Below are 144,179 nucleotides of genomic sequence, written 5' to 3'. Positions count from 1 at the left end.
AGACTTGTGAAGCCATTATTTTTTTTTTCATTTTAAGCATTAGTGTGGCTGCTTTTTGTTGGTCTCTGCTTGTTGAGATTCTGTGATCTAAAATGTAAATTCGTTAAGGACTTTGCTCTTATCCTGGTACACACAAACTGTGGCCACCTAGTGCTGCCCTGACCCATTTCGCCGCATGCAGGACATTTGCATGAAAGGAATGAAACCCGATGCCAAAATAAACATCAATTAAAGCTGTCAAACACCACCAAAAAACAGCTGCAGCTTTGAACAGCTCGACCAGCAGGCTTCAAAAGCGAGCCGTCTTTAAAGGACTGCCCCGCATGTAGGAAAAGGCCAGGCTGGAATTAGCACGGCATAGGTTTGAACAGAAATTACCTCTGCTAATGAACCGAGGGAAGATCATCTCAGTATGTCCCCCATTAGGGTAAAAGATTTCCCTCTGTCAGTAAACATTTATTTAAAAAGTAGACGTAGACATAGAAATTGACGATACATTTTTTTGATTGCTTTTGTACATTTAATGTACAAAAGCAATAAAAAGGTATGTGTGTGTTTGTTGTTCATTTTAAATTGAGAAAATCAAAAAGAAAGTGCACAGTACAGTTTTGTTTTGCTTTTTTTGCAGCTGTAGAATGAAACGAAGCAGCTACAAATCAGCAAAAAGGTGGTATTAACAGAGCAGACAGGGCTTCAGGAGGAGCAGAGAGCAAACAGGTATTTGTTCTCTCCTGGCGATTCTGCTGAAAGCGCAGCAGTGATTTGTCAATACTGGTTTTTGTCTGATTATAATCTATTATGGCTCCTGTCCTCTTGTCCATTTGCTCATACAGAGCTCCCATTGAGTAACTGCCACGGCTCATTACTGCTTCAATACCAAACAATTTTCGCCTGGACTGGCTGGATTAGGTTGTTCCTGAGATCTCGCCTCTCTTCCACAGACCTCACAATGGCTGTGTGAGAGGCAGAGGCTACTGTTGACCTTAATGGAGAGCAAGGTGAGATAAGGAAAATTATGATAATGTCATTATTTTTGCACGTGTTTGGTCAAAAAGTATTCTGCAATTCTGTAGGTGTGCTGTTGCTTCTTTTTTTCTTTCTTTTATTCTACAGCTGCAAAAAGCAAACAAACTGTAGTGATCACTTGAAAAATAACCTTTTATTTAATATTTTTTTCTCCACTTCCAATTAAAGAATGCAATAAATGACATTAAGAGCACTCATATAGCAGCAAATTATTATTTATGTATATTATGTATATTTAATGTCTACCTGAACAGAGAGCGTGCCTCATTGGCTAGTTGATAGCCGCCGCTCTGCACTGCTCTCATACGGCGGTTACAGCTGATAACGGCATCACGGCAGACAACTTTGTCACCGAAGCGTAGCACCCATCCTCCGGTAAACATTTAGCTCTGTCAGCCTGTTTGCCATAGTTTGCACTCTTAAGCTTTGTTTATACTCGCGATTGGCGCTGTAGAGAGAGCCCCCATAGACGGAGCGGAGCCGGTAATACTCTATGCACTGCATTGTTCTCTGAAAAGCCAGAAAGCGTACAAACAAAATGAACTGTGAAGAATCAAAAAGATAACGAGTGTAACCCAGAGATATGGTGTAACCGGCAAAAAGCCATAAACAAACCTCCACAATGCTGAGGAGGGATTGTAATTATTGTATTATTGCATTTCCTGATAATTCATTTAATAGTTCAAGACATTTCACTCAGAACCACAAACGTCAGCTCCATAGTGGTGCGGTAGGAAAAGTCAGGAGATAGCCAAAGTTATTAAGCTTCATCCTCTGTTCTCCATGTATATAATGACTTGCATATATATTCAACAGTTGTTTAGATACTTCAGTCAGAACAAAGTGGTGGACCGACCAATCAAACAAATGGTCATCCGTAGAGACACAAAGTTAGCATGGCTAAAGAGACATAAAACAAAAGGTAAATACATAAATAGCATTCACTTTGCAAACTTTGAGTGCATTGACCATACCAATCTTTGGTCCGACTTTTAAAATGGCGTCCCTGTTCTGTTTGATCTCTTTGTTTATTAGTATATCTTCCAAATGAAAGCAGACTGTGTGCAAATAGCAATCATTTCTCCAAGAAGTATGCAATAAAACCCTTTCACTTAAAAGTTTGGACCATTACTTACTTGAGGTGATTTTGTGCACATACATATTTCTAAAGACCAAAATAAACGGATTCTCTGTTGTATGTCATACGAAAAGTGGAGCAAAGGAGGCAGACATTTCTCTTAACACTTAAAAAGGTAAACACATTTTCACTTTGCTCAACGCAGAGTCCAGCGCCAACCAAAACACCAAATTAACACAGAGTCAGAGGAACGTCGGAGGAGAAGAAGTAAAAGCTTTGCACCGCTTTGATCTGACGTCTTTGGGAGGAATCTTCTTGGCAAAATGTTAATCTACCCTCTACATTGCAGATTACCCCCACCCCCGACCCCTCCCCCTTCAAAATGTGACTGTTCTCAGATGGTCAAGGTAATTTTGACCCACTTAGGCTGCTTTGATCCGCAACCCCTTTTAACAGATCCTCCTTACAAGAGTTCAAACTGATTTTGTCATCGCCGACCACAGCCCTCCGCTCAGATTCAGAGTCGGAGCTAAAGCTCTTCCAAGCTGCCAGAGATGCTGACAGCCAGCGGAGTTGAAAGCACTTTCTAATGCTGACGATCAGTGCGAGTGACTTGCTGCTAATGGGTTGCGCTCCCACTTTTTGAGAGGCAGGTTTTAGGGGGTTGGGTGGCTGTCTCATACTTTGGGCCAGGAACAGTTCTTTTATTTCCTTTATAGAAAATGATGGCGTTTTTTTAAATGATCTTATTTGCTCTTCTATTGATCGGCTCGGATTTGCAGTATCTGCGTGGTGACAGCAGCAAAGCACTGTCACAGCAGCACAAAGGAACAGCGATGTGATTAAAGAATCAGATAACGAGACAAATACACAAGAGAGGTGTTCACGGACTCTTCAGAAGTGATCTCAAAGCCTCTTTACTTGGAGACCTGTTCGCTGTCAGCGCTACTCTCCTCTCAAACTTCTTTTCAGGAATGTGTGAGTTTACTTTACGCAGAAACCAGAAAAGCAAAAGCTTTACACTTCAGCTTCACAATGTATATGCTGTGTGTTGTCATCCTTCATTGTTGATGGACTGGTCCCTTTTTCCCCACTTAGCTGATATCACTGAAGAACCAGTTTGAGCTTAAGGAGCCATTATACTTGCTGTGGAGACACTGCAGTAAAGTGCTGCTTTGGCGACAGGCTCAGCTGTATGACGGAGGTATAGTCAAGTTCACAGGTCTAAAATATGTAGATTACAATGCTTCAGCATTATTTGTACTGAGTATAAATCCCCTAGCAAACAAGTCAAGTCTTCAAATTGTTTTTGAGGCTTGGCTCGCTGGGCTTGCATCAAGGTATCAATACTTTACAATCAAACTGTCAGTTTGGCAGCAGGTAACACAACAGGCAACAAGGGCAAAACATGATGCGGGTGGAGTTGAAAGGCAGTTTACTCTGTCAGGATCGGGCTTATGATGGTCAGTAACAGGCAGGCAGGGAGGATCAGGAAAACATCTCAGAAAATCTGCAGGTACATATTTCCAACATGTAGGCAGAACAGGCAGGGTTTTACCACAGGCTGAGTTGACCTCCACGGAAGCATTTGACGGTTAAGAAACAGCAGTCACAGGCTCACTTAGAATAAGGAAACTCATTTTCTAAGATTAAAAATACAATTGGCAAAATCAATCCACGCTTTCAAATGACTTTCCTCATTGATTTGCGAAAAGAGGACTCAATATAGTAGCAGAACACAAAGAAAGAAACAGGCAGGTAAGCTAACAAACAGAGGGCTTGAATGTAAGGCAACATAGACAATCTAACATGGACCCTCTATGACAATCGATGAGTGTCCTCTAAATGCCACACGAAAACAAAGGACTATATTGATTTAAAAGGAGACCGGCATTTATTTGGCATTTATTTATGACTCAACTGGTCCCCACTAATTACATGGAAACATCTTTGCAACAGTACAGTAGCTTTTTGTTAAGCTTTATTTCTACCACAATATGCATTTGAGCTATAAAAGTATTATTTTTCAAAAGAGACAGACATCAAAACAAGCTTAAAAAGTTCAAAAATAAGCTATTTCATCTACACTTTTGAAGATTTCTTTCCCCAGTCTATAAATACACTCCAGTGAAGAGTGAGATGTTTTCTGTGGAAGGGAGTTACTGAGCAGGATGTGCAGCCCATAATCTACTGTAAGTAGTTAATCTAAAAAGGTTTTTGATTGCATGCAGTGCTTCATGATACTGCTTTAAATTACAGGCAGCTAATTGTGCAGTGATGACTAAGTATAAAAATTGTTGTAGCCTTTGAGGGACTGTAAAATACTTAGTCGCACGAAGGTGAAAATACACTCTTCTACCCGGGAGTGGAACTGTCACGCAATTTTGAAAACTTGACAACTGTACTACCATTCAAATATTTGTTCTCATGCATGTTTTCTTCTGTTTATAATCTAGAAAACCTAAAATACCTGTGATATTAGGAAGTGTAAGGGTAACTCATATCATTAAGAGAGAGAATGGTCTATATTATAAAACAAATAATAGAAATGGGCATGTCTGGTGTAGGGTACCAACGGTTGTGAAATACTTGTTATATTTCTGTGAACATCAAGAGATATACAAAAAACTGAGTCAAATTCATTGTATATGCACTCATACTTGGCAAATAAATCTAGTTCTGATAACCCCTTCACTTGTCATGTGTCAAATGACCCATAAAATAAACTAACGCTAAAGTATTTGCATGTATTTATATGAGCCAGAATTATTGTTTTTATCTTTAAGTTCCTCGTCACCACCACGGCCCTTCTCATCCACTTTACAGTCTACTCTCTTACTTTGTTAAATCGACTAAACAACCAATTTCACTTCAAGGAATTCGGTTTATAAAGCTGTTTACATTAATTTAAATAATCTGCAGAAAGTAACAGAAGTAATACTGCAGATTAATGTGGTCCCAAGTCAGCTTTGACAAACAAGAACCCCAGTACAACAACAGCTTGAGTTTTCTCCAGAGTGGGACCTGCATTTTTTCCTTGGGAGTGGAATGTGTCCCAGACCTCCATGTGGAGAAAGAACAAGGCTTCTAACTTCCACTCAAAAATGCGAGAAATCTGCTCAGACTCTACGTTTCTCCCCTGGGTCACATTTGCACATTTGTGGCAAATGAAAAACCATTTGCTGTGTGTTTCACTGTGCTCTGGAATGAAGCCCTAATGGTAATTAATTGATTCCTAGCACTTTGTGGGAATTACTACACTTCTTGGGAAATATGAAAGAGACTGCCAACATGTTCTGCATTAACGGCATAACCTTCATTAGGACACAAAGCAAAATGTGTGATGTTGTACCACAGGGACTGCTAATTTGAGGAAAAAGAAATGTGTTGAGATGTTATTAAGGGCATTTTTGGCCTTCATAATTCCATCTGCTCATATCAAGACAAAAGAAACAAAGACCAGGGTCCTTTATTTCAGGACCTGGTCTTTGGAGGTTGCTCAATGTTGAAACTCCAAAGACGTGTAAGTGTAAAGAAGTGTCCGTTTAACATCACTCTTTTATTCAAGAAGGGGAAAAAACCCCTTTAAAAGCTGTTTTATGCTAATGTCAAGCTTAATTGGCATTAGAAAAAATTGCTCTGGCATACAGAGGGGCTCTGAGATTAGCCAGAAGAGAAAGAGCAAGATAAAGCCTTCAAAAGGCCTATTTCAGAGGAATTATAGCGTCCTTTGAACATCATCCAAGTTTTAAATACATTAAAAGCCTGTTGGCATACATGTAAATTAAGCGGTACCAAAGTGTTCCAAAGAATTCATGGTGAATCAGACCAAGGGTGTGAGGATAAAATGCAGGGGAAACGTGTCCCAGAGGGAGACAGGGAGGAATCCTGCCATCTCCCACAAGCCTCTCTGCTCGCCCTTTCTTCTCCATGTCCATTCTGTTGCAGGCCAAGTGGCTTAACTTAGATGAAAAGAACAACAGCTAGGAGCTCCCTTGGCAGCAGAGCTCTCGCGCTGTCCAAAGTGCCAGTGATGGAGCATTGTGCATAGCACATTCAAAAGCCTGTTTAGCAGCACTAAGCAGAGCACCAGGGATTCCTCTTATTCCTCTGGCCGGCTGGCCAAACACTGGCACAGCTGGGTCAGGGTAGGCTTGGGTGCAGGAATGTCTATTCTTCACTGTCCTGAACATCATGTACGGTGAACAGATAGAGGAGTAGGTCCTGTTTGCTCCTGTACGCGAGATTCCTTACCATCATATGCGCAGGTGCAACGCTTGTACTCCCAACAAACTCCCAAAACACAATGGGTGCTGGAAAATACAGATGATAGCTGTACTTAACATTTGAATGTACTTTTGGGGGTTTTGGCCTCTTTTCATATCACAGTCCTTCTAACCCTGCAAGGTCTTTGTGTTTGTCCCAAGCGCCAAAATAATACAAAAGAGGACCAGGTGTGCTGTTAGGGCCCCCAGATTTAGGCACAGCCCGTATTAGGACATCTGGATTTTTTTCGTAATCTTTAAATGCTCCTATAATGATCATAGAATGCCTTAGTTGATTCATACCTCAGTGCACACCTCAATAAGCAAAAACTTGGATGGACCTTTTTGTTTTTAAGACACAATATGAACAGATAAGATGAACATAAAAGAGCTCTTAAAATATCTAATTTGGTTTTCTATGAAAACACAGCGTTTCATTTTGCAACTCTAGAATTTAGTACTTCATAGGATACTGTTGGTCAGCAAAAAAAGTACAGAAACAGTTTCTAAAGACATTCAAATTTCTGTACTCATTGGAAGATTAAACTCATCTTTAGCAAGTCTTGATAATGGTGTTCCACAAAGCTCAGCCCTGGGTCCTTTTATTTGTTATTTATATCTGTGTACATGTGACAAATTGGACACTTAATAAAAATACAAATATATATACATATATATACAAATCACACCTGGTTGTTTCTGACTATCAACACTGATTATACATAATTTATACACAATAACAGTCCTTCCTATTGTCTTCAGATGTACTTACGGGTCATTATGTTCAGTTTTTGTTGGTATGTTGAAACAAGTAGCCTCTAACAGAGAGGTCATCTCAATCCCACATTCATGCTAATTTCAGCAAGACAGCAGCAAATGGGCAAGTAGGTGTGAGTAAAGACGGAAAACATTTCCTAAGTGATGTAATGGTACTATGGCTTGCAGTAACTTTGAAAGTACAGTGATTTGTACATGCATTCATAGTGTATGTTACAATTCAACCAATTAAATGGATATATTCCACAATGTTTAGACATTAAGGATGTTTGCCATAAACCTTTTTCAGCGCACAATAAATAAGACTCTATTGCAGTATAAGAAGTCTGGTTTAAATTAACATTTTAATTGAGCTTATTGAAAGGGAATTAGCCCCAGCTTGAACAGTTTAATACAGAGATGTGACATGAGAAATATATTACTGAGATTACTTCATGGCAATGTTTTGTGGCCATAAATTGTATATAACTCAAAATGTATTGGCTGTTACTGTAAGAGTAACAGGATTAAGAAGTAGGATGTATTCCCAGAATGTATTCACCCTTGGTACCAGAACTAAAGATCAAACAATAACATGTAACAAATGTCAGCTCTGGAGATCTGATCTTTAACCATAAAGTAAAGTTGAATTCTGTTTTTCTTAGACATGTTTTACTGAATAGAACAATGACAGAGAGACTGAATACCCGTACTTCAGTTCCAACCATACTTGATCAGCATGGTCAAGTCATCACGTCGCCAAGAGGATTTACATCTCAAGACAAACAGTGACATGAAAGCTCTGAATCCTCAAGAGGCTGAAGCACTTCATTTAAAGTTAAGAAGATTTTGATCAAAAGGTTAGAGAAGAAAAAAAAATACACTCAAAGGACGACCCTCTTGAAGAAAAAAGAAAAATCGTGGCCTTCACAGTGCTAAGCTGTACAAGTTCACAGCCATGGCAGGACACAGTCTGTTCCTTCACAGCCTCAGAGAGATGAAAGGGAAGATTGTCCGCTCGCTTTGATTCAGACTTGGCCAAACGAAGTCTAAAGAATGCCTGGCAAAGTTTTGTTTTCTGAAACCTCAAAGTTCTTCAGTAACCCCCCACCACCCCCATCCTCACTCCTCCTTCCTTTAAAGCACGCGAGCAGGGAGAATTTATACAGTGTTAATTGTTAATTACTCTGGCTTGCTGTGATGCTTAGCTGTGTGCTGTGATTGCATTGTGTTTCTGAGCTCCTTAAGGCCTCAGACCTCATTTTGTTGGAACACATGGTAAGCGAGTCGTCTGCAAACTGTAAACACTCGTATCTTGGAACAGATGTGACGGAGAATGTGATGGAGAGTGAGAAATGAAAAACATAAAGCAGCCCCTGAGATCCTTTATGTGATTAGTTGGGGTAAAAAAAAGATGGGATGCAGTGGGATCTATGGGTTAGAGAGCTCTTTCCTCATTGGAAAGGTGTTGTGTGTGTGATGCTTAACCTTTGGACTGTCTAAGATAATCACCTCCTGGCTAAAATTCCTCAATAAATGCAGATATTAGAGCTGTTATTATTTAACTTTGGCAAATAAGCAAATACATGTAATTCAGGCTCATGGGGAGCTTTTCAAAAATTTAAACTATTCGTTTAACAAAAAAAAAAACAAACACATCTAAACAAGCAAAAATAAGTAGAGGCCGATCAGCAGCCGTAGCTACATCACTTTCCTTTATCTATAAGTTCCCATATTTGTTGACAAGTCCACCACTTTGGCTTTCCTAATTTACATTTTAACACAAAATCCTAATTTTCATATCCATGCCCCAACAATGAGGGCAGAATCAAGATAACCCAACCAGTATTAATAATATGCAAAGGATGATGAATCTAATGTAATAATTTAGATAAATAACCAGATACTGATCACATGGACCATGTTTGAATGGGGTCAACAAGTTTAAGACCCCCAGTAATACACTGCAATTCAGAGGTGTATTGTGATGTTAAATGAGAGATCAGTCATAGTACAACAACAACACTACTAGATGCACATGTCCACTCCGGAGAGGAATTCTGAGAAGCCAACATGTGTTTGACTGAACACATGTTGTGGAAAGTTTGGGTTCAGTCTGGTTTGATGATGGCTCTGGAGAGAATCACACATTTCTGAAATTCCAAAGCTTTAGATCAGCCTGACAAGGGTAACTGTTTGAAATAAATCTCTCAAATAACTTTCCACGAGAAAGCCGAAAAAACCAAAAGGATTTGATTTCAAGTTCTCCCTCTGATGTGCAGCTCAAAGTGACTCAATGTGAAAGACTTTTCTGAATTAACTTCAGAAAAATCTCCAAGTAAACAATAACAGGGAACAATATTTAATCACATGCATTTGCTTGTATTCATGCCTGCACATCAGAGGAGCTGCTCCCTCTGTAGTGGTGGATGATGCCAACTTCAAATGCAGATCACTTTAATTGACACAGTGCTTCATCTTCAAACTACTGTTGACAATCCGCAATTCATGAGCATAATAATTACATAAATAACACATATGAAAGGCCCATGTGAGCCTGCAGAGGGTCTGAAACAGCAATATCAGAGAGTACACAGCTCGCTGTGATCAGAGTCTCTCCCGACTCGGACCGTTTGATGGAGATGCAAGGATGAGATTACAGCTCAATGGTTTTATGGTGCCTGCAGTTTTCAAATGCACATTTATATAAATATATATATTCACAGGAATAATTAACTGGGCAACAACTTTTGCCATGTCAGCTCTTTGTAGCCGGTTGGTATTACCACTCTGTCACTCCAAAGGGACATCAGCATCCCCATCAAGCCACTAAGAGAGACCCAGTGCTGCCTCTTTGGTGCTCTGATCCAAGACGGGGTTTTTTTCTCTGTAAAGTAAAAACAGAAACTACAAAACATGAGATGAAGCAGAGAGTTGAAACTATGAGAAAAAGCAGATTGTTCTGCCACTGGTGTGTGTGTGCGCACACGTTTTGCCACGTTTTTCTGCCAAAAAAGGATGTGTTGAAAACGTGGGAGTATTTTTTGAAAAGGCATGTTGGGTGTGTCCTGTGGTATTTATATTAGCAGAACCCCCCCCCCCCCCCCCCACCCCAACTCCAACTTTGGATCAAACCCTGGCGAACTCGCGCTGCTCTTATATCTCCATGAGCACACAGACGGGAACCAAAAAAGGCAAGCAGATCGACATGCTGCCTGGACGGTGGTGCTTTAGATTATCAGCCAACTAATACACTTTACTCCCTTAATTCCCTGAAATATGGGTTCACAACCAATGAGCTCCATCTTACTGACATGTTAGAGTTGCTAAGCAGCAAACTAAAGTATGGACTCTGGCTCAAATGATGGGGCAGTGGAAATTACGAGTTTACTGGGTTTCTCTTAACCCAATAAAGGCAACCAGGTGAGTCTTTTACATTCTCCAAAAAGCACCATTGAATACTGTGTATGTAAATGCGGAGAGAGAAACCTCCTCCATGGATGAGCCTGCAAGGTGCCCCCCAACAACACCCACCAACCCTGCTCCATCGTCAAACATGCCGCTGTAGACAGGCTCTTGTCTCTGTTTTGACAGGACAAGTCTGCCCTGAGTCAGCGATGTCTGTTCAGGGTGACTGACCAGCAGCCTCACAGTGTTTGACAGAGATCTTGGCTCTTCTTGTTTTGGTCTGCCTTCCTGTTCTGCTCTGCTGATTCTGCTCTTGTCAGTTGTTCTGGTCGCTTAGACTAATGTTACTTTACTTCTTGTATGTTACAGTAAAAAAAGCATTTTAATTATTGGAAGGAGCAGAAAAGGGTGGGATTCACAATGTTTTAAGAACAAAAGGACACGGAGCAAATTAGAATAATAAAAATAAAGTACTCACAGTGAGTACAAAATGCATCAGATTCTGCCTGCTTGTGCTTCTTCTTCCTTCATTTACTCACAAATCTTTGTTTAAGGAGTAGGCTCTGGTTTAACAAAGCACAGTGAGGCATTATTTTTATACTGAAAACAAAGGGTTCCAAATTATAAAGTACTGAAAATTGATCACTTAAGATCGATATCAATTCATCAAAGTAAAATTTGTGATTTGCCTGTTAACCATCATGCTCTATACATCCCTCACACACGTGTTCTTAATTTTAAAGAAACAGAACCATTAAAATACTGTCGTCATGGTTCGGATCATATTTAACTTCTTCAGTCTGTCCGTGACTTTTTGTGCATTGCATGCTGGGAATGGCTCTCCACATGAGCGCCAGAAACATGATGGTGAACGTTTCTATTGTTCTATTATGGACCAGCAATTTAATGAAGCTCTTTTCATCTTTCTCTGAGCTGCCTTGGTGTAAGTCTGTTGGAGTACTATGAACGTTGAATGTTTCATCCCCTCACTGAGCTGCACCTTCTTCACTGGTTTGATTCCTCACCACTGGATTGTGCTCTCCCCATACTGTGTGTTTGTAAGGTGCTGAAAGTTGCACTTAAAGCTTATTTTATGTAACTACCTCCCTTACAGCACCCACTACATTAGTTTTGACACATTAGAATATAAATAAAGAAAACAGATAACATTGTTGTCATAAGATTACTGGTCAGAGCTGTCAATTGTATTTGACTTTGTAGAAAATCTAAAGGAATTCACAGCACAAAGAGGAGGTGGGAACTGCTCTTTCAGCACAAATGGAGCCTAATCTCTCTAGTGGTGATGGCGGATACTAGAAGAAGTCAAAGACTGCTGGGGAAATGACTGCTGACATGTTTATCTTCATTGATTGAGCAGTATTGAAAACATGCATGTGGAGTAGCATCACTGGGGGGGAAAGAAGCAACAGCTCTCTGACAGGAAGCAACAGGGTTGATGGGAAATGAGATGTCATTTTGAGAAACACAAGAAGAAATACCATCAAATAGTATGTTTACTGTGTTGTCTAACCAATTGATGATATTAGGTAGCTTTTGCATCCCATCATGTGTATGAGTAATGCCGACAATAAAATAGCTATTGAGGCCTCTGATGAGATATTAAAAACAATGGGATTAAGTATCCGTAGTGATTTGTACACATCAAAACATTTAATGATTTAAACATCCCTATGAGCGTCTTCTTCTTTTGATGCCCAAGCTTAAACCAGGACAGGCAACACTAAAAATATGTGTTTCTGTGGAATTAATTTCCATCTGACAAAGGTTTTAAAGCAATCACAAAGACGCCTTGACTAAGACACATTTCACAAACAGACTAATATAAGACGGTCCATGTTGGATATTGTATAATGAATCAAACGTCTACCCGGCTTGTCCCAGTGGGAAGCATCCGTGGCTTTTCATTCCTGGTACACACGAACGTGCTGGGACTGCTCCCATATTGAACACATCTGCGGAGCAAAGTGCTGCCAATGCCAAAAAACAGTAAAGAAGAGTAATTATACTTTGCATTCATCATTGCTTGAAGCAAAAGAGGGGAATAAGAAGCATCAGAAAGGAAGAAAACTCTTTCGATTAAAAAGAACAAATTAATGATTGAACTGTGTTTATATTTAATCCAAACTCAATTTGTCTCCCTCTCTATAGTTGCTGGCACATCTCCCGCTTTGGCAAAGGCTTGACATCGTAATGACTGTGTGTTTCTGCAGCCATACAGGTCGCTGACAGTTTTGCAAATGTTCTTCCTCTGTAGAGCTGCTTTGGTATTCCCGAGCAAAGCAGCATCGCAGCCTGTGGCTATAAACGCTATCCCGGCAAGTGCTATACAACATATTTAGCAGTGGACACAATTAATGGGCTTGCCTCTTTTGCATGGGTAAAGTGATTTAAGCCATGGCAGGTGCCTCAGAGCGCAAAGAGTCGCTGCACAAAGAGCGCTGCTGTCCGGGGCTTTGTAGACAGGATATCCACAGATGTGGAGCCAGACCAGATGGCGTGTACATCTGAGACAGAGGGGAGAAGCTGGAGACAGAGGGATAAAGACACACAGAGTCGGAGGGGGACAAGGACAAGGGCCAGACACAGGCCTGCATTAAGCTATGCGAGCGTGGCCATGTGCGCCTGACATTTAGCCGGCCCCCAAACTCTCCATTTGACTCGCTGTGCGTAGCTCAAAACATGCCTGCAGGCCACAGAGGACAATGGCTGCCTTCTCCTTTAACCAGCATCAAAAGGGGAGATGAAAACGGCCACGCGATCGAGCGCCCCGTCAGAAGTGTAAAAAAGGCGAATGTGATATATGAATATAGCTCTGTGGTGTGCCTCGTCCTGAAGACCAGTCTTTTTTAAAAAACAAATTGGCCTTGTTCAGCCTCGCCCTACCCCCAACACTTCTTATCTGGAATATAATTTGTCTGGAGAGAATGTGAGATATGTGAAGAGAAGTAATGCATAAAAATCTGAAAAAAAAATGCCTCTCTTTGTTCCGTTAGTGTCTTTTTACATCTGAGTCCGTGGGGTTGCATAACAACGGGACAAAGAGAATATGAGATGAAAGTATTAGAGCGATTCAAATAACTTTGTCTGCTTGTGAAACAAAGAGACAGAGATGCAGACAGAGAGAGAGAGAGAGAGAGAGAGAGAGAGAGAGAGAGAGAGAGAGAGAGAGAGCGCAACGGGAATGAGTGTCACCCAATTAAAGGTTCAGTGCAGCCTGTGGGAGAGCAAGAGAGAAACTATTACCCGGCTGCAGTTACAAAGCCACACTTATAAGGCTCTAATCTTTAAAAGTGATTAGATGCCCTGCAAAGGCTAATAGTGTCAACTGTTATTTGTGTGTTTTAAAAGGTCAAATATCAGAATTACAATTTAGATTTTCACATCAATAACGGATGATGCATGTTACACTTTGAGGTCTTTATTCTTTCATGACACATTAACGTTAATCCTGTAGAAAAGCTGTTTTGGTGGATTTGGCAACACTTGTGGTGACAGGTGGTCAAACCAACTGTGCTCACCAACTCTTCTGTAAGATCCATCCCCATAACAACAGGATTAAACGAAATGTTATTGTTTGTAAGATAGTTTGTATCATAAGGATTAGTACTTAACGCTTTTTACTGGTTCAAGTTTTGACGAAAAATAAAGAGGCACCTTTTTGAGTCATGAATCCAAACTTGGCCTTGACATTTCATTTACCACTGCTATCAGATTACGATTTTTTACCGGTCAGACACTTTTTCAACATCGTTCATCAACATAAAACAAAAAAACTATTGACCAAATTCCACTCAGAGGGTGTTTAATGCTTATCTATCTTGAGTTGTAATCTTAGTATGAAATGGATTAAAATCAATAGATCAACATTTCAATAATACACATTCGCTTTCTTGCCAGGAGGTAGATGAAAAGATGGATACCACTTTCATGTCCGTGTATTCAAATGGAGCTAAAGCTGGGAGTTGATTGGTGCAGATTAGCGGCATAAAGACTGGAAACAGAAGAAAAGCTCAAAAGATGTTTTAGCGATTGTGCACAAATTTATTTAATCTGTGCACAATCAAAAATATCAAAAAACATCAGTTTATGGTTTTAGGGATAGCTGTGTGCTGTACTAGTCTACTTCTTCATCAACATCTGTTCTGTGGTTGCCTGGCAACCTCACGGTGACAACGAGAGACATCAGGAAGTCTCTGCAGCCGGATGATAAAGAAGAATTAATTACACCCAGTAACTCCCTGTAAAATGACAAATAATACTTTCTTACTTCATTATTTGTGTACATATTCAGCAAACATGATACAACAATTTAACTACTGATATATAGTGGTGCTTATAGGTATATTTTTTAAAATTTTGGACAGGACCAGGGTACAGTATAGCTGTTTTCCCCTGCTTCCAGTACCAGCAAAGTTAGGTGATTGTTTTTTGTCCTGTGTGTAATGAGCAATACTGACTCACATGGCTGTAAACTTTAAATGTTATCATATATTTCATTTTAATTTCTTTGTTTTATTCTGTATTTCTCAATATTGGTCCATGTGTGTCTATAATTTTATTTGTTCAGTCCAGCGGCCTCAATACTCTCATGAACAGGCAGGTGGATGTTGGCTGAGGACAGACAGGTGACCCATGCTGGCATCATGAGATCGAGAAGAAGCGATTACAAGGAACACTTGCAGCCTGAGAGCTACACAGGACTTTGGTTCCACTCTCATATTTACATAAACCCTGCAAAGTCAGTCAAAGTGACAGTGTTGGCTAAATAAAGAAACGACATGATGATACCACAAAGACAGCACCAGACAGCTCAGATAGAAGAAAAACAAGGCCGGGCGCCCACACTGTGTTTAACAGCGCTGTTAACGTGACTGGCCATCTCTCTCTTGACTTTAAACAGAATTCTATTGAAAGTAAGATCCATTAAATATGGAATTTCAGTCCAATTTGTCTTCAAAAGGGGTAAAAGAGCTCATTATGTGGGCTCTGCTCTTTCTTGACTATTAGAAAGAGACGTTAGTCATGCCTGCTTATCTCACAACCTTATGAGCACAGGATTAAAAGATCAAAGGCTGACTTAGGTTTAATATTATAGAAAATGTAAGCTCCTTTTTTTTCAGACGCGCTTTGGACTGTGCCTTTTTATCCACTTTCAATGCTCAGATCAAAATGTTGAAAATTCATTTCAATTTCTTCTCGCTGTCCGATGCGAAATTTATGTCCACACCTCTCATATCCAGGGTGAAGGGGGGAATGTAAGCGGGTTCTGATCTATTTCAAAGTGGACCCTTTAAAGACCTTCAAGTCAATTCCCCGTTGATTACACGGGCTTCAGGACTGACAGAAATAAACACTGAGCTAAGTTCCAAGAGAACTTTGAAGTGCATTAAGCTGAGAGCAGAGACGCGCTGCATGTCTGCCAGCGCTGGACAGCTACTTCTGACTTAATGAAAATATTCTGTAACCACTCAATTATACACTTGAAGGTTTAGGGGTTGGAGAGTGATGCAAACACAATGGCTCACAAAGGCCAATGTTGGGAACTTTCTGTTCCCAGTAGCGGTGGACCAGTCTAACGAGGATGTGCGTTTCTGGCACGAACTTCAGAGAGCGAAAACCAGCTTTGCTGTCTGATCGCCTCATGCTCATTATTCCCCGAAGAGAAAATACTCCACAATAGAAGAGGACACTGACTTGTAGCAGACAGTGCACTGCAAGAAGTCATTTTTTTGCAATCGAGCCTTAAAATAACAATATTCTTAAAATAAGAGAAAGATCTATCAATTTCATTTGTTTCTGATACAGTTAAATCTGTTGTTTAGTGTGACTATCTCGCTCTTAGCTTTAAACAAAGCACAAAAGAACAAGCACATTTCTTCACTTAATTCAAGAAACTGCACGTGAATAAATTGCAAACATCTTACTTTTGTGTCGCAAAGAATATCAGGTTTCTATGACATTTTTGCAGTTTCTGACTTGAGGTCAACTCTGCTGTACTACACAGACAGACTGGAAGCGGTCCTGTCCCGGACACTTAATCTAAACTAATTTATAGTCTTGGACTTCAAGCAGCATCTAAACAACTTTGTTTCTAAGTGGGTCCATCCTGCCTGGCTCGCATGCCAGCATCCACATGGTCCTTTTGATGTTTTTTTAGTGACTGGGTTTGGTCTTGTTGGTAAGAGTAACTGTTTTCAGAAGAGACAGTAGAACAGCAACGTAAACAACTCAGCACCATGTTGTTTACTTGTCAAATTAGATCACAACAATTAAAATAATGATGTGGTATTTTACTCAAATAACACTGTTAGAGGTTTGGTGTAGTGTGTGTAAGTAGTAAAAGTTAAATATAACAATGTGTTTTTATGTATCCTCCTCAGACCAACCAAGTACTTTATTTTTGTGCTGTAATGAGTTTACTTAAAGTTCACACTTTTATGATACAAAACAGTTCCTTACCAAAGTGGCTGTTTGTGACAAATATCCCTTTTATTAAGAACAATATGTAATTGAGCTTTAGGAGGTTTTTTCACACGTCAGTGAAACAACAACAAAGAAAGTGCTGATCTTGATTTGTTGTGATGACGATGGTGATAATTTAGCTCCTGGATACTCTCTTGTACACTAGCTAACTTGTTGCTCTCACTCACAATATTAGCTGCTCTGTATCAACGATGTTGGGATGGAAAAACGTGCAGGCAGGCTGAAATTCAACTATGTGGGGAGAAGCAGTGACTTAAACCAAGTGAGACTAAAAGAGCTATGAGTACGGAAAACTCAGCTAGCCGCTCGGCTGATTTATGCAGTGTAAAATGCCCTAGGGCCTATGTCCACGTAGCGTCCTTTTTCTGAGCGCCAGTTTTATTCTTCAATTGTTCCCGATGAGGAAAAAGCGCATGCGGCTGCCAAGTGCAGCAAGCATCTTTTTTCTGATGCCTTTTTGTGCGTCCATTTGGAGCGCCTGAAGTTGAAAATCCCATTGGTGGGAGCAGATCGGCACATTTATCACCGTAGGCCTCGTCTTCTACGGCTCTTCCTCCTTGCTCTAACGTAATTTCAGTCAGAATGAGCGGTGAAAAGCTCATCCATACAAAGTATGAGGTCAAGCATCCTCTGTTTGGTGCTCGTGTTGAAGAACAAAGTCAAGCAATTAGATAGTAGCCCAAATGGATAATAACAAGCAAAGAAGCGGTGATAGTCTATCGTACAACGGTGGTTAGATTGGCGATATGTTGTCAAGATATTGGTATCATAAAAACATTTTTAAAAAGAGCTCGGAGCGCTTTTTTCCGATGAAAGGCTGGGATGAAGCGCTACTCATTGCCCTAAGGGGACTTTTCTGCCAGAAAAAAAGATGCCATGTGGACAAGGGGCCTAAGGCATTTAGGAAGCACCCTGTCTTAGAGCTGTAAAGCTTAGAAAAAATCTTTGACAGTTAAATTGTAATCAAATTGTGGGGCTAGTGAGGATTCACACCGTTACATAAGACATCTGTACATTTCAGGTAATTTCCGTTAATTGGATCAAATGACTGTGTATTGTGAAATGTTTTTTTTCTTACAATAGATTTCTCATTCAACAAAAATTTAAATAAGTTTATTTTAGCTCTGTGGGTCTGAAACCAAAATCTGACAATGAGAGTTGATGATTTAGGCTGGATAACTGAAAAGTTATGTTCCATTATGCCCTATTTGAGAAGCACTGTAAACATCTCAACTTAAAGGCATACAGTCAGATGGCTGCTGTCACAACCTGCCCTCGTAGCTCCTTTTGGTCATGGTGGGAGAGCATCCTTCTCTCTTCTTCTTTGGTCTTAGACAGATACACTTGGATCCATTAAGATAGGATGGAGGCCAAAACAAGTTTGCAATTATCTTCAACCCCTTCAGTGCCTCACATCTGGTCTCCTCTTGGGAAAGCAGACATACCAACAAAAGTCTGCAGACCAGAAGTGCAGAAAAAAGAAACAAGGGTCGTTGAGTTTTTATCATTCCAAACATTGATTTACCCTCATCCATAAAAAAACATTTATCAGTGCTCATTCTTGTGGAGTTCTCCATAAAGAAACGTCCATCCAGTCCCGGCAGAAGTTGTCTCATCTTGATCCTAAACCGAAAGTAGCTGGACGGGCGGCGGTACATGCAGCACTGGTGGCAGCGGGTTCAGCGAGGTCCATCTGTTCGCTCCGAAGGCCTGTTCAGTAGGTTGTGGTGTGAGTGAGCGGAGGAAGAGCAGAGAGACAGGCCTGGCTGGAGATCATTAGAGCTTGTTAGTGTCCCCACTGCCCGGGGCCCGGCGAGGGGGCCCTCCGATTTTTTGGGGAACCTCTCCTCTGATCCTACTGAGAGTCAAGCAGCATGTTAGGGGGACCGGGGGCATGAACAGGGAGGAGAGGGGGTTAGTGATGGGGGTCTTTTTGCCACTTACAGTACAACATACCCCAGAGACGGCCCAGCAGATCCGCAGGTCTGACTTTCATCTGCCTCGTTTCCCCAAGGCCATTAGGCAGTTTAGCCGGGAAACGGCTGCTAAAATATACATCTGTCTTAGTGTCAGCACATGCCAGCTCTCCTCTGTCTGCGTGCTAGCGCCGCTAGTCGATTCAATATTTAAATCATCAGTCTCCACGAGCGTTTGATGTCGGCTCTTAAGGAGCTCTGTCTCTGACACTGACAGGCCCGTGGACGGAGCGGCTGTTTACTGTCAGGGAAGGAAAAACGCTGCCTTCCGTTGTTTCGTCACATGTCGATAAGATCCAATGAGACTACTTTGTTTAAATAACCGCGTAAAGGGGCTCCGAGCAATGTGCGTCTCAGCAAGTCTATTTCACTCTTTCAGCAATTCTGATGACACTTTTGCCAATACTGGATTTCTGTCGGAATCAAAGAGTTGGGTGTCGCACATATCAGTTGATGCAAATCAGTGGGAACCTCTCAGATTATATCACAGTGGGAAATATTCCGTTTATTCGAGAGGTCTGGCGGCGGGGAATATTTCAACTTTGCACAGTGACATTTAGATTAATGTAACTGCATGCACAATGTGTTGCAGGTAACTGTAGGAATTATTTAATAGGCCTGGGAGGTAAAGTGCTGCTGTTATCTCTATTCAGTCAAACACTTGACATGTGAAGAGCTTCAACTGAGGAATTAAGTTCAATTTATGCTAAATTACCATTTATTGCAATGTGTTATTTTGTAAGAACAAAGTGGAACATAATTTTCATCCTTTAATCTGACTTGAATGCAAAGTGTTGAGCTATTCTTCCTCTCATGTTATGCGTCACCTTTCATCATGTCACCATCATTAGATTGGAGGATGCGTGAGGCTTGAGGCGGTGTGTGTGTGCATGTGTTCACATTTGGGTGTGCGTGCAAATACCGTATTTTCCGCACTATAGGGCGCACTGGATTATAAGGCGCACTGTCAATGAATGGTCTATTTTCGATCTTTTTTCATATATAAGGCGCACCGGACTATAAGGCGCATTAAGCGAAACAACACAGTCACTCCTCCACTTCCGTACCATTGATTCATTAATGTTGAACTCTCTCGCAGCTGCTCTATTCCCATGTTCTCCTGCGTGACTGACAGCCTTGAGTTTGAAGTCCGCGTCGTAAGCGTATCTCTTGACAGGAGCCATGTTGGTCCTTATACACACACACTGTAATGTGATGGTGAAGCACAGTATGTATTACTCCGCGACGCTCCTGACTACGGTAGCCGTAATGCTGCTGCGGTGCGGCTTTGTAGTTTACTAAGTCTACTAAAACATGTTGACAGAGCGCCGTGTACCACACAGAACCGCTTCCAGGTCAGTAAGCACAACCAGAATTAATCCATATATAAGGCGCTCCGGATTATAAGGCGCACTGTCGTTTTTTGAGAAAATTAAAGGCTTTTAAGTGCGCCTTATAGTGCGGAAAATACGGTATATGCTCATTTGTTGAGATTCCACTTTGAGTGGCTTCCAATCCCCAAAACTCTGACATTCAACATGCGACCCCCCACCCCCATTGATCTGCTGTCTTACACTATACGACCTTTGACCCATGCCAACGTGAACCTTTAAAATCTGCCATTCTCCACAGAAGCTGTCAGCAGGAGATCATATCTACAACTCATTCCTTCGAGAGCTCCCTGCAGCTCTTATAGAAATAATGAGAACTTTAAATCAGTTTGCAGGGAATGTTTGCATGCCTGCATCATTGCACAAACTGTTACTATACAGAACCATATGCTATTTGATGTCCACTTTTATCCAAACAGCTGCTTATTAACATATCACATGTCATGTGGTGATCATTTTAGTCTTAACAGCTGTATAGCAGCGTGAGCACATAGACTTTTTATATAAGTGGCCCCAGTTGTTGCTAACCCCTGCAGTGTTAATACTGCAGCACAGGATCTTCAGGAAGGAAACCTTTTTGCTAAGATTTCAAGGATGGGGTTGCATTGATATTGAAACATGTAACAAAGAAATAAGATTACCAAAACTGTAATTGAGGCGATATGTTCTTCATCTTTAAAACTACTCTAATCAATATTTTTAGCCTAATCCGTCTGGTGCTGGTGTGGCCAAACTAAGGGAGCGGCAGAGAGAACATTGTTGAAACGCCAGTGATGGAATTTTTATGTATACTCCTAAATGGACCACTAAAATTAATCCAATTTGAAGGAAAATTGAGTTGCAGGTTCACTGGATATGAGATTAATCACCCCAATAATTTGTAATTTCCCTTTGACCCAAAAACTCCGGTCCCTATGATGAACCTCCCCGCCCAACTCATCTCCCGACATTCCACGCGTTCTCCACGCCTGCGTTTGGATGCTGCACGCGTTGCCTCCTTTTTTAGGACGGGAATTTGTCCCCAGACGGGAGTGCCTTCCCACCCTCCACCCCCCCAGCAGGATCACTCCCTCTCTGTCGGCCTCCCCTGGGCAAAAGGGAAGATTAAAACAAACAGGACTTTAATCAGTGGGCCTCGCTTCTCTCAGCTCAGCTGCCGACAGAAGGAGCCCTCTCCAGGAAGGCTGCCTCAAATCAAAGCTTCCTGCTCGCCACTTGCTGCTTCGCCGATCCGTATCACAACAACAAAACCAGCAGAAACAATTATTTATTCCTTTTGATGTGGGTTTTGAAGTTACCCCACCTCTTCCACTATGCCCCCCCACATCCTTCTTCCTCCACCCCCTCCCTCTTCCTCGCCCAGCCCCTCCAGCTTTCTGTATCTTTTACTCCCAAGGAAACAAGGTCATGCCAGCTCCTCCGTAGAGGAGGCTGCTTTGAAGGAGCAGCAGTTCCAGAATCAGCGACTCTCTCTCTTATTTAACACCAACGAAAAGACGGTTTTGGTTGTGTGAGACAAAGCTGATGGGGTCGCTTCATTCAACGTACTGCCACCCTGCTGGGCGCGTCGGGTTGTAAATGTCACTTTCACAGTCATTACTGCAGATTTCATTGAACTTGTTTTCATGGCATAATCTGATTATTCACAGTTTCTTCATTTCTGTTAAACAAAATCTAAAGTGCCTTAACAGAACATTTTGGATTACTTGTGATTTGTTACTGAAATTGTCATGTTCATATACATGTAATTAAAACATTTTTAGGTAATTATATTGGTCATTTGAAATATATGTTAATTGCTTAAACCATAAAGAAATGACAGGAATTTGGCAAAAGAAAATCCCTTTCCCTTTTGAGTGTGCGAGCCTTCAATGCATGTGTGTTTGTTATTTGATGTGGTGAGTGCTGACATTACAGGTGCTATGCGAAGACTTTTTCAGGGAGCGGAGAACAAGCTGCCCAGATTGTAACAGATCTCAACAGCGCTGCTCCCACACCGCCCCAGATCCCAGTTAACCTCCTGTTAGATTCAAAATGTACCAGTTGAAAACAATCTCTCAATGGGAGTGAAGTGTCTGAGATCTGCTTTTCAACTCAATGTACCACAACATCTGCTGAAGCTGTTGGATCTGCAGTCTGCAGCCTCATCAAAAGGCTTGGCAGAGAAAAGAGCTCCTCATATGCGCAGATGGTAATCATGTTTTTATCATTTGCTGAAAGTTGTGATTCTCTAAATTAATTTAATGGGTGGGGTCATATAATCCCACCTTAAACGTCTGCCAAGCTGATTTTTACAGGTCACATATACATATAATATTATATGCTCTGTTTTTTTAAGCTCAGTATTGTCATTTTGGATGCATGACCTGTGGGACATGTTTTCATGGTTGGGTGGTTCTGTCTCACATTTTCACCACTTTTGATGACTTTAAAAGATTCCTGGTCTGAATATGCATGACAATTAGATAGATCTCGAGTGACTGAATTATAATAAACAGTCTTATGTCTTCATTTGACCCATTAATCACAACTTCATTGCATTTTTCCTTCTTCCAAACGTCAGCTACGTCTTATGACTACTCCTTAAATCACTGGTGACTATCCGATACTCATTAGGAATGTTTCAAGTGTCATTCCAAAACTGTCAATTCTTAGTAAAATAAAAATATTTCCAAACACTTTGGAGATCCTTATGTTCTGTCAAACAAGCATCATGTTCTCATAAACGAAATTCCTCAGTAAAGTACTGTGGATCATTAACATCTTATATATAATATCAATAATTCATAATATTCAAATAATGAGGAATTCATCTATTTTCTTTAAAAACAAAAAAACAATTGGTGTTCAACGTTGACTCAAAAGTGTGCAGTGTGTGCAACCAGTTTGCAGTCAGTCCAGTGATGACAAGGAGCAGAACAGCTTGTGGCTCTTTGGACTCCCTCCGGAGCAATTAGCTGCACTGAGGGTAGACAGGCTCCTGTTTCTTACTTATATTAATTAGCACGGAGTTAACAGAAGTGTTGGCGTTACAGTTACAGCATGATTGTTTGGACAACACTTAAATTCATGCAAACTAACTCACTAAATTGTGTAAAACAAATCATGAAACAGGAGCAAATATTTAACTTCTTAGTTTTGGTTAAATCACTAAATAATGCAAGCAGGGTTCCAACCCAAAGAAACAGAACGCAAACAATATTCTCATGATCATTTTTTATTAATAAAAAGGTGACACAGTACGCATGGAGTAGGCTGCAAGTTGAGAAATAGCGCGATACAGTAAGATTTTGCTATGCTGAAATTTTTTTTGTTTTGTTATGTTTCAATTATAGAATCTCAACTTTATAGTTACAGTAACACTGAACCCACAAAATTGTTAACATGCTCACTGTTAAGATTTGCCATGCAAATTAGGCTTCTGAATGGCGATACTGAGCTTGTTAAGCGTTTCATTTTCCGTTTAACAAGTCTCTGTAATTTGCCTTTTTGTCTGGCTTTTTTTTTTTTTTAAGTTGTCCTTTAATTAAACTCCAGCTAATTACACAACTCTTGAATTACTTTTGTATCCCCAGAAGGGCGTGGGGAGGAGAGGAATCTGGCAGAGCTAAAAGTGAAACAGCAGCTGACACCCAGACATTTTATGCAGCCCCGACTCAAAACCAGAGCTTTATGGACACATCCCTCATCTGCAGAGGGTTTAGTACCAGGCACAGCGGTGCTTTTTAAAATTGATGCTAACATCAACATGTTCACGTGTGTTTTTTGGCACTAAATACAAATTACAGTTGGTGGATAAACATTTAATTCTGAAACATTTCAAGGGTGTTTTCGTTTTCCCATTTTCCTGATGTTGAGAGTTTCTGTTGGACTTTCTTAAAAGTGCTAAATTCCAAGAGGTGTGGAGGTCTTAGAGGTGTGAATCTTCACTGGTCTCACATTTCAATTACGATTTAAATGCGCAACAGTTATCGATGCATCTCGATGTATCGTGTCGTCAATTATTTATATAACTGCACATGGCTACTTTTTCAAGAACTAAGTTTCTTGAAAAAGTCAGATGCAAGCTCCATCTTTTACATAAACATTACAAAACAAAACATTTATCCTTCTGCTGTGCTTTACAAGTGTGCTGTAATCTACAAAAGTAACATTTTCACATAGTATCTCTAGGACAGAGCACTGAATGCCTACTTTAGGCATTCAGTGCCAACTTTTACGTTGCATGACTTAGCCTAGCAGCTAGCAGACTTAATCATAGCAGATTGCCGAGTGCCGTCAATCTGCTCCGGGACACTGATATGTGTAAGGTCCGCTTTCTGTGAAACACAGAGGTCAGAGAGAAACGAGTGTGGCAGACAGCATCGATGCAGAGTTATTCATGTCTGCATCCGTAGTATCATAATCAGTAGTATATTACATATCATTCACCCATTCACACACTGATGACAGGCTACCATGCAAGGTGCCACCATCAGACTCTAACTAACATTCATTCACATCCAGTCCACACCGATGGCAAGCCTTCGGGAGCAACTTGGGGTTAAGTGTCTTGCCCAAGGACACATCGACTGCCGAAGCCGGGTATCGAACCACCGACCCTCTGATTGGAGAACTACCTTGCTCTCCACTACACCACAGCCGCCCCTACACGACTCCAAACATGGCAGAGGCTTGTAGCTGATGATGCTAACAGCGCAAGCAATAACAGTGCTGACAGAGCTTACAGTGTTTACCTGAGGGGGAACCGGAAATGGGTACTATAGCTGTAACCACAATATGAGTGCAGCACACAGCCGGCCCGGTTATGTAAACAAAGCACAGAGAAGATAGGATTACAACCGACACGGAGGGAGAATGACTTCATTCTCTTAAAAAAAGATGTTTGCTGCTATAAATGCTATGAATATCGTATCGAAAACCTTTAAATCGGTACAAAATTCAAAAAAAATCTGCAATTCCTACAGTAGCTAGGAACATAAAAATAACCCTTAAGACAGACTTTCTCCAAAATAGATGCACAAAAAAATTACATTTGCTGCCACTCAAACATAAGAAGCAGCGGCATCTGAAGCGTTTCACTTTAAGAGGATTCAGCACTGGCAGGCAAGGTTAATCCAGATCAGAGTCAGAATGCCATTAATTGCAACTGATATGTCACCAAGAAAGAAATATTCCTGTATGGGTGCAAAGACACGCTACAACACGACAAATACAAAGTCGGTGGAACCTCACATGCACAAACAGGATTTTTACAAGACTAGTACTGTATTGATAACAGCACTTTAAGTCATAATCCATTCATAAAATACTCGTACAATCATGAAAGTATTTGATTGATTGGAGTGTAATTGGGTTGCTAAGTTTCATAACTTTAGACATTGCTTTTCCATGATGTAGCCGAGCCTAGTTAGTTTCTCTTTTCTTTGCTACACATCTCTGCGGTTTTGCACACTGAAATGGATGTATAACATAGGGCTGTGTGTATTTCCTTGAAAATAAGAGCCATTACCAGCTTTGACAGGCCTTCACAGTCCACTGGCTTGTCAGAAACAACGGGCAAATGTGTTGAAATGGAGACTGGCCTGGTTACCCTGAGAGCAGCTAACAAATCCCCTGGCTCTGGATCCGAGCTAGGGCATGCAGACTATGACTGATCCATCCTCGCTCCACTGAACCCGTCCATACCGTGTACTGCTCCAAGTAAACTTGTGAAGGTGTCCAGGGACCTGCTAGCTGTCCAGATTCCCCATCACACCGTGTCCGGTAGTAAACTGATGCTCTAACTAAAGGCCAATAGTTCAGTTTTCTTCCACCCCGAGGACAATAATTGTTTTACTTTTTTTAATAAAACTACTATGTGTTCGAGTTCAATGCTCCGTATAGTTGGGGGGTTGACAGCTTGACGTCTCTGCATCCTTTCCTGGAATGTAAAAAGGACATATTGTGCTTTTGATACTGGTGCAGTCATTCATCAGTGTTACCAAGAAGATTTGAACCTTCAGTGCACTGAGATGTCACCAAAAAAAGCAAGAATTGATTAGTCCAAATGAAGGGATGAGGCACCTTCCTGGGCCATAAATGAAGGCGGCAAAGTGTGACAAAGAACCGAGTCCCTCTGATTAATGCTGTGGCTGTCAGCGAGCGCCAGGCCTGACTGGCACATCAAAGACACCAAAAGACACAAGGAACCGTTGGCATTTCCCAACAAAAAGCGCAATCTTCATCCTTCCTCCATCATCACTAACTTTACCCCATACTCAGCGCTGACCATTTAGTCTGAATTGAGTCACACTCAATGGGGGAGGAGAGCTTTGAAAATAACTCTTTATCTGTGTGTTGCTGTTTTTCAGGGAACACAAAAGGACTGACGAGACCATTTATCTGTAGATTCTTTAAAAGAAAAAGAAAGGCAAAAAGAAAAAAGGCGAGCCTACCTGATGTTTTCTCTCTCTCTCTTTTTTTTCATGAAGCGCTGTCTGTGCCTGCGATCCCTTTATCTGCCTTTCATTAGCGCCTCGCTCGCCCTCTTCGTAGGGCGGGTGTCTGGGAGACAGTCACTTTCTCCCAGCCTGTGATGTTTCTGCAGATTACAGAGGGCCTTTGAAGCCGCTGCACTCCTCATTGCCAGGGCCTCAGACGGGGCCCATGCCATCTGTCACATTGATGGCAAAGTAGTGGAATGAGGCTGAGACACCCTCTGTTGATCCACGCTTTTTGTCTTTTATGTGTCACATTTGGATGTCGTGTGAAAAAGCCACTCCTTTGTAATCTGCTGCTGGGACCCACCTGAAAGACTGGCCTCCGCAGCATACAAACACGCACACACACACACACACACACACACACACCCACAGACAGGAGAGAATAATGGGCCTCCACAGGTAATTACTCTTACCTGTGGGCATCGGTCTCTAAATGAGACAATTATCGCCATCGCCTCCCACTTTTCCAAGGCCCTGGAAATCACCGTCATGTGGGTCTTTTAATGTCTAACCAGTGGGAAGGATATGATTGTTCGTGAGCTTAGGAGACAGTACGTTTGTCTGTTGCAGGCGGAACAAGACGGCATAACAGCCGAACACCAGCAGCTCAAGGTTTACAAGAAAGTTTTCACAGAGAAATATAAACTGAAATTTCTTCCAACTGTTGATTTATTCTCCAAAACATTCTTACGGGTGTCAGGGTCTGATTTGGAAGGCATTTTTTTTATAGCCTTTTTTCATTCAGTAAGCATAACCCTTCTTAATAACTGTTGATTTATTAGCACGACACTATGCAATTTATAATGAAAACAACGACATACACCACTCAAATAATTGGTCATTGATTTCAGACAGCTGATGTCAGATAAATGAGTTGGTTGATGCCGTCTCCAGGTGACTTTTTATTGTTTTACAGGTGACATGTTTTAAAACTAGATTCCTTTATTGAACAAGTGTTGCACCATCACTGATTTGCATCGCTGCCATAATGAATAGTTTTGAAGTGAAATATTTGGAGTAGTGTAAAGGCCTGTAGGCTACTTCCTTCCAACTTAAACATTGTTTGGCTGCTTAGTTTACCTTCTGTGACAAGAAAGACAGAAGTTAGATTTGAGCTTTATTGCTCAAGTTTTTTAAAAGAAGGGGTCCCTGATAAACCCTCTGAAGGAGACTGAGATTACAGTCGCTTTTTCACCTCAAACGGTGCCTCTGCCTGTGTTGAGATGATAAACTCTCGTTGAGTTTGCAAAGACCATTTCCCAGTGGCTGTCTTTTTAGTTCATATGAACTTTTCAAACGGCTGAGGATCTGACGGAGGATCGTCACCAAGCTCGCAGGCTTTTAACACGTCTCCCCTGTGTATTTCATCCACCGTAGGACCACTGTCTTCAGAGGCTCAGATCCACATTAATCAACCCCCCCTCGCCCGCTTCTTATCCTGTCACACATTCTCACGCACACACTTGCAAATCTATGATGCATGTGAGCATTTTGATGTGTGTGCTCCATGGAAATACACACAACAAGCATCCCCTGTAGAGTCACATCATATCAGCCTCCTTAAAAAAAAAATCACCCATTATAATGGAGTTTTCCAAAACAGAATAATACATTAGGTCACTTAAAGGAGAGGGCGTGGTTAAACTACAAAACATTAAGCAAGCCCAATTAAATATACATTAGAGTAATTGGATCAGAGAAGACTACGGCTCTGTTCAAAATCTAACTTATTCATGTTAAGTATGACATAAAAATTTTGTTTCAACGGCATTGTATGTAGACTGTGTGTGTGTGGGAGACTTGCCTGGAAGCACACCTTATTAACAAGACTTTGTAAGTATGCAATATGAGTTTACTGAACATACTAAACTGCCCCTAAAATGCATTGCGTCTCTTCAGACTGTGCAATGGCGGACTACGAGACGGTTCTCGCACCAGCAGGCATCAGAGCGCGTATAAATGTAAAAAAAAAGCTGGAGCTCACAAATATAATATACTATAGAAAAAATATTTAACACCAAAACATGTTATGATTTTTATTTGCCTTAAAATAATACTGGAAATGCAATAATACTGAAACGTACCATGGCAAAAACCTAGAACAAAAGGAAAAGTAATGGGATAATAGAAGACAGATCATGGAAATTATTAATTTTTTTTTATTAATTAGAAATGTAAAATTGTACAAATGTATTAATTTAAAAATGAAGTAATCATGCAGTAATCTGATGTCCCCTATACTTGAGTTATGATCTCTTTGATAGCTAACTTTATAATTGCAACCAGATTTCACATTAACCAGCATCCAACAAGGCTTTTGTTGTAAAACAGCGCCCCCTGCCAGCACATCTGAAACTATTCAGGCGGTGGTGGTACTACAGCATGAAAACAAAAACCCACAAAATTATAATAAATTCAGATGATGAATGTGTGAGAAGTTGATAAAGGAGAAGCTGCTAAAATCAGGAAGACCCCACAGTTACTGTAGAGAGCGCTCTATTGTGTCAAAGTGGAAGAGTTTTTGAAGAGAATGTCACTCTCGCTGCCAAACTGATTTTTTTATTTACTGAGGAACACATTAAAATAATAATTCAACACATCCTCTTTCTTCACCGCTGCAAAGTTAGAACCGTGGGATCCCAATCCTGTCCTCTAGCAGAGCGCTGCACACGCACTCAGTCCAGCTGTCAAACATTGACTCAACTCATGGGAAATAGCTTAAGGCTCTTATTAAAATACTGTCATTTTTAAAGTAACGGTACCAATAAAATCTAGTATTGTAACATTTTCACTACATGGTATTGCGATACTGTTCTAATATAGTGTATAACTTAAACCAGTAACCTTGTGATCGATACAGTCACGCGAACAGTCTGCTGGTAATGTCATACTTTACTATATCTTTACTTTTTAATAACTAATTTATCATTACTTGTTTTGTTTTTTACCGCTGCCTTTCGTTGTTGCACTATCTCCTTTGCTGCTGCAAATGTCCCCACTGTGAGACTAATAAAGGGTTATCTTAACGTATCTTATAACACTACTTTAGGAGCCACAGAAGCCAGATGGCGGCACGTTACCGTTTATTCGTGTCACGAACACGAAAAGCTCTTGCTAGAGCTAATACTTGGTTTGTCCATTCTAGGCTTCTGTAGAAACATGATGGGAGCGAAACCGGCAGACTGTGAAGAAGACACGCTTCCTATGTAGATATAAATGTCTCATTCTAACTAATGAAAATGAAAGGATTCTACATCTTAGGTGATTATACACTATTGAAAACATAGTTATGATTATTCCATGTTTGTAAGTAGATCTCCAAAATGCTACACACTACCCCTTTAAGACGTGCAAGTATTGGGTTTTTGTAGCTTGAGACCGGCCCAGACCTTCATCCACAGACCTTGGTGGGATATCAGAGGACCACTAGACTGGAAGATCACGGAGACAGTGGCTAGCACTAAAAATTGATAACCAAAGCCACGAACAAAAAAAAACCCCGAAGTGTTTGGTTGCAGATAAAAATAGAGTCGCCATACACATAGCGCTTTGACGGGGATGAGTGACTGATGCTCAAAGATGTTGCCATGACAGACTGGCAGGCGGGAGAAAAACACTGAGGCAGAATGATTGGCTTCTCCTCTTTGATGTTTCCATCTGACTTACTAGTGATGGCTGGTTACATCTTCAAAACCGTTCTGCGTTGACAGTTGTAATGACCCCAAAAACATTTCATCTGTCATATCTGAACAGCGCTCTGACAACTCCTAGTGAAAAGAATGTACTTCTATGACCAAACTTCATGCCATATTCTTATATCTTTCCATAAGGAGAAAAGTTATTAATTTGCATTTGTCACAGGCGTTAGGTTTGAAGTAATTATTCAAAGTGACTTCAAATCCAAGTACTTCAATTAGTGACAGAAACAGTCCAAATGTCAAAACTACAAAACCCAGACAAACGATGTTACAAATATTCATGTGGAAGCAGAAGATAGTTTTGTGTTTATGAAGTGTGCACAAAGTTTATCGATAATAAACTTTATCGAGACCAAGAAACAAAAGACAAGACATTGTAGACAGTCACTGGCATGTTAAAGTGATGCAAGTCAACCTGGTGTGAAGTAACAAAAAAAGGTTTCTTTTAGAGAGGCTCAAACTCAGTTGTTTTAGGACTTTAAATAATGTAAAAATGACCGTAGTGCTCTGGCTCAGTGGCATCAAACAGCACATTATTATCTCCAATTCCGGTTCAGTCGAACCATGTGCAAGACAGATAACCCCGTACAAAACCCGCCTTTGTATGCCTGTTTGTATTTTCTGGTTTTGTATATGAGGAGGGACCAAACATCCCAGTTCCATGAAGTCCACAGAGACGGAAGCAGCGGTTTCCCATGGTTTTACTGGGATGCCGCTTTCATGTGGAAACAGTCTCTTGGTCCCTTTAGCCTCTGTGTTGTGACAGAGGATAATAAAATTCACAACATCTGCCATTTGTTAGCCCTGTTTGGTGTAACGGATCTCCGTTTAATCCGTGGACTTCCAACGCGTGTGCATCTCCGCAGCTGGAACGAAGCAGATGGATCCCACAGCCTCTCTGGGGCTGCAGCCGGCCGGCCCGAGGCTGGCATATATCCTGCCCTTCCTCTCCTCAGGCCCGAGACTAAGCTTGTTCACCAGATATACTCGTTCTTAATCGCCCTCACTCCACAAGGTTTGCTAAATGCTTATGATGTGAGTGGAAAGGTATGCCTGACCTTATGGGATTTGCTCCTCTTTGGAAACTAGAATCTCTCCATTTAAAGCCACTATGTGTAGGATTTTAATGTTTTACTTTGGTGCCATCAGGGGGTAATATTGAAACACACCACTACAGCCAGTTCCGATCTCGATCTTTTTCAACAAAAAAAGGAAAAACTAAAATATATGCCATCTAAATGATGTGCAAGATGCTACATTCTCAGAAAGGCTCTCCAAGGGCAATTTTTCTAAAGCTGCAATAAACTAAACTTAACGGATAATTAATTGTGTATCGTGTATTGGGAAAGTCGTCCCTCATAGTGTTGAACCCACTGTGGTCGTCCTTGACAAAAAACTATTTTTTATCAATTCACACTGATACCAGTTTGTCCCCTAATTGATTAGTTGCACTCTTAATCTTGTGTTTAACAAAGATTTCATTGTGGGTTTCTTAGAAATATGTCATGCAGGATGAAAAAAGCATTAAGAAAAACTAAACAACTTAAGAAATCTTAGTTGACTATGATCAAAACTGCCGATTAGTCAGCTAATTGATGAAGAGGGGCTGGGCCTAGAACCCAAAGAGAGTTATCATCCAACTCTGCACTACCCCTCAGCTCTGCAGAACATTTTTAGTATCTTTCAGCTCATTATTTTGTTTTCCTTCACGCTCACTGCTCTAATGAGCATCATTTTCAGATTAACCCACTGTACATCTGCCCAGCACCAAACGGCAGACGGGTATGGTTAGCGACTAGCTGGTGAACACAGTGGAGCATTTAGCAGCTACTGTGATGATAGCCTATTTCCCTAATGAGTTGGTGGAGACCAAAAGCGGAGCAAAAAGTAGAGCGACTACTGGACATAATTAGTCAGGTGGACGGAAACACGTCTCCAATGTTGCTCCATATTTGCTGAATGTGTAAAGAGGCAACTGTTTACTTACAAGATATCAACTTTAGAAGTGATATCACAAACTTGGGGATGTATAAACATCAATAATCCATAATTCATCAGTCACTATGATATTTTGAAGCTCCACAAAAAGGCTTTTTTTTGTGTGTTGTATTTAGTTCCCTAAAGATGTGTACAAAACTAAACAAGAAAAAACACTTCTACCGCTCCTTCCTTCATTGGATAGCGGGGCAACTGTCAGGGAATTATTTATCTGACCCTTGAATTCCACAGATAAAAATTTGTTGGCCTTGAAATTTAAGTTTTCTCCATAAGATTCACAACATATCATCAAGGTAAACATCATATCGGTATGTAAAGGGTGTATGGGGATGGTATTCTTTGACACAGATCATAAAGATATTTGTTGGGGATGGGTTTGCTCAGATAGGAGACTCAAACATCAACAGAGTGTCAGAATCACCTCTTCATCAGAAGGCAGGAATGGCTGAAACGGTGGATTCAGTCAATCTTCATTCCTTTCAAACCTTCTGCCCCCATCCTGTACCCTCTTCATAAAACCTGGAATGTGCTTCAAAAGAATGCACACTATCTTTCCTCCATGAATAAAACATCTGTCATTCATCAGCCTGTACAATATGTGCCGATTTAACAGAGCATAACAGCTCTGCAAGGCAGGGAGGCTCCAGAACTGTACAGTGTCCCATGGAGCCCAACCATAACCGAGTGTCATTTGTCTCCTTGAGGAGCTTAGTGTAGTTTATTTAAACAAGATTCATCCCCATATTTAATTCAAGTCGAATTGAAATTAAATAGCTTTTTTTTTTTAGGTCTGCTACAGCTACAAATCGGCTCTGTAAAGCACTTGAGTTCTCCTTTGACAAAAAAAAGAAGCCAAAAAGGGGGAAATGTTTTTCTTTTTTTTTGCTCTCATGACGGTTCCCACTAGTTTTGAATTAAAAAAAACAGCAACATGGCAGCCTGCCGCTTACTATCAATCAAACACAAACACACACCTGTTTTGGTGAAACACAAACATACTCCTCCAGCCAGCTGAGACAGAAATAACCCTGGAAACTGAGTATTTTCTGATATGTCTCAATTAAAAACTGTTTACTACTATTGCAGTGCCCGTGCAAAGTATGCATTTAGGAACAGGCAGAATGCGTGACCTTCGCTATTGCTATTGCAACTCTCTAGAGAATAGCTTGTACAAATAACTTCACATTCTACACTGCGCCTTCTTTGGTCCTCAGCAATACATCTGCCATGACATGGTTGGGTCACACTGCCAGTCACGGCTTCTCAATGTTAAAAACACCAGTGAAATACAGTCCGGCCACACCCAAGTCCGGCCACTTGTGGTCAGAAACACCAGTGAAATACACTCTGGCTAACGGGAGAAACATCCAAGTCCATCTACTCATAGACAGAAACGTCAGACAAAACCCGCAACTAAAAAGGGCCCAAACCGCTTAAGATTTATTTCAATGTTTAGATGTGAATATTAGTGAAGTATGTTACTATGTTCAGCCATCGTACCTGCGAAATAACTAACAAAAAAACCCCCAAAGCAGTTAAAAAATGTGCAATTCAACTACATACAACTGTGTAGTTCTTCTTCAGAGGAACACGTTCTACTAATACGGACAGAAAAATCGCGATATGCGACGACATACCCACGTGCATAGCTGTTCAAGTAGCAGGTACAAGTAAGAACAGTGAATGAGGACAGTCAGGCTACATTCACACAGAAAGACAGGGATGCTCTGCTTTAGAGTTATACATTTAATAAAATAAAATAAAAAAACATGTTAACAGTATATTTGACTACGAAAAGGATGATTAAATGTTTTTTCAGTTGGACGTTAATTTATTTGTTTATCAAAGTTATAAAAGTTGTATGTGAGCCAATGCAAACAGCCTGTTCACCTATAAAGGATGTCCAATTTCAATCCATGTTAAAGGCGCATAGCACCGATTTTACACATTTTACTTAACTTCTGTTTACCCATCATGTGGAGTAAATCCAGCCTGTGAAAACAGTCGAAATATATCTCCAATACAAATAGGACATTGCGTTTGAAAGACAAGGGCATTTAACAAGCAGGTATGATGAAATATAATATTGGGTTGCTTCTTGTTTGTATATAAGATAAGATAAGATAATCCTTTATTAGTCCCGCAGCGGGTCACTTGAAAGCATCCAGAATTTATCAAAGTGCAATACAGCTTTCCCTTTTTAAAGTGACTGTGTTGTATTGCTGTTGTCTGTCTCATTCATTTAGAAAGATTCTGTATTTACTTGAGAGTGAAGTGCAGAATTACCAACACATCTGACCCAGTAAAGCTGAGAGAAGATCCTTGCTTGCTCAAGAGCAAATTATTGTACTTGCATGCTCCAATTGAACATATAATTATTATAATTTAGTTTGAAATCCTCTCAATAAATTCTCCATAATGCAGACTGACAGTTAAAATCTGAAATTACAAGGGATACAAATATAGCAGGGTTTAATCCAAGTTTAATACTAAGCCTACTTCGCCCCCTACCGATGATATGTGCGGTCAAATCACCATGCGTTACCACCGCCTCACCGCCAGGTGGCGCTGTAGGCCTCACACCGACCTGCGCTGTTTCCGCTTCCGCCACCACAGAGTTCAGAAGGAGCGATCAGCCGGTGCCGGATCAAAATACAAACAATGGGCAAGAAGCACAAAAAACACAAGTCCGAAAAACACGGATATGAAGGTATTTAATTTGCACACATTTCCTGCACTTATCTACTTGAACTATTTGCTGATTTGTGTTTAAATACATTGCTGGAAACAGGATTATCTATTGTTAGCTAGCTAGCTGTGTTAGCACGACCAGCTAGCATGCGGCTAGGCTAACGTTAGCTACAGTGCTGATTTACCTGTTTATTTACCTTATTTCTTTGTCATTTTTGCCACATTTCGGGTTGAATACAAGGCAGGCAATGTAAGGTTACATCACAGCATCATTAGGTGTTGTTTCAACTTCACTACAAAGAAGACTATTGTTTCTAGCATCTCTTTGTTTTTACTCCATATCTGCAGAGTACGGAGAGAGACCTCTGAAGCTGGTGTTGAAAGTGTCTGGGAACGAAGTGACGACCGGAAGCTCGAGTCTGGATACGTTTTATGACGAGCAGCCGGCTGACCATGACAAACCCAAAGAGAAGAAGAAGAAAAAGAAGAAGGATAAAGAGAGGAGCTTTGGGTCTCCAGAGGATGACAAAGGAAAGAAAAAGGTAACGTGACTACATGTCATGTCCCCTTCCTCTTTAAGGGAGTGCTTAGATTACAGGAAACGACACTAATACACTGTGCAATAGTTACTGTGGATTCTTTACTGTTCTCTTACTGTTTTTTATTGTTTTTTTATTGCTCATTTGCTTATTTATAATACTTATTTTGATTTTCTATCGTTTGTGCAATAATAGTCAAAATAGTTTTTTCGGTCTGTAAATATTATATTTCAGTTATTGTTGTTTTTCTACTGTTTTTATTGCTTATTTATAATACTTTTTAAATTTATTTTTATTTTTCATTTTTTGTTTTATCTTGTCTTTCTTTACTATGTCTCTTGTGTGCACTTTACTCTATGCTGCTGTAAGCCTGCAAATTTCCCCGCTGCGGGACTAATAAAGGATTATTTTATCTTATCTTATCTTTTTTTTTATTTTTTTACTATGTCTCTTGTTTGCACTATCCTCTATGCTGCTGTGATCCTGTAAATTTCCCTGCTGCATGACTAATAAAGGATTCTTTTATCTTATCTTATAATTGTCCTCATGTTGCATTTCTTGTTTGTTTTTTAAATGTTAGATAACAAAGAAGAAGAAAGGTCAGGAAGCAGAGGAAGATGAACGCAGCAGAACTCCTATACGTTCAGAGCTGGACAAACTGGAAGGTAGTCTCTACTTTTCTTCTTGTCCGTGGTTCATGTCAACACTGTTACTGCAAAACTGTCCTTGATGCTTTGTTATTCTTTCTCATAGCAAAGGAACAAACTCCTCTGCAGGAAGCTTTGAACCAGCTCATCAGGCAGCTCCAAAGGTGCAGCATTGATCATTACATTACAGTCATTTAGCAGACGCTTTTATCCAAAGCTACTTACAATCAATAGCTCAAAGCCTATATTACATATCATTACATATCATTCACCCATTCACACTACCATGCAAGGTGCCACCTGCCCATCAGACTCTAACTAACATTCATACAACATCCAGTCCACACAGCAACTTGGGGTTAAGTGTCTTGCCCAAGGACACATCGACATGGACTGCCGAAGCCGGGTATCGAACCGTCGATCCTCTGATTGGAGGACGACCCAGCTCCCCACTGAGTCACAGCCCCCCTCATATCATTAATTGATATGAGATAAATATGTATCTGCTTGTTTATTTATGAGCTCTTGCACATTCAACAGCAAGTCTCCTCACAGTGCGTGTGATTACGTTACTGACCATAAGCCTCCCCTTCACCTACAGTAAAGTAAGCTTATGCCTGGTGCCGTGAATAAATACTGTATATGTGTGTGTGTGTGTTTTCTCTGCAGGAAAGATCCCACTGCATTCTTCTCGTTTCCGGTGACAGACCTCATTGCACCCGGCTACTCTGTGATTATCAGACGGCCCATGGACTTCAGTACAATGAAGGACAAAGTGAAGAAAGACTACTATCAGTCGCTGGATGAACTCAGGGTATGTGTCTGTTTTACACACAGGGGTATTATTGCATGCTAAGTAGAAAACACGCAGCAAGATAGAAATGTCGTATCAACTTTATAGTTTTGTATCAGGACTTTCAGTGTAGCTAGTGGAAAAGTATTTGTGTCAAATTTAGAAGGCTACAGCTGTTATTTCAAAGTGTCAGAAACATATTTAATCAACATTTTGGTTAACAGGAGTATCGGAGACAACCAATATTAAAGGACTTAGGTGGTGGCCAAAAAAACGTGATGGGACAACCTGTAAAATAGCTTGTTGTTTTTGTTGGATTAATGTAAAAACAAACAAAAAAAGAGAGCTTGCACAGAAAGTTAAGACAAAGTACTATAAAGCAGAAATACAAAAATTCCCCCCATAACCACTAGCATGGGCCATGGCATAATGTTTGTTTTGTTGACCAGGATAAAACACTATTCAATGCGTTTTAATTCACAAGATTCACAAGTTGTTTTAATGTGTTTGATGTGTTGTGTGTTGATGCAGTTGGATTTCAAGGTTATGTGTGAAAACGCCATGATTTACAACAAACCTGAGACGATTTACCATAAAGCAGCTAGAAAACTGTTACACTCTGGACTGAAGATCTTGAACCAGGTATGAAACTGAAGATTCAGGGGGAAAAAGGGATCATACCAACTGTACTGGAAGCTTCTTGGGGCATTTATTATTTTTCTGTATCTTCATAATTTTATGCTTAAAATATTTCTTAACTATGTGTCAGTTTACAGTGATGATTAGTTCGACCTTCATTGTCTGTGAAAACCAAACAAGAGTCAGAAATGCGTCAACGTTAGGGAGGCCCTTTCACAGGAAAAAAAGTTCACTTCTTTAAACCCGGATGTTATTAACTGAAACATAAATGTAACTCTTTCCATTCTCTACATAAAAAGCATTCTTTAATATTTGCAGTGTTATTTTTGCCTTTTACTTCACATGAAGCAGTGGAAAAAAAGTTAAGTAACGTTTTGCTTTTGCTCTAAAGCAACAGATGGGGGCAGCAGATTGCCTCTAATTGTAGCAGCAGTAGTACCAACAGGTTTATCCAGCAAATGTGTCTTCTGTGCTCCTTCCTGATCCTAAGTGAGAAAAATAAAACCTTGAATTGTCTTTCCATCATAGGAAAGACTGGATAGCCTGAAGCAGAGCATAGAGTTCATGTCTGGCCTCGACCCTTCTGCTAAACTGCCGGGAAAGACTGAGGAGCAAGGGGGCACCGGCCTGGACCAGAACAGAGATGGAACCTCGACCACAGGCGCCAGCGAGAGATCCCAGACCCCCAGCACACCCAGGTCCTTTAACCCGCTGACTTTACATGCACGTTTCTAAAAGTCACAGACATATGCCACTTCAGCAAAGCTGCTTTTAAGCTGGGACGACCCAGAATTCAATGAGAAGAAGTGAAATGATAATCATGATTCACTACTCGAATCCCTTGAAGCTTGATAGTCTACACTATTTTAAAGCCGGCTTAAGTTGAGTGACACGAGTATCTCTCATGGCCAAAAGCGGTCTCTGATCTTGAGCCAAAGATCCAACTACAGTTCCCAGCTGGTCTGCCAAAATCAGATATTTAAAAGGGAAATAAGTGCTGAACATAAGATAAGATGATCCTTTATCAGTCCCACAGCAGGGAATTTACTGTATTTTAGCAGTGAAGTGGATAAGTGCACCAACAAGAAACATTAGTAAACATGTCAACACAGGGAAGGTTGAGGTACCTTATCAGCCAAGACTGAAAATGCAGGATGCTGATGGAACCAGTTTTCCACACACTGGTGGTTACTATTGTCCTCTGACACTGAAGTGGAATAAGTTTTCCTCTGCTGGAGGACGAGAATGTGAAGAATGCCTCGCAGCATGCTGGGTCTTGTTTTCTCTCAAGGCTGTACGTCCTTTTAAATGTGTGTTGTAACAGAACCGGAGAATTTAATTCATGTGTTGGTGATGACTCACCGGAAGAGAAACAGCAGAGAGAAAGAAAAAAAAACTTAACTGTGCTGTTTTTAATTTATCCACTTTTAACCTTCCGTGTTACAACAGGAGATACTTTGTTTAAAGTCTTGATGGCGCTTATTGACGTCAACAAAACGCTTCCAGGTTGATTATCTGAGGAATGAAAGCAGAATGTAGGCGTTTAATGAACAGAAGCACTTGCACAGGTTTTCTCCTTGCAGTATTATGCTGCAGTCTGCAAGTTTTTTTTATTTTTATTCTGGCCACAAAATAAATAAAGAACCTTTTCATTCAGGACTAAAGTGTCTCATCTGTCTCGTCTTTCAATTTGTGTTTCAATTTCAGACAGGACAAAGACTCCAAGGACGAGGCGGCAAAGGTAGAGAAAGAGCTGGAGGAAATGCGCAAGGTCATCCAGGAGTCTGGAGGAAAGCTGTCCAACAGAGTGCTGCAGTGTGATGTGAGAACGCAGGGTTAAACTCCGGATTTATTTTCTTTCAAATTGACATATCCACTAATTAAAAAAATCCCAAATCCTCTTCTTACCAAATAACGACATGAAAAGAAGAGTAGCTAATGTTAAAGCCCTTTGCTTTTCTATTAGCCGAATATGGAATTTTTCAATTTCAATTCTGGTCATGTGACCATGTGATGAAATGTTGTTTAATGTTCTCCACGTCCATCTCAAAGTTTAACCACAACACAATTATTCCTCATACAAAAGTATTTTTTTTTTTTTTGCTGACATTGAGCCCTTTCATTGATTTGTTGTGTAGTTGGAGTTTGCAAGGCGAAAGTCTGACGGCTCCACCACTCTGGGAATCCTCAACCCAGCAGATCTTTTAGCAGGAGGTAGGTCCATCTTGAATCCTAACAGAGCGCAAACATTCCTTTATAAAATTGTTTTTTTGGTCAATCAAAAATGTCCAAAACGTTCACTGGGTCCAGCTCTAAAAATGTGAAGAATTGCTGTTTTTTCCTCACACTTCTATTGATGAGATTGTAAAATGAATATCTTTGGATTTTTTTGTAGACGTCACCTTGGACACATTTTCAGATGATTAATTGAAAAAAAAAATATTTGCAGATGGGTCTTAAATAAATGAGGAAACTGAGAGAAAAGCTTATGACGGTTGGTTAAAATGTGTTTCCTGTTGCAGATGCTGGTTACTGTCCGGTCAAACTGGGCATGATGTCCAATCGGCTGCAGAGCGGTGTGAACAGCCTGCAGGGCTTCAGGGAGGATAAGAGGAACAGGATCACTCCAGGTGACACATGGCTCCATCTTAATGTTTCTGTTTCTGCACATCGCTAACATCAGACACCTCCAATCAGACCGATAACATAAAAAACCCTTTTCAATAGTGTCCTACGTCAACTACGGGCCGTTCACCTCCTACGCACCCGTCTACGACTCCAGCTTCGCCAACATCAGCAAGGAGGATTCTGACCTCGTCTACTCTCTGTATGGCGAGGAGTCCGAGCCGCCGGGCTCAGACAGGTATGTGCAGCGTGACCACAAACGCACCCGAGCTCTGTTGGCATTTACACAGAACGTCACAGAACGGCATTCCTTGCTGATTACTTTCCAGATGTTTCTTTCTTTTTCACTCTCGAGGAAGTCGCCTGTAGCCGGGGCCTCATCCTCATCTCTCACTCTTTGGTTTCATCTCCTTTCCACGGTGTATTTAACCGTCTCTGTCATACAGTGTGCAGGATGTTCAGTTCCTGCTTCAGCAAGTGTCAGCAGTGTCCATGTGGACTTCTCATTGTTCTTTTTCCCCCGCTTCAAAAACAATAGCAGTAAATGTTTTTTCTCTGTGTGTTTGGCAGCTTGACAGAGTTCCTCGCCAAATCAGACGAGTATGTGTACAAACTGGCGGACAATGTTCTGGATGCGTTGACGAACGGAGAGCATTCAAAAGCCCTGAAGGAGGCCGAGACAGTAAGCAACTATTGTTACTGCTCAACTGATCCAAGTTGACTTCCTCAATGCTGAGTTAAACAGCACAGAGTATCAATTGTTTGAATGAGTTTTGTATTTTTTTCCGCTCGTCCAGCAGCTGCAAAAGGAAACGAACACACAAGAGAACGCGGATGACATGGAGGTGAGAGTTGATACCCGGATAAGAAAAACCTGTCCTTAGTGATGAGCAGTCAGTAAATGGAAATAAACATCAAGTTCATAACAACATTTATCAGCGTGTGCTATGTAACGCAAAACCGAAGCCATCCACCCCCGTCAGCGTTGGATGTGATGTTCCAAAGAGGAGCTCCCGCTGCGGCGTTATTCGCCTTTCTCGCATTACGCCTCATGTGTGGATACCTCATTTCATTTTGTCATTATATATGGCCTCTGCAGATGGTTGCTACGTCAACCAGCTGTGTCAACATAGCAGGGGCCCTGCCTTTAGCGGTGATCCATCCACGCATGGAAAGAACATTTCCCCCTCTAAAACACAGCGGTGCTGCTCGCGCAAGGCCCCGCTGTCGGAGAATTTTGGAGAGGCCCGTGTTTTCTTACAGTGCCCGCTGGCTGCGCGGCTGAATCGCCCCTCAGAGCAGCGGAGGAAACCAAAGTACAGGCCCCCTTCCAGTCAGGCATACAGCAACCCTCTGTCCTGGCTATTTGCTGTTCTTGGCCGCTTTCCAGCTCGCTCTCGTCCCCCTTCCCCGGGTTTTTGCAGCTTTTCATTAGGTTTGATTTGTAGTGTAGAGAAAGAGCAGCGTGACTAAATTGGCTTCAAAAGGCCTAGATGTTCTCCTGATGCGTCAGCTGTCGAGGCTGGAATGTAATTTTCTAACCTGACTAAACATGCTGTGTCCCCCCTCGTCTCTCGTAGGTAGCTGAACCCGAAGCATCCAACTGCAGCAGGCTCGACATCCTGCGCTCTGCTGCAGGCCTGCAGACGGCTGAGGAGCTCTCTGGGGGTAAAACTTCTGCATATAAAGCTGCAAATAATAATCCTTTTTTTATTAAAGGATAGTCTGTTTTTTTTTATATCAGGGTATCTACAGGTCTTGAAAGTCTTTTCCAGCATAATCAATTAAAAGTTTTGTAGATTAATTGAGTAACCAATTAGCCTATATGTCATAAAAACTAAGTTTTGCCAGAGGACAAGGTGAAAATAACAAACTCAGTTTTATCCAACCAACAGTTCAAAACTCAAAGATATTCCCGTAACACTGATATGAAGAAGCAATAGGACGAAGCGGTAAACACTTACATTTGAGAAGCTGCAATTAGAGATTGTTTTGCATTTTTGTTTGATTAGTGACCAATATGATTATTCTCTTTTCAAAATTGTTGCTCATTGATTTTCTATTGATCTTTTATATAAATATACATTTGTCTAGTTGCAATGTACATAACATTGTGATTTTGCCTCAATATGAGTTTAAACTTTCCATCTAGATGGAAATATATTTGAGAACCAGATGGGACAAAATGAAATGACTCGTAGCTTTTTTTAGTTCAGAATCAGACAGAAGACCAAAGAAGCTATTCTAAAAAAAAAAAATCTAAAAAAAAAAAAAATCAGTGTCATTTTAATAATGAACATATACAACTGAAATAACTACTCACTCTCATGGAGGATCACCAATATGATCGGCCCAACCCAGAGAGCAGGACACAGATTTCTGAATCTGGTCAGCCCTGACGGCGTCATGTATTTTAAAGGAATACGTGTACAAAGAGATTCATAATCACACTTTAAATACTGTTGCCATTGAGGTCTTTAAAAACAAAACTAAAAGCAACCTTCATCTGAAGCAGCTAGATGAGCCATTAAGCTGTTCAGCACCTCATTATGTGTCTTCTTAGATCTTCCTAACAGCCCATCAGAGTTTATCCTCTCCCCCTGTAGCCTCTCAGCACTCTCAGATGTTAATGTGAGACAGAGAGGTCCATATCAGGACCGAGAAAGAATGGATGTATTGTGTATATGTATATACATGCAACCGAGGACCCGAGGAGCTACCGCAAGGTAACCGGAGGAACCCAGAGGAAGTACTAACGGTATGTGTGTTGCCTCCACTCCCCCACCCCCACCCACCCATCTCCCTGATCTGTCACAGAAGCCCTGCACTTCCAGCAGAAATTGGACGAGACTACAAAGCTCCTGCGTGACCTGCAGGAGGCACAGAAGCAGCGTCTGAGCGCTAAGCAGCCGCCTAACATGATTTGCTTGCTGGCACCGACTGCCAAGGAGCTGGAGCTGGGTAAGAGCCTCTCAGTGCATGCCCCCCTCCACCCTTTGTTCCCTCCACTCAAACCGTCGCCACCAGCTGTGGACCTCTAACAACAATCCATTCACCTCCTAACCAGCCACCCACCACTGATGTGGTTTGTCTTTGAGCTCCAGACAATAATTCACAGTTAAGACAGTGATGTGATTTAAATCAGCAACGTTGACCTCATTCCCAGGGTTGTATTCCTCAAAGTGGCAATCCCAGAGACATAATTGTTCTTGATTTCATTGCGAGTGTGTCCTAAAGATCCGTCACTGTTGAATGGTACCCAGAGAACACTTGTTGGAGAAGCTGGTTATTGCTGCTCAAGCTAACTACCATTATTCATGTCTGTACAGTCAAAACGAAGCTAAAGCTAGCACCCGGTTAGCGTAGCTTAGCATGAGGATGGGAAAACACAACAGCAACTCTAACCACACTGACTCACTTCTAAAACTCACCCAATTAACATGTTTTTGTTGTTGGTTTAATCAAAACAAAAACCAAGGCAGAGTGAGGTTGCCAGGCAACCAGCAGAGACTTCAGGAAGTTACTGCTCCCGGCTCCTGTTAAGCCTCAGAATATTACAACAATTTATACTGTGATTTTTGTTATAAAGTGTGAGCTTTAGAGTTGCTGGTAGGGGGATTTTGTTCAGCTGTTTCCCCCGGTTTTCAGGCATTATGCTAAGCTATGCTAACCGGCTGCTGGTGGTAAATTCATATTTACTGTACAGACTTCAATAATGGTATCAATCTTCTCATAAAACTCTCCGCAAGAAAGCAAACAAGTGTATTTCCCAAAAAGTAAAACTACTCCTTAAACATTACACAGAACTTCCTGTGCAAAATGTTCTGGCTAAAGGTTGAATCGGTGGCAAAATGCCCTCTGATTGGCCCCAACTGTAAAACTCGCATATCATTTCTTGTTTTTGTGATGTTTTCCTTTTGACTCTTCCTTTGTCTGCAGCTGAGAAGGTGACGGGGAACTTGACTGAGCTGACTGGTCAAGTGGCCCCGTGTGACGTCAGCAGTGTGTATGGCATCAGGAGGGCCATGGGCATCGCTGTTCCTCAAGAACCACCCGGGCCCCTCATTGACCTCACTACAGGTAAATACCTTACTGGACATACTGGGAGTATAAACTTCCATTCTGCATGTTAAATAACATCAGTGGTGGAATGTAACTAAGTACATTTTAGTACTTTACTTCAGTACAAATTTGATGTACCTGTACTTAGTCTTCCTTTTCATGACACTTTCTACTCTTCTGCATTTCTGAGGGAAATATTGCACTTTTTATTATTCGACATGCATGCTTTAGTTACTTTTCCAATTAAGAGTTTTGCATACAAAACATAGGAAGAGCAAAATAAGATGTTCATGAATATCAGTCCTTTATACAGTATAGTTAAGAAGTAGCTACACCTCAACCAACTACATGAATTCACGAGTAATAATCTGATAAAATATATAATATGTTCTCACAGAGGCCATTTTCCTGATTATACTTTTAATACTTTCACTTAAGTAACATTTTCAATTACTTTTAATTGTAACAGAGTATTTTCTACAGAGTGATCTTAGTACTTTTACTTAAGTAAAACATCTGAACACTTCCTCCACCACTGGATAACATTGATTTGTCTGCTATGTGGGAAGTTAAGTGTGAACTTAACCCTATACATACAGCGTGTCAGCAAGAACTTAGCATCTGATATTATACTTTATGTTTTCAGTTCAGGAGACGGCTGAACCAATGGAGTCCTTGTCCAGTTGTCAAGATCCAGTTCCACTCATCACTGTATGATGAAACTCCAACCACCTTTTACTGTTTGATAAGTTACGTTTTGTACGAAATTTGCTTTTTGTGACATTTGTATGCATTTCAGTCATTAAACCTTTTTTTTTTTTTTTTTTTTAAATATAAACCTTGGCTCTCGTGAAATATTGTTTGGCAAACTGCAGACTTAGGAAAACATTTATTACATTCTGTAACTGTACAAAATTCAATGTCACATTTGTTCACATAAAGGCCAATACATTATTATTATTATTATCAATCTAACCACAAATACAAACAAAGTGATGGTCTCAAAAGATAAGGCCACAAGACGAATCAAGTTTCCAGAGACACACACAGCGCCGACATCAGATCATCTGAGCTGCAGCCAGAAAAAACGTTGACAGCAGGCAGATTGTTGGATCACGCAGACTTAAGGACACCAAGGAGAGCGTCACAGGTTTCCCTCATTGCAGCATTTATGCAGACAAGCAGAATAAACACTTGAACAGATGACGCACATACAGCACACAGATTTGTGTATTTCCTTTTTGAAATGCAGCAACTATCTTGTCTTATATGTAAAATTAAACAGTTGTTACTCACTACAGAGCCGGAACCTTGCACATGAAGAGCGAATGTGTCGATACAGTAACTAGGATTTTGCAGCTTGGCCAGAGAGTGAAACCTACTGTTATTGATGTAAAGGAGCAAGAAAAGAGTTTCTATATGTGTTTATATATTTATCTTCTGTACAGCCTGTTTCTGTAATTGAAACAGCTCCGTCTATCCTCCTCACATGTGTCTTGCTCGTTACACAGTAACAGAGCCGTGTGTCCATCCGGTCTCCAGACAGGAAAACCAGATGTGTTTCAAATTATGATCCAAACAGAATCCATTGTTTTTTGTTTTTTTTAAAGGACCAGAGAGGTCTTCAAAAAATTACACAACTGTATTTGGCATTAGTACATTACACTTTTTTTTTTTTTTTTTTTTTTTTTTTTTCCTTCTATCGCAAACAACATCTAAGTTAAAGACAAAAAAAAAAAAAAAAAAAAAACAAAAGTGACTGAGCACTGGACGTAAAATGTATGTAGAAAAACCGAGTGACCATCTCTCCACCATGACTGCCACATCCTGATCCGTTCAACAGGTCCGGAGTAGAAAGTGTTCAGTGTCACATCCAACACACGCGGTAAAGTCCTCAGTATGTATCCTTTCATTCTTTACCATCACAGGACACAGCTGTATCAATGATTGTTCTGTCTCAGCACTCGTGGAGTCTTTAAACTCTTGGCATGAGTCCGTCTCCAGGTGCGTTGGCTGTGGCGGCCGGGCCTCAGCTCAGACCCATACCTTGCTGCTTGCTCATGTCGGTGCACACAAAGAAGGTTTTCAGCTCCCCTTTGCCCTTCACGTTGATCAATCCCCGACACTCGCATGAGTAGCCCAGCTTATGCAGCACATCGGACGTTTCCTCTGTCACCTGGAAGAAGAAGAAGACGCAGAAATCACAACTGCGGCTGTGAGAACTGACAAAAGTCCTTTTTGAAGAGCATTTGTTGTGTGATGTTGCTTAATAGTCTCATCTGGAGACACAAATTAAATTACATAATCCCAAAATCCACAGAGGGAATTTCCTTGAAGAAAACGATAACAGACAGACTTCTGTTACTGATCACGTGTTTTAATGTACAACCTCATTATGGTTACAGTATATTATATTTGGGAGCAGTGCCTCCAGCAGATCTGGAGTAATTTCAGTAGTTTATCAAATTGAAGCATGACTTGCTTTGTCTCCACAGAGGAGATTGATACACAGCAATGAAGTGCAATTGCAGAGGAAATGAAAATAGGAGGGAAAAGTTGGCAACTTTTATTTGGCTTTCCGATCAGTGCTGATGGTAAATGTATTCTCCCTGAAGCAATCAATTCCCCTGTGCGTACTGTATTCACAGAGAAAGCTGCTCTTTCCTGGTAAGGAGGAGTGCCTGCATGTACCAGGATCAGAATTTAACAAAATAAACTCACAAAATATCAATTAAGGAAATATCCCTCTACTTCTTACATGTAAATAGAAAAATGCCACTGCACACCTTCTGAACTCAAGTTTCTCTCTTACACCTGAACAAAGACTGTATTCGCAAAATAGACTACATTCAAACTGGACAGAAACAAAATAAAACTCACCAAACACCACTTGGTGAGTCTTGTTACTGTTCCAACAATCAGCAACTCTGGTTTGGTCAAAATAAATCCTTAATTTACAGTTCATTTTGAGTCAAATGTGAAAATATGCCGGCCGTACACGTTCCCCCCCCCCCCTGCTGTATCTCTCTGTGGTGCCAGCTGCCCCCTGAAGAGGATCCACTGCAGCAGCTTGTTGGCTGATCTCACTCCTTCTTTGGAGGCAGGCCATTAAATCAGAATAATAATGCAATGAATAAAATTGCCCTAAAATCGCGGCTGCTGGTCTTGGTTGTCCTTTTCCAGTTTATCTTTGGGATCCTGAAGAGGGTCACTTACACACCTTAGTCCCAGTGTGGAACGACATTTTCATGCTTAGCGACAGACACATGACTAGCTCTCTCTGGGTTGTCGGCGGTTACAGCGTCCACTACCCAACGTAACGTTTATGATTCAGTTTCTGTTGACATCGGAGGGCAATTTGAGCAAATGCTCCACCAGTCGGTGTGTTTGCTCTCAGCAGCTCGGATGCTGGAAGGTCCCCTTAGGTCATATACTCCCAGCTGCAGCTGCAGCATCGAGTATTGCAAAATGTACAATGTAAAAGAATCTGCGTCCATAACATCCTCTGCACTCGTATTTTGAGATGCACCCCAAAAGCTACCAGAGCCAAAGTAGATCTGTGTAGTTTCCTCCCTGCTCACAACTACGTCACTCTCAACGTCACAGGAACATGAGGAACTGCAGGCGTTTTTCACACTTTCGTTTATCTGCTTTAAACGTTGACAGTTTAAAGCAGATATCTCTCTGGAATCCCGCCATGATTGTGTTAAGATCTGCAATAAAAAAAAAGCTAGGGAGCACTGTGTGAGAACTGACGTGTGACCATTTCACCTACAAGGACACCACATGACATACGGCCGTTTGCCTCTGTTGGACTGTGCTGAATGTACCTGGATCTTTCCCAGCTCCCCGGTGCTCTCCATTCTGCTGGCTACGTTCACCGTGTTGCCCCAGATGTCATACTGAGGCTTCCTCGCCCCGATCACTCCGGCTATCACCGGGCCATGATTGATGCCTGTGGGAAAAAAAGAAAAACATTGTACAATGTTACTGTGTGGAATTTATGCAGGAAACAAGATCCATCTACAGATCTCAAGCTGCACACTGGCTCAGTTGCTAGTTAGGAGAGTTGAGAGAAGAGGAAAGGATCAATATCTTTATTAATTAATAGATAAAAATGATTTGCTGTTGAGCAACTTATATTCTGTATGATTTTAATTTTATGAAGTGAATCTGATTCTGTGGGAAACACAGATTTTTCAGTTTGCAGCAAAGGAATTACAAAAGTACGATATCACCGGACAAAGAACAGGTCTGTGCCAAACACTTAAACTGCTTTTTAATAAACATGTATTTCAAAAGTGGATTTTGTTTCAAAGCCACAGGGTGTTTAGACTCGGCTGCAGATAAGAAGGTTTATACAAATGTCAGTGTTTATGCCTAATGTAAGTTTTTATCTCCCAAGAAATGTAAATGTTTTAAATGGAACTTTTATCCTGTAAGCTGTCTGCTATGAATCAACCGTCTTTGCCAGGACTGCACACACCGACAGAGGTTAAAGTTTCTGTTCTGTCTCCATTTAATGGATTCACTTTGGATATTATTTGATTTACTTAACTTATCCAGAGTGATTTATGAGTGGAAATGTAAAATAAGCTCCAAAATCATCAACATTACAAAGCAGACGCTATATATTTCTGCCAAAGGTTGGATAGGTTTAGTTTTACAACCTAATAATCGAGTGTCAGTGAATGCAACTGCTCTCATGGCTAGAACTCTACAAAAGATGCCAATCATGCAGAGTGTAACCACGGTAACCTGCTGGGTTGTCAGCCCTAACAGAGCTGGATACAATGCAGTGCAGTATTCAGTCAATGAAAGGTTTGTGCTGGAGCCAACACTCACCCACACGAAGCCTGAAGCTATTGAAGGAATGTCTGTTGATGCCGTCCAACTTCCCAATCAGAGCGATGGCGAACTCCACCATGATCCCTATCTGGGCCTGCTGCCTCTCTTTGTCCTGAAAGAACATATGTAAAAACCTTAACATGACTGATAAAAGCTTAATGGTTTTTTTATCTGACGGTCAACAGGGCTGGTCTGAGGCAGTAGCTACTCCACCTGATTGTTCTCATGACCGGGCGTCCCGCTCAGCCCTGCAGCGGCCATGTAAGTGCTGCCAATTGTCTTGATCTTCTCCACGCCGCTGAACTTTGGTTTGGACAGCAGCTGTTGGAATAGAGAAAACCAAAAAAGATTGACTTCCTCATCCCTCCTTTCATCATTCACAGTATTTGTTTCTGTTGGCATTTGCATTGTAGGGATTTAGCTCTTATTCTTAAGAGTGAAGATAACAATACTGCTCTGTTTCAGCCCAGCTGTCCACATGGTTAACAGTGGAAGAGCATAAAACAGAGCTACCGATAAACAAATTGGGGATTTAAAGACATCATGTGATGTCAAAAAAAGCACTTGGTAATAAATTGATGCATGAGGAGGGTTTTTCTTGTCCCCCTTTGTCCTCCTGACCTCGTCAAAGTCAGCAATGATCTCGTTCAGGAGCCTCAAACATTCCAGACCCTCCTTGTTGATGTCACACTCTGTGTAAAATTCTTTGAAATCCGGCACTGAGGCGAACATCACACAGACGCAGTCGTAGGACTTGTAGTAGAGGTCCTGTAGGCGGGAAGAAAACATACAAAAAGCACAGTTAATAGTTTACCCCAGAGGAGACAATGTTAGGCTTTAATGAAAGCTTTGAGAAAGAGCTCCCTTAACTCCTACTGGTTCTGCTGATAACAAAAGGACATCTGACATTTTTGGGCGGAATACTTAGGATGAAAACCGTCAAGAAATGCTTAATCAAACTTATTGAAAATACATTCTTTCAAACTCACAGAAACTCTCAGCCTGGAGTTCCTTTTAATCATTTCCAAACATGTAACAATATAATTGTAATCGAATTAATTTTAAATAGCCTGGCACTCAAATGTAATGTCAAGTAATTAAGAAGCAGCCACAGCTGGGCCGCAGGATGTTGGAAGTATTGAAGTATCTGACGGACACTGGCTTTTTAAATTTGTCCAATATGTTCACATGATGCTCCGTCACGTTTCAACATTACAATAAATAAATTTGACCTCATCAAAGAACCAAAACACAAGAAAATGAATGAATCCATCAAGTTCTCCTAAATCACTTGGACAAGCCACTAGAAAACAAATTAGACATTATGCCGAATGAAATGATCATGTGATATTACAAGAAGTGTGATTTGTCACTTATCATATATCACATATCGAACAGGCCCCTCTCCCCAATTTCTCACCTCGTTCTTTTTATTCTCCCCGACAAACAGCGCTGCCACGTGGGCCGGCAGCACGTTCTCCAGCAGCAGGCGGTTCAGGTTCTCCCTGGTCTCGATCTCGTCCTGCTCTGTGCGGTTCTTGTACTTTAGCAGGAAGTCCTGGCGGAAGCAGGACTCATTCTAGCAGAGAAAAAAAAAAACACAGTGAGTGAAAAAGAAGGAAAACCATAACATTCAGTCAATGAAGTTTTCCTGGATTTCTTGCAGCCTCTTTATTTATTTCTTTTCAGATGTTTAATACTTGTTATCATTTTACAATTGGTAGTCGGCAGTAACAAACATACATAAATATATATAAATTCATGACTGGCCGATCAAAATATTTTAGTGTAATTATTTAAATGTGAATATGTAATAACTACATTTGCAAATTTCAATTTTTAATCACTTAATGTGTATTCAGTTTGTCAGTGAGGGTTATGAAATGAGTAGGTGGGGATTTTCAGTACCTGTTGCGAGATGATGAGCATAGTGACGAGGAACAGGGTGATATAAATGCAGCTCATCACCTGGGGGTGTTTCACCAGCCCTAACCATCTCAGGACGGTGTGATCTTCACTGCTGTGGAACCAACAAGAACACTCACGGCTTGACTGTGCTTCCATTTACACATTTCACACATGATTATTCTGTGTGAACTGAAACGAGTTAATCAGATGCGTCTTTATGGAGCTGCGACTTTGACCGCCAGCACTGATGGTATTGTCATAAGGTGGCACTGATTATGAAGATTATGAACTGCTTGTGACTCTCACCTGCTGCAGTTCCAGCTGTCGAGTTGTTGAGCAAAGAGAAAGTGTCCGTAGGCCACAAAGAGTTCCCTATTGGTGCTGAGGATGATGATGTAGTACGCTGTGGAGGCCAGGGCGAGGAAGAGCACTTTGAGCTCAAAGCTCACCCGGAGGAAGACCCCGCATGCAATGAGCGATAGGATACAGCAGTACACAGAGTACTGAGGAAGAGAAAGACGAGGGATGGAGTTATACCAGAGTCAAATACTGGTAGCATCAAACCGGATTACAATTTATTCTAATGACTCCTTATTTTGCATTAATAAGCAGTATACAAACAATTCATGAAATTATTTATAACTCACTATTGTGTAATTGCAAGCATAGATCATTTATCAAAAACTATAACTCTTCTCTGGTACTCAATTAAACAAATGCCAGAACTATTTGCAAATACTATTTAATCAAGTCCGATAAGAAAATAAAGTATTAAAAATGACATTATTGCCTATTGTTAACAAATCCATCACTCACAGGCAGGTAGAAGAAAATGTCATCTGATCCCTGCGCAAGGATTCATTTTTGTGATGCAGGTCCTCCACACCACTGGGACATTCTGGCACAGGTGTCCAGACGAAGCACTGCGGGGAGATAAAAATGAAATAAAAAAGAAAAGATCTGACTGACAAACGCCCGCTGGACGGCGTGCTTTGAAGTTTGACATGGCAGCTGTGAAATGTGTGGCACAGCTAGAAATAGCAGCGTCTGTAATGACCCTCTCAACATGTGAGCGTGGTCTTACCAGGTTGAACACTGCCAGGATAATGATGACCGTAGTGGTGACGGTGGCCAGAGGGAGGCGCACACACGGACGCTTCACCACCGCCTCGGACACGGCTGGCAGCCACTGGCACCTCGACAGCTTCTCAGGAAACAGGCGCTGCAGAGGAGAAAGAGAAGTGAGGAGATAGGCGGAGGAAAAGGTGGAATCAAAGCGTGAGGCTTTTACACCGACATGCATCTCCAGACATCATGTGTGAGTGAGTCACTGCCGGCTATTTCCAGTGGAGGAATCTGTCTGAGAGGAGAAAACACTCAGCCTTTTGAAGGACTGATTGTCGGGTGTCATCGGCCGGGTCAGAAGGTGAGCTATAGAAAGCTGCAGTGGATGCAAGGGTTCCAATCTATCAATAACTAATTCTGGCTCGGTGAAGCACATACACACGGTTCACCCATCCTTCTCACCCTTGCCTTTAATTACAAAACATTTGCCTAATGTTATATGTTTGTTTTTGACCTCTGAACCTCTTATAGTCGGCTGCAAGGGATGTTGGATATCTCGATCACTTTTCTGTTCTTGGCTCATAACAGGCACAAACTGGAATTACCACCTTTGCGGTTGTATGTTTCTGCCAACCAGTCAGGTTGCAGTTTATATCCGTGTCAGTCCAAAATGTCATCACTTCCTCATTTTATTTTGTCAGATATTCGTGTGAAATTGTTTGCATTTGAATATTTTTTTTATGGCCAAAAAACAGGTTTTTGTGTCTTTGACCTTTGACCCCTAGAACTAAATCAGTTCCACCTCCAGTTCAAGTGGATATTTGTGCCAGATGTAATGCAATTCCCATCAGGCATTCCTGAGATAACAGTTTATGAAAATGGGATGGACTTGAGGTCAAATTGACCTTGACCTTTGACCCCCAAATTTAAGATAAGATAAGATAAGATAAGATAATCCTTTATTAGTCCCGCAGCGGGGAAATTTGCAGGCTTACAGCAGCATAGAGTAAAGATCAGTTCATTCTAGGATATTGGGTTCACCAGAAGGGTTCGGACGAACAACCTGAAACCCCATTGCCTTTGGCTGTCCCCTGTGCAGAGGCACACAAATTCAAGGGCATTACTTTAAAAAAAAAAAATAATTAAAAAAAAGGTTTGCAAGTACAATGTATGGTCAAATACAAAAAAAAGTTTTGAGGAATATTTCAGTGTTTCTCTTTCAACATGGAGGGGCGCTACTTTAAATTAAAAAGAGCAACAGATATGGCTGTGGGAATCACACACCGCCTGACCCAGAACGCATGTTTTTATTTTCAGATTTAAAGTTCATTCTTTGACCTCGGAAACAGCAGTCCAAACAACAATGTTATTACAAGCACAAGGTTAGTAGCTGCGATCGTATCACAAAAATCTTCTTCCTATTTTGTTTTTAATTAAAAATAAAATGCTTGTTGAATAACACAGCCCAAATATTGGGGGAGGAAGCAGATGGTGCGTAAAAGTATATCCTTGGTGAGAGCTTGCCACTTTTATTTATTCATCTTTTGTAGCATTCACACAACAAAAATTGAATAATTGTTCAAGAATTTCTCAATCAATTTTCACTTCCAAGCACAAGGAAATTGTATTCTTGAAATACCAACTAAGAGCAAAACACCTGTGAGTCATAGCAAACTTTTTTTGCTGGACACAACTTCTACAAACCGAAAATGCTAACTGGGACAAACTGCCAAATAAAGGCAGAAATTTGACGTTTGAATATCTAAATGTTAAATAACTGACCTGGAAGTGACCTGCGAAACAGATGGCCAGGGTCAGCAGCAGCACACAGACCAACCCTCCAAATGACATGCCCAACATATGTTGACTGTGGGAGACGAAAAACAGTGTGAAAAAAAAATCGATCTCATTTTCCTGGTAGTGCAATCAACATCTACATAGTGCTTTTCTTCTTCCCTGTTGCACTGGATTATAACCGCAGACAGATTTTTGATAGAACATAACAGAGGAAAATCTGGTCATACTCACTCCTTTGTGACAAACATCTGAACCAAAAAGATGCAGAGGAAGATGACGGTGGCACAGCCAACATAGTGTTTGAACATCGGCAGGTCCAGGGCTCGGTACTAAAAACAGAAGAAACATAAACCTCTTGTACAGCAATAGAAAGCTTAAAAGGAAATTCTGACAATGTGGAATCGTGAATGCTTTTAATGATCTATTTGTAGATTTGTGTTAAACTGACCTGTTTTTCCAGATCTTTCTTAGGAAACCACAGAGCTAAACTGCCACTCTCTTCAGTCTTAGACCACTGCCTGAGAGAGACGAAGGAAGGAAGGCAGGAAGAAAGAAAGCTTTAATTGGGGGTGTTGATATGGGCAAAATAAATGGTGAAGTTATGACAGCATTATCTTGATAGCAATATTTGTAAGTATTTAGGCACAACGTTGCTCTGAGCTAAATGCTTAGCACGCCAACTTGCTCACAATGACAATGCTAACATAACAATTTTAAGCAGGCGTGATGTTTACCATGCCCTCCATCTTACTATTTGGTGAGTTAGCACGCCAACATTTCATAATTAGCGCTTAACACAAAATACAGCTAAGGCTGATGGGAATGTCATTAGTTTAGCAGGTATTTGGACATAAATCAAAATATTGGACAACTTGAAATTTTGACCTGATGGTGGCACTAAACGCACAATCACAGGATCACTAAAGTTATTATATTTCATCCTAAAGGGGGAAAAAACATTTGTACAAAATTTCATAGTAATCAATCACATAGTTATAGCGAGACATTTCTTTCAAAAAACTAAATGTCAAAGTCATGGTTGCTCTGGAGGAAAAAGTCTTTGAATAACCAGCATCTGTTGGATTCATTATCTGGGAACTATAAATGTCTTGTTAATCTATTTCATAGTGGTTGAAATATTTCAGTTCATACCAAAGTGGTGGCCCGGCCTTATAAAAAAACGACAAACCAACAATGCCATCCCTTGTGCCACGCTGTTTCTCTTTATATCATTTACTCAAACCTTTGAGCTTTGAGCCGCAACATCTCGGCCAAAGAAAATCTCACATTGGAATGCCTACATTTTATTATTAATGTCAGGTTATTTCCATTCAATTAAAAACCTGCTTTTTCATCAAAATGCATCATGCTTGAACAGTTCAACCCTGAGAGAAGACTGTAGCAGACTTTTTTCTCCCCTGTGTGATTCAGTGCCAATTTAAACTTTGGTCATATTTTTCATGCAATTTAGTTTACATTGTTTTTATAAAATGTGATTTGACTTACTTGCTGCTGAGCTCATCTATTGTAGTAGTCATCTCGTTGTGCAGCTCTTCGTCAAACTTGCTCTTCTGGGATTTGTTCCTGCACCGGAAATCGCAGAGACAATTAGGAAGAGGCAGCCGGACAGACACTGAAACACGCACGCTGACTGGAACAGATGCTGGGAAACCAGATCAGGTCATGCAGGTTACTCAGGTCCAGATCAACTGTGCTTGGAGGCAACGTGGTTAATGCCATTCTGAGCATTAGTGAGGAAAGAGAAATATGTTTTTGTCCCTGGGAGAGAGTTATGTGGAGGGAGTGCTGTGTGTTAGATGGTCTCTGTGGGATTCAGCTGGAGTGTGCCCGGCGTGCTTTTGCTTGGAAACCCCTGACTCCGACAGGAAGGAAACACTCACACAGATGCACAGATTCAGTTACACACAAGCCCCAGACAGTGATCAGTGTTAATAGGAGCATGTCAGTCCACTATCAGAGGCTACAGGGTTTCTCGTGGCTCATTGAGATCAAATGTTGCCCTGAGGTAGCAGAGAGAAGAGAGCAGTATGGCACCACTGCTCAGGTTAGTGTTAGGACACCAAGGCTCTCCACCAAGGCAGTAGTTCTCACCCTCTAGGACAGGAAACACATTTTTTGGGGGGGGATGTGGCGCTCAAATAACGATTTAAAAGGTTGGTGAAAATGATGTTTGTTATTTTGGAACTTATTGTGTGATCTCTTTATTAATTGTTGTAATAACTAAGACATTTTTGCCTCTACTCCACTTCCAAAAAATAAACCAATTTAACAATATTTAAATAATTTATTTTGAGAAACTGCATAAGGAAATTTAGAACAATGGTGGACAATTTAAATACGTATTTACAGTATGCGGAAGCACACCGTCTTATATACATTTTAAACAAGTGGCTCTGAGCGTGCATCCATTTGTTTTGTTTTTTTAGGGGTCACAAGCCAAAAAGGCTGAGAACTACTGCACTGAAGGAACGAGGACCTTGCAGGCCATGAAGGCCCCGACTCACTTATAGCTGCTGAACGGAGGGGTGGGCAAGGAGAACGGTTCTTCTAGAGACTCATCAAAGCTGTCAGGGTCCAACAGTAAAACACAAACACAAATTCATCACAACAAAGAAGTGGGGAGCCCTAAAAAGCTAATCAAATAAATCTGAAAATCCATCCAAAACACTTAATAAGAACTAGTTTTCCCACTGGTGAACAACAGAAGCTCACTCTTAACTGTTACCTTTAACCACAGAAAATAATATACCCTGGTATTCAATGTCATCAAACTTGAGTGGCTGCAACTCATTTCGCTAGCTGCTGCCTGTGCTAGTGGAGAGTGAATACATGAATGAAATCAACAATTTCCGAGATTTACATTCTCACGGGGTGGAATGCTTCTGCTTTCAGGCGCACACTCATCTTTTCTAATCACATTACTCCAGCCCACACTGTTTGCGTAGGTGAGTCCTGCCCACTAATCAGTAGCTACACTTTAAAACATTTTCCGAAAGCTTACGGCCTGTGCCAGAAGGGCAAAGAGAATCAGCCATTTGTTGAGCTACAACCATAATCAATTTTTCTATGCTTTATTTGAAGCTAACAGCTTGTTAAAGAGCTCAGCACTCCCACTTCTCTGTGGGAATGACTCCCAAAGTTATTAGGAAATGTTTTTATTTGCAGTTTGAGACTAACTCCTTTAGCAATCTTTGGGAAGATATTATAAAATGATTTCAAGAGCAATTTCACTCCCACTGTTGTTCATGAGTTCTAACTACTTAATAATTGATCAATGATTACTTGTAGTCTGTTAGCTTTTTCTCATGTGCATTCTGTATGAGGGGGGAGGCAGCACATCTTAAAAATACAAAACACAAAACGACCTGCCTGCTCACTGTAAATCACTTGAGATTTGACAATCAACTACAACTGAAACGCCTAAATTTTGATCACGCATCAAATGTAAGCAATAAGAAAAATCTCACGTCACAACAAGTTGTCTAACATGACTGTTTACTCTGATAGACACCATAATAACATCATTATGCTAAACAACTATTGACATCAAACCATGTAAATGTCTAAGCTCCCATGAAAAGCATTCGTCTTATACATTGTGATAAGCTCTCTGTGTGTGTGTAGCTGAACATTGGCAATAACATAATGCCTGAAATATCCATCTAAGCACTTTAGTATTACATGATATTGTTAATGAAATTATAGGATGGAGCGATGACCAGTTCAGATTTCATGACAAGATGGGAAAGTCCTAGCAGGGAAAATTGACGGGGAAACACTCACAGTTATTGATCAACAGTGTTGTAACACGAGGCGACTTCCATTGCGAATGTGTGAGGTCACACTCGCCCTGTTACAGTTTAATATATGCAGTTAAAAATAATAATAGTCACCTCTCAGTTGGCTTGAAGCCGGGGGCCGATCGTAGAGGGATGTCCTGGAAAAGACAGGGACAACATATACTCAATAAGAACTCATGATAATGTGGGTGTTGAAGACAAACTGTATTGAAACACAAATTATATTTTTTTATTTGACAAATACATAAAAATCTTACAAGATTTATTTGCAGTTGTTCATCAGAAAACTACAAAATATATATATTTTTTCTTTTTAAAGTTCCTCATACTGGCCTAAAGCCTTTAACATCCGTGTATCTGCGCACTCTTTCACATGGGCTTCAGCATAGGGTAAGTTGTTACTTTAAAAACAACAAACAACAACCATCTGCTTACCTTGCTGCGGGACTTGCCGTTGACAATAGGGTCCGTGGTGAAGCCCTCTCGACTCTGAAGGTGGGCAAAAGGTTTGACGGCCCCCCAAGATTCCAGGTAACGGGTCATACGCACGGACGCCCTCATCTTCAGACCGTCATTCACTCGAGGTTTAGGCGCGTTACGGCTGTTGGATGACGGATCCTTAGACTTGATACACAAACACACACGAAAAACATTACATTAACAGTACGCTGTGGTCATTAAGCTGAGGCACGGAAATCAGGCTGAGTACATTTCTGAATCATGAAAGTCATAAGAGAGATGTGAGGGATAAACTTCTAAATGTGTTCATAGAACTTTTTACCCGGGGTCTGAATCAAGTTTTGGCTGAGTTTTGGCAGAATTTCATGCAATTCTGCAGGATTGCTTGGAGCTGATGTACGCATTGGTCACTTCATTTGGTTGAAAGTGCACAATGCATGGAAGAGTTTTAAGAAAATAGCAATAAAACTATTTATGTAGTAATGGTGTGCAGCTGAAGCTATACTTTTGTCCAGAACCCACAATTTCAGAAACCCAGGAAAATAGACATTTGCTTGTATTCCTTGTGGTTCATCTCGAGAGAAACCGACAGCAACCAGTATGGTTGGGAAAACAAAACCAATTTTCTTTTACAAAACTATGACTGTAAAATATCCACTAGGCCACCTAGCATTTGGAATACAACATGAAAAGTTGACATGCAGGATGCAAAAAATCAAGGAAGATGAAGACGAATAGAGAACTCACCCGAGGATCAATGACCAGGTAGGTTCGGACATTGAGCTCTTTTAGGTAGGGGTCCCTGAGGTGGCCATTACCGTCTTCCACTTCATAAGCCTTGTTCAGGTGCTTCAGAGTCGCCTCTGTGATGTGGACACGTCTGACCAAGGGAAGAGCCGGAGAAAGATTGTAATACTTTGCATGGCAGATTGTTATTGCTCTCTTTAATCCATTTTAAATCACATTATGTATAAAAGACTATGTATCTTTATCATTAATCTTTTTCAAATGGAACATTTACAATATCTGATCAATTATTGGATATTTAAGGTCACCCTAAGGCAAGTAACATGTTTAATCGGAACATGGAATCAGAGTAGCATTATGTATCACCCACCAGCAAGTAACTGTACCTGAACATTAACTTGTGCAGCTTAGTTGCTAAAGTAAAACAGATTTTTTTTTTTTTTTTTTTGCAACTTTGGTTATTAAATATCCAATATTAATGATGATATTGCATCACATGATCTTCAGTTAGTCCCTGGTAAAACAACCACTACCTGAAAAAATAATGAAATGAAATATTTGAGACATAAATGTGTATAAAGAGTTATGAAACTCATGATATAACAGTAATACAGCTTACCCGGGAAGGCCCCCTGACTCCATGTGATTGGCCAGCGTGACATCATGCGACCACACGTCAAACTGCCACTTGCGAAGGCCAATGACACCGCAGAGCACGTTGCCTGAGTGCACGCCCACTCTCATGTTGATATCCACTCCTGTGGCCTCCCGTACCTGCCTGGATGATGTTTCAAAGGAACACAAAAGCTCATTGTTGTCGAAAGTTGTTTTTTATATGCAGAAAACAGTCCTTGAAGGAAATGACAATAAGGTCTACAGCCCTTTCCTTATGTGTCTATGTGAAGCCATATTGTATGTCTCTGTGTGTCAATAGTCCCTTTGTCGACACATGATTTAAAAACACAATTAACTGGAGCAGAGTCAACAGTCGCTCAGAATTTCCTGCTTGTGTAATGTGCTCTTTAAAATGTCATGCCACTTTCAACTTGGGAAATTATAGGCATTGCTGTACAAATGTCACACAAATCGTACCAATTAATCAGCGCCAAATTCTTCGTCTGTGTAACGTACTTTGGCAATAAACAGCTTCTGATTCTGATTCCTCTAAACTCGAGACATAATTGCTGAGAATGCATCACCTTACAGTCCACCATAACATTTACTCCACAATATTTTGTTCCACAAATGGCTTTTAAACACATTTTTACACCATTCATCTCACAATTAAGTGCGACTATCACATCTCTTTTAAGGGTTTAATCGACAGACACAATATATTTTAATCAGGGTTGAGGGTGATGGTTGGCACAAACTCACTTAATGGCTTCACACATGTCCAGGCCCATCTTGACGCAGTTCTTAGCATGTTTAGGCAGAGAGACAGGCAGCCCTGACACACAATAGTAGCAATCTCCAAGGATCTTGATTCTCATGCATTCGTTTTCCTATATGGAACGACAATGAGAAGAGGAGAAACCTGGTTATTTGCCTGGTAAATATTCCCCAAAAAATTGTGGCTCAATAAGAAGAGAGTGCTCAACTGCCCAACACAGATTTTACCAGTAAGTATGAGGTTTATCAGAAATCTTCCTTTCTGAAACCACAGTACTATAATCTTAACATCATTACTGCTGCAATCTCTTTAAGAGGTAAACGGTCAACTGCAAGTTAAGCTAATAGGTCAGTGTCATTCTGACTAATGACATGATAAAATTCTAAATAATGACTCACCTTGGCAATTTGGTCAAATTTTCCAAACAATTCATTGAGCATAATCACAAGCTCTTTGGGAGAACAGTCGCTGGCCAATCGGGTGAAGCCCACAATGTCAGCATACAGAATACTGAAAGAAGCAAATAATACAGTCAGTGTTTAACATTCAAAACAAAATAACAGAAAAAGAGAGGAAAAGAGATGGTTGCTCATTGCTGCAAAAAAAATGTTGTTAGTATTGACGATATAAAGACTACATCTTTTACTAACCCAACAATTTTTACATTTCCACACACTAAAATAAAATGCTACTTTAAGAATTTGCTAGAGTTATAGAATCTAGAAAAAGCAACGGTGACAACAGCATCCTTCAAAGTCCACATCCATGAAGGTGAGACCTACAGACTCCCTAAAAAGAGACCTCCCAGAGACCAGTGTGATAATACCGTTGCACTTTAAGCAACGGATAACTGCTGAACACTATATAACACTTTGGCACACCATATAAACTGATGTGGACCACCTGATGCACTGTTAGCAGTCAACCAGTCTAGAATGCATTGAAGCATTCTCCATTTGTGTCCTACAAAACTTGGGCCTGATTGTCTCTGCACAGCGTTGAGGGCCCATTTTGATCATTTTCGGCCCCAGAATTGGGATGTAGGATTTCAGGCAAAAAAAGCCCCCGACCATCCTCCCATTAACCCCCCAGTAGACCCGATCAGTGACTCATTAAAAAGCCTGTCTGGTTCAATGATGAATCATAGCTAGGTCATCATTACAAGCTGCCTATCAGTGGACCACAGAGGGACCATGTTATCTCATCTGACCTCTGAACGACCCCCGACACCACCAGCTGGCAGTTTGGCAAAAGCCCAACCTAGACAGAAGCACCTGACCTGCCTGCCTGTCAACAGTGGGAACGGAGATTCTAACAATTGCAATAAGCCTCAGTGAACAGTGCAACATGGTCATCTTAGGACATGTCAGCAAGTGTTATGAATGCTGTGCATGTTAATTACAGCATGATGGGATATGACTTTAAGATGAGGTTCACAGCATTTCAAACCATGTACATAAATATAAGAAACCACAAATAGCCATTGATCTGTGTGTGTGATACATTTATCCACAGAGCATGTTGGCTGTTTGTTTTACTTGTGATGAACACGTCCAGCCCGGGCTGATAACCAGCACTGGCTGGTTAAAACTTGCAGCCTGCTGGAAGCTCGGTACCTCACCGGGTAGAGCGACCTCAGCAGCTCGGGTTCACGTCTTGCCTGTCTGGTGACCAGCAGAGGGACACAGACCCTGCACCTGTTTCCCTGCCTGACTGAAAACGGCCAGGTGCCTCATGAGACAGACAGTACGGCTACAGACTGGTCTGACTGGGGTAATTATAGGGATAGGTCAGGGCTGCCATCATTCAACACCTTCTAACTAAATGAACATAGTAGTAATCATGCCAGAGATTGTCAGAGACTAAAAGTTTAGTGTCCAAACCTTCTATAGACAAGATTGCCTCAGTGGATAATAACAGCCCAGTCATTTCTGTATGTTTTGCTATTTGTGTTGCCATTTCAGTTACATTTTATGCCAGTATTAGATCTGTCAATTGAACTGATCAGACAGGAAGTGGTCTTTAAAATCAAAGAGCTAAAGCTGAAAAAAAAAACCATACATTTTCTATTAAAATAAACTAATAAAGCTAAAGAAGCCACAACTACGCTTCTATTCATTTTCCTCTTAAGAAACACTATAATGCAAGTCCCTTATTGAGCTAAGGCAGAGGCTGTATCTTGCCGACATTTATCAAAAAAAAAAAAAAAAGAAAAAAAGCTTGTGAGCCATCTGTCAAAATTCAGTTAAGCTGACCCAATATCTGTCAGCACTTGCTAAATTAATGAAACCCTCGTAAAATAAAGAGCCGTAACTGGGTCACTGTTCTGAAAACAAACAGACATCATAATCTCTGTCGCTACGAGTAGTGGTCAGAGAAATCTGCTTTTTGTGTGCACTCATTTTGCTTTTGCAAATCATCTTTGTTTTTATGAACTGATGTGCATGAGCCTGAGAGAACGAATGAGGATTTATAAATCACAAATACAGATGAAGTACACAGCTAGGAAATGACATTTATTTTTCATTAAAAAACAGATTTTTCACAATTCTGCCATAGCAGTTTCAAGTCATAAGCCATCTGAAGTTATATTTTCACAAATGTTGTATCTGATTTTAGTCTGATTCTCCTGCTAGCAATTGTAAGCAGTGCAGGTTCTGGCCACAGAAACGTGTTACTTTCAAATTCTCAGGCATACTGAAAAAATCATAGATATGTATGAGGACGTCTCAATGTCCTCAAAAAGTCTTGATGACTGATCAATAAGTCAGGTCTTTAACCGTCACATGGTGCATGGTTTGACTAGTAAAATAAGGCTCCCATGATGAGGTGATCCTTCATAACAAGGGCTAGCTAATGATCAATAAATAAATAAAAAATCTATGACTTTCTATGTATTTTAAGGTGGTTTGTGGTTGTACCTGACATTCTCGTGCCTCTTCACATAAAGACTGTGGAAGTTGTTATCTTTGACCAGTCGCTGTTGTTCTTCTTTGTCTTTACAGTCTTGCAAGCGCTCCATGATTGCAAGCTTCATCTTCATGGAGATGTAGACGGGCAGCACGGACTGCAGCAGGTTCTCCTGCAAACACAAGCACACACGCACACACACAACACAAACACAATTAGTCATGTAACTTTACTGGCAATTTGGGTGTGCCAGGTATTATTTGACAGTGATAAGAAAACAAAAGTATCTGGGAACACACAAATGTGATCATAATCCCAGACCAACCTCATCAACCACGCACTCTTTAATATCCAGCTATGAACCTTGGTCTCATCAATCACTCACCGAACAACTGACAAGTGAACAATATGTTGTTTTTTTTCCTATTATTCTACCAGTGTCAGTCTCTTTTTCTGTGTCACTATTGTAGGTACACCTCAGAAGTAGGCACCAGTCTGTACCTGTGGTGGCTCTATTAGTGCTTCAGTTGTGTCCTCACACCGTTAAGCTTTAAAGTGGTATTTAGAGCAGGGGTGCTTTATGAAGGAACCAGCATGTTCATACAGGTTTAAATGCACTGATACCAAATACGTTCAAACACTATATCACCGTGCTGCTATGATAGTTTAACGACGCTAAACATGATGGATATTCCACACTGCTCCAGCATGGGTATGGCACAATGCATTATTTCAGTAACGAAATAGCAATGGAGTCAGTCTGCCATAAAAGTCAGAGGCCAAAGAAATGTTCAATGGCTTAATCAAGACAGAAATCTGAAGAGGCTGCTGCTCAAGAAATGATTAATCCCTCTTCAAACCACCAGAGGGGCGTCAGGTGAGATCATCATCTGACTTCACTTACTGAGTCAAGTTGTTGCTCGTTAAATTCATCTCCAGAAAGACTTTCATGTAAAACAGTCGCCCCGAAGTGCTTTAGAATGAATAAGTGGATGTATATGTAGAGAACAAATGAGTGCAGTGTAAGGTATGAGACAAAAGCGAAGTCTGATTACACATTCACATGGACTCAGCTTCCTTTTGGGGAAAAATTACACGTCCATTTTAGGGATAAGACTTTGTTTAAAATGAGGGTAAGGTTAGGTTAAGGTTAGGGTAAGGTTTATAGGATTAGAATGGTAGAGGTTATGTTTAGTGGTTAGTGTAAGTCTCCAGGGACTGAATGTAAGTCAATGTAATGCCCACAAGTCATGAAAAAACAACTCTGTGTGAGTGTGTGTGTGTGTGTGTGTGTGTGTGTGTGTGTGTGTGTGTGTGTGTGTGTGTGTGTGTGTGTGTGTGTGTGTGTGTGTTGTGTGTGTGTTTTGTTTATGAACTGTACTTGAGTATGAAATATTTATTTCTCATTTAAAAAAGTATTCAAGTATAAAACCCCTGTGAGTCATAATTATGTACTTAATTAATCTTTTTTCAAATCTTTCCTTAATGTTTGCTCAAGGTAGGTCAGGTGGGATGAGAGTGTGTGTGTGCGTGTGTGTTTGAACAGTAATGTCCAATTAATCACAGCTAATTTCAAAAGGGATTCAGACCTGGGCTTCAGCCGGGCCACCTAAGGAGATCCACATTCTTGTTCTGAAGTCAGTGTTCTTTTGGCTCTCTGTCACTGTCGTTCCAGGTCGCTGTCTAGTCTTCTAATTTACTAGAAATAACTCCCAAAGAAGCTCCTGCATTTCGCTCGATTTATGGATCATTCTGTTTGCCTTTGCTAGTCGATACACCGCTTCGGCTATTGACTTGTGCCCAGGTTTGGTTTGCTCTGCATTAGAGCAAGAGTTCAGGTTACTTTTCATTAGACAACGGGATCTATTGCTTTCACATTTGGGAATTTATCATGTGGCTCTATGCAAAAGCCAAGTGTGTTGTCACAAGCCTTTTTTATTTCCCTGGAGTGGTTTTGGACACTCTCCAGGTTATACAGACATCTCAAGGACTTATGAGAATAAAATTGCACCTTAAATTAATTTGGCGTGTTATTGCAGAGAAGCAAACGTGTTTTGAATCGAAGCATTCCAGCTTTCCACATTTGATTAATCTTTAAATTAACTAAAAATAAACAGCAAAATTGAAATTGACATTTTGAGTCTCTAATCATCTCTTTTAGATCAGGTTGTGACAACACCAAATGTGGGAGAGGTCAAGAGGGTTAAATACTCACTGAAGGATATGAATTGTGGGTGTACGTGTGTTTCTGTCTGCCAATAAGAATGTTTTTGTGTATTAAATGACCCTTTTTTTTTTTTGTGTAAATTATAAAAACTCACCTCTCAAAGTAGCCTTTGTTTAAATGAAGGCGGGCAACTTTTGAATCTGTCACATGATTTAGTGCTGCTGTAAATGTTATCCATTAGTCTTATATTTCTAAATTAATAAAATGACTTTAATTACTAATGTATAGAACATATCTTATGGAAAACAAAGGAGTGTTGTCACTAAATGCAGTGACATAAATTCACTTATTTATGGGTAAGCAGTTGGTAGAAACATTTCAGGAACACATCTCCTGCTGAAATGAATGTGGGAACACAATGTGAGTTCCTTATTGGTTCCCCCCATTTGGAACGGTTCTGGATCTCACCCAACCTCGTCCCTGTTCTCTTTGGCTAACTTTATGCGCCTGGCTCCCTCTTTTCAGCCCCGATTCAAATACAACAGAAGGTTTTTTAAATGTTAACGATTATATCATTCCCTCCTATCCTGCTAGGCGACACAACAGCTTCCCTGTCAGCACGTTTTTATGTCCCGCACTAAGCAACAGTCATAACAAATGACTGTTTTAAAAAAAAAAATGTCTCTGAAGTCAAAGCCAGTCAGCGCAGATGCATCTAATTTAAAAGGCATCACAGGGAAATCTAATTTGTGAAGGATTTGTCAGACGCAATGAAAACATCCATGGGAGAGTCAATATGAGGTCAGCCAAAGGCAAAGCTTAGAGATGAAATAAAATTATAAGAGCATGGCAATAACAATCACTGACGAGCTATTTTCATCATTTGGCTGTAATGTTTGTCTCCATTAAATGAGGCAATGCAGAAAAATAAAAAAGGCATTAAAATGCTCAGCTAAGAATATACAGTACCCTTTTCCTCACTAATGCAATACTGGTATGAAAACCTTTTTCTTAATTGAGAAATACTGCATTTTTGTATGGATGTAGTGTGGGCCTAATTCAGCCTAATGTGTGCCGTGGGAGGCGCCCAATTACTCTTCCTAAAGCCATACAGACATTAATTTCACCATTTTCATTTTTCCAGATTTATATAGACATATGTTAAGCAGAGAGTAACAGTTAATCAAAAAAAATAAGGTTTCTGCTGTATGTTTAGTGTAATTGTACCTTTTGTTTCTTGATGCATGTGTTGGTCATTGTTGCTAGACCTTTGTTAATGAGGAACTAAGTGGACTGTTGCAGTAGAAAGTTGTTTGTTTTACACAAATGTAGAAGATGATTATTATCTTTAGGACATTTACACTAACATAGTGAGACAAACTTTGAAAGGCTTTACTGCAGGCTTTCATATTCAAGGGTCATTTCTGTAGCTATTCTTTGTGCGACTTGTTCTAAACTACTCTTTGACAGCCGGTGTGTTTTAACAAACCTGTTGTCTTTTTTCTATCTCCAGCTTCATCCGCATGCTCAGGCACCTCAAGGTGTCTTGAAAGGTCTGCCTCAGGGTTTTCTCCATCAGGACCTTGTGGAAGGCTCCCACCACACTGCCACACAGAAACACCACTGCATTGGACAGCAGCTGCAGAAACAAGACAAGGCCGCAGATGTTAGAGCTCAAATGGAAACACTTGCCTGTTATTTATTTTCTTGAATCTGACCCTTGCCAAACATAATATTGTGTCTAAATTCTGCTAATTTTTTTGATAAACTTTATGATTAGGAATAAATTATACACAAACACTGAACTGCAGCTTCATTAAGGAGATAAAACATTTATTATATAACCCATTCTGGCTTTAAGTCTTTAACACACGCATGCATAGTGATGCATAAACATTACGGAAACATTTTAACAACATAATGGCATGGTTTTGATTCAAATGTTTTTACCTGGTTGGTAAGGCAAGGAGTGGATTTTTTTTCGAAAATGGTGAGGTACAGTGTGAGGACCATGATGTGGGACAGTGAGGAGATGAAGCTCAGCACCACAGCGTACCACAGCTGGAACGGCAGCATGGTGTACACGGTGAAGATGATGAAGAGGAAGAAAGGCACCTGGAAACATAAAGGTTACATTATTTTTTTTAAAAGCCACAATTAAAACAAATTCTTTCATTTTGAGTCATCTGGTTCCTTGAAAATGTGGTCACAACTCGCACAAAACTTGAGTTGTAAGTTGTTGTATGTCTGTATTTTTGGGAAATAAGGTTACCTGGTCCCAAGGCAGGATGATGGGGCCGCTGAAGATGAAGGTGTAGCCCATGGTGAGGTGTGTGGCCCATACAATCAGGCCCAGCAGACGCCGCCATCGCTGTGAGAGCATCTCTGTACACACCAGCACAAACACGGCCAGAAACACACACAGGCTGCCGCTCACCACGCTCACGAAGGCACAGTGCTCCTTTGCGCTCTGCTCCAGCAGCGAGGGAGGAGGAGAAGAATAAACGCACATTTTATGACAGTTAATAATGCAAATGGTATTTCATAGAGCATTGTACTTAAGTCATTGTACATTTACTGGTAGGTGTCAACTTTAATATCAGACAGTTGCCATCAATTTGTTTTTAAGACAACATTAGGAAACTTGCATTGAGACGTTTTCACTGCCTGAAATAGTTTTCAGAATATTTACAACACTACATGCTACAACCTCAAATACTGGTTTGGGGCGGCTGTGGCTGTGGCACATGAGGTAGAGCGCTTGTCCCGTAACCACAAGGTTGGTGGTTCAAACCCCTCTACCGGCAACATGCCGAGGTGTCCTTGAGCAAGACACCTAACCCCAAGTTGCTCCCAACGCTTCATTGCAGCCCACTGCTCCTCCGGGATGGGTTAAATGCAGAGAAATAATTTCCCCGTTGTGGGACTAATAAAGGATTGATTATTATTATTATTATTAAATCAACAGCTTTACAAGTCTCAACAAAAAAACAAACATTAGGGGCTTCATCAAAATGATATAATGCAGGGCTATTGTATATTTTTGTATGGTAAGTTTTTCCTTTGGTAAGTCAATTTTGTCCACCCCTCTCTATATACATTAGAACCTATAATCAAATTAATAAATGAATCAGTAACTTATTGCTTGTGTTTCTGACTTCTAAATTAAAACTGTACTCTGAAAGTAACCCTGAGGTTTTATTTTAGACGAGAACAAGATGCAGCCATTGATGTTTATCAGTATTGAGGCTTATGTATGTTTCTTTTCTTTAAAAGCTGTCTCTGCATTCATGTCCTGTTTGCTCCGGGGCCTCATCTTCCTGACAGAGTTACAGTACAGCGAGAGGAACAAAGTGAGGGAAAAAGATCATGTGCATTTATGTGTGTGAGAAAGCATGTTTGCGTGTATGTTTGTGTGAATCTTTGTGTGTGATTGTTGTGCACGTGAATATATGCACGAGACCGACAACTATGTTTGTTACAGGGTACACATGTGTGAGAATATATTGGTGTAAGTGGGAGAGAGAGAGAGAGAGAGAGTGGGTGTTTTGGGAGGTAGAGCACGGGAGAAAACAAGGGGTTAAAAGAGAGCTCAAGAGTGAGACAGACGCACAAAGTCAGTGTTAATAGATCTCTGCTCAGGGAAGGCCATCTCTGCATTGTATGTTGAGCTTTCTGGTTACCATGGCAGCGTTGGAAAAGGCCAGATCTCAACTAAAGCACTTTCTACTCCCTTTGCAGCTGTGGTTCTTGACAAAACCTTTTTGTAGGCGGAAAAATAACAATTATTCTATATGAATATGAGCCAAAAACATGTGGACACATATATCCATAATGTTTAAAGCATGGCACTCCAAGGACTTAAAAAAACCTCATGTAAAAGTGGTATTTGTGTACTTTTCATTTAATATTCCCATTTATGACATTATTTTTCATGATATAGCATTGTTTTCTGTATCATCTTTCTTTCTTTATGTCTGCGCTATCAGCAGGTTTTAATTATATAGATAACTAATATTATTTACAGTCACTGTGTACAGTATGTCCGTTGTTTCTTTGCACTAAATCTTGCTGTACTCGTGCTGTCAGTATGTTACATTCCTGCAATAATGTCACCAGGGCAAATTCCTCACAGCTTCAAAAACTTTATGTTATTGCTGTTAACAGTGAAGACTGCATCAACTACCAGATCATCAAAGGACAGCAAAGGCAACGGTCAAAGCAGCAGTGGCTGAGAAAAAATGGAGAAAAAATGGTGAAATGACAAAACAAGAGCCATGTCTAGAGGACACTGCAGCTTATAATGAAACATACACTCCACAAACATCCTCATACAGCTCTTAGAATCAATTGTAAGAAGCCAAACAACAATACGAATCATGCATCCAATCAGGGCCTGAGACTGGCGCCACAAGTGGCACTCAACATTGCTCTTCATCCGACGCCGATTGGAGAGCAATTATATAAGTTGACATTGACGTTTTGACACTGGTGGTATCCCCCCCCCAACATGCGCCCTGCCCCTCCTTTGCATTTAACAACAGCTCAAACAAGCTCCATCCCAGCATTTTCTCTTAACTCTTCTGTACCCCCGGCAACTGTGTGTATGCGGGAAGACAGCGAAGAAGAAAGAGGAGAAAGGGGAGTAGAGGGATGAGTGATTGTATGTCCAGGGGTGGATGAGGTGGTTTGTTAGTGAATTTTGCACATTTTATGTCACAATTTACAATCTTGGATTATCTTGGAAAATGACAATTGCGTGACATAAAATTGTGTGTGTGTGTGTGTTTTTGTGTGTGTACGAGAAAGAGACTATATCAATGAGCGAGCATACATGCGTGTACATACATAAGGGACGGAGCCATTTCGAAAGGACTGTGTGAGAGTGGAAGATCTTTATTTTCAAGTACAATGAAGAGAGAAAAGGGAGTGTGCCAGAGAGTCAGCAGCAGCACAAAAGAGGGAAGGTTACGATGGTTTTTTTCCAACAAGGGAAAGTAATTAAAACTCCGGTGACAGAATCTGTTCACTATATGAACTGCTGGACTGACTGACTGCTATTCTACCTGCCGTCATGCCAAAATCAATAGCATGCCGTCGATCCGACAAACTCAATTTAACCCCGCCTTTTCCTGTCAGGAGCGCAATTACAGTCTCTACACTTTGACATCTACATTGTTTTAACCGGTTCTATGCATAAATCTTCTCTTTGTTCAATTTCTTCTATTCAGTGTTCAAATAAATCTTAAAAAGGGTTTGGTTTTTAAGCGCAGCAAGGTAGTTTATTTAGCACGGAGACATTGCCAGCAATAGAAAAAAAGAGCAGACCCCGTGTCTGCAGGCATTTCTTCCATTGAATTATTTTCGAGCAAAACAGAAGCGCTGCCAGCTTCAGGGCTACTGTTCTGTAGCTCACCCTGACCCCTGACCTCACTGTGGAGAAAGGCAAGACAATTTCCTGACAGAGAAGTATCATCAGCATTATCAAACATGTACCTGATTTTGTTTAATAGATGCATTTCCAACCTGTCCCCTTCTCTAATCTTCGGGGGAAGGCAACTGAAATTCGCATCTTCTATTTTCGTGTCTATTTCAACCATGTCCTCCTTCACATTCAAACAGTTACACAATCACTAACCCATTCACGCTTCTGGGCAGCTGCACTGGTAGTGAAGGGGAGTTGAGTGCTTTATTTAAGTAGTTGTTGAGGGAGAGGAGAGTGTTTTTCATCCGTTACATTTTCACAGCCAACCTAGAGATTCAAACCGACCATCCAGTCACATCCTGCTTCTCTAAACATTAGGCAACCGCTGCTGTCCTAATGTGCCACATTAGTCCACATACATTCCTCTCTGCATCATCAAAGCAATATGAAAAAGGTTATAAAGGCTGCAAATCTCTAAAATAATTCGTAACTCGTCTTGATATTTGATTTTCATATTTTTTTCCTAATGAATGAATACAAATATTAGAAGCACCTCTCAATATAATGCAGGCCAGAGCAACATCAAAACTCACTATGACCTTAATGCTAAACATACAATTGAAATAAAACCTCAACCTATATGAGAGCTGAAGTTGCAGAATTAAGTAGACCTCATTCAAAATCCCCCTGACATTTGGAACTACTCTAACAACCAGAAATAGAGTCTACTAACACAGCCTTTCTCAAGCCTTCATGTGGCTCTCTACATATGTTTAAATTAGGATTGGTTGTTATCGAACATTGTTTATAATTTAATAAATATTTCTGTTTTAGCAGCCTTTGACAAACAACCATTTCCCATAAGTCCTAGGCGACCTACTCGCAAGAAAAGGTGAGTCAATAAGCGAGTCAAGGGGTCAAGGCGAGCTCAGACATGTCTGTGATACCAGCAGGACGGAGAGGACGTTTTTAGACAGCAGATATTACAACTATAAAATTGCATCTGACAGCACTGGGGTATCTAAAAAGTGGCCACTGAGTGTACAATTCACACAATATAATCTGTAAATCACCTGTTGCAAGAACAGATCGTAATAGATATCTATAGAGGGCAGACATTTTGACAAGATGGCTCACTAGAACGGCTTCCTGTTTTATAGTCTTAATTCTGATAATTGCTATTATTGCGAAGCATTTGATTATCTTGTTCTAGGAAGGGTGCTATCCGAAAAAAAAAGAATTGACTCACTTACTTACATCATGAATCAGAGCCATTTAATTGTTACACCGGTTTGTCCTGCTATGACAAGCTGTCTGCTGTAAGAAACGCCTATAGAACTCAGTGAGATGACATCTGTACAGCGAAATACAACATACCCTTTACTGTAATTACCAGGGCTGGTTAGTATGTGTCACATACAGTGACTGAAACATTTGCTGCACAAATTCAGAATTGATGCAGCCTCTAATGTTTATTCCTAAAATCACTTCATGATGCACATTTTGTTTCATAATTTAGTCATAGTAATGTGCACTGAAGTCAACCTTTAAAATTATTCCACAATAAGAAGCATTTTGTTAAAAACAGAGAAGCACAACAGTGAAGTTACGTGAATTCAGAATTGACTGTAACCAGGTAAGACAGGCTGCTGACTTTAACAAATGTCAACATCATCTTGTTGTGCCATTCCTCAAACCTTTGCAACATGTTCACTGCAACGGCCCCAAAATACTAAGAAAACAGGAAAAAGTGGAAATAACTCAACTAACATAAAGAACAAACATTTACATCTCATTAAACTGGAAGGAGTCTAGGTCTGTATGTCTGTATGTCTGTATGTCTGCATGTCTGCATGTCTGTATGTCTGCATGTCTGTATGTCTGTATGTCTGTATGTCTGCATGTCTGTATGTCTGTATGTCTGTATGTCTGCATGTCTGTATGTCTGTATGTCTGTATGTCTGTATGTCTGTATGTCTGTATGTCTGTACGTCTGTATGTCTGTATGTCTGTATGTCAGTATGTCTGTATGTCTGTATGTCAGTACGTCTGTATGTCTGTATGTCTGTATGTCTGTATGTCTGCATGTCTGCATGTCTGCATGTCTGTATGTCTGTATGTCTGTATGTCTGCATGTCTGTATGTCTGTATGTCTGTATGCCAGTACGTCTGTATGTCTGTATGTCTGTATGTCTGTATGTCTGTATGTCAGTATGTCTGTATGTCAGTATGTCAGTATGTCTGTATGTCAGTATGTCTGTATGTCTGTATGTCTGTATGTCTGTATGTCTGTATGTCAGTATGTCAGTATGTCTGTATGTCAGTATGTACGTCTCTTCCTCGATTTTTTTCCTTCACACTTGCGGAGTGTCCTCTTCAGATCTAAAGGACATGTATATATATATGTGTGTGTAGAACGTTATGTTACCACTGTGTAGTGTACTGAGATGGGGACCCTTATTAACTGTTACACCGCCGAACAGCATGCTGGGTATAACTTGCTCTCTGTCAGTCTCCACAATATTAAAGTTACATCGTTTAAGTCTGTTCTTTTATCGAAAACCGTGATCTTAGTTCAAAATTCAAAATTGTGAACTAAGTTCTGTGTGAACTGAACACTGAGCTAGTTCTTGTGAAGTATGAACTTGCACAACACCGTTCAGGAGCAGAGGAAGTGCACTGACGAGTGTCAAGTTGTTTGGATGAGCCGATGTTGAGAAAACTGCAGCCGCAATACCGGAGGTCAAGCAAACGGAACTGTGCATGAAGTATGATCAATAACATACGGATGTGAATACTCACCAGTCGAAGGGCAAAGAAGAGAATGAGGAGGATTCCACAGGAGAGCATGGAGAGGCCCAGCAGGAGCACCAGCGGCTGATACTGGCTGATGCAGGAGAACTTGCGGTACAGTGCCTCATTTTTCAGCTCCTGGTCGTTCAACAGGTACTTCCCCTTGGCTGGCATGGCTCACACGTCTTACAGAGGCATATCAGGTGTGAACATGGAGCCCCAGGGAGCAGGAGAGTGTGTAAGCCAGAAGTTGGTTAAGAAGGAGTCCACAGTTCTAGATCTGTTAGGGGCCCCCTTGCTGGCTCATGACGCTCAAGTGAAACTTGTGTTTTTCCTTCGGCGTGGCATCTTGAATGTTGTTGTTGGTTTCTCTCACAGCTTCGTTGCAGCTCTCCTTACTAGTCGTCTCCTCTGTCTCTCTCTGTCTCTCTCCCCTTCGCTGGTCCCTTTGTGTCTTCTATCCTCTGTCTGCTGTTGGCAGGCAGACCTGCTTCATCCTTTGCCAGCTACTGTGTTGCTCCCTGCAGTGGGTTTGAGTAATAAGCCTGGGGCTGGGAGACACGGAGGAGAAGGAGGAGGAGGGGAGGGGGAGTTTAAGAAAGGGGAGGAGAGGGATAAGGAGGAAGAGCAGGAGGAAAAACTGGAGCTGGTGAGGGCAGCAACAAAGGTCATCAGTGATCCCACCAGGTTTCGGGATGTAATGGAGCGCTGAGGTTGGCAGCTCCACTCCTTAGAGGCAGATGGAAGGAGGGGAGGGGGGTAGGGAGGGAAGAAATAAATATTTTACTAAAGGTTTGATCACAAACACATAAACACTGCCCAAGCTGAGACATTACAATTAACAGATTTTTTTTTTCTTCTTTTCTCACTTTTCTTTCTTTTTTTTCTTTAACAACAAAACATAACAAATAAGGTTATCATCATACACATTTGGTCAAATGAAACAACAAAGACATTTTTTTTTAGGAAATGTTGATCCAGCATTAACACATGTATCCTTAACAAAGACAGAAAGAAAAACAAAATCACTAAATAACTGAAATAATAAAAAATGAAAACAGATTTCTTTTAATGGGTATATAAAACAAAACAAAACAAAAATGCTTAATTTATCTGAAAAGGAACCTGGCTATAACGTCTGAAAAGAGCCGGCTGTACGCAGGCTCTACAAGTGACTCACTGGGAATACTGTGAAAGTGAGACATAAATATCTGGATACATTGATGAGTACTTGCTTATTCATACCTGAACTTTCCAATTTCGACATCCCAAAAAGCCCCGTCTATGTTTACATCGGGGCTCTGGCTCGGTTTGGCCAGAACTTCAGAGAAAGCAGCCATAATGACGAGCCACACTGCTATTGAGAGCAGTTGCTTTGGAGCCATTTACTGAACAATACAATGCTGTGGAATGAACTTCCATACAGTCACAAACAACTTTATTCTCCCCATGCTAAATTATTAAGCAAGAGAGATCCACAGCCAAGATGACAGTAATAAAAAGGAGATAATAGGCACGCAAAAACCAAAAGGGACGTGGACTTGTGGCTTAGTGTGTGGACATATGAAATCCATAACTGTTTGCATCATTGAGAGATTAATAAATTGAAGGATGATCAAGTTCACACAACAATCTGAGCTTCTGTGGTGACGGTAATGTATGAAACATGTCCCATTTATCCTCTTTCTATCTAAGAACAAAAGGTTGTGCGCTTGCCGAGTGAAGGACAACGTTGCATTAACGCTACAGAGTCTGACAGAAGATGCCACGAAGGCTTTGTCAAAACACACAATGTGAATATTTCTTCAAACAATGGAGCGGCAACAAGACATGATAATCAGAACATACAATCCGCTGTCTCCACAGTATGAGAGGAAAGAATCCTCCTTTGATTCCTTTTGATTTTTGCAGAGATTTTAAACGTGTTCTCTTATAAAGCTCAAAATCTAGAGAGGGCTGAATTTGCATATGACTATCCAGCTCCGGCTTGAAGCTCAATAGAAACAATATGAACTTCGGCACCACTGTCAATAGAAACCTCATTTCCTCCAGTTGCAAATATCGCGGTCCCAGTGTGTGTGAGGGGCACTGCTTCATGTTTGTCCCTCACATAGCAACTGTGACAGATGCTATGTGCCATAAAGAGAGCAGAAGCAGAGCAAAAAAGGGAAAGACACACACACACACACACACACACACACACACACACACACACACACACACACACACACACACACACACACACACACACACACACACACACACACACACACACACAAACAAACAAACACACCTGTTGTGGTTTGTGCGAGGGAAAAGTCAGGCGCGACGCTTCCATCTTGTAGTGATAAAATGCACAGTGAGTCACAGGGGTCATGAGTTTACAACCACTTATAATCTTCCCTTTCAATGCCGATTCTGCCGGACAGAACAGCATCCAGCCGGCTCTCCCCAGCCTCAGATGATACACCACCGGGAGTCAGAGGGCAGTAAAAGCAGGAGGGAGAGCAGGGAGGTAAAACAAAAGCTCATAGCGCAGGTGAGGGATCGTGTCTTCCTCTTACATCAATAAGAACCAGCTGGCCCGTAAGAAGGGAACCCTGAGTAGATGTTTACCGGCTGTTTACACTGAGAGAATCATTTACCACATACCCACTAAATGGCAGGTCTAGCTCTTCAAGCTGGGAACGACTGTATGCAGCGCTGATGTACAATACATCCTTAAGCACATGTTGATATAAATGTCATCACAACTGGTGGACAAAGCAGGAACAAATTTGTCAGCCGTATATATAGGCTATATTTTATGATCACATGTATGGGAATTCACAAGCATTTTACTTTAAAGCAAAACACAAGCAATAAAATGATCAAAAGTTCAAAGCAAAACCACAACAGAGACAGTCCAGACTGTATGTATCTGACAGGAAACGTCAGTAGACCATCAAAGGAACTACATTTCAATGGAGCACAGGATGTGCTTTTTGCTTCTATCTGCCAATCAAGCAGTCTTCTTAGAAGAAACCAAACAAAGAAGAAGAAAAAAGAAGTATAAAGGAGCCATCAGCTGTTTCGTTCAGTGTGATGGCTCTCGTGTAGGTGTTTTTCCTACAATCCATTCTTCAACGAACAAATGTCTTGAATTTTATTGTTTCTTGGAAATTTGTCTCGCACACTGAACAAGTCGGAACATGACTAGAAAACAACCTCGACTACAATAGCTAAGCTACCCTGCCCCATTTTTGGCTAAACCCCAGGCAAAAGCCTGTCACTGACTGACTCGTCACTAGTTAGTAATACAATTACACCATTGGTCGAAGTTACTGAGGAAGTTTCCCCATTGGCCGTTGCTCTTTCAAAATGAACAGGCGTGGCAAGGTTTCTGCAGGCAACGATCCATCGATTGATCCACTTCCTCGAAAACCAACGCAGTTGTTGTTGCTAGGCAATGCGCTTCTTAAGTCTTGTTTAATCCCGCACAAGACAAAGTAGCGCGAGCCTCCAAAGATGGCGCGTGAGTTACGAGCCCCGCACTAAGGCGTTTATATTCAACGCGTTGTTAGTACCAGTATTTACCCTTGAGCATTAACCAAGTGGTGGTAAATGTACTATTTAGCATCAGTTAGTAGACTTTAACCTAGTTTCCTCAACGACTGAATACAACTTGGAGAAGAAGTGAAAAGGTTAATAAAATGCTTTTACAGCCATGATCCAGGTCAATGACCCAGGGACTTCAGCATTTTAAAAGGGTTTGTCTAGTCTTTAGACAGCAATTTGACACTGCAAGACCCCTCATTTACCAGATGTGAAAGCTCCTGGCACTGATGGGTTTTTTTTCTTTTTTTTATGCTCCAACTCTAAAGTTACCATGGCGAAGAAGCAGCACCATCAGACCTGTGGCTGTGCCGTAGCCCCGAGCTGGGATGTACGCTTCAATAGAGCCGAGTCTCTCAGCAGGCTCGGATGAATAGCTGAAACTGTGCTGCATTGAGCGCCAGGTCTTTTACTATGAAAGCTTGGCAATTGAGGGAATCACATAGCAGCCTTGTAAACTGGCATCACTGAATCCTGGAACGGCAGCCATACAAAACCAACTAACGTCACTGTGTGCTCGCTGCTGAGACGCAGGAATGTACAGACCCTCGTTTCAAAGAGAAGAGATGGTGGAACGTAACAGAGACTGGGGTCTGCCTGCGTCTACGTGTGTATTTTGTAGACAGCTTCAGAAAAAAAACCACAGCGTGACAATGATGAGCGTTGAAACCATGCTGGGTGGGATTTCATTAAATAGGCCTACACTGGGGAGACTAATAAATTACAGCAAGCTACTTTTCTTGTTTATTTTTCAAAGACTCTGCATTGCATGAGTCATCAAAAGTGCCAATCTGTGTGTTTTAATCATTTTTTCAACCTTTTTTAATATTTTTTTTTATATAATTTCTATAGTTTTGCAACGTAAACTGCAATAATCCGGTTCGTGGTTTTTAAGATTGAGCCATCTTTTTTTATTTAAACATGCACCCTGGTCAGCGGGAGAAAAGTAAGGCTCAAGCCAATATTTTTGTTTACTCTTTCTGTTCACATTAATCACAGTGATCCAACAAAGACACAGCAATATAAAACATGTGTGCTGCACATGGGCACTGTTGATTTTTTTTTGTATCCATAAACTACTCTTGATGGGATCTTTTTAATCACATTTTTTTCTATCTACAATCTTTTATATCCCTGGTGCACACAAAAAGCAGTCTGTTGAGCAGCAGAGTGACATGTTTAGCCTCCCGGGAAACAAAGCAGGAGTAGGTATCTGCTGGCAGCCTTCAAAACCGCGGACGATGCCAGAGGCTAAGCAAGTAAAGCAGTAGGAGGAGATCTGTCAAGCAGCTAGATGCAACGCAGCTCCTGTAAGAATTTGGATGGTGACACATGTTGTATTGTTTTGGCTCAGTGCTTTAGCATATTACACTTGTAATGAAACATCGACTAGGATGCTAGAAAGCTCATTAGGTATCGTGGATTCATTTGAATTTTCCTCCCACTCAAGGCCAGGAGATTTTTTAGGAAATTTCAATGTCAATGAAGCATGGAAAGTTCCTCATTTGAGACGGCCATTGTCCAGGAAATTTTCTGGTTGAATGCTGCCTGGGAACGGTCAATCCATTTTCTTTATGCCAAGTGATCGCACGGGTAATAAATAAATCTTATCTACTGATCTGGTCAGATCTTCAACAAACCTACGCCCAATTCAAAGCCTTTATCATGGAGAGCAAACAGGCAGGGGTTCTTTCCCAAAGCAAATCACTCTGCTTTTATGGCCAAAAAAAAAGGGACAAAGAGTGACCTCTGCAAAAGAAAACAGTGAACAAGCCAATGCTCCACAGATCGGGGGTTAGAGGTGATGCGGGTAAAGGTCAGCTAGACCAAAGGAACCAGTCTTGTGGACATCAGCTGTAGAGCTGGCTTACTTGTGATCAAGCATTCAAGTCAAAAAACACTGAAACAAAGGTTGTTTAACGTCTTAATAATCCTTTCACACGGTCCACGTGTATGAACCGAACCAGAGTTCAATGCAAATTTAACCCATTCATATGAGACAGGTTCATTTATTGTTGTCACAGTTAGCAATAGACATTCCGCAGAGCACTTTCATAGCTGCACGACTATGCAAAGACTTGAAATACCTCCTAAATATAGTCCTAGTTAGTTTCAGTTCCATTACTCTTATGTACGCTCCCCCTTGCTCGCACACTTGTGGGTTCTCTTGTTCTCTCTATTTGTCTATATACTTTATTTGGTAACTATAGTGACAGAATCATTAAATGATTGTTCTGTCGATGGTTAAGATGCCAGGTAATGTCCTACACATCATTGAACCCAGTATATAGTTTCCAACAGGGCACCTTCACAGCACGTCTTTCTAAAGTCAGTGTGCAATTAGTCACCAGCACCAATGTTTTTGGGGACATTTATATATTTCAAATTTTTGGAAATGGTATTTTTTGAGGGATATTATTTGGCAGTTTATTATAAATGCAGATTGGGAAACTTCTAGATGTGACTTTCAGGTAAAAATCACAAAATTTCACAGTGTTACAAAGATTAAGATGTTATAGAGGGCAACGCTTTTTCGGTTAGTGTACTTTTGATGATGTAAAATCTTTTCATCTTTTTGATTTACTTGTCATTTGAAAGGGAGGCTTTTCTTTTTTAAGCAAGACCAATGAGTGCATGGAAAAAGAAAACGGCGTGGGCTCATTTGGGAAAAGCGATGTTTTTACGATGTTTGAGGCGCATCCCAACTTTAAACATTATTTCATAAATGTTGCCATATTTTATAGAAACATTTAGTATATTTTAAAGACAAAAAGAGACTCGTAAAAGTTTGCAACCCGTACTTAATTCAGAATTGTTTTCTTGACAGTGACTCGGAGGATTTTTAAAGATGGCCATCTTTGAGGAACTGATGATTCAATTGCTGTAAAACGTATTCCATTATGAAACCATATTATATTACAGATATTTATACTTGCCATGATATGATCAGTGACCTTACGAGACCAAATTACCCTGTGTTATTTAAAGTACATTGGACAAATTCTATCCCGGTCAGAATTGGGTTGGGGTCTAGGCCATGGAGTCTTGCAGGAGCTCGTCTATTCACAGAGCCTTTCGATAGACATGATGACTGATGTATGTACAACAATGCACAGGGCAGATTAGATTAGGCCTCCCGTCCTTTCCCCATCTCCCCTCCTCTCCTCCTCTCCTCCCAGTACTGTCTACTGGTATTGAATTAGCCTCATTCACCAGAAGGAGCTGCTGAAACCTAACAGTATTATCAGGATGCTATCTCTGACCCGATTTAAGCTTAAAATGCCATTGCTTATAATAAATACAGGAAGTGCAAGCAAGAGCAACATGTGCTCGGAAGCTGGCCGTCACTGCTCAAGTGTTTCACATTTACTTCCACAATCTGGAGCCGATTCGCACCACCACAAGTGAAACCATCAATACTGCTGCTTGACACAAACAGCAGTCCAGAGAGGGGTTTATTGATTTAAAGATACATAGAATTTTCATCTAAATATATCAGCCATGGGGCAAATCCAATATTGAAATAGCGTTCATTGAATTAGTCTATGCCATTTCCTCTCATGTGCCGTTTGGGTTTGAAAAACACCTGCACACTCACAGAGGAAAACTGTTCCATCAGTCACCCCAGTCATCCAAAGCATAATGTCAGCATGCAATATTAGACGAGGCTCACACGAAGTTTGTTATTCAATGAAACAAGTTATGATTAAAAAGAATACAAATTAGTTAACGTCATTTGGACTCATTTCGTCTCCGAACCTTTGATTCACTTTTGTCTGTGAATGTGTGCATTCTTGCTTTGTTTCAATACAAAGTTTAACTCTTGTCAGAGTTGGAATTCTGAGGTAAACAAACATTTAGGTGGGGAATCTGTTAAATATTATCGTTTTATCCAGCTCAGTTCCACAGTATTTTATGTGTGCTAAAGTGATTACAGTATATAAACACACACGGATAATGTACAATCCTACACACTGAAAGATTATCTTAACGTTTTGCTTTTTTTTTTTTGTTAAAAATACACATCATTTTGAAAAAAACTTTGAGAGAGAAAGAAAAAAAAAAACAGGACGGAAAGAATGCACGACAATGAGAGAAACCACTGTTTCCAGTGGTTCCACAGGTTTCGTAACTGGACCTGCTTCATCCTGTAACTGTAGGGGCCCCCTCTGTACAGCCTGTCCCTTCCAGCACCACCACCACCACCACCACCACCACCAATAAGAAAACCATAATTATCCCTGAGTAAGCCAGCCAGCCCAGCTTACTACCGGCAATGCCATTCAAAAGAGAAACCTCAACATCTGCAAGCAGAGAACTGTTTACACAGCTAAACAAAACTGCTGCAGGACCAGGTTGCAGCTTCAGATCAGCCTGATGATGGTTATTTTCCAGGCTTCCATAAAGCCCTGGCTGGCCATCTGGTGCATGTTTTCTACAATTTACTGTCATATGTAGTGTTGTTTCACGCTGTACATGCACCCTGCACTATTTGACCTTCACTGTCAAAGAGCATTTTGCTCAGGAGGTTAACAATCCTTTAAACACCAGAAGTTAATATGTGGAACATCAATACGTTGTGCACTGCAATGTATAAATACATAGGTTTACTAGCTACAGTGCTTTAGGCCCTTTTATGCAAGAGAAGCAGGGATTAAGTATTACCCACATGCAACTGCCAGGCATTAGAGGAAAACGTATTCCATGAACGACGGTCGTCCTCATTTAAACACAATCTGTTATCTTTGGGAAGCACTGACAATGGAGGCCCCACCAAGATTGAGCAACACTGTAAGGGTTTTTAGCCGGAGGAAAATCCCTGTTGTGCTGCAATAGTTTGGCCAGCAAACCAATTCTTCTCTCTGCTGTGTGTGTGTGTGTGTGTGTGTGTGTGTGTGTGTGTGTGTGTGTGTGTGTGTGTGTGTGTGTGTGTGTGTGTGTGTGTGTGTGTGTGTGTGTGTGTGTGTGTGTGTGTGTGTGTGTGTGAGAGACGCCCCCATATCACCACCACACCCTCATCTGTCAGCTGGGATGGCTGACCTGCATCCTGTGACCCGGTCACCGAAAGATGTAACCTTTGAACACGTGGGTGAGAGGTCTCCTCTATTTCCGTTACTAGTTCTTGTTGGGGGTGGAAGGGGTATTGTATTTTTTAAAAGAAATAATTGTATTTTTGTAGTACACATCAACGACCACAATACCAATTTGTGTGTGCGTATATGTCTGTGGTTGTGGGTGTGTGTGTTTGTGCAAAAGAAATTTGACATGTGCAACCTAAATTAAACCACGGCAAAGTGAAATTACCCTACATTATAAATGGACTAATATTCTGCTGAACATTACCATGAATGTGGTTTGTCTCCATACTGTGTGTCAGGGAGCATTGAGCTGCTACTGTAAGACATTTCTCTGCAACAAAGCTACTGAGAGAAAAATGTCTGCAGTAAGTGACAATGAGTAATACAAAGTCAGACGAGGTGGCGATCATACATGGATGTGACCAACAAATAGAGTACCACCTCCTGAAGAGGTATTTTATACTCCTCTGGTACATAGTACTATGAGACAGAGAAGAGCGGTAATTCCCACACAGCTTTTTACTGGAACACAAAAACAGCACTTCTCGTACTGACTGATCTGATGTTCAAATACAGTGTGCATTAGTCTGACATTAGGCTAAAGCTTTTAGATTGAGGGGATTAAAATTCCCTGGGTGAGTCCATGCGCAGACTGTGTCTTCATCCTCGGCAAAATTTGATTCTTGCGTTAGAATCAAATGATTTTGGCTACGATTACGATTCAACTCATCGCTGCATTTCAGGCTCTACCCTCTTCCTGCAGCTCTTCAAGGTCTCCAACAGCAGCACGGCAAACTGAGTGACAAAATATTATGTAAATAAAAAAAAAACTTGGCTCGGGTTTTAACGCAGCAAGGCCATGCATGTCACCTTTTAGCAAAAGCAAAACATTCAAGGATTTAGATGAAAAAGATGAGCCGAGTCTGATTTGATTTTCAATTAAAAGATGTACAATGCTAAAATTACCACATTGAGGCAGCACTTATGAAGGTTAGCGTTTGAGCAGAATATACTGGAAAAGCTGAAAGCCACAGCCGCGGTGCACGTACAGTAGCGTCAGTGTGGCGCTTTTTTTTTTCCCACTTCGTGTTATTTTCTTTACTTCAGGGGTTGCAAACATTTGCGAAGCTCCAAATGTGATGGTTTACGGGGGAACATCCTTATAGACAAGAGGCCTCTTACAAACTGCTTTTAACGTTGTACAGCAAATGTTCATGCAGTGCTTTGTGGGTGGGAAGCCAGGAAGGATGCACCAGCACATTGTTAGTCTAAGCATCTGTGTGCAGAGGAGAGGGGGCTCTAGAGTGAGTAGTGTGACCCTTTGTGCATGTAACTGTACTTACAGCCCTACAATGCATTATTGTTAGGGCTCCAAAAAAGAAAACCCAGAAACAACAGCACACAAAAAAAACGCAAACAATATGTTTCAACACGGACGTGATTTAAAGTGAAAATAATATGAAAACCTGCATGAAGTGGTTTAAGTATTCCACTCCGGATGACACTGGGTGTGCCAGCAGGGAGGAGTCAGCTGGTCCGCGTAGGCCAACAGCTGCCTGGCCCGGACCCAAACATAGAGGACCAGTGAGTGTAGTCAAACACACCCCTGTCCACACGTCCTCATGCACACTTACATACACAATTCAGATAGAGCCAAACAACACAGTTCAGGCACAGGCATGGATGGCAGCCAACAGTGCTGCTACGAGAGGGGCGATGTGAGAGAAGTGAGCTACGACTGCGACACTCCCATCCCTCCAAAAAAAAAAAATAGACGTTGACCTTGAGGCAAGCACCCAAAACTCTAAGTGCCCCAGCAATGTTGCTCAGAGGCCATCAGTATAACACCCCCACCCCCACCCCCCCACGATAGTGTTGGGTTTTTTTAGCATGCAAAATGACAGGCATGTTTTTGGCATTGGATATTATGTATACTCCTGCTGCTACCCCTGATCAAGGCGCGAGCTTCAGAACCGGAGCTGCTCCACAGGTTACTGAGCAATGACTGCCAGACGGGATCTAGTTAGAAAAAGGTCAAATAAATAAGACACATGTCACCATATAGTTAATCAAAAATATTATTAACTGCTTAATTAAAAACAGCTTAACATTTAAAAACCCAACGGCCATAAGAAAAAGTTGGATTGTATGACTCCCTGGTGTAAATATGGTGAATCGCATGAATAGCTGTGCTGAGAAAAATAACATGGTTAAAGACATGCTGACTGTATGTGCTATAAGTGTTGCATGGAACGGCACATTCTCCTAAGCCTTCAATTACAGCTGTGCAGCAGCAGCAGAGAGGTCAGACGGTGGGAGTGACGCAGAAGGAGCACAGAGGGATCTCATTACCTCAAATGCCTCCTGGGAGCTATGGATGACTGGAGTGGAGGGAGCCAGAGGATTTAACTAATAGTATTGTTGTCTCTCTCTCTGCTGAGTGTCTTCATTAGCACTCTTACCATTTGTGTTCCTGTGCTTCATCTTTCTTTCATACAACTCACCAACTGGTGTAAGTTGAGCCTCCTTTATTTCACATCCTGGCAGTCACTGGACTTCGTGACTCTCAATGGAGGCCTTGTCTGTGGCAGCCTTACAGTATGGGGCATGGCTGGAGTCGCACGTTTTCTAAAACACATAGCCAACCCCTGTGTTTTGACACTGCGAGCCAAGGAATGTGCAGGAAAGCATCGCTGTCGAAGAGGCACACAGCGTCAGGAATGTCTGCAGGCAGCGGCAGCCTTCCTGGGGTTTCTGTGGCTGAGTGGGAAGAAGAGTTTTGGGCTACGTTGGGTGAAGGTGAGGTTACTCCCACTTGGTTTCTCAAAAGGAACTGGCTTGAGATGACTGGTGTTTCACTGCAGCCCCTCCCAAAATATGAGTCACAGTCTCTCTGCTGCATACAGACAAATTAATCCAGGTGTGAAACACTCGTTCTATGAGTTGAGGATGTGACACCCAACGAGAACCAGGATAGGAGGATTTTATTTGTATATTTAACAAAGAACAAGCAAACAAATAGATTTCATATTCATGTTAACCGAGCGGTTACACTGGCTAAAGACAAAGCTGATTCAAACTGTAGCTTGGACTGGGCATCATCTTTTGCACGATTTTTCGGTCTTCTAAGATTACTTTTGTTTTTTGTCAAAAGATCCAATGAAAATCCCCAAAAACCTTGGGTCCCCCCCAAGACTTTCTGACTTGTCTGTGGCTGTCATTTGTTCCTACTGGATAACATCGATGTTAAGAAACAAAGGCTTAAAAAGGAAAGCAAAAAGGCTAAATCATTTCCTAAAACAGGTGTATGTTACTCAAACAACAGTAAAAACAGTTTTTAAAAAAAGACTGTTTTCAGCCACCTTTTTGGAACACTTGTAAGACTCTACGGTGCCTGAACAATGTGTGTTAGTGTGTCATAGATGTGCTTTTAACAGTTTTTGGACAACATTTGAGTTATTTGGCAGAGAGGAATAAGCTACATCAGGCTTTGGATACAGACAATACCTGTTCGATCAATTTACTGTTGGATTAATTATTTTCATATGATACATTGATAAGAAAAAAAAAAGTAGAATACCACACGACTCAACCTTTAGTTCCTAGGAAATGTGTTTTATACTGTACTTAGTAAAAAAGCTTCCATCCAACTCACTATTTATAACGGCAACCACTACCAACAGAAACCAGGTTAATCAAATTGAGCAAAAGAGAAATCCAAGGAAAGGCATAACTGTAAGCTTTTGGCTGGATTGATTTTCAAATGATTGCTGCCTACCTGCATTACACTTCACTAAGCCCCCCCCCCCCACTGTTACTCCCTCAAACTGCCAGAGCTGCCATGGGGAACCACACTGTCACTTACTGCATTCACTGAATACATATTATCTCAATTTTGGAACTAAAAAGCGATTTTAGAGAGAGAAGCAGACAGAAGGATCTACAATATGCGTTTGAAGGATATATTCAGGATGTCAAACAGGTTTGAAAATATGGAAGAAAGAAGCTGCAGCCTACAGATCACAGTGTTAAAGTGAAACGCCACATCACCTCGCAACTGAGAATTATTAGATTATTATAGATTATGATACTAAGGAAGAAAAGTGTTTCTATAAAACCGGGCCGGTGGACCTTTTATTCACTGTTACATCATTATGTATACATTCAGTATACCCAACAGTAGCTTGCGTATAGAAGTGCTAATGCTGAATAGATTTTCGCTAAAGATGTGCTCTGGATTAATGTTAACAACGTACAATATAAATGTCTTCCTGTCTGCAAACGTGTTGCAGAAGTTTGTGTGTCTGACTGACAGTTATTCTACAGCAGATTGCACAATGTTTTAAGACAGGAAGTTTCGGAATATTTTAAGTAAATGGTACAATTGTATTCCTCCTACTCGGTTTGCACTCTGTACCGATGTCCTTTCCTCTCTCTCTGTTTTCTATCTTCGTTTCTCCCAAACCTGAATCACATTTCTACAGAGCTCCAACGTCAAACAAGCTCGCAGGTTTTCGATTCTGCGAGAGCTCTCTTGAGTGAAGGCCGACCGTACCCTGCGACATACAGTCGACCGCACACCATCTCACTTCCTTAGCGACGGTGACTCATTTCCCTAACAGCGCAGCAGCAAGGACAGCTTCGTAAAAAAAGGGAACCTGCACAATAAGTCACAGATGGATGCAGTTATGAAAGCAGCCCATGATTTCACGTTATGTCAGGGCAAACAGTGATCTAGTTAGGATAGATAAGCACAGATGCAGATAAAAAAACAAATATTTATTATTGATTTAAGGGCACATGGTTTTTCCCCCCATGTAATGAGTAGTAAGTGATTCGTGAAAGGCTGTAAAAGTGAAATCCTCTTTTCGTATACTGACAAATGAGAGGGGTGTAGCCTTAATACAAAACACATAATACATACATTTCTGCTCATCAAAAGCTTTTTTTTTTTTAAGATTCTTGTATCGCCTGAAAAACAAGATAACATCACAGGATTGGCTAACTAACCATAATTCATTAATAAAAGAACATCCTTTTGACTGTGAGACATCTGAGCCTTGAGCTTTGGGTCGCTCCACCGGACCGCTGCATCCAAATGGTGACAGCAGGGGCCCGTGTGACACCCTCACAAAGGATGCAGTGAGAGTGTGAGTGTGAGTGTGAGTGTGTGTGTGTGTGTGTGTGTGTGTGTGTGTGTGTGTGTGTGTGTGTGTGTGTGTGTGTGAGTTGGGTGACACAGAAACCAGATCTTTCAAAAAGGTAGTTGTTGCCATGGCAAGGGCAAAAGAGTGCCTCAGCAAAAAGAGGAAGTGATTAAACTTTGTTAAATTATTACTATTAAACAAATCCTAATGCAATACTTAAGTCATTAACTCTCACTGTATTCAGTGTGGGCAGGTCTACACTTCAGTGTATATTCCACAAGAACAGGAGGACTAGTAATAAAAACTCAAGTTTCTGGGGTTACTGACATGACAATGTTTAAGAACCTCCTCAAACAACAAATTCAAGAAATTCCCTGCCAAACCACAGGATGGTAATATCATAAGTTCATGTATTTTTCTCCATGTTGTTGATGCAGTAATAAATAGTGCAACAGGTTAGCCAGGGATTCTTCCATAAATTGTATATGGTGATGCCAGTAAACTGCACATAGGCTCTTGTTTAACATCCCTGTGATGCTTTATAGCAATCTGACAAGTGAGCCAAAAAAATCTACCAAATAACTTTGGTAAATCCAGTAGCACATGGATGAAGGACGCAGTGGCAGCTGTTTAGGAAACATTTTTTGTTTAGTAGTCTAAACGTTTTACTAAATGAGAAAGGACATGGTTTCCGTTATTAAATATTGGGAGATAGAGTTTGGCATTCCCCAGTCTAACTTCTTTAGATACCTACAGGTCAGACGTTTTGTCGAAAATATACCTCTCCATCCCAACAGTTGGAACAGAAACAGAACAGAACAGCTGGATACTAAACTAGTTGACCCCACTGAGAGAAGGTGTGGTATCTATTCTATACAAGACAATCCGTGCACACATCTGTTCCTTAAACAACTGCAAGGTGTGATGGTAAGAGGAGCTGGGCTCAAAAATATCTGACATTTCTTGACAGTTGTCAAATGGTCTAGTTCATTCCTCATCAATATACATCAGGTACAGGCTAATAGAGTTTATATTCACAGATGTAGAATTGCTTCACATGCTGGTGTACTTGTGCACCTCCTAAAAGCATTAAGAGATTTTAACACCCTTTAAAATGCAGCGTATGTGGCGCAATTATTGATCTCAATCCTTTGGCGGACATGTTGGCGCTCTGTCCCCGTGGACAGATAAATAACCACTAACCAAGCCATCGACGACTCGTCTCATGAACACAGCTGTCATTAAGGAGGGCAGCACTGCGGCTCAAGCAGGCTGAGGTCAACCAAACCCAGTGAAGTTCGGTAAAGAAAGGATCTCGACCGGCTTTATTGTAGCCGACACCGATCCGTTAAACCATGCCGGAATCGACCCTGACACCGATCCTTACAAATCGGCCCGGGACATCCTAAATACATTTATCTAGTGCCGTTCGAATTGTGCCATCCAGCCTCTATCCAGTTGCATACCCCCCCCCCCCCCCTTTTATCTCAATGTCTCCACTGTATTCGTTTGATAGGTCATCTATCAGAGAGGCAGTCCTGGCTAATCACACATTAACCAGCCGAGCACAATGAGTGGCTTGTTGAAGCAGCGTAGTGCCGCAAATCTCGCTGTGACATGCAAAACACTACACAGCTCTGCGAAACAGACACAAAACAACATCCACCAAGTGCACACCATCAATGCACCGGTTTAAAATTAAGCATAAGTAATGTATCCTCAAATATGAACCATCAAAAATCCCTAAAAAAATAAAGAAATCGGTAATCACAGAGTTACAAAGATTCTTCATCCCTGAGAGCTGTTTACCGGCTGTACTGCACATTCCTTCTTTTCATTCAGTGTCCTCAGTTACTAATGTCTTTCGCAGGTAAACTGTTTTTCAGTTCTAAAGTGAGTTCTGCAAATTCTGTGTCTCAATGGCACTTCTCCAGATGGGATGCTCTCATAAGCATTACATAATGTCCTTGAACCACAGCAAGCTCACAACAACAAAAAAGAAACAGTGAAATTGAAATAGAGTAGGGGGGACGACACAAGCAAGACACCCACACATCTGCACCATCCATACTGAAACGCACATTCACAGGAGGCGTGCATCCGACTCAAACTGGCTGCAGGGTGTTTCAACCCTCGACACAGCACTCGATCTACAAGTGAGCCATACGAGGTTGCTCCGTACGTATCCATGGAGCTCGAAGCATTGTATGGCTTTACCACTTTATCTGATCCCAGTGCATTACAAAGGCACATCGGAAATCCAACGTTTGACTGATTGGATCTGTTTGGTTATAATTCAAATGATTCACATCCAGTGTGTGCAGACATTTAAAATGTTCTCACCGAGCTGCTGGAGGTAGATTGTAATTAGTGTTTTCACAAAGCGGGCTGTGGGCGGGGAAGGTCCCCAGGAAATGGAACAATTTAGCAGACAATAGGGTGAAGAGGCATTTCTCTAATGGCACTCCACAGCATCCCATCTCAGCGGCACTGATCCTCTCCAAAGAGCACAAGTGAAAGAGGGCACGGCCTTTTATGGCCCCTCAAGAGCTTTGCTGAGCAAGATACATTAGCAGTCTGGAACAAGTGGGACTGAAGATTAGAGGTTAGATGGTGTCAATAGACTATAGGATGAAAATACAATACATTATTAATGTCACAATAATGTATACACAGGTGCTAAAGTGCTACCATTTTGTAGGATAAAAACAGCTACCGAAAAAAGATGAAAAACTAACTTTCACATAATCTTGCTTCGTTTTTTTTTCTTGTTTACATGCACCTGGGGGTTAAAAAAGTCACTCTAGATTCAACTACACACATTAATCCAGATCTGCTATCTCTTAAGAATATAGCAATTGCACTTGAACATAGAAGACTGCTTTGTGAGGCAGAGTTTCTCCATTATTCATGCTGCAATGGCAAAGATCATCATAGACTGTTTAAATTAGAGCTTTTTGTTTGCTTCATTGCTTGTCAGCAACCGGCGATATGGCAATTTAGGAGGCAATTTGGCCCTGTGTGCTCTGATTAATTTGGCAATTTAGTTAGTACACCAGTCATAATTTTGTTTTAATGAAAACTCAAAACCTGGCATTAGCTCTCGGTGTTCTTCACCGCTGTTTCGCGAGGAGATTCACAGGCTAAACTGCTTTAAAAGTGACGTGTTTTCTTTTTAAATATGAGCTGTGCAGTAGATCCAATTCATGCCGATGTGAAAAGTGGTCCATGTGGATTTTCTTAAAAAGTAACGATTCATGCCGATGTGAAAAGTGGTCCATGTGGATTTTTTTAAAAAAGTAACGAATAAATATTTGGAAAAGTAACTGACGGATAACTAGGAAGTGTTACATTAGTTTGGTGTGGTGGTAGGTATGAGTGAGTGTGTGAGGGAGTTAGGGAGAGAGGAACGTGGTGCTGAATTGGGTTCGGTCACAGGACGAGTTTCCACTTGACCCCACCCTCTGCACCCGAAGAAACCACACACACACACACGTGGAGAAGACCCGACCTCCACGGAGAAATGAAGAGCACCAACCACTGAGTCACTGTACTGTCCCCGGGGATATTCAGTTCCTTGGAAATGTTGTGTATAATTTCGGTAATTGGTGCTTTTCAAAAATCATGTAATAGATTTTTTTTTAACAATATGTTAAATGGAAAATGATTCGCCAGGTGTTGGACCATTTGGACAACACGTGTAACACCTTCATTTCAAACAGGTGATCTCCTTTTAACATATTTCAGGACGTATTATTTAATATTTGGATGCACAAATGATGACTTGCGTGTTATATTACGAGGATAATACTTCTATGCTATACATTTGTTTTTAATTAAGAGATTTGTAGAGATTTGGTTTAACTAGTTTTGGGGTTTTAGGATGGGACTGACTATGCAGAACGTGTGATGCCGAGTCGTCCCACAGTTAGTTATGATTATATCAAGTTTAGGTTGCTGATTTTAGCAGCATGAATTTGCATGTTTGCAAACTGATAAAGAGTATTGTATGTAAAGAGGTTAAAGTAAGGAAAATAAGCATTCAACGACGAGAAAAACAAGTCTGCTCACGGATTCCATTCGACGGTTAAAGACTCTGATGACGTCAATGACAGAAACCTTTGAACTTTGAGTGACTTTAGAGGACCCGCTCTCAGTGGCGTACTGCTCGTATTACTTGTTGTATTTTCTCAGGGGGGGATTGGAAGCTTCCTACAATTTCACAGCACAATGATGAGGGGAAATCCTGGGAGTGAGATGGAGAGAGGCATCACCCAACTAAAAGGTCAACTCCATCCTACACCCAAGCCTCACACACACACACAGAGACCAGTGGGTACTGACATGAGGTTAGGCTCCCTTTAAATAGATCAAACAAGCTTAAGCTGTGTAAAAACAATCCAGACATTTCTGTGGAAATGAATCACTGACCCATGATCTGAAGATCAATGTTGTTGCTCCATTTCTACAGCTGTATTTACATCCTTTCCACGTCAAAACTCTGACGTGACAGGTGTTGTTGAAAGTGCCTTATGAACATCGTGTCAGGAACAGCTTGGAGGTGATGTATGCAGCTTAAAGTGGACCTCTGTGTCTTCTTAAACTACGACCTCTCAATACCACTTTGCATAGGGCAACATCTTCTTTTTTTTTTTGTTAAGTTTGATGTCTCTCTTAATTTGCATTGAAAGGGCAGCACAGGAAAACAGAAAGAGTGTTTCCAACATGCATGTCAAAGGCTGTGCTGAGGAAGGATTAGTGCTGATCTCTGGCTGGGAGCACCAGAGTCTGAGTTAATGAGTCCGATTAGTCCCCAGCGAGTGTCTCAAGGATTAGCACACTGTCCAACCAAGGGGAACCTTTCACATCTCAAGCCTGAGGAGGAGGAGGAGGAGGAAGACAGAGAGCAGAGAGGCTGCTCGTAAGTGGATGAGCGAAAGTGAGGATGGAGGACGAGAGACGACGAGAGAGAGGGGAGAAATGGGTGAAATCAAGAGCTTTATGGGAGGCTTGAAGCATTTGGAAAACATCGTCATGATAACGACAGAAAAGGCCTATAATGGTAAGAAATCCTACCTCTGTGCGTGAGAGAGTTTAGAAAAGACTCATTTCTCTACCGTCTCCAGCAGTAGAGCGGTTTAGTATCTTTATTCTGACACTCATCCCCAACACTCTGATGTGCACATGTGATCATCTTTCACAAAGCAGATAGTAAGCCAAAGAGCACCAAAGATACTGAAAGTGATACGAGAGAGCGTGCGTGCACATCTCTCTGCCTGACAGATAGTGTCAACCCCACTTCTAAATGAAACCGACAAGAAGTCGCATGCACAGTTCCCCGTATTTCCTGTCAAGGTCACAGTCATTGTCAAGCACAGACCGAGAGTAGGTACGCACTGAATGCCTATATGTGTTGGCCGATTTGTGCACGTGTGTGTTTATGTAAGCCACACAAGTCAGCAGCATTCTGTTGGGCGCCGATGATGGTACACAAAAAAACTAGACTAATTTAACCACTAATGGGTTTGTTTTGTATAATTGTAACAAAACCAACAAGGAGTCAAAAGGCTTCTTTCTCTTGTATAGATTGTTTTTAATGTTGGTCCAGAAAAGAAAAGTACGTTATTAAGGAATCAAGGCCAAAGCCTGGTGAGATAGACAATGCACCGAATCATTATGATGGTAACGATGCTTAAAAAAAAGCAAATAAGTGCACAAAAAAAAAAAAAAAAAAAGCCTAAATAATCAGATTAATTTTGTCACAGGGACTCCAAATGTATCACGGTTTTCCTTATGGATGTGACGTAACAGTCCAGGCAATTAAAATGTAATCTGAAAAATGAAAAGATTCTGTAAAAATAGATGCTCCAGTTCGGACAACCCTACTGACAGACCCTCGAAAGTCCTAAAACCTCCCTTTGGGAACCACTACTTCATGCCGTCTACACGGTCCGCTGAGGCTGCATGACAGAGGAAAAAAGAAAGGACAAAAAAAAAAACCAACTCTACCACTGGTTATTAGGAGACTCATCACAAAACAGCGATGAGGATAGCGTCACTCTAAACAGTACAGATCTGTTCTGGGGTTTTTTATGTGTGTGTGTGTGTGTGTGTGTGTGTGTGTGTGTGTGTGTGTGTGTGTGTGTGTGTGTGTGTGTGTGTGTGTGTGTGTGTGTGTGTGTGTGCGTCTATGCTGCACAACCCTCAACAGACTGTCCCTGTCCAAAGCCATCAAACTGTGAAATTAATCTAATAACATGCACAATCCCAACGAGCTTCCCATCATTTCCGAATGAGATACATCGCAGCATCATAATGGATAATTGCACACCGATGACAAATGCCAATATATGGGTCACAATCTAGATGACTGCTTTAGTATGAAAGGGCCCGGGGATCGCAGCACTGCATTGAACAGCTTAACCGTAACCAAGAATGTAACCCCAGCCTGCTGTAGAGCCGCTCTGTAGTCTATTATACTCAAAACAAATGAGCTCCAAAACTCAAAATTCATGCCCTGTTTGATCTCCCACTTGATTTTTTAACCCTATGCAATAATTTTCTGTTTTTAAAATCATAGATATTTGTGACAAACCAGTTATACTATACTCACTATTTAAGTACATTTCACTCAATATTTGCTGCTGGCTGGAAAAACAAAAGTGATGAAGCTCTGTCCACATGGCAGTAAAAACCAGCTACTGGCCCCATAAACCAAATCCATTTACTAAGGCAGGACTGACAAAGGGATTAGTGATGTAATCATCCAAATGTCATCCTTATGCAGATCCCGACTATGGACACACACGTGTACCTTTGAGCACTGCATTAAAGTGGAAGGAGAACATTTCTCATCTAATCCCAGGGTCTTAAACATTTCTCATTCTTCCATTCTTTGCAAACTCGAAACGAGGAATTTACTTTACAGAGCAAACAGCAATAGCTGTTAAAGCTTGAGCAAACGGCTTTAATCAGCAGAACTGCATTTTCTAGTGAAGAAACAGTGTGGACAAGAGATTGCATCGCTGCACAAATATCTTGTCGAAACATCAAGTACTAAGAGAAACCTCAAGACCTCCTTTCATCCAGTGTTTAATCTACGTGATGATATCAGGAACAGTCCACTTTAAAACTCATTTAGGTAAAGTCACAGTCAATGAATTGAATGGGAGAATTATGGCTGGTGTTGAAACTAGGAGTGAAATATCCACATTGACTAGTAATAATATTATCCCCCCACATTATTACATAAGAGCTGCAGCGATCGGTCGACTAATTAATAAGTCTTTTTACATCAAATCTATCTAGCTGTCTGTCAGTATTTCTGTATAATTTGGTTGCATGCAGACACAGCAAAATCTCCATAGCCATTATAATCACTGCGTCTGACATTATGTATGTTGTTCTCCTCCACAACAATCAAATAAACCTACACGCATTAACCTCCGAGCTAGCCATGGAAATATGGCTCTGAACAGCATTACATTACATTACATTACATTACAGTCATTTAGCAGACGCTTTTCTCCAAAGCGACTTACAGGAAGTGTATTTAACATAGGTATTCAAGAGAACTACTAGTCACCAGAAGTCATAAGTGCATCTCCTTTCTTAAACAAGCATCTAAGAGCATAAACCAGAGCAAAAGTACAGAAACAAACTAATACGAATACAATAAGTGCAACGAACTGATACGAATGCAATAAGTGCAACGAACTAATATGAATATAATAAGTGCAACGAACTGATACGAATGCAATAAGTGCAACAGACTAATACGAATACAATAAGTGCAACAAACTAGTACGAATACAATAAGTGCAACAAACTAATACGAATACAATAAGTGCAACAAACTAATACGAATGCAATAAGTGCAACGAACTAATATGATTATTATAAGTGCAACGAACTGATACGAATGCAATAAGTGCAACAAACTAGTACGAATACAATAAGTGCAACAAACTAATACGAATGCAATAAGTGCTAAGTGGAAGGCTCGGGGTACACATATTTACCTCCGAGCTAGCCATGAAACTATGGCTCTGAACATAAACAAACAGTAAATCAACCTATTCATATTGAACAATACCTTCAAAGACAGTAGTACTAATGCATATTGTGAGACAGTGAGGTCTCTGGATTATCTAGAATAAATAATCAGTGCTGTGAGAAGGAAAAAAAACTAAATTCAACCCTGTTTTATTGGGGAACGACACATTAAGGTTATACGCATGATTGCTTTAACTCCACTTGTTCAACAAAACATTAAAGCTGCGTGCGGAGAAACGACTGAAGGAAAGCTGCAGTAAAACAGGAATAATTTATGGTCCTACGTCATTTATATTGTTCAGAATATATGGGTTTACGTGGTAGATGACTACTGCCTCGGAGGGTGGAGACACTCATTGGGTGAAGACACTCATTGGGAGGTGCTAGTTCTGCTAAAACCACACCAAGTGTGATGTTTCCAGGAAGAGAGATATGATTGAGATAATATCATTTCATTTGACACGTTGACATACTTGACACACAATTTCTTGCCCTGAAGATATTATGGTGGTAATGCTTAGTTGGAAGACACAGAGTCACTGACACAAAGACAACACAAGATGACTGACAGACTTGTATAGATTCAAAAGCAATGTCAAAGTGTAAAAAAAAAAAAAAAAAAGAGAATTTCTAATTTCTAATTTGGATGATTACAATAAATACCAACGTGGTTTCACACGTGTATTGTGCTCAATAGGAGATGAACTAAGGCTACATTTGTGATTCATGCAGAATATGACGTTCCATAGTGTTACACGTCTGTCAAACACACATTGACTGACTTCAACTCTTCACTCATCATGACATTTTACCCGAAATGCACCACTTTCAACACCAAGACTGTGGATGAGAGGAGCAGCCAGGTGAAAAAGGCGACACGTAAAAAAAAAGAGAAAAAAAATCAAAGAAAACACAGAAAATTATGGATTATTTTTTTTCTAACTCCAAACTCTGGAAAAAATTTTTTGACAATATTAAAACCTTCAACTCCTATGGACATGTCTTCACAGAAGTTAAACCCATTGTCTTTGAACTGGTTTTGTTCAAAGCGAAGCAACAATTAACCTTCTCCTTTGATCGTTGGTCTCGTGCTCTAAACGATCCCCCCACGAGACGTTATTTGACATTAAATGAAGTGTTTTCTGTCTTACCTGACAGGGTTTTAATTACGTCCTCGTGGAAGACAAATCTGCATAAAGGACCCGGTAGGTGCGAGCTGTGGAGCGCGTGTTGTGGTCCCCGCGCGCTTGCTTGCTCCAAGTGAACATGCCCCTCCTCCTCCACCTCTCTCTCTCAGACACACACACACACACAGACACACACACACACAGACACACACACACACACACACACACACAGACACACACACACACAGACACACACACACACACACACACAGACACACACACACACACACACAGAGACACACACACACACACACACAGACACACACACACACAGAGACACACACAACACACACACACAGACACACACACAGACACACACAGAGACACACACACACACACACACACACACACACACACACACAGACACAGACACACACACACACACACACACAGAGACACACACACACAGAGACACACACACACACACACACACACACACAGGTTTTTTAATCCCCATGTGGAGTTTACATTGAACCATTGAGACTGAAATGGGGAGATAATAAATCAGAGCAGAACTTTAATTGTACTGGTTTTTATTGCATGGATTGTAGTAGCTGCAGAGAAACGAGGTTTCCGATGAGTACAGTGGGTTTGAAAGGGTTTGAAGCCTCCCTGCAGTGAAGAGAGATGGTCAGTGGACATTCAAAAAATGGCACGGCTAACTTTTATTCACCTGTCTCCTTGTCCGTCTGCCACAAAACCTGCGCTCACATACTGCATTTAAACCGCCCTTTAACCACCCAACCATCCAACCATGTGAGTTAGTGCATGGACTTATCAAGTGTGCTTCACTGTCTTAACACAGAAGATGGAGCGTGCTCAGAGGTGAGCATGTCATTCTGTGAGCAGCTGTCATTGTGGGGGTAGTATAATATATATATATATCATGAAATATGGTTGTTATTGCTGGCTACTTTGATGTTTTACTGTGTTGTTGTTGTTGTTGTTGTCACATTTGGGAGAGGCAATACAAGGATTGTGCTGTGCTTTGTTGTGTAACTCCCTCGAGCAAGCACTCGACAGGTATTCCTATGTGCAGCTGCTCATCAAGTCGAAATATCTGAATTATTATCAATCAATCACAAAACAAAACACAGAGATGAAACATCCAAATGCAGTATTCAAGCCCAAACTCTTGTGGATTCAGACTTTAGAGCAATGCCTCCATCTACAGGTTAGTTGTTGTACTGCAACGACAGAGGGGAGGGGGTGGGGTTTGACATATTTTAAGAAGTATTTGTTGCTATGATAGTTTATAAAACAAAAATAAAAATCAGCTCCCTTTTCAAAGGTAAGTAGACCAGCCACGTATTAAAACAGAATTTGCACTGTAGGACATGTAAAATGGTCTCTTAAAGTTTTTCAAAGTAACTTGGTCACTCAACTGTCACTGGAAAAAAAAAAAGAAAAAAAAATGATAATTTTACTGTACCTGAAAATAACTAACCCAACCCTTACCTGCAACTTATGCAACTTCAAATATAGGACTCAAAGATATGGGCTCTAATGTTAATAATACATTTATCCATACTATGTTCATATAATTAATAAAAAAATAAATACATTTAACAAATACAAATTATTTTTTGCAGTGGGTAAATTACCAAAGGAACAGCATGTCACCCACAGTTGTATTGTTAACACATTTCTTTTTCAAGTGTAGGATTTCTCGATAAAACCACTATCCCTCCCCCCCCCCGCCCTCCCCCTCCTTATTAATTTAAACCGGTACTCTTAAAGCCTCTAAACAGGTGTGGCTGTGCTATTGAGCTGGGTGAAATCAAACTTCATCCAGTCATTCGTCGGGCTGTGTGTGAGCAGTGACTCACTAAAGGTTAAATGTTAACACTGTAGCACACTCACAGAGAGCAACCAGAAGGAAAAGTAGATGCTGATGATTCATGTTGGCAATGGGACCCAAAACTAGCTCTTGGCTTTGGCCAAAAAGCTGAGGGCACAAGATGTGCACGTATACATGTCTTCAATCGGTATATCTTGTAAAAAGGTAATATGAAAACATTTTCCTCTTACTTGTATATTCTTTTTTTTTGATTTTTTTTTTTTTTTTTTTTGCTTCTGCGTTTTTTTTTTTATAAATCTTTGTATAACCTGCCGAGACATAACAAAACAGATTAAACCAACAGAAAAATCAACCAACAAAAAAAAAAAAAAATCCCATGCATAAGTTATGTCCCACTCTTACTGATTGCATTTGTAAGTTACCATCTTAATAAAATCTGTGTACATGTTTGTCTGTCGATCAACATGACATTTTTGATTTCGTATATTTTCAGCCGTTTGCTTTTTTTCTTCTTTTTTTCTTTTTGTATAAAGTTTCTCATCCTATATTTTCCAGCAGGTGGTTCCAGGTATTGCTCCAGAGTAGATTTCCAGACAACGGACCTGTCTATTCCTGTACAGCAGGAGGCGCAAGAGGCATGTTGTGTGGATGCTGGCTGCAGGAAGGAACACCATTCCATAAAAGAAGCTATTGGGAAGCAAATGAGCGTTTATCCATTGTGATTTCAGTTCAAGCTCATGAAATTAAACCCCATTTCCTATAACAATTCTTTTTTTTTTTTTTGTTCATTTTTTTTTTCCTGCTAGAAATTGTTGCTTGTCACCATCGAAAAGCTTGACAGAGAGACAGATACTGTAGATGTTTTAATACTTCTAACAACCTCCCCGAGGCTGGAGTCTGGCAGCAGAAGTGGGACAGGAACAGTCAGTCAGTTGCAGACGAGGACGGGAAGAGGGAGACGGTGGGGGAGGGGGATGGGGGTGGGGTTTCAGGCGAGGTCACCCCTATCTGCAGAGGTCTTCTTGTGTAGAGTCTCGCACATTTTTCCTCTTCTTGCTGTTGCCCTGGTGGTGTGGCTTGTTGCTCTGATGACTTTTGGTGCTAGCGGAGGAGCTCTGCTGCCCATGGTGGCCGCTCTTATGGTGAGAACGAGCGATCCTGGCCTGGGGAAAGAACACACGGGACAAAAAAAAAATTCAGTTCAATGTGATGTAATACATTTGTTTCATTCAATAGCTCTTAATCAAGCATATTGCATAAGAAAATGCCACGAAATGTGCTCCGGCTATTTAAAAACATTCACTTTTATATTCTGTGTTCAGTTATTCGTGGATATTGTGTATGTATATGTAAAAAAAGGTAAAGCTTAGTCTGACCTTTCCACCCTTGTTGCTTGCAGATGGAGTGCTGTTCGCTTGGCTCTGTGGTCGGTTGTTATTGACGACAGTTGACTTTTCTCTGTGGGCGCTGGAGCCCCGGCCAGACTGCTGCTTGGCTGTCTTACACGGCGTGCCGTCAGAGTCCTGAGGTCACCAACAGAAGAATAAATAGTATTTTGTAACCATGAAGTTTTACTCAAAACGCGCAATATTTAAAGGCTGTGTGTGTGTGTGTGTGTGTGTGTGTGTGTGTGTGTGTAGCTGCGGGACTGACCGCATCGCTGGAGCTGGAGGTGGCGGTCGTGGAAGAAGGCGACAGTGGAGAGGAGGAGGGAGAGGAGCGCAGTGAGGGCGACGGAGAGGAGGAATTGGAGGAGGTTTTGCTGTGGGGAGCAGACGGAATAACTACAACAACATCGTCGTCATCATCTTCATCATCTGGAACGTTGTTGTTGCACTCGTCGAGCTGCTGGGACTCAAACAGTGTGACATCATTTCCTGTAGGAAACAGAGCAGGGAAAATTGTAGACACAGAAGTTAGGCTTATGGAGCCCAGGTCAGAGACAACTGACCAGGAAATGCAGATCTTTACCACTCCTTTGACCTGTCCTCTAGATGTGAGTCAAAATGTAGTTTCAATAGGACTTCATATATTCTATACATTAAAGAAAAATTGTATAAGACTATGAACGTACTGTTGAGTGGCAGATCATTCTGAGACTGGCTCCCCCAGTTCTTTCTGATCCATTCCCTGTACTCATCCACTTCCTGTGTTACCCGGATTATTCGGCCAAGTATGCTGTGATGGGAGAAAAAGGTATACCTGTTAAACCAGTGTTTATTCAGCTGTCTGAAATAATGATGAAATAATGAATAATAAACTCAAATACTCAAATTGTATGTGTGACAATATACACAACAGTCACAGAACATGACTGAATATTGCAATAATTCACTGACGGGCTGTAAGTAACTAATCCAAACCTTACCTCTCTGTCTCGTTATTGGGATAGTACTTGGCGATGGGTGACACGGCGTGGCTGAGCACCACATAGGCGTAGTCAAACGCCTGCTTCACCTGCATGGCACCGTATGAGCTCCGACCAACATCGTTATCTGGTGGAGGAAAGACGGATGGTTAGATTTGTGTGAATGCTAGAACCTGACAAAGTGCCAATTCATGTCATTGGCATTAATCTTTAGTGTGGTACTGTTCCTACCGGGCTGCAGCGGGTCCTCGATGTAGAGCATGGAGGGCCTGTAGCCGTCCATCATGTTCTTCTGAACCTCGTCTTTGGCAACGTAGCAGCCTCCGTCTTTTATCCTGATGCCCGTTTTCAGGTAGTTGAAGTGGCGGCCGTAGAGCTCGAAGAATTCAATGAGCAGGACGCCGATGTTGATGTTGGGGCTGCACACGTCCTCCCTGTAGTGAAGCTGGAAAACACACAGGGCAAGTAGAATTATTGCAAATGGTTAAGAGAGTTTAACAAGTCACTTTTGCTGAGACAGCATGACAGTCTTTACATCGTTTGCTCTGAATACTGCTCAAAGTGCTGTCTCAGACTGCTTTTTTGGACAGAAATGTAGATATTTCTCTTACTCGGGTGTTCAGGGACGACCGTTGTTGAATAAAAGCAATTTAGAAGGAGAGCAATAAAACTACAGAGCTGTTTTCATTTGTGACGCATTTCATTATTAAGGCAATAAGAAACACAAACTGTTCCAAGACAAAGTAACAATGAGTTCATAAAAAACATTATGAGCTCTTGTTAATGACCAAGTATGTCTGACCTGCAGGAAGCTGACAGCCATGAGGAAGAGACTGTAGGAGCCGATTCCACCGGTGAAAACCTCATTGAGGTCCCTCTGCAGCAGGAACTGCTTCAGCACCAGGACCAGGTAAGGCAGCACGGGGTATTTCTACGGGACAAAACACAGAGTACGGATATAGTGAGGATTGTTGACGCTTACAGCACCCTCTAGAGGATTAACAGGGATTATGACATGGCCAGTTCAAGTGGGATTTGAAAAAATGACACTTAATATGCCGACACAAGACATTAAATCTCCAGTTAGCGATGCTTTTGAATCAAATGACTCCCTGTGATGTTATGCATTTGTTTGAAAAGTGCTAATGTAAGCTGTATGTGCTACTAATAACCCAGTACATTCTAAAATATAGAAACCATATTGTGTTTTTTAATGTTGTAAGAAGGTAACCATATATATTTCAATATTTCTGGCTTCTTTACAACATTAGAGATTTAAGAGACATTTTTGGGATAGCCAAAAGCAGTATTTTAGGCAATACTACAATGTGTTGAGCCCACAGAGTTGGGAAAACATCTTTTTCTACCTCCTTGCTACAGAGCAAGTGAAGTCTAAGTCAAGCTGCACAAATATGTTTACACTTCAAACAGCCACAGCACTGGCTACTGGTGCACAGACCAGAATACAGGAAAGACTCCAGAAATATCAAGATGCACAAGTGTTGTAAAGCGTACCTCTTTGAATTCCTTGATGAGCCGGGCAGCTTTGACGCCACTCTTCACATTGAAGCTGATGTCCACCTTGACCTCAGTGAAGGAGTCCGTCAGTTTGATGATGGGAACCTGAAACGCACATAAAACAAGTTCTGATACTGAGGCAGTGGCACAGGGAAAACGGTCAAACAATCAAGTGCCGGGCTCAAGGCCCCCCTGACATTATGCTCTAAGACACTTGGCCTGAAACACAGAACACACATGCAATCATACACAAATCCACATTTTCCTGATCTAATCCCAAGCTAAACTACTTGAGAAAAGATTTAAAAAGCTAATCTGCTTTAAGAATCTCAAACAAAAGGGAATGTTGAAACACAAACAAAAAAAAAAGAAAAGCTTTATTCAAATCCTTTAATACCTTAAGTAAAATAAACTCAAATGAACCAAAAATGGAATCAATGCAAGGTTTAAAAACAACTCAAATTGCTAACAGGAGGTTTGGAGTGGCTCCAAGAACACTACTCAAACCAATATTGTATCCCTGTCAGTGGTCGACTTGATTTGCATGAAATAACAGTGTAACACTTTAGGCATTTCCCTGGATGCAAAAGCGTGTACACACACGTCTGAATACAAGACATGTGTGCCAACCAGTGTTGTCAGGGTCCTAACACCAGGTGATTTACAGTTTATGGAACTGACTGCCAACTAACATCAAATACCTGAATATGACAGGTCAGCATCATACTGATTAATGACTGACAATTATTAATGTTGACTGTAATCATATTTCCCAACAATTCGTTTACTTGTGGGTTCACACAGTGCAACACCGAAAGACAGATGTAACAGAAAGACATTAAATCCTTGGCGAGGAGAAGCACCCTCACAACTTTACACTGGGGGATGACGTTCTTACCGTGGCTTTGTCCAGAACTTTTATAGAGTTCTCATCTGCGATGTTCCTCTTCCGGAGAGCCTCTTCCAGCGTCCAGAGTGGGAGAGTCTCCCACTTACCAAAAACAACCAAGTCAATGTCGCTGTTGGAAGAGAGACACTAAGTTACATACAACTTAAACTGTACAATAATTCAACAGCGCAATACTTCCATTAATACTACATTTATACTTTTTTTTAAATTTATAAACTTGTAGCATTATGTACATAATTTACTATTTTATTTAACATAGTCCTTTATTAATATAAATCTTATATTTCTTTATTCTAATATATAAAAGAGCAACTTTAATGTACAAATTTCTATTTCTATCGCGTGACAAAAAGTTTAGTACAAACTTCGTAACGTCCAAACTTCGTAACAGATCACTTGAGTAACAAATAGAAGCACAAACTCCATGTAGTCCTGAATTAAAAGCATCAACAAATACACCGTTTCACCGTAGAAGCACACCAACAGCTGATGTGCTGGCTCTGTAACTATCGGTGTCACTATGTAACTTTCGAAGTGAGACACAGTCTTCCTCTTATTAACAAAGAGCACGCCGTTGCACAATTCAGCACACGCAGAGGTTTTGCTGCTACAGCCATTACATGGTCTGCTATGACCAGCAGTTAATGGAGTGCTAATGCTAGCGTACTTCTGATAAAGAGTGCCGTGTAACTGACATTAGAGTCAGTTTGCTGACTTTGTGAATGCCCTCTACATTTGCTACTGTGGAGCTGATCTTCAATCAAAGGAAAAGCTAACACAGCCATTCATTAAATATCCCCTATACGGTAGCTAACAGCAGGCAGATGGTTCTGCTTCCATCTTGTGGATGAGCAATGTGCAACTTCCGACAGAGCTTACACAAGCCCACCAGTGTGTGTGTGTGTGTGTGTGTGTGTGTGTGTGTGTGTGTGTGTGTGTGTGTGTGTGTGTGTGTGTGTGTGTGTGTGTGTGTGTGTACTATTTCAGCAGTGCCATGTGTTCACTACATACGGAACGTTACACACAAGCACCCAGTACAATAAAGATACGCACACAAACACAAGTATACATGCACACAGTGTAAATGACCTGCACCTTGTGACTTAACTGCAGGCAACCACACACTTTTGTTTGCAGAATAACAGAAGCACACCGTAACAGATTTACACACATTGCCCGCTGAGGTGCTTGAATCCATTAACAGCTTAGTTTCATTTAAGTGCTCAGGGTGGTGTAGAGTCCACGGATCCAGGTGGCTTGTGTGTGTGTGTGTGTGTCTGTGTCTGTGTCCAGCTTGTATTTGTTGTGTGTGTGTGTGTGTGTGTGTGTGTGTGTGTGTGTGTGTGTGTGTGTGTGTGTGTGTGTGTGTGTGTGTGTGTGTGTGTGTGTGTGTGTGTGTGTGTGTGTGTGTGTGTGCGTGTGCGTGCGCGGTGGTGTGGTTGTTTGTCTGTCGCAGGACTTTCTAAGAATTAAGCCTTAAAAAAAGATCCAGGAGAACTGGCGCTAATAATTAGAAAAACCCACTTGATCCACAAATCTAAAGCAAATTCTGATTGGCTGGCCGGACGTAACACTTTATCAATAACAGAGCAACGTATTTTTTGGTAGGGAGCCAGTTCACATTCATAGGTTGGCAAAGAAAAAACAGGGTGATTTAGGAAATAAAATGGCTCACCTTGTTGGCAGATAAAGACCAGTGCTGAAACTCCCAAAAACTTGGACCTGGAGCGAGAAACACAGTTACACATGTATAGATCGTTTGTTTTGTGTATGCAATATATTACATTCATTTATGCACATTCCCTGCAAGTGTGCCAAAAACATCTTATGCCTGATGATTTTTTTTGTCATCCTGTTTGACAGTTGCTTTACCCGTTTGACATCTTCTCATCCACACTACGGCACGGACTTGTCTGAAAATTGTGTCACCAAGCAGTCATCGACTTGGCGTCTGATTTTTCCCACGCTAAGCTTCGCTACTATAAAAGCCTGTTTGCCCAGCTGCATAAATGTCACTATTCTTCAGCTTAACATAATGTTGATCTAAAGACAAGCCCGAACAAACCGCACAGGTGTGGTACAAAAACTACCTGTCGTGGGTAAATGAAAAGAGTGTGTAGTGTGAAACCACTTCAGTCGCATTTTGAGGGAGTAAAGACCTCGGGGGCTTCCATGAAAACAAGCAACTCCTCAGCTGATGTCAAAGTTGGCTATTGTGCAAATCAAAACTTGCATGATGTTAACATACCAACCAGTCCTTCAAGCCACTCGCATTTTAAACTGCACACAATTGAGGTGACTAAAATATCTTCAACCTTTTAACCTCCTTACAAAAGCACAAATTGGTGTGTGTACAGAAATAGAGTTAAGCCTTGACCCTACCTTTACTCCGTCAAATCACCTCCCTGGGTCTACATTAGAAAGTAGTACACACTCTGGTGTACAGCCAAGTCACATGTCCAGGGCTAAGCCGATTGCAGAGCCAATGTTTGTAAATGAGTGGATAGCAAGTCCTGAAGCCTTCTGGGAAGGTTGAGCTAACTACAGGTGGTCACCGAGGTGAGCCATGTTATCTGGACTTGGCACTCTCCAGTCATGATTAGTGTGGTCAGTGTCAAGTTCACAAAGTGTTTCAAAAGCATTTCAAATGCCAAATTGGAATACAAAAGAGAAGATTTTGTGGACATTTTAACAGCTGACCTAGAAAAAGCTCCCATATATATAAGTGACAAGAGTGCGATTAAGTGTGGCATCAAGAATAATTTGTCAGTGTCTAGTAGAGGTCTACGCATCTAAATTCATCGATTAAGCAGAATCATGTTGAGCAGGTGACCTAGTCCATTCCACAGTGGAAAAGGAATAAAACGAGGCAGTCTCGGGACAGCCTTGTGCCCCTTAATTTAGACACAAGCTAAGCTCACTTTGAAGCACACTGCTCTATCAGCAGGATCAAAGTCAGCATGTAGTAGAATGCCCGAGGTGGCGCTGATAACATGGCCCAAACAGAGTGCTGTGTAGCAGGCAGATAACAGAAAAACAACAGGATGCTTTATGCCATTAGCTGACTCATATGTTAACTGTGTTGCAAATTACAGAGGCCACTGTGTCCAAAAGTAGCCTGTTCACATTACTCAACCAGTGCAAGCATCGAGTTCAGTGTTTATAGATCGACAAACTATTTTCACTATTCCCACGAATACGTTTTGTTTCTGCCAAACAAAATAAACTCTAAGTAGTATCCAGATTACAGCCAAGATGTTCTACCAAACAGCTAGGGGCAGTTCTCAGCTTGACAACAGTGGCATGCTGGAGGATCGGGTCAGTCACGCCCCTGCAATCCAAGCAAAAGAAACAACAACAACAAATAAATCTCAGTTTTAGGTGTTGGGGGAGGATGCGTACCTCAGCACTGGGCCACAGGTCGTGGATGACTCCCTTGATTCTGTCCACCACCTCCAGTCTCATCTTCTCCTCCTCCGGCCGCGGGGAGATGTAATCGTAGAAGTCATTGACCTCCTCGTGTAACCTGCAGATGACAGAACGCAGTGATGTCAGAAGAGTGGGGGGGGGATAGTTGTGGTAATCCTGTGAATTAAATATCCAGACCATCATCATCTTTACCATTTGCATTAGTTGAATCCCACAGATACGGTTATTGAGCAGATATTTACTCAAATAGGTAGATCGGGTATCAGTGAAAATGGGCCATTCTCGTATTGGGTACCATTATTTTAATAAATAACTATTCAGTACATTTACACCTGTGTATCTATTTGGCATATTTTGTTTAACAAAGTGAGGAAAAGCAAATGTTTAGTCAAGCCTGATGTTGCCTTACAAATAAAAAGATTGATCCCAGTCTCTTCAACACAGTGAGTCATAGAGTTTATAAATAAAACACTGGATCGGTCCATGATAAAGGCCGATACCCCCAAAGCCCAGACATCGTTATCAGGACTGAAAAAAGTGGATCGGTGTGTTCCTAATTTGATTGATTTGAAAAAGTTTATGTGGCAAAGACGGCTGCCAAAAAGTCAACCTTCCCCTGGCGAATAAGTCGATAAAAAAGTGCAGGCATTCCCAGCTCTCGGAATATTAACAAATATTAATATTTTTTTCCAAAGCTGTGTTACCATTTTTGAGGTAAAACAGTAGCGCAAGGCTGAGGAAAAACAAAACAAGAACCCCTACTGTGTCCCTGTTTTATGTTAGTAAAAGAAAAAAGAAAAAGTGATCTCAGTAAGGGCAGTTTAAGGGTACTGCACGTGTCCTTGGAACAGGTCGCTCTGCCCACATGCGCTGACCTTTCCATTGACCAGTTTTGTCTACATACACATAGATGCGGTGACAAGTCTCTGTGGGTGGACAAGTAAGAACACAAACATGTACGCATGAGCAAAAACAACCATAGAGAGCCAAATCAGGACAATAATAGGAACAATCCCCTTGGCAGAGGAGAGAGAAAGTGATGTCCCTGCCTTTAAAAATAAAATAAGCCAGCAAAGTAAAGCCTGCGTACACCACAGGAAGTTGGACAAGAAAAACACAAGCAGCTACCAACACTGACCGACTGCTGTCTGGATACCGCCCCAAAGAGCACGGTGTGTGTGTGTGTCTAGAGTCTGGCTTTTATGCAACAAGAACACTTCACCTGACAGCAGTCAGAGTTCACTGGGTTTCACCTTTATCGTTATATATTTTGGGTTTTAGACGCTCAGTCTGGCAGACGCCGCGGGTACAGAGGCAGCACTGAGAGGCGGCTCGTCTGCAGACCATGACGGCAAGAAATGTGCACAATTCCACTTTTTGCTCCACACCCAAATGCTATCACGGTGACCTTGAGAAAAAATATATAAACCCCCATATTCCTAAAGCCAACATTACAGTAAGGCCATGATCAGAAGGACAAAAAAAAAAAAACTGCATTAAAAACACAAGATGCTACTTTTGTTTGTGCATACTGCTACACTTGAATATAAAATACAAACCAGGACAACTAGTCTGAAGCTTTATCAGACGACCAAACTCTATACGGCAGTTCTTACTTTAGAAAGTAATCAAAGTTACCAGTCGTTTCAACTAGGGCTGGGATTTATCATTATTCTCAATATGGATTAATAATCATATAATGTTCTCGATTATAATCTAAATTAAACAAGAAAACAGCAAGCCTAGAAAAATGTCAAACGTGAAAAAAAAGTTTGACAAAAGGTGACTTCTCCACAGTAATTATTAGCAACAGTCCAAAACCTCAAAATATACAGTTTATGATCACAAAAGGAGATGCTGGAGCTAGATAATGCTTGGCATTTTTATAATAAAAAAGCTCATCATACAGATGAACAGTATAGTTAGTCAGACATATCCAATAACTGAAATCCTGGTTTTCTTTCTTTAGGCACAAGAGTAAAGAGAATTTAATGAGATGATTTAATTTCATTGACTTTGTTCAGATTAAGATATAAAGCCGCTGGAAACAGAGTTTCTATTTGCTATGGCTGTTTGTTATGTCACAGAATGCTTTGCCCTTTAATCCCAGCATTACAGGGGACTTCTACCTTGTTTATGTTGTGACCAAGCCTTCGCTTAGATGCCCTACCCTTTTTTATTTCTGTTAACAGCTTGTTTCAATTTCGTTGTCGTTGAATGTGTTAGTTTTCTGTTAGGGAAGAAGAGGAATAAGTTTCGGTTTACATTTGTTGCACCTTCTTCAACATGGCAACTGACAACCACTCGGAATTTAAATGACATAATCTCTTTTCTCCGTGCACATTGCAGAGACACCGGCCTCTATCACAAACACATTTGGTTTCATTTCAGGGTAAAAGAAACAGCAACTACAGTCTGCATTACAAACACAACATAAGTTTTGTTTCCAGAGAACAGAGACCTCTGTTCTATTCCATTTAGCTTCAAGGTATTTGCGAAAAACATAAAGCTCCAAAAGGGGGAATTTGTCTGTCATAATCTTATCAGTTTGTGGATGAAACAAAATACACTTTAAAAACATAGCTGGTCAAATGTAAGCACAAGAGCACCAGTAGGTTTCATTTCACAGTAAACGGGCTGCTACTGTTCCCTTGTCATCACGTGTTGGGAGCCATGGTAGAAATCACAGCTCATGCCCCACCTTCCTGGATCAAGTTTCATCTCAGCCCTGTGCCAGCTCAGGGAGCACATGGACTCTTGGCACTGCTTATCTGTTAATCCCACTTGCCTATATCACTGTAATATCATGTAATCTCAAGGAACAGATTTCCAGAGCTGAAGGAAAGAAAAATGTTCTCTCACTTCCTTAGCATTTAGAAGAATGATAGCAGGGAAATGAGATGAAGGGCTGCAATGGAGGATAAAACAAGAGCTAAGAACTCTTCTAACAGCAAGTCAGAGAAACACTGAAGGTCCATGCTCAAAAGGACAGGTGGAATTGTGCTTCTTTGTTTTTAAATGTTCACACCTGCACAAATTTAGGGCTTCAACAAACATATTTTTTTCATAACTGAGAAATAGTTGCAATAATAGTTAAAAAAGTTAAAAATAGTTGTTTTTTTCTCTGTCTGTAAATATAATATTTCAGTTATTGTTGTTTTTTCTACTGTTTTTTTTTTTATTGCTTATTTATAATACTTGTTTTATTTTATTTTTATTTTTAATTTTTTATTTTTAGCTTGTCTTCTTCTACTATGTCTCTTGTGTGCACTTTACGCATGTTGTAAGTCTGCAAATTTCCCCGCTGCGGGACTAATAAAGGATTATCTTATCTTATCTTATCTTATCTAGTTTGGTCTCTAAAGCATCAGAAGACTATACAAAATATCCATCACAGTTTCAAAGAGCCCATTTTCATTCATGTCAAAGTTTAAAAACTAGTGATTAGACAACAAATAACAGCAAATCCTCACATATGGAACCATCACTGGTTTGGCATTTCTGCTAGGAAAAAGGACACTTTTCCTTAGTCTGATTGACTAATCCATTAATCAACTTGTCCCTGTAATCAATCAAACGCTAAGGTGTAAGGACGCAATAAGTGCTAGCTCTAGGTGCCGTGCATTTATACCCAAAGTATGGGCAGAACAACAGAAAGAGCTCACGATTCAGGGCAATTTACATAACCGCTCAATGCTCATAGAAAATTATTTTCTTATTATTTTGCAATGTAAATACAAATAATAATTTCTGGCTAAATATACGAACGAAGCAAGCCTGTCCTTGGTTTTTAGATTGGATTCAGCACATGATTTATTGGAACCTGTACTGGGAAAGAAAAACGTGGGATCAGTGCATCCCTACTGCTATTGCAATCCTCTTTCGCAACTCTACACATATCATTGTGTTTTTGTTTTTTATGAAATATTGCTTCATAAGAGGCTACTGCGGGGGCCTAGACATTCCTACACGGCCTCTCCAAGAACGCACTACAACACCTCATCAGAGAATTATAATATAGACTTTAAGCAGCTAAAAGAAAAAGGAGGAATGGGAGGGCAAAAGTAAAAGAAATGTGAGAAAGCAACAGTAACAAATAAGAGAAAGGAATGAGCAAAAGCTCAAAAAAGAGATTAAAAAGGTAGAGGGCCAGCTACACCCAGAAGGTGGAACAAAAACATGGAAGAGGGAGGGAGGATTGGGCGTGGTGCTGAAATGCCTTCATGTGAATGAGGGCCATCTGTTAAGCTGGGTAGGATGAAGGAAAAAGAGGTTATTGTCACATCACACTGAGCACTACTTACTGGTACGGCACAAAGGTGTCTTTCAAATCGCCTGTAGAATAGCGTTAGAAAGTAATACTTAATAACAGGCATGCTGGAACATAAGAAACACCTGCCTGAAGCATGATTGTTGATAGGTGTGTAAAATGCAATGAACAGTGTGCCAGTGTTATGCAATAGAGCAGGTTGGTCACTGCTGAAACAGTTGTGATCATTGTTGTGGCCATATTGTTCCAGAAAGCGTTCCAACATCATGAACATTTTTTTTTTGGAAGGGCTTGAAATGTTGGCCCTGGACATCCTTTGCAACAAAAGAGGGTAGTGTGTGTGTGAGTGTGTGTGTGCGTGTGCGTGTGCGTGTGCGTGTGCGTGTGTGTGTGTGTGTGTGTGTGTGTGTGTGTGTGTGTGTGTGTGTGTGTGTGTGTGTGTGTGTGTGTGTGTGTGTGTGTGTGTGTGTGTGTGTTATGCGACACTGCTGTGTCTACGTTGACGGGGTTGCCAGGAGGCAAACATGTCCCATCCCACACTGTTTTTTCCAAACCCCAAACGGAGGCAGAGGTGTCAATTACTCCAAGATGGGCGATTCATTAAAGTTTCATCAATGACCTGATCTGGGGTAGCAAGAGTTGGCTACTGGGACAAAACAGCTCAAGTTGCCCTGCTAGTAGCTGCTTGCGTTAGGCCTGGTCATGCCTGAGTGATGCAGCAGAGTACTGTGGTCAAAAGAGGAACAGTTGGACTATAAATATAGTAACACCGGTGCAAGAATAAACAAATTGTTTGTCACACCAGTAGACTGTAAATCATCGTCTGATTGTCTGAGCTTTCTAAAGAATAACTTGTTAACCTCATCACTGAGCTGGCGCCTGCGTAGGAACTAGGGCAGCCGCTCTATGTTCAAAATTCAAAGTACAGTTTTCATGTCGTAAACAAAATGTACAATGCGAAATTTGTCGAGCTGAATCCATTTGATTCGTTTATTATATTTCTTGATGTGAAATAGCTTCAATTTAGTAGCTACTCTTTCAGAGCAGTTTGCAGTGTAGATCGCAACTTCTATCAAAGTTTGCACAACTACTGCCAATGGAGAAGCTTGCTTTTAGTGTGCAAGAGCAGAAGAAAAGTTGATACAGCAAAAGGGACATGAGCCAGTCTTTCGTTACATCTCCTAAAATAAATACCAATAGAAATGGGAAGAATAACCTTTAACAAATACACCACATTAACCATTGCACTTCTTACCATTCATTTTCAAAAACATTAAAATGACGTACATTTATTTCTGGTTAGTTTGGCATTTTAAGTTTCTTCCCCTCGGTTATGGTAGCGTTTAAAACTAAAAGCTGTAACATTTTGGTGCTAAAACACCTGCACTGAAAATGTGACTTTAAAGCAACACTTAAGCAGTATCACAAAAACAGATTGGACGAGAAGGAAATGATTAACTCAGGCCACGACATAAGGAAATTGTCAAAGCCAAGCCGTTCTGTACACATGCTGAGGAGGTCACAGTCTGATCACACGCTAGGAAGAAAAAGAAGGCAGAACACTGTGTGTCGCTTGCTGACTGCATCAGTCTGGAGCAGGGGAAGGCTTTCCATTGGACAGGAAGAGGGGGAGAAAAAAAAAGGAAAAACACATTCCTGGCCACACATGGGACGGCTGAGTTATGGTGAGCCGCCCACACGTGCTCTTCAGACGGGGGGCCTGTTCCACCTGCAGTCCAAATGGCCAGCATGCGGGCTTCTCTCTCCACAGGCTTACACCCTTTGGCAGAGAGCCAACCGGCGAGCCGAGAGACGAGAGCGTGACATAGATGTCAAAGCCAGCGGAGGCCGGAACCGCAGCTCTAATAATGGAGCTTCAGTCGCAGAGGTGCTATCTGTGTGCTGGTGCTGGGAGTCATAAATCTCCCAAAGACAGGGGCAATAAATGGCAATAAAGGCATGAGGCGGGGCTACTCATCAGTGAGCGATTAACCGCACTTTTCATTAGCTTGCAAGTGATGTTCTGCTTAGCCGCTTCGAAACTCGCTGCCAACGCCATGCTCCCCTAAAATTAATCAAGTATAGGCTGCTCTGTCATTACTACCATTTTGGGCCACAGGAGCAAATAGCTTCGCATGAATAAGACATTCAACACACGTGAGGATGTGAGGTTACAACAAAGATGTCATCAGGGGAAAAGTGCAAAACTCGGCATGCAGGACAAGTAGCACACACAGGAACTATAGCCCTTGCACAACAGTGAAGCTCTAAAAACATACTTGAAGGTTACCAAATATGAAAGATACAGCCCATGAACAAATATCTGTGGGTAAACTAGCAACTAAACTAACAACATTATTAAGCTGGAACTTAAGAACTCATTGACCAGGTAATTTAGGCAAAACAAATATGTACTGTACATGACCCAGTTTTGCTGACAATATAAACTTTCCTCGCCATAAAATCCTTGATAACCAATCAACAGAACATAAAGATAATACAGCTACAAAAGGGCAACAGTCATGACACTGCGTAGTTCTAAGAGCAACTACTATTTTACATTAAAGATGGTGCCTGCTCAACCTAGCTATTCATGTAGCATACATAAAACAGTAGCTTTCTCGTTAAATAATGTCCTTAGTTCTGCTTCCACTCTGAGTCAGTCTGTGTCTCATCTTTCAGAGTTTTCTCACAATATGAATTTCACCAAATATGTCTGCAGAGAATGTAACGCTAGCTATCATGTTAGCTAGCCTGACTGTGAACCTTTAAACGGGGGTTTTGTCCTAATATTTCCATTATTTTACCAGAGACACAGTGTATGAAACTGCATTATCTAAAACATTAGCGGTCTCCTTTTTAGATTGCTACTTTGTGACGACACCTATTGAGGATCAGCTCTGTGAAAGCAGTTTGCCATCACCGCAAGTTCAAATAAGTTGAACTTGTGGTGAAAACTTCGAACCGGTTTACTTCTTTTGTTTTCCATACGTACAACACGGTTCAAATGAAAAAATGTGGGGTAATATTTTCCCAATATTTGAACAATAACATGTCCCCCGCCCTTATATACAGGAGACAGCTTTTCACTCCACCTTCCAGTTTCGCAGTTCAAAACAACCATAAACACCATCTAGTAAATCCACCTATCACACTGAATTCATTATCTCACAATGCCTCTCTGTTATAAAATGACTGGAACTTAGGAACGTTGCATCTCACACCTACACAATAGAAGCCCACAACACAATCACCAGATACCAGAACATAGTTCAGCCGGACAGGAATGGGCTACAGCTCTCCCAGGCTACACTGACTTCCTGTGCCCTTATAAAGAGTCTAAATAACTGTTCCACACCACCAGAAAATGAGGTGGAAACACTCCCTTAGGACTCCCGATCTGATTGGACAGACACTCAAGGGGCTTGGGTTTCTTTCTCTCGGAGGGTTGGCTTTGTTTTGTGGAAGTGAGGCCGTGTGCAGCATGTAAACACTGGTCCTTTTCCACCGTGAGGCGGGCCGCTTGCTAGGACCTTCTCTGCCCCATAATGACTAGAGGAGCGCAAAACACAAATAAGCACATACCTCTGACTCTGTAGCCCCCCCATTGCCAAATATAGTGTACAAACTGCCACATGGTAAAATGCATTTGAACATACTCACACTTTCACCCTTTTCCCTACTTGCATATATATTCAAATCCAACCATGATGCCCACGTTTATCTTTGTTTGCTCCATAAACCACTCAACCTGACTGGATGGCCAATCATTTTATTCCCTGTATCCAACTAAATAAAACCAAAAAAGGAAGCACACGCCTAAATGGCAAACAGAGTCATATTATCAAAGTATTATAAAATGTGTATCTTTAAGCAACAGCCAATCACACATGGGAAGGAAGCAATGTAGCAACAAGGGGCTTTGCAAACACTGATGCTCATCAACAACATGCTACCACCAATGAAGACGAGGCTAACTACATTAAAGGAGCACAAGTATCCTCTATTTCGCGGATCGCAGGTGTTGTATACGCTATTAACAACTGTTGAACAGGGTGTAATGCTCTTATGCACATCCCACACCCAGACTGCTTCTCCCAAGCAACAAAACATGGATTAAGAGTGGAGACTTAACCATGGAATTAACATAACAGCCGGGAGCTTTTACATCCACATAACTACTGTGTGCATTTCGAAATACATGTCTTATAATGCCACAGAGCATGCTGGCATTGTGAATTAACCGAGTGCGGTTAGACCGAGAGCCCTCAGTGGTGGGGAGTGTGATCAAGGCTCTGAGGTTCAGGTTCTGGTATTAGCAGAGCTAATCACTAAGGAATGTCCTTCTGCAAACACACGGCTTCCATATTACTATAAATGAGGATCAGCCAAACACTGAGCTTCAAACTCTGTTCTGCTTGTCCACACATGTCAAACAGAGAGAGGGGCGGGGAAGGGCCAAATCTCTGCACCTAAAAGGTCTTTAAAACAAAGCCCCACCCACCTAAATATTTCTCCCAAGTCATAATATCTAAAAGAACCAATGATGAGGAAAGGAGGTCACTGACGTAGTTAGACGTTAGCAAGTGTTTTTATTATACCCTGTGACTTAATACTGTTTAAAGGACCAGCTTTGGTACGAATGCTAAATGAACAGGCTCTGTAGTGACTCAAATCTAACAGTGACTGAGGGAAGCAGGAATCTCAAGTTTGTATTTCAACATATCTAGGGATCCCTGGTGTAGTTATTCAGTGGTTAATACACAGAGAAGCGTTTGTATTAAAACATTAATTCACCAAACATCTTTTGAGTAGCAAACACTGAGCCCCTGTAGGTTCTCAGCTGTTAGAGCAGTAGTGATCAGCTCAAATCCAGTTACAATGTCTTCCATAATGACAACTTTTCACTGTAAAGTCTATAGAAAACATTAAAATGACTTATGCAGCATGATTTACATTTTCTCAGTCTGTCAGTAAGCTCATTATGCTCCAAACTCATTATGTCGAAAAATGTCTGAATTTACAACTCTGTATTGACCTGTCACGCTTCAACTATTATCATTTCAAAAGAAAGCTGGGCATATTTTGACAGATCTATGTGTGATTTGATAAGTCTCTGTAAACATATTTTGACCATTTTCCCCAAAATGATAACTGGTCACCATTGAAATGAAGTATTAGCAACTGAATTCGGGTGCACTAAACTACATTTTACAGTCATAATTAAATACAAATCAGTACATTTATGTTGAATGATTAAAAAGAATCAGTTTGCTAGAGCAATGTTGCTGGTTGGCAAACATCGTTAAAGCTTCTCTGTGGGCGAGCGTGTGTGTGCACTGTCTGCAACAATTATTGTGTACATACTAGCATGCATACTAATGCCATCTGAGACCGTGGTGAGTGCTGTGGATAAATCTGAAGCACCCAAGAAAGCAGCAGAAGCTGTGTGTAGAGGTATGGGGCCTGTGGCCAAATCTGAACAAATCCACGTTCACGGACTCACAAACCCTGTGGGGGCTTACGGCCGTCCATCTGTCAAACTGTGGAGTGCTTGAGGACTCCCGCGCAGACATTTTGAGCCCTTTGTGCAAACTTTCCCTCAGACTTGCCTAAGGGAACTGTCCACAATTCATAGCGTTGTGACGTTAAACACGGGGTTACCGGGGGGAAGCCCCGAGACCTAAAAATTAAAAAGGTAAATAGAGAGGAGGGCACTGGTGCATTACATTTCCACCGAAACATCAACATCAAGGACACTCAACTATATACCAGGAGACTTCAGTTAAGTCCTTTATGGCCTAAGGGGGGGACATTGGGCCGACTAGTGTGTTTTGAGATGAGGTGGAAGAAAAAGTGATGACATGATTCACTTGTTATCCTTCAATGTTCCTACCCCTGCTATGAACCACCAGTTTCATGACTGTACTCTAAAGTTTTGACAATTAAGTGTTACAGTATTACCAAAAAAAAGGACTTGCGGTCATAATGGACATACTGACCTTTGCTGCTCACAATGAGCAGTTTGTCAACCGTGGCAGCCTCATCGGCTCTAACTTCCTCTGAAGTACAGCCTGCCGAATATCTGTGGGCGTAAGGAGGCTGGAGGAGAACCAATGAGGAGGCTCAATCTATTAAAAGTGTCACTCCTGTTTGGGGAAGCGCCCTGTTGCCTCCTCGATGCTCTCTTTTGGCTCGCTCCATTTAAACAATTTTTGACTGACCAGTTTACTCTGTTATGCACTCCACCCAACATTTGTAGGATGCATAAGCGTACTGTGCACATATTTCTTTATTCAACCCCCTAATGAACACCATAATGTTAAGAGAAAAAGAAATTAAATTAAAAAAAACTGTCCAGTGTCGCCCTGTTCTGTTTGTACAGTCAAAGCCAAAAGGCATTACCGGTTGCATTTGTGTGTTTCTTCCTCCAGCGGAAGTGTCGTTCAAACACCAGTATTTTAAAAAAAAAAACTAAATAGTTTGCTCATGCCTGGAGATTTTGTTGAAAAGTTACACAGAAGGCGGTGTGAGTGAAACAATGAGTTCAGGACTTGATGCATTCCTTAGATTCCACTCCAATGAGATTTAAATAGTAAAAACTAAAGTGACTCAACTTGTTTGAAGGCAAGTTACTTTCCTACACCTTTTGATGTTTGAATCCTTGACTATAAATGATCTGCACTTTTACCTTTGTAGGCTGAAATCTCACCTCTTCAAGAAGTACTACCCTGAGCCTTCCACTTTGCACTTATTGTATTCGTATTAGTTTGTTTCTGTACTTTTGCTCTGGTTTATGCTCTTAGATGCTTGTTTAAGAAAGGAGATGCACTTATGACTTCTGGTGACTAGTAGTTCTCTTCATACCTATGTTGAATACACTTATTGTAAGTCACTTTGGATAAAAGCATCTGCTAAAAAATGACTGTACTGCATAATGTAAAATGTACCTTGCTGTGTAGAATGGCTATCACTGTCTTGTAATGGGCGTGGTCATGAGTGGATGGACTCACTTTCACAAATCATTTACTGCACAAGTTATCCAACTTTGGGTGGGGATGAGATGTGGGTGGGGTGAGAGAATGACACCCTCTGTCATCGCCCTGCATACCATAAACACGTTAAAATATGTGTGAGATCCATGTGATCCACCTTTAACCCTTTCTTACCCGACGATCCCCTCAGAGTAGTTCCTGACTTTCCACGGTGTCCCCGCGTACCCGTCGTATCCTCCCGTGTTGGAGGAGCCGCCTCCACTGTTCAACACGCTGGAATTGAATCCGAAAGTGCTCGCTTTGTTGTCTCTTTTCCTCTTGTTGGGGTGTCCCTCCGTCAGCCCCCTCAGCAGCACCCCGACCCCGCTGCCCTGCTGTCCCCCTCCTCCTCCTCCACCTCCTCCTCCACCACCACCTCCACCGACACCGCCCCTGCCACCGGCTCGGTTGTTGTGGTTGCTGTTCGTTTCCAGAGGTATAAAGTCCCTCTGTGCCTTCAGCTCCCTGTCCCCCATCGACACAGACATACCCTGAGTCCTGGCGTTATTGGAGTCCACTGCCCCGTTCACGATCGCCTTCAGCCCCGCCGCCGTGCCCTGAGATCCCCCGGTGTAGCTGCTATTCACGTGGAGGTAGCCGAGCCCTTGTGTCGTCTCCCAGATCTGCATCCACAGGTTGTTAGCTGGTCCGCGTTGTTCTGGTTGAAACCAGGCGATTCTTGGATCCATCAAACGATCCTGAAAGGCAAGCCGCCCCTTCCTCCTCCTCCTCCTCCTCCTCCTCAGCTCGTGTGCTAGCTAGCCAGCCAGCCTGCTAACTCGCTAGCTAGCTAGCTAACCTTAAGCTAACGTTAGCCTGCTAGCCTCGTTAGCCGAGCTCCTCCGCTCTCCGCTACTTCTAGAATGTGGTTTAAAAATGACCAAAAAAACAATTAAAAAAAACACGTCCCTTGGAGGTGACGGTTGCACAAGTTGTCAACCGGATCTATCCGCAAGAAAAAAATGGTAGCTGAAAGTTGAGGTTGTAGACCTGGAGAAACGTGCAGCTGCTGCCTGTCGAAGTGCCTCTCTGACCCTTTCCCCCTGATCGTGGGTCCCTCAATGGCGAAGCGTACGGGGCGACTGCGCATGCGCGGGGAGCGAAGGGGAGAAGGGGCGGGGCCGGGGCGACGGTAGTTACGCAACAGACACCCGCGTCACGTTACGTAACGACCTCTGATTTATTACATTAGGCTGTTAAAAGTACTGTAAGGTTTAGACTGTGCCAACTCTAATAAAACACTATAACTGTAATTATTCTGTCTGTATTTATAAGATTTTCTTTTTTTTTCTTACTTACTTACTTATTTAAAATATATATATATTTTTTTTTTTTTTTTTCGGGAAGTTGTGTAAGCATTTTTGCAATTTTATTTTTTTTTTTTATTTTGTATTCAACATATCCCATTATTTTGCACAAAGGAATTTGATACAAAACTCTGATTTATTACATTAGGCTGTTAAAAGTACTGTAAGGTTTAAATAAAACTATAACTGTAATTATTCTGTCTGTATTTATAAGATTTTCTTTTTTTTTTTTTTACTTACTTACTTACTTATTTAAAATATATATATTTTTTTTTTTCGGGAAGTTGTGTAAGCATTTTTGGTTTAATCTGTTATCTGAATTTTATTTTTTTATTTTGTATTCAACATATCCCATTATTTTGCACAAATGCATTTGATACAAAACTCTGATTTATTACGCTCCTCGTCAAAGACAGGGTGTTACAAGTACTGTAAGGTTTGGACTGTGCCAACTCTAATAAAACTATAACTGTAATTATTCTGTCTGTATTTATAAGATTTTCTTTTTTAGTTATTGTGGATTTTTTTTTTTCTTACTTACTTATTTAAAATATATATATTTTTTTTTTTTTCCGGGAAGTTGTGTAAGCATTTTTGGTTTAATCTGTTATCTGAATTTTTTTTTTTTATTTTGTATTCAACATATCCCATTATTTTTGCACAAATGCATTTGAGACAAAACTCGCGTTATGTTACGTAACGACCTCTGATTTATTACGCTCCCCGTCAAAGACAGATTGACAAGGTGTTAAAAGTACTGTAAGGTTTAGACTGTGCCAACACCCCGGGGTAAAACACTAATAAAACACTATAACTGTAATTATTCTGTCTGTATTTATAAGATTTTCTTTTTTAGTTATTGTGGATTTCTTTTTTTTTCTTACTTACTTACTTATTTAAAATACTTTTTTTTTGTTTTTCTACTATGTACCTTGTTTGCACTACATCTATGCTGCTGTAGTCCTGTAAATTTAGACTAATAAAGGATTATCTTATCTTAAACACCACTGTATTCAACATATCCCATTACTCATACTGTAAATATACAGTACATTTAATAATTACATTACATTAGTCATTTAGCAGACGCTTTTATCCAAAGCGACTTACAGTCAGTAGTATATTACATATCATTCACCCATTCACACACTGATGACAGGCTACCATGCAAGGTGCCACCATCAGACTCTAACTATTCATGCAATAATAGGTTAATTGTTTGGGAGGTAAGAAGTGGCATTACAAAATTCTAATATGGTAATAATTAACTATTATTGTCACTATCAATAAATCGGTCAATTGATATTAATATTATCTCATAATAAAGGGGACGGATTGTTTGTTCAGTCTAAAATCAGTCTAAAGATATTTCACACAAAGTGATGTAAAATAGAAGCAGCATATCCTCACATTTGATAAGTTTGAACATATAAAATATATATTATAGGTTCCTTTGCTGGAACCAGGAAGTTGTGTAAGCATTTTTGGTTGAATCTGTTATCTGAAGTTATTTTTAAATTTTCCTGTGAATCTGCTCATTGATCAATCATCTAATGGCCTCAGCACTAATTCCAAATATATACCCATGTTACAAACACTCAAGGAAATGCTGAAGAAATCCGTATTTATTTCAAAAAAGGCATTTATTCACAGCCTGATGACATAACTCCCCTCAGATTAATCTTGAAATTGTTTGTAATGACATGCAATGACATGTATTTTTATCAACATTTCCCTGAAAAGCTGTGGGAACCCAGAGGAACTGTGCCTGGCTCTTCAGACATAAGAACTATCACACATTTCATTTTGACATTTTCATTTTGATTAAATGGCATTTGTGGGTGCAAGTACCTATTCAATCTCTACCATTTACCGTTAATGAAAACTAATAATACAACTCTGTCAGCGACTTGAAGCAATGTAAACTACGGATCCAGAGCAAAATAGATGGCTCTATCCTGGATTTAAGTAATTCAAACCTGCACAGTTGTAGAACAGTGGTCTCATTTATTTTCCAACAAGAAATTGTTCAGTAAAAAGTTGAAAGGCTGTCTTGGTGACTCAGACAGAGGAGGTCACAAAAATTCCACTGCAAAAGTCACCACTCCATGTAGAAGAGTGTTGCCTGGCAGAGTGTGCACTCTCTATGGCAAGTGGAGAGACCTCAGAGTGGCAGAGGTAGAGAATATGTGCATATTTCTTGAAGCTAATATGTCTGACTTTATACATTTTAACCTTGGCCGTGAACATGCTGAACCCTTTCAGCTTAGTATGTTTCTGAAATTACAGTCAAATGTTATTGTGTTTCTCTTTAAGCAAGCCGATTTCTTTCCAAACTAAATTCTGATTCTGTTACACATTATTCATAACACAAAGTCTTCTCTTTTTCATTATGTAGCAGATACTACATTCCTTCCTTTAAGGGGCCTGTCATTTAGAATAGCTCTTCCTCCTACCCCTTGAAGTAGAACTGCAAACATCAATGTTTGACCAACTGAACCATGGGACAAAAATCAAGGGGACATATATCAAAACCTGATTAAAAATGTTACTGGGGGGTCTGTCAGACGACCATTTTTGGTGAAATGATGCATATCAACTAAGTGAGCAAAAAAATTCAAATTAAAAGACTCTTAACCTCCACTTGCAGTAACTAACTAATATCTGATTTTCTACACATCTTTCTCAACAACCAATAGAAATTTCACATCACCAAGTATACTAGTAAATCATTATTTAGAGAATATGAACATTGACGGCTGCGCAAAAACAAATGGTATACTGACAACATAAAATAAATACTAGATGGTTTCACGACCAGATTCTGCTTCGTTCTATGCTCCTGTTAGCATATCTGTCCAACTGATTGCACATGTCTAATCGTTATTTTTTCACCACCGTCTCCAGATAACCGATGAATCTTCTCAGGTTGACTTTGATGTTGTCTAGCACACACAGCTGCTGGGGGCTGTACTTGCCTCGTCCTTCTTTACGAATCTAGTAGGAAAATAAAAGAAATGATTATATAAAAAAAAATGTTTCATAACCTATAGGAAAGTTTATGTTTGTTCATGTTCAGTAAAAAGGAAATACGTCTCTGGTACCTTGGCCTTGAAAACAGGCTGAAGTGCCTTCAGTGCTGGTAGTAACTGGATGTTTTTGGCAGCTGTCTCTGCCTCCTCTCCATCTGCAAAAACATCAAACAAGGCATCCAGGGCTTCTCCGTTCACAACCAGGTTGGTGTCCCTTGTGGCAACTTGAAGTAAGGCGTTTCCGATCATCTGTGGGAGCAGAGTTTCTTAGAGGAAGAACAAATATTCCAAGAGAAGAAACGGAGAGGAAGATTGTACCTGAAGGGTTTCAGCAGTGCCCTTCTCTTTGGCTAATGTGCTGCCAGTGATGCCCAGAACGGCCACGGCGTTGACTCTCACACTGACAACGTCGCAGTGGGTGGCAGCTTCGCTCAGACTCATGAGCTGCTGGGGGGTCATACACTAACAAAAACAAAACCAGCCACACATGGTAAACAGGGTTTAGTGTGATCTGACAGTGGGAACAAAGTCTTGCTTTTATGTTGCCTCTATATTTATACAGTCAACGCTGTCAACAAACATTGACATTGGCCCTCCACTAATTTAACACAAGATCAGTCTTCTTATCATGGGGAGCACTACTCTGTAGCTCGTAAACACAGTTTTATGATGTGCGCTTTCCAAAGTCTAAAAATAAAGTTACCCCTGGTTATTTCATCAGGGGTAAGTCAATACAGGTGTAGTGTTCAAAATGTGTGCACATTTACCAGGCTAGTGAGTCTTACTAAGGATGCAATTGAGTTGCATCATGGGACATGTAGGTCCCAGCATTTTTCTACTAGACACATACAAGGGACAAAAATCTGCCGCAAAGATGTTGTCCTTTCTTTTTTATATATTCTTCTTTATTCTGTCACTTGTGAAAAATGCAACTTTCTGGAAGTGCAATACTAAATTGCTTGAGTAACCCCTTTAAAATGAGCCATGAATGCAAATGTAGCTGCGGAGCGTTCTGTACCTGGGGGATATTTTTGGAGGCAATCATCTGTAAAAGAGAGCGCATGGCGCTTATGACGGCCTCCAGGAACTCCTCGTCTTTGGGTATCTCTGAAACATGAGAAAGTAAATTGACCTTATTTAACAGATGTCTTTCATGCTTCAATGTTGCAACTCAATACTGCTGCAAATGATCACTCAGGGAATACAATTTAATTAGTCTACTGTGATTATATTGTGTTTTTCCCTTTTCACAATTTTGTCTCCAAATCTTGAATCAAAAGTTACTGGAATTGTTATTTCTGACTTCTATCCATGTTTGTATTAGTGAAAATTAAAAGGTGACTTATGAGCTGTATTATTAGAGATAAATGTGAGACCTGCTGCACCAAAAACCAGCGTGGAAAGGTGCTGTGCTGCTGCCTGCAGGGCTGCCGCTCCACCCAGAGACTCGGCGTCCATGGTGGAGAGGATGCTATGGAGGCACGTCAGCGCCCGGGACTGCACCCGCTGCATCCTACAGAAAAGAAGAAAAGATGCTGTTTGTCATAGAGATATAAATGGCTATATATATATATATATCAGTTTATATTGCTATAAACAGATGTCTGCATCAGAAACCCCTAACTATTGCACTGATTGCTGATGGGTTGCAACACTGAAAATGCAGAAGTTATCTCATAGATATGTTAAACTAATTTTGATCTGACAGTTAAGTTAAAGAAAGGATGAGAAAAGGGAGAGGATTACTTTTTTATCAGGCTTCTCCAGGAGGGAGTCTGTTGGCACACATCCATAGCTTCCTTTCTGGGGAACTCAGTCTTTTTGAGGACCTTGAATCAAGAAAAATAAATAAAAAAAGATATTACTACAATCACGTAATACCATGGAATGTTGGTTCATAAAAGGTCTCTTTTAAACTGCACAGGTAAGTAATTCGATCTGCTCAGCCTCAGGGGGAGGATGGGTGAGGTTCAGCGCATAGTTAAAACCATAACTCAGGTGGTTTTGACAAAATGACAATTTAATTACAGTCACACGCTTTTCTAAACTTCCTGACAGTGTGATTAACTCTTCCTTCCTCATAGCTAGTGATTGGCCGATGCCGATGTGAGGTGTTCATGATGAAGCAGACGGGTATTTGCCTTTTCTGGGATGCTGTGGTTGTTTAAGGCCTCGTGCACTTCAGCCGACAAACACAGAGGAGACATAAGATTGGACACTCCGTCACAAAGGCCATCCGGACCCATGTCGCTTTCATCGCTGCTCGACTCCTCCTCCCACTCGTCGTCAGAAGGGTCTTAAAAAGGCACACATAAAAACAATTAAATCAAGGAAACCGGACTAATGCCACCAATGCAGGACGACACAAAGCCATTTCTATGCACTCAAATTAACTCATTTAGTGTATTTCTAGTTATAATAGGCTTTCTTGTGCACACACACAGTGTAACAAGGAACAATGTTGATGAAAAGAGCCTGGGGTCAGCGCTGCTGTCCATGTCCACAACACTCACCGTCGGAGCAGCACATGTTGACGATGATCTCCAAGGACGTTTGCTGGGCTGTCAGCAAGGCCGTTGCCTCCCTCAGCTCCTCCTTGTCCCTCTGGACAAAAACAAGCGGCCATGTGAGTCAACATCCTACCAAAACGATGACTGTTAGCACTGTTATCACACGTCTGAGTTCAGCTGCCTGACACGAAGAAGAGATGTATTTCTACAGACGTACTCGAGCACGTGTGGAATTTGTTGAACTGCAAACGAAACCTGCTTCAAGGTCGTCACTTAAGCAGAACTAATCTAGTAGAGCTAATCTATTCAATTTGGGTTTGTTTAGCAGCGTTGTGACACGGAATTACTTCCCTTAATTGTCTTTTATCACTGCTAAACTAGAAAAACAAAAAGCTTGGATCGAGATAACCCTCGTTGTGTAACCTACAATAATCGCAGTGGATTTTGGGGACGTCGCCATGGATGTCCCCCGCAATCCTGGGGCTCTGGTTGTGACTGAAACGAGAGGGACAGCTCTGTCTCTCCGAGGTCAGGACTGGGGATTGTCAGCGCGCTGGAAGCCAGAAGCTAGTCCCCAGCTGAACCTTTGCTGAGTGTCCCCAACTGTCTCCCCCCCGAACCCGACAGTTCGTCTACCCAGTCAGTCTGGCTTGCACTCCAGCATGACTCATACGCCACCTTTTCACCGAGCATTAACTCCTAACTCAAAAACAAAACTGGATCGCTTCGTCTCCCATAAACACGGACTGCCATAAACGTCAGATCCTACAATTGACAATGTTATGGATGAGGGTAAACTTCTTTTCTCTGCAATCCATTTGTCGATTACTTAATTTATCGCAATTTATATAGGGTCGGTGGTTCGATACCCGGCTTCGGCAGTCGATGTGTCCTTGGGCAAGACACTTAACCCCAAGTTGCTCCTGAAGGCTTGCCATCGGTGTGGACTGGATGTTGCATGAATGTTAGTTAGAGTCTGATGGTGGCACCTTGCATGGTAGCCTGTCATCAGTGTGTGAATGGGTGAATGATATGTAATATACTACTGATTGTAAGTCGCTTTGGATAAAAGCGTCTGCTAAATGACTGTAATGTAATGTAATGTAATGTAATATGGTTGATAAAAGTTAACTGGGGAGGCGCTGCATTTAATTTACATTTCTAAAGTGGCCTAACTATGTACTTAAAAAGACTTGGACCCTATATAGACTACTAATGAGAGATGGTCTTCAGAATGTTCCTAAACCTTGACTTAAAGCAACAGTTTACCCCAAAATCAAAAAACACACGTTCTGTTCTTCCTCTTACCTGTGGTTCTATTTATCAATCAGGATTGTTTTTTGACGAGCTGCCTTGTATAGACGTCTGCCTTCTCTCCATTATTACGGGACTATATGGCAAACAGCTTGTGGTGCACAAAGCGCCAAAAAATCTATTACAAAAACTCAACAGCGATGTCTCTTTACAGAAATAATAAATCTAATTTCTCAAGATAATCCAGGCCTTGTTGTGAGCAGTTTCATGACATGATGTGGAGTTTTTAAAATGTATTTTTTTGGGACTTTGAGCATCACAAACCGAGTGCCATATATTGTCCCATTATAATTGAAAGAAGGCAAACATCTCTACACTCACTTACTGTCATGCTGACAACCGGTAAGTATCGGCTTAATTAGTAATTTATGTATGTTTTGTTATTCTTTGTCTTTCACACTTGACTGAGACAGAGTCTTAACACCTGTGGACATTTGTGAATGGTACGTACTGTTAATGAGTAAGTGCAAAAGTTATGTCACTCTTTGCAATTAGGACCTAAGCTTTTACTGTGAGAGGAAGCTTTTGGACTGAAAGTGACAAAGGGTTCATAATCTCTCTGACGAATGCGATTTACTGTGTTCAACTTGTCTGAACAGAGGGGCTCGCCGCCTGACGTATGCATAAAGAGGAACAGCAATTTATAAATTCCTAATGATAGACGCCACTTACAGGCAAAAGGTCAGAGACGTCGTTATCAACCCTCACAGCTTTTCCATTCCTGTTGCGTTTAGGTGCTTCCTCCTCCTCGTCCATCTCCGCCACAGCGAGCACACCTGCGGCCTGGTCCTCCAAGTCTGCCGCAGCTGGTGTATCTCTGTTACGAGCCTCTTCTGCTTGTCTGAGTTCAGGTATCACTGTACCTGTGTCCAGACCCAGGCACTGTGACAAGGTGGCCACCACAGCGTTGAGGGTCTGGGTCTGACGGGCTGCAGGCAAACTGCCCTTCATGTTCCACAGTGTGCCTGAGTGACACAGCGGGCAGAGGCAGAGCTTAAGGATATTAAAAAAACAATACAGGCATTTTCTATCCGCAGAAGACTTTTTATTGTCATTTTCAACTTGTGTGGTGCAAATAAGTGACAGTTTTGACGATGCATTTCAAGTGTACCTGCAGCCAGTGTCCTGAGGAGAGTGTGTGCCATGCCGGGCTGAGATGTCAGCAACACGCGTTCCACGACTCCGAGCACAGCAGCGTTCACGCTACAGAGCAGCTCTGGGTTATCCTCCGTCACAGTGTGCAAACAGTGGGCTGCCAGAACACGGAGAGGAGAGACTTATAAACACTCGAGAAACCCAATGAGCAAGAGGTTAGGGCTTTGTCACCATAATAATATTAAGATTTCTGAAAGGCCCGTTTGAAAGGACAGTAATAGCCCTTATAGTACATTTGTAATGTGTGTAATTTCAATTATGTGTTCACACGTTGCAAGTCATTTCCGTAATCAGCCTGATACATTACAGAGCTGTGAGTGGAAGCTCCATTTACACTTTCTCACCACAACAAAAAGGTTTGCCACATCACACATAACTTCTATGAATATTAACAATAGTATCACATGCAACAAGTGGCCGTGAGTTTAGACTTTGTAATGTACCACAAGATAAAATATATTGAATCCTGTTTTTTGTAGTGGGAAATACATCTCTCATTGGTACCTTATATATTAAGCTCGCCTGTTCTTCAAGAGCCACATTTATAACATAGCTTAGAGTGTTTTGTTGACATATTTTGTGTTTTATAAGAATATATAATATATATATATACACACACATCTGTAGCTCCCTCAGATTTCTTGGCAACAGAAGCTCTCTGGCTGTACCTCAAACCTTCTCTGCCATGACTAAGTTTAGATATATTATAGCCGATCTTACAGTACGACTACTGTCAGCGACGATGCTTTTATTGTAAAAAAAAAAAAAAAAAAAAACGATTTAATTTACAGCTCAGCAACTATATTGTGAATTCAGCTGCAAAGAAAACGTAAATTACCAACATATTAATTAGCCCTACCAGCAGATATGGCCAGCTCCACGTTGTGTGGGTGTCTCTCCAAACACTGGACAACCAAATCCAGAAGGCCCGCTTTGTTGAACATAGACAGCGACTGACTGCTGCTCTCACTGAAATGACATCACAATATGACAGCCAGATGTGAGAAAAGTGACAAATGCACACAGAAAAGACATCGTGCATCATCTTTGCATGACTGAATAATTACAGAGTATGTGGCACTTAAGATAAACTAAGAGTAACATTTTCTTGCCTGGCGAAGAAAATCTAACTCGGGGGGGGGTATCAAATGATGATGCAATAGACACCTATTAGCCTCATGAGCTGCTAAGAACAGAAGACTGGTGACTCAGGGCAGCTCTCGGGGGATAAAAAGCTGCACGTAACTATGGGATAAGTTGTTGGGCGTCAACGTAAAAGGGGACCATTGCTCAGTAGAACAAACCCTTGATAAACAAAAGGGTTAAAACAACACTGCTGTCAACCAGCTTGCACAACCTCTGGGCTCACCACAGATTCCACAATAGGTTCACAGCCTCGTTGGCTACATCCTCTACTGCATTCTTCTGGTCTTTCATCGCCACAGCAGCGCTCTCAAAACCAGCGCAGCTCTGAAAGGGAAAAAAAAAACACACAGTGTTGCAGATGACAGCAAAGCCACGAGTGGAACAGGTATGAACTTTGTCATCATCCATCTAAAAATGTGCTGGTTCTATATGGTAAAAATATAGCTGACTCTGCAGAAGTGGGTGATCACATTTTTTTATTAATTCAGTCCAATACAGTTTGTTTCAAGGAATCTGTGACCTCAGCCTGACTTCAACAGAGAGCTTGAATCTGATGCCAGAAGGCAATTTGTTTTCGAGTGGGGGTCCAGAGATTGTCACCGATTGTGAATGTCTCCGCTCTGGATGGAAACCCTAATTGCTGAGGATATGGCTGCATGCCGTAACGGCTGCTGACGAGGAGGAACTGAAGTGATGGGGTGAGCGAAAAAAAAGCAGCGGCCGAGTCTCACCTCTCTAAGCAGTGCTGTCAGAGGAGTCATGACGTCGTGCTTCACCATGTCCTCACACACCTCTTGACCTCCACATGCACTCAGATTCCTGTCAGGGAGAGACACACACACACAGGCCTGTGAGCGACTGTCTCATTTTGATATCCAGTACATGAACCCTGAATTAAAGGTTTACTGGAGGGCGATAGTGAGAACGGTTGTTAAGGTCGTACGCTGATGCAAAATAACGGTTGACTGTTGAGAGATGACGACTAGCTGTTGTCAAATGTCATCACCACTGATGACAACGGACGTTGAACGTGAAACAAATGTAACATGTAAATGTGATCAGACTCCCACATTAATACAAATGAACAAAATTAAGTGTAATAATTGTGTATAACATGACATAAGAAATATAATAAGACGAGTCATCAAATCATAGCAATTTCTTCCTTTTTACAGTCAGACCTTTTACTGTAGCGTGGTGACAGCTGTAGAAGTCGCATGATATAATATTAGTTATGTATATAATATAGATATTTCTATACTAAAAGGCCCTGCAGACCGCAGACAGGATCAGAAACATCATTTTGTTCAATAAGTAGCTCTAGGTGGCAGGTGGACCACAACTTAGAAATATTACAAACTAGTCCAGCTGTATTTGAAGGACTCCGACTGGACCCCGTCTCAGTCAGGGTGCCTATTTGTGTTCTCTGCCCATTCCCATGTCTGACACACACACACTCCCTCTCGGAGAAACATGCAAGATACGTTTTTTTGATTTTAAATTGCTTTAAATTTCTAATTATTGGCTTTGATTTGGTTGAGGATACCTCTTGGATTTATGGGTAACTCCAAATACCGCTGTGTAAATAGATGTACTCTCAGGACATTTCCACATAATAAGAACTTGGATCTGTTGTATGCTGATTGGAAAGGCGGGCTGCAAAAGCTAAATCATATTTCCTAGAGCTACAGCTGCAACTGTATTAGTGTTTTTTGTGCTTAAAAACGAGCCCTTTTTAAGGAGGGCAGAGGGAAATGGGCTGCAATACCATGTGCCGCCACAGCAACGTGTCAATGGGCTGATGGCGCTGTTTCATCATTTAGGCTACAGGAGAGGTAGACAGAGAAGCACTTCTGTCTAGAGAAAAGTGTTCCTGTGTGTGAATAAACCAGAGACTGTATATAAGAATAAACCCACCAGTCCTCCAGTCAGAGCATCTTTATCCCCCTGCCCAACCTTCATATTTTAATGTTGAGAGATTTTTTTTTTTTTTTTAATGTTGAGAGTGATTTAAATGCCACTCTTAGAATTAAAAATGAACTTTCTTGCAGGAGCTGTATGAAGTTGCCACAAGTTACTGTGTGACGACTACACCTGGGTTGTGTCGGTGGCAGTCCACACCTCACCTCACCACTGACTCACCTGAGCGCCCCAGCAGCAGTCTCCCTGACAGCCAGGCTCTTGTCCAGCAGCAGAGGCCCGAGCCGCCTCACCGCGTCCCTCTGGAGGAACACCGGGATGGTCTGACTCTGCTGCACCACCCGAGAGATGCTGGCACATGCAAACTCTCGCACATCTGCACTGGGACTCTGCAACTATGGAGACAGATAAAAAAAAAAACATGACACTTAATATATATATATATATATATATATATATATATATATATATATATATATATATATATATATATAAATATATATATATATATATATAAATATATATATATATATATATAAATATATATATATATAAATATATATATATTAAATTTTGTTTCATATTTATTCTCATTATTATCTACCCAAGATCTTCCTTGTTGCCAGTGTTTTGGTACTTTTTGTAAAAAGAAAAAAAAAAACGTTTAATGAAATCTTAAGTAAAGATGTAAAAAATGAAACACCAAAGTATGGTTTACATTTTGTACTACCTTGTCATTTGCAAGTGCCTTCATCATTTCAAGTGTTGATTGTAGAAAGAAATGTTATGAAAATATATATATATATATATATATATATATATATAATATAAATATAAATATAATATATATATATATATATATATAAGTTGACCTGTTTCTCCAGCTGACGTAATAAAAGTATATTAAATCATAACACAAGTTCAAAAGACTATTAAACTGGAAAAAAAAAGTTATCAGCAATAATTTTGAATAACTTTACATCAAAAGCCTTAATAAGAGTATTTAGAGTGAAATCACACATTCAAATTAATCCTCATTCGTTGACAAACTAATCAATAAACAACCTGGTTGCACAAATAAAGAATACTGTTTAGTTTTCATTGAAACGTTTACATGTCTCTCCACCATGCAAATATATAACATAACTTGACAGCAGATGGTTATTTTAAAGATATATTAATGATCCTACTTTCTCCAGCAACTCCGCAGCGGGACAACTATCATCTCCGTGGTAGTCTTCTTCGGCGTCCTCTTCCTTCACAGTAGTCGCCGGCAACCCGACTGAATTGAACTGAGGACGTTTAAATTTATTGGTTTTACTTTTACCCATTTTCAGCCCTTATTAAAGAGCTAACTGCGGATGTAACGTGATTCTTTTTTCAACTTGTACACTCAGACTTTGCGATTAAACCCGCAAACAAACATTCAAGCTCCAACCAGGTTGGAGGCCATGTGGAAGATTGTTCCCTTGCCGTAAAGTGGTCGTTGATAACAGAAAGCAGAGGAGCTGTCGCAAAACCATGAGGACGCAACAACACGAACGTAAAGCAATATTAAGATATTAATCATTTATAAAGAGTACCAAATAAACCATAGACAGATGTTTTACATTTAATGAGACGAAACTTGAGATTGATTTTTCAACTTAAGTATTTATTAAGTAAATCATTTTAAAAAATAGAAACATTTGAGTTAAAATACATGCTCAACATCAGAAACCGAAATAAACACATCTGAGCTCTTATCTTCAATCATGACATCAGCACAGTGACACAGTTAAAAGACCCTATTAGTTCATTTCTTCTTTCTTTCAAAGGCATTTCCACTATGATGACAATGTCTGCCTCAGTGATGTCTCCCTCGGGTGCTGCTCAGAACCACCCAAAGGACTCAAGATTGATCCGTGGCTATCAGCAAAGACCAGGTACATCTGACCGCTCCACTCAAGCTTGCGGGTTACTGGATGTTCGGTCGAGGCTTGAGAATAAGTTTCCCCGTCTGTAAAAAAGACAGAAATAACAAAAAAATCTTTACTAAAAAAACAACTTGTTTGAGAAGGCTACAAGTCATAACATCAAAGAGATTTGTTAACTCACATCGTCACAGGACATGTTGTATTCTGCTAAAACTGTCCGACATCGGGCAGCAATACTGAAGGCGCAAATGTCAAAGAGGTCAACTTGTCAGCCAAAAACATGAACGAGGATAAATCAGTTATAAAAGTGCAAATAGCGAAACATTTCCTGCATGCTCTACACGTTTCTGTCAGTGGCTGAGATTCGATGTGTGTTGTGTGTTGGAATTATAAATCTTATTTAAAAATGAAACACGCTACTTCATATAAACTGCAACTGACAAAAGGATACATTGATGGTGCCACAACTCGTTTGTGTATCCCAGCAAAGAAGAGAGCTATAAGAGTGATGCAGCTGATGGTGAAGAAGGGATGATTCCACAGTGACGAAAAGAAAGAGACCTGCAGAACAAGAGGAACAAAGCAACAGAAATCATCAAATCAATAACACAACTTATGTATTGACAGTTTAGGAAATCAAACTTAATCGTAGTAAAACATCTGTTTAACAATGCACTGGGGCCCTCGAGAAATTTGGTAATCATGCAGTAGCTAATCAATTTCAAAGAGGTTTTTTTTGTGGACATTGCAGATGTCCTGACAAAGGTTTTTGACATATGACCAACATAACAGCACATAGACAGCAGAACAATGGGAGTTGATCAACTTAATGACTTAAAGTTAACTGATTCATTTACCTTTAAGTCATTAAAAGGTTGCAACATTTTCAAAAATACTTTCTATCTAGTGCAGTAAATGGTGCTGGAATAAACTCATTGTTAAAGCCATAGCAAAAAAAAGTTAATGAACCCCAAAATGATTTTAAGCTATAACATAGCAAGTATTAAAGAGACAATGTTCGAAATGACGTGTTTAAACAAATGTTTAAACGTAAAGCTCAGTTTATGAGTCTGAGCGTGTCGGTCTTTAAAGGGTCACTTCACATTTTTTTTTTAAATTGCATTTTGGACTGACAGCATGAATGATCTGGCCATAATGCGGCTGATTGTGGGAGGCGATGGATGTTACTTTGCCCTTTTGGTGCGCTTCTTCTACCCTCAGGAATCTGCTATTTTATGGTGGTGGTATGAGCACACAAAAGCTCAAAGACAAAAGGTAACACATCAGCCCATTAGCGTCAGGTGTTGCTGTTCAAGGAGAAGGAATACAAAGTACAGACTTCTACTTTTACTTGAAATCAGGGAGTGACGGTTAACTCTGATATGGTGTTGCAAGAAAAACAGTTCCACTCAAAACTCTTGGATGCTTTCATTGGACATTTAATTTCACTGTGGAGAAATTCAGTTTAAACCTGGATTGGTTTTGCTGAGATAAAATTCACAGCTGTTTGCCTTCATATTCAAATTGTAATATGTTATACAAAACAATCTGTTAGCTTACAACAAAGTAAAAAAAAAAGAAATTGTCAACCGATGCTATCTTTTACTGTCTCAATGCTGTAATTCCTGTGTTAGGAAGAAAATCATCATGCTCATAGCTGATGGCTATACTGTCATTGTAGTGGCCAATAATAAGAGCACTATGCACAGTACCAGTCAAAAGTTTGGACACACCTTCTCATTCAACTATTTTGAAGAACATATTCTGGTTTGTTGAGCATTTGTTTGTTTACCACATAATTCCATATGTGTTCCTTCATAGTTTGGATGTCTTTAATATTAATCTACAATGTAGAAAAAAAAAAAAAAGAAAGAAAGAAAGAAAAACCATTGAATGAGAAGGTGTGTCCAAACTTTTGACTGGTACTGTATATATATATATATATATATATATATATATATATATATATATATACAGTACCAGTTTGGACACACCTTCTCATTCAACTACTTTGAAGAATCTAAAATATAAAACATATTCTGGTTTGTTGAGCATTTGTTTGTTTACCACATAATTCCATATGTGTTCCTTCATAGTTTGGATGTCTTCAATATTAATCTACAATGTAGAAAAAAATAAGAATAAAAATAAAGAAAAACCATTGAATGAGAAGGTGTGTCCAAACTTTTGACTGGTACTGTATATTAGCTTTGTTAGTTTCCCTTGAAGCCATAAATGACACAACTTGGCACACATGTCCACTGGTACTTACCTTCTGTGTGTCTGGGTCTATCAACCAGTTCCAAGCCCCAGTAGCCGTACAAACAGACACCACTATCAGAATCACTGAAACAAGGAAGAGCAATGACAACACAACATAATGAAACACAATTTACTAAATCATTATAATGCAAGTCTCAATACTGTTGGTGTCAAAAGTCTGTGATTACGACTGCACCAACTTCTGTATTGAATCATCAACAACAACAACAACAACAACAACAACAACAACAACAACAACAGTGACTTACTTCTCCACCTGCCTGTTGCAGGCTGCAAACAGGAGACATACTCAGTCAGTCTCCTCTCAAAAGCCTTCAGGTCTGAAACAGAAATGGGCACTATGAGACACTGTATTTGGACTTTTCAGAGACAGAATAGGCCCTGTTATATAACCACACTGCGATGGTTTGAATAGAAAGGAGCTCAATCATGTCTGTTAGCTAACACCCACAGAAGCGTCTGCAGGACTGCCGTATATCGAGCTAGCAAACATGCTAAGTGTCGCCAAGAGACTAGCCAGCTAACTCAACGTTTTTAAGCTAACTTTGAAATATCCTTTGTTTGTTTTTTATTATTCTGGCGATTATAACTATGAGGGTAAAACATGAGGGTGTTTGTTGTATGTCTTGGTTACCTTCGGCCTGTTCCAGGGAGTTCATATCTGAGCCTTGTCCCAGCAGCCTGCTGTTGGGCGACTGCCGTCAAGTGTGCCGTTGTTTTACTGTACGGGTGCTCGGAGCGGCCAAAAATGACGAAGGAAGACCCGTAGTTCACAGTTCCACAAGGATTTCTCCAATTTGATAAAACAGGTAAACAACGACATTATTGCCTACATTAGATCACATAATATTATATATATATATATATATATATATATATATATATATATATATAAATATATATATATATATATAATATATATTTGATTAAAAATAAAAATAAATACAAATATTGAATGAGACTTTTTGACTTTTATATATATATATATATATATATATATATATATCAAAAAGTCTCATTCAATGATTTTTCTTTATTTCTATTTTTATATATATATATATATATATATATATATATATATATATATATATATATATATATATATATATATATATATATATATATAGTCAAAAGTTTGGACACACCTTCTCATTCAATGATTTTTCTTTATTTTTTTCTACATTGTAGATTAATATTGAAGACATCCAAACTATGAATTTGAATGAACTTGAATTTCCCCATGGGGATCAATAAAGGAATATAATAATATGAAGGAACACATATGGAATAATGTGGTAAACAAACAAATGCTCAACAAACCAGAATATGTTTTATATTTTAGATTCTTCAAAGTAGTTGAATGAGAAGGTGTGTCCAAACTTTTGACTGGTACTGTATATTATAATATTAATCTACTGTACTGTTTTTATTATTAATAAATATATCTCCAAAGTTAAAGAATTATAAAATAAATTAATTTGACCTGTTATTAAAATAAATCCTTAATAGGTTGTAAGAAATGTTCAATGGATTCCTGTTCAGGATGACCCTGACTATGTCTATGTCTAATTACATGTGATTATATTCGACCATTTTTTTAAATCAAATTGAACATTTAAAAAATCCCTTTTCAAATCATGTTAATGCTACAAATAGACCTCAGGTGAGCTCACCTCCTTTGTGAGAAATTTGCAAATATGTAAGCCATGAAAGGAAAAGGAAGAGGATGAAGAGGAGAAAAAAGAAGGAAAAAAGAAGGGGAAAGAGGGATGACATCACTAATGTGGATGAGGTGATTTGGCCAGAAGGCGAGATCCAAAACCATCCACTGTCCCTTACAATACAATTGTTTTTGTACGTTAACATTGTAATTTTACTGTAAATGTTTTTGTTTCGATTACTTTACAGCAACATATTATATAACTGTAATGTAATTCTACCTTTCTTTGTGTTTTTTTATTTTGTTATTAAAATAATAAGCCACATACTTTTTTGCTGTATTATTTTTTTAACCTTGAGTAAAATTTCTTTAAAGTTAAAGTACTTCCACTTGAGTACAATATTTGAGCACTCTTTCCATCCTTTATGTGAAGTGTGATTTCAGCAATAACTGTGGTATATTCAGTGAACACATGATGGCAGTATATTCATTATATATATTTTACCAAACACTTGGGAATAATCTCTTACAGACGTTTAGTTGATGACAATGATGTCCATGCACCAAAAGTACGACATTTTCTGCTTTGCACTTTGTTTGTAATTCTGCAACAGACTTCTTGCAAAACACTTCTCACTGTGTCTTACTAACCTACTGTTTTAATTAAAAAACCTTTAAACTTTAATTGTCACACACAATAAAATTGTACCTCTGAATTTACAGTAACCCATGCTAAGCACTTTGTATATCTTTTTTATTTTCTCCTACAGGCTTCTTTGAAAGATTGTTCCAGTACAGTACATCTACTCACATTTCAATGAACACAAAATAGAAATGCTTCAGAGACAAATATATACAGATTTTTATATTGCAGTTTTTTGCAAAACCAAAAACACACAAAGAAAAATAGAAATTACAGTTCGGGAATCAATACAATGTCTTATTTTAACTCCATCTGTTCTTCTCCTCTCTTTCGTCTTCTTCCTCTTATTCTCACTGCCTCCATGTTTGCGCAGTTCTCTCAAAAAAAATGAGCTCAGCTGGAGTCCATTTGAAATACTAAATCCAAGACATTTAAAAAGGTAGACAAAGGACTAAAGACAGCAATGTTTTGTATAAAGTGTACCATGGTGTATCTTCTTCGAAATTGTAATTCAAATAGTTCATGCATCATTTTTTGGCAAAATTGCGTATTTGTAAAAGGATTGGGAAGTTTTGATTGCTGAGTTTGATTTTGACATAGAAGTGAGACGTTTATCTCAAACTCGTATGTCCCGAAGCCTGCAAACAGACCAATGTGTACAATCAGTATATAATTTAAGACATTGTTTAGCATTTCTGGAAGTTTGATGATTGAAGTTTCTCAACTTTTTTACACACTGACCTGATGTGCAAGTTAGTTGAAATTGTGAGGAAAAACAACCTCACTTTTTGGAGAGGTAGTGTGATACCCTTTTAACATCATGGTATTTATTTGTCTTTTTCTGTTGTTTGTAAATGCCCTTTGACTCGCCTTTGGCAAGGTCTAAACATAGCCTGTCTCCAGAGAACAAGGCAGCAATAGGAGGACATTCACCTCTTTGTATCAGACTCAAGGGCAAATTGTCTGTAGGACTTCAAAGACCGGAGCGGTGACTTTCTGGAGCGGGGAAGCTTTTGCTTCGTCATCTATTTACAGCCTTTTTTCAAACACTATGCAGCGGACACTTTATTTATTCAGTGTTGTCCAAGAAATCCTGTGCTTATTTGGGACAAACGATCCTTTGTGCGGACATGTGGATTAATTCTTTTTTTATATATTCAGATTGCTATCTGTGGTCAACAGGTTTGTGTCAATAGGTCCCATTTGAAGCGTGTTCTTTGTTCCATTGGAAAACAGATTTTTGTAAAGTATTAATCTGTGTGAGTAGTCACTTCAGCACTAGAGATCTACGCTTTCCTCTTGAACAAAGTAAGATCAAAGAGTAGAGAAAAGTGAGGCTCAAAAATTGACACAAATAAGCAAAATCTTAGCCATCCTCTTATTTGTTTTTTATGCCCTTTGGTTTTATGAAACCTAGTTGTGGTTAAATAACTCTGAACATCTGTCACAGTGGTTTGTTATACTAATTTGTTGTACTATTTTCTTTTTTTACCAACCTCAGGCAGGTTACAGTTAATAGGCCAGTAGTTCTCTGTGTCCCTCCAGGACATTTAGAAAGGTCACAAAATGACATGTCCCACTGTGGGGATCAAACATGTGACCTGCCAGCAGTGGTATCTACAATCGGGCCTCTCTTTCACCAGCAATTGACATGAAGTGATGATGCTGCTGATTCCTTTCTCGTCCTCTGATCCTTTTGGTCTCTGCGTCCCGATGGGCCTTTCCTTGGGTTTTTCATCTGTCTCCCTGTGTGTCTCCCTGTGTGTCTCCCTGTGCGTCAATCTTTGTGTATCCCTGTGTGTCTCCCTGTGTGTCTCCCTGTGTGTCTCCCTGTGCGTCAATCTTTGTGTATCCCTGTGTGTTTACCTATGTGTCCACCTGTTTTTCCCTGTGTGCCTGCCTGTCTATGTGTCTTTCTATGTGTCTCTCTGTATGTGTGTCTGTGTGTTTGAGTCTGTCTGTCTGTGTATGTGTCTCTCTGTGTGTGTGTGTGTGTGTGTGTGTGTGTGTGTGTGTGTGTGTGTGTGTGTGTGTGTGTGTGTGTGTGTGTGTGTGTGTGTGTGTGTGTGTCTGTGTGTGTGTGTGTGTCTGTCTGTGTATGTGTCTCTGTGTGTGTGTGTGTGTGTGTGTGTGTGTGTCTCTGTGTGTGTGTGTGTGTGTGTGTGTGTGTGTGTGTGTGTGTGTGTGTGTCTCTGTGTGTCTGTGTGTGTGTGTGTGTGTGTGTGTGTGTGTGTGTGTGTGTGTGTGTGTGTGTGTGTGTGTGTGTGTGTGTGTGTGTGTGTGTGTGTGTGTGTCTCTTCTCTCTTTGTCCAAATTAAGACTAGGTTTAGGGCGTGATTAGTGTTAAAAGAAAAGTTCAACACTTTGGAAAGCGAGCTGGATGAGAAGATCGATACCAACCTGATATATTGATTACCCTCCTGACCAAAACCACATACCTGACTGATTGCTTCTACTTAATTCACCGGTGTTGAGTTTTCCTGGATGCTTTTGGATGCACGAAAAAGAGAAAAAAAGACATCGAAAGAAAAATGCATCTGTGCATGAGCCATCTTCTCTTCTTGTAACAACTCTCTAATCAGAATTGACCTCTTTTATGGATTATGTGTTTGTTACATTGTATCTCTCTCTCATGTCTACACTGTCTGATTAAAGAAGCTGGAGATTTTGTCCAACAACAGCAGGACACAAAAATAACACAGGCCAATAGAAGTAAATAAAGTACATTTATACATTTCTCTTGATGTCCAGTAACATTTAAATTGATTGAACTATTTAACTAACTTGAAGAATGAGTGCAAATGGAGGCTTAAAGGGTGGGTGGTCTGACTGTTTTGTGTTTTTTACGAGGAGACAGAGACATAAAACCGGACTTCTTCTCATCTGGCTGCCGAATCAATTCAGCTGGAGTCTCACCAAGCCACCAGTAATATCTTTTCCTGGCCTGGAGAGCAGAATAGACCAGAGGGCATCTAATGAACCAGAAATGACAAATCACTGGCTTCCCTGCTCATTTCAAAATGATTGTTGGCAAATTTATGCCTTGCGCCCATGTGGGTCAAATGAACGGGAAAGTAGTAGCTTAACGCACCATTTGCGGTTTATTTTCCAGACCTGATCCACCCATGCATTTTCTGTCATGGCAGCTGTTACTGGAGAAAAATATATTGGCAGCAAAACCTTTAGTTATTTTAGTTTTAGTAAATTTGAGGCATTATTCTGAAAGCAACTGAGCAGCAGGCAAATCTTTGTTTCCTTCACACGTTGCTTAAGAAATGAGTCATGAGAGAAAATTAACAATTGACTGCCAACACAAAAGCCCATCTTTCCTGAAACTTTTTTTAAAGTTCACGTGGAGGTTTTGTTGTCAGAAGAACGGCAAAATGATGTTTACAAGAAATCTTTAATAAAAGACAAGTGTTACACCCTTGTAGAGAAGATTGACACGGATACATAATACACACACCATTGGTCTTATGTACAAACACATTATTCTAGCAAATCCCATACAAACACATGTGCACACACAGACACACACACAACCACAAAGAGAGAGAGAGACTGATAACTACTACTGATTATCTTCCATATCCAACTATACCTAATGTATGTTTTTTGGCCATTGGTACAGTACAGTTTTGCACACAAAAGGGGGTGACTGGTAATGCTATGATGCATACAACATGATAAAGGCTGTCCCAGTGTGCGGCAATGATCCGTCGAGTGGAAAGACAGTCTAGAAAAAAAAAACTCCTCTCATTGAACCAAAGCAGCAGGATGTTACAGCCAGCTTCATGGAAATAGATGAAGAAGAAACAGGAAGACGAGAGCGAAAAAGAAGGAGGAGGACGTGAGCGGTCAGGGGTGAGCAAGTGAAAAGGAAATAGGAGGAAGCAGGAGAGATCAGCACGAGAAGGAGAACGAGGAGAAAGAGCTAGAGGTGAAAGAGGTCAGGTGTGTGAGGTTAAAGCGTTCCTTCGTCCAGCAGTTTGTTGATGCCATTGCAGATCTTCCTCAGGGAGAGTCTGTACTCCTCTCTGTCCCCGTACAGCTCGGCCAGGAACTCCCCGTGGGCAAAATGGTTGAAAACGTGGTCGATGCGCCCGTGAGAGCGCGTCGTCAGGTGCTGCTCGACCAGGTTGTGAAGCAGGTCCCTGCACTCCAGCAGGAGCTCGGACAGAATATTTCTGTCAAAGGTGTACTCCACCTCGTAGAACGACACCGCCGTCATGGCCGCCTGGTTCATCTTCTTCTTGAAGCGCTCCACCGTGTCGAGCTCGTCGGGGCTGAACTGGTGGTTGCGGTACAAGATGCCGATCTTCAGGGCGATCTTGATGACATCCTTGATGATCTTGTGGGCCTCCTTCTTGCTCTTGGTGAACTCCCGGCTCGTCTTGTAGAGCTCGTCCAAGATCTCGCTGCTGGTGTCGTCTGTCAGCATGTTGGCCACCACCATGGTCGCCATCTTGCTCAGGATCTTCTTCTGGGCCTGCAGGGCCAGGGAGCGAGAGTTGAAGCTCTCCTGTCCTGAAGGGAGAGAAAAGAGGTTTGGAGTTAGTCCTAAAGGTGAGAGATCTTCATTCCAACATAACCTTTTTTAAGAAACAGAAGTAACTTGTCGTGCACTGATTGTTTTGGCCACTTGGTGGCAGCAGAACAAGCTGGAAACACAACACTGATGTATTATCACCTCATGAAGTTGTTATGGTAAAAGTGTTGCTTTACACATGTAAAGCAAAAACAGAACATCATTAGCATTAATTTGAAGTCTGGTTTCTTTCCTATGAATGTTTATCCAATAGTCATACAACTTTTAGCTCGGTTTTGGTCTCCAACAACTCCTGAGGAAAATATTTAGCTCTTTAGCAGCTAAATGTTCCACTGTGTTCACCAGCTTGTCGCTAAATTTGTCCATTTGCTAGCATAGCCGGTGTAAAACAAAACATGAATTATGACTGAAAGCGAATTTGTAACAGTGAGATGTGGCTTTAAGAGAAACTGAATTGATAAACTCAAGATTTTGTTTTAGAAATACAGGAGACCAGAAGTGATCTCAAATCACTGCCCGCAGGGGGGCTCTGTGGCCCGCAGATCATTTTCTAAGTCACAATGAAAATAATTTGAATCACAATTGGATTGTTTTGTACTTTTAAAGTAAATAAAGTGCCAGGCTTCATAAATAAATAAAAACCCTGAATGTCAAACAAATTCATTTGAAAAAAAACATTTTAAAGAAAGATAATTGGCCTTTTCATATGTTTTCATGTTGTTTAATTACTAACTAGCCTCCAGTTATTTTGTTAAAATATTCCTCCGGCAAAGCAAGTTGAGTATCCCTGAACACTGGGAAAAGACAGAGCCCTTTTGTATCAGATCTTGGTACATGTTATTATTATGGTCTTTAACTACCGCTCTTAAACTTGAGTGTTTACATGTAACAGCTGACTTCCATCTGGACAAACAGGAAACTGTTGACCCATTGTAATAAAAATATGTGTCCTTCCCTTCTGCTGTTTTCACTGACATTACTTATCCTTGCATAAAGAACTATCTGTGCAATAAGAAGTCCGATCTTATGTTCAGACCTATTCCTAGGAAGACACTGACTTTTTCCTGTCTTCATTACACAACTTGCTGTTGTGTAACAAGATAATTGTTAGTCATATATAATGTGATCTCGGTAAATATGAAAGCACAGCACTGGCGTAAACAGCTCTTGGATGATTCAGGTTTTTTGGGCATAAACAAAGACTGGAATCTATTCCAAACTTGGATATAAAGAATTGTAGCTGACTTAAAGTTTATTTGTCGAAAAAAAAATACTATAAGTTACAGAAGTCTGCAGAATACAGTCTCAACAAGTGAGAGCTGAAGAGTAGATGAAACGCTGTGCAGCCACATTCAACGCAGGGCGGCGTCCTTCCTGGAGCTGCCTGTGGTGAGGTCGGCTGACATTTTGGGAGGAATGATTATCTGCTCTGGATAACATCAAACAGCTGCACACCGATAAGAAACCTCTCTGCAGACTGTCTCTCCTCAGACTGATCACAGTTTAATGCCGTTCCCCATTGCAGCCGTGCATTTTCATAAGGGAGAACATCAAAGGCTGCCTGTCTCATCATGCAGCAATTCCAGCAGCTTAACATGTGTCTGTGTGAATGTGAGGAGTGGGAGGACGAAGAGGGGATTTATTTAGGTGCCACCCAGCTACAAATTACACACCAGATAACTCTTATTATTCTTAAAGCCCAGGAAAGAGGCCTCACTTTTGTCCTTGTCTTCCCTGGCCATTGTCAGCCTTGTCTTCCTCCACAGATATGTATGCACAGAAAGATAGAGAGAGTTTGTTTCCTGTTTGTATTCTTCCAACCAACGTTTCACTTGAAGGGTTTTAGTTTAGTTTATTGATTTTAATACCTTTTAACATTTTAATATGCTTTGGCAATATGCGCTTTGTAATTTCATGCCCATAAAGCCATTTGAATTTAATTGAATTAAGCTATAAAGACAGAAGAGAGAGAGAGAGAGAGAGAGAGAGAGAGAGAGAGAGACAAGGACAGAGAGAGAAAGAGAGAGACAGAGACAGAGTTAGAGAGAGGGGGGGAGACAATAAAGGCAGAGACAGAAAGAGAGTCAGAAAAAGAGATGGAGAGAGATAGAGAGAGATGGGGAAACCATAAAGGCAGAGACGGAAAGAGACAGACAGACAGACAGACAGACAGACAGACAGACAGACAGACAGACAGACAGACAGAAAGCGAAAGAGACAGACAGTTACAGATAGAGAGAGATCAAGAGTCAGAGAGAGACAGCGAGAGAGAGAGAGCAAGAGAGAGAGAGAGAGACACAGACAGGGACAGAGAAAAGGATAAAGAGACAGAGAAAGAGTCAAAGAAAGAGAGACAGAGAAAAAGAGAGAGAGAGAGAGCGACAGACAGAAATATACAGAGACAGAGAGAGTCAGACATAGAGAGTGAAAGAGAGAGAG

General features: G+C 40.7%; 6 protein-coding genes across 7 annotated transcripts in view; 1 reads left to right on the top strand and 5 right to left on the bottom strand.

Annotated features, from left to right (window-relative positions):
• Positions 1 to 35,173: 35,173 nt before the first annotated feature.
• Positions 35,174 to 45,407, top strand: brd7 (bromodomain containing 7). 2 transcript variants are annotated; one of them, XM_054608530.1, is made up of 17 exons: positions 35,174 to 35,295; positions 35,625 to 35,818; positions 36,396 to 36,480; positions 36,569 to 36,626; positions 37,132 to 37,276; positions 37,787 to 37,897; positions 38,423 to 38,592; positions 39,602 to 39,716; positions 40,033 to 40,108; positions 40,417 to 40,524; positions 40,622 to 40,757; positions 41,090 to 41,201; positions 41,320 to 41,364; positions 42,100 to 42,187; positions 43,337 to 43,480; positions 44,459 to 44,599; positions 45,228 to 45,407. In XM_054608530.1, exons 1-17 carry the CDS (start codon positions 35,247 to 35,249, stop codon positions 45,296 to 45,298), a joined length of 1,848 nt encoding a protein of 615 aa, XP_054464505.1. In that variant the 5' UTR covers positions 35,174 to 35,246; the 3' UTR covers positions 45,299 to 45,407. The 2 variants fall into 2 exon arrangements, with proteins under 2 accessions (XP_054464505.1, XP_054464497.1); XM_054608522.1 differs by having other exon boundaries at positions 35,175 to 35,295; positions 41,317 to 41,364; positions 45,228 to 45,406.
• A 901-nt stretch (positions 45,408 to 46,308) lies between these two features.
• Positions 46,309 to 97,048, bottom strand: adcy7 (adenylate cyclase 7). The gene is made up of 27 exons (XM_054616801.1): positions 96,940 to 97,048; positions 73,924 to 74,643; positions 67,969 to 68,166; positions 67,647 to 67,811; positions 67,186 to 67,335; positions 63,541 to 63,701; positions 61,018 to 61,129; positions 60,604 to 60,731; positions 59,846 to 60,004; positions 59,227 to 59,359; positions 58,456 to 58,644; positions 58,114 to 58,157; positions 55,706 to 55,783; positions 54,648 to 54,717; positions 54,431 to 54,528; positions 54,185 to 54,269; positions 52,422 to 52,559; positions 52,154 to 52,260; positions 52,029 to 52,062; positions 51,644 to 51,840; positions 51,338 to 51,449; positions 50,850 to 51,008; positions 50,051 to 50,197; positions 49,643 to 49,750; positions 49,427 to 49,541; positions 48,412 to 48,536; positions 46,309 to 46,757 (listed from the first exon to the last, which is right to left on the bottom strand). The coding sequence occupies exons 2-27, from the start codon at positions 74,086 to 74,088 to the stop codon at positions 46,611 to 46,613; spliced, it is 3,324 nt and encodes a 1,107-aa protein (XP_054472776.1). The 5' UTR covers positions 74,089 to 74,643; positions 96,940 to 97,048; the 3' UTR covers positions 46,309 to 46,610.
• Positions 97,049 to 98,685: 1,637 nt separating this feature from the next.
• Positions 98,686 to 119,397, bottom strand: tent4b (terminal nucleotidyltransferase 4B). Its single transcript, XM_054618082.1, has 12 exons — positions 118,441 to 119,397; positions 106,975 to 107,098; positions 105,248 to 105,294; positions 103,561 to 103,681; positions 102,660 to 102,767; positions 101,947 to 102,075; positions 101,376 to 101,589; positions 101,145 to 101,271; positions 100,851 to 100,954; positions 100,430 to 100,653; positions 100,153 to 100,299; positions 98,686 to 99,939 (listed from the first exon to the last, which is right to left on the bottom strand). Exons 1-12 carry the CDS (start codon positions 118,992 to 118,994, stop codon positions 99,781 to 99,783), a joined length of 2,058 nt encoding a protein of 685 aa, XP_054474057.1. The 5' UTR covers positions 118,995 to 119,397; the 3' UTR covers positions 98,686 to 99,780.
• A 1,829-nt stretch (positions 119,398 to 121,226) lies between these two features.
• heatr3 (HEAT repeat containing 3) lies at positions 121,227 to 132,168 on the bottom strand. The gene is made up of 15 exons (XM_054613322.1): positions 131,880 to 132,168; positions 130,912 to 131,084; positions 129,501 to 129,588; positions 128,993 to 129,093; positions 128,483 to 128,592; positions 127,580 to 127,720; positions 127,141 to 127,433; positions 125,158 to 125,248; positions 124,786 to 124,940; positions 124,391 to 124,473; positions 124,021 to 124,157; positions 123,663 to 123,751; positions 122,963 to 123,106; positions 122,717 to 122,893; positions 121,227 to 122,609 (listed from the first exon to the last, which is right to left on the bottom strand). Exons 1-15 carry the CDS (start codon positions 132,018 to 132,020, stop codon positions 122,496 to 122,498), a joined length of 2,037 nt encoding a protein of 678 aa, XP_054469297.1. The 5' UTR covers positions 132,021 to 132,168; the 3' UTR covers positions 121,227 to 122,495.
• Positions 132,169 to 132,322: 154 nt separating this feature from the next.
• Positions 132,323 to 135,609, bottom strand: cnep1r1 (CTD nuclear envelope phosphatase 1 regulatory subunit 1). The gene is made up of 6 exons (XM_054614764.1): positions 135,523 to 135,609; positions 135,137 to 135,208; positions 134,878 to 134,951; positions 133,057 to 133,166; positions 132,787 to 132,841; positions 132,323 to 132,688 (listed from the first exon to the last, which is right to left on the bottom strand). Exons 1-6 carry the CDS (start codon positions 135,545 to 135,547, stop codon positions 132,647 to 132,649), a joined length of 378 nt encoding a protein of 125 aa, XP_054470739.1. The 5' UTR covers positions 135,548 to 135,609; the 3' UTR covers positions 132,323 to 132,646.
• A 4,979-nt stretch (positions 135,610 to 140,588) lies between these two features.
• tnfaip8l3 (tumor necrosis factor, alpha-induced protein 8-like 3) overlaps positions 140,589 to 144,179 on the bottom strand; it is a 21,611-nt gene continuing 18,020 nt past the window's right edge. The window contains exon 2 of the mRNA XM_054617143.1: positions 140,589 to 141,718. Coding sequence (XP_054473118.1) covers positions 141,156 to 141,718 — 563 coding nt within the window. The 3' untranslated portion in view covers positions 140,589 to 141,155. The remainder of the gene's footprint in view (positions 141,719 to 144,179) is intronic.

Source organism: Anoplopoma fimbria, chromosome 2 (assembly GCF_027596085.1).
Source record: "Anoplopoma fimbria isolate UVic2021 breed Golden Eagle Sablefish chromosome 2, Afim_UVic_2022, whole genome shotgun sequence".
Taxonomy (NCBI): domain Eukaryota; kingdom Metazoa; phylum Chordata; class Actinopteri; order Perciformes; family Anoplopomatidae; genus Anoplopoma; species Anoplopoma fimbria.
The sequence above is the reverse complement of the archived record's forward strand: the minus strand, read 5'-3'. Positions and strand labels throughout refer to the sequence as shown.

Excerpts from the sequence above, each read along its gene's own strand:
- tent4b (XM_054618082.1), bottom strand. The coding sequence starts at position 118,994 with ATGGATCCAAGAATCGCCTGGTTTCAACCAGAACAACGCGGACCAGCT. Across the intron at positions 102,768-103,560 it reads AAGTTCTGGACAAAGCCACG|GTTCCCATCATCAAACTGAC; the intron begins GTAAGAACGTCA and ends TGTGCGTTTCAG. Across the intron at positions 99,940-100,152 it reads CAAGCAACAAGGGTGGAAAG|GCCAGGATCGCTCGTTCTCA; the intron begins GTCAGACTAAGC and ends TTCTTTCCCCAG.
- heatr3 (XM_054613322.1), bottom strand. The coding sequence starts at position 132,020 with ATGGGTAAAAGTAAAACCAATAAATTTAAACGTCCTCAGTTCAATTCA. Across the intron at positions 129,094-129,500 it reads TGACAGCACTGCTTAGAGAG|AGCTGCGCTGGTTTTGAGAG; the intron begins GTGAGACTCGGC and ends TTTCCCTTTCAG. Across the intron at positions 127,434-127,579 it reads CCTCAGGACACTGGCTGCAG|GCACACTGTGGAACATGAAG; the intron begins GTACACTTGAAA and ends TGTGTCACTCAG.
- brd7 (XM_054608522.1), top strand. The coding sequence starts at position 35,247 with ATGGGCAAGAAGCACAAAAAACACAAGTCCGAAAAACACGGATATGAA. Across the intron at positions 35,296-35,624 it reads CGAAAAACACGGATATGAAG|AGTACGGAGAGAGACCTCTG; the intron begins GTATTTAATTTG and ends CCATATCTGCAG. Across the intron at positions 41,365-42,099 it reads AGAACGCGGATGACATGGAG|GTAGCTGAACCCGAAGCATC; the intron begins GTGAGAGTTGAT and ends CGTCTCTCGTAG.
- adcy7 (XM_054616801.1), bottom strand. The coding sequence starts at position 74,088 with ATGCCAGCCAAGGGGAAGTACCTGTTGAACGACCAGGAGCTGAAAAAT. Across the intron at positions 60,732-61,017 it reads AATTTGACCAAATTGCCAAG|GAAAACGAATGCATGAGAAT; the intron begins GTGAGTCATTAT and ends CGTTCCATATAG. Across the intron at positions 48,537-49,426 it reads TAGCTTCAGGCTTCGTGTGG|GCATCAATCATGGCCCGGTG; the intron begins GTGAGTGTTGGC and ends TTTTTCCCACAG.
- cnep1r1 (XM_054614764.1), bottom strand. The coding sequence starts at position 135,547 with ATGAACTCCCTGGAACAGGCCGAAG. Across the intron at positions 134,952-135,136 it reads TGCAACAGGCAGGTGGAGAA|TGATTCTGATAGTGGTGTCT; the intron begins GTAAGTCACTGT and ends TCCTTGTTTCAG. Across the intron at positions 132,689-132,786 it reads ACAACATGTCCTGTGACGAT|ACGGGGAAACTTATTCTCAA; the intron begins GTGAGTTAACAA and ends TCTTTTTTACAG.